Source organism: Chionomys nivalis, chromosome 2, assembly GCF_950005125.1.
Source record: "Chionomys nivalis chromosome 2, mChiNiv1.1, whole genome shotgun sequence".
In the NCBI taxonomy this organism is placed as follows: Eukaryota; Metazoa; Chordata; class Mammalia; order Rodentia; family Cricetidae; genus Chionomys; species Chionomys nivalis.
Genome location: NC_080087.1, coordinates 26,354,160 through 26,498,338, shown reverse-complemented (window position 1 = coordinate 26,498,338; position 144,179 = coordinate 26,354,160). Strand labels below are relative to the sequence as shown.

At 37.8% G+C, this 144,179-nt stretch overlaps 3 protein-coding genes across 3 annotated transcripts in view; 2 read left to right on the top strand and 1 right to left on the bottom strand.

Moving 5' to 3' along the window:
- Nucleotides 1–1,847, bottom strand: part of Nmbr (neuromedin B receptor) — an 8,571-nt gene extending 6,724 nt beyond the window's left edge. The window contains exon 1 of the mRNA XM_057763176.1: nucleotides 1,426–1,847. Coding sequence (XP_057619159.1) covers nucleotides 1,426–1,847 — 422 coding nt within the window. The remainder of the gene's footprint in view (nucleotides 1–1,425) is intronic.
- Nucleotides 1,848–54,696: 52,849 nt separating this feature from the next.
- Nucleotides 54,697–56,436, top strand: Gje1 (gap junction protein epsilon 1). Its single transcript, XM_057763253.1, has 3 exons — nucleotides 54,697–54,735; nucleotides 55,393–55,575; nucleotides 56,041–56,436. The coding sequence occupies exons 1-3, from the start codon at nucleotides 54,697–54,699 to the stop codon at nucleotides 56,434–56,436; spliced, it is 618 nt and encodes a 205-aa protein (XP_057619236.1).
- A 6,858-nt stretch (nucleotides 56,437–63,294) lies between these two features.
- On the top strand, nucleotides 63,295–125,422 carry Vta1 (vesicle trafficking 1). Its single transcript, XM_057763181.1, has 8 exons — nucleotides 63,295–63,449; nucleotides 86,676–86,770; nucleotides 89,765–89,892; nucleotides 90,607–90,682; nucleotides 104,494–104,602; nucleotides 112,295–112,468; nucleotides 118,265–118,342; nucleotides 124,873–125,422. The coding sequence occupies exons 1-8, from the start codon at nucleotides 63,338–63,340 to the stop codon at nucleotides 125,016–125,018; spliced, it is 918 nt and encodes a 305-aa protein (XP_057619164.1). The 5' UTR covers nucleotides 63,295–63,337; the 3' UTR covers nucleotides 125,019–125,422.
- Nucleotides 125,423–144,179: the final 18,757 nt, after the last annotated feature.

Genomic DNA, 144,179 nt, shown 5'->3' with positions numbered 1-144,179 from the left:
GTCAGGTTCACCTACCGTGATTGTGTTTTGTTCTAAGTTTGCTTCTTTAACAGTCTGATTAAAATAGGTCACCCAAAGAAGAGCAGCCAAGAGCAAATGTCAATTTTAGCCTTGAAGTGCAAATAAAACTGAAACTGAGTTCAAATAACTTTTGACAAGATAATAGAACTGGTGCCAAAAAGATAAAGTTCATAAATTATTTAAAATTTTAATCACTTTTCCAGTAGTAATTTGAAATAGTATGCAATATAAATGGAGTATCTACTTGACAACAGCATCAAAAAGACTCTCCACTGAATATTGTTATATTTCCAATATTAATTCTTTTATTCCAAATTAGTATAAAGAAAGTATATCCAAGCCCCAGAATCTAAGAACCTGAATCATTAATAACTCAATATGCAAATTAATAAGAATAACAAATACCATTCTTGTACCCAAGTTAAATTGTTTAGCTAAATAACTTCAGTCTGTCCTTCATTCCCAAGAGAAAGACCACAGCTCCTAATTACAAACATTGCCCCAGACAACCATCTAGACATTCCCGCCTACATAAAAGACCTGAAAGTCTGATGCAGACAGCCCAGGATAACAGTCCTAGCCTCTGTTCAGTAAGCCTGGATTTTTCTCCCAGAAATCACAGGAGAACTTACGTTCTCTGAGCTTCAGGATCCACACATGGAAAATGACAAAGATGACCAACTGGTCTGCCAAGTAGAACAATGAATGCTTGCACTGCTAGAGTATATGAAAGCAGATTTGATAATGAAGGCTGTTCCCATAGCATTGTTTTAAGACAATAAAATTTAGCATTATGGGGGAGGGGATCACTTGATTTCACCAAGAACTAGAAGAACTTAAGGTTTTCCAACAGGAAGATATGAGAGCCTATTTTTAAAGAACACTAATAATTCTAATGGTTTTCACTTAGACAAATAATATTTACTTCATATTGTAAATGGTGCACAGACTAAACGGAGCAGTTTCCACAAGTTGAATTTAGTGTTCTAACATGTTAGAATATCACCCTACTGAATCAGAAAAGAGCTTGCTCAAGTTTAGACACACAGAAAAATATTTAAAAAAAAAATCCAGAAGACAACTGAACTTTAACTCGTTTATGCTGTAGATCTTCTATGAAGTTCATAGTAATGTTTCCAAAGTGTGTGGGAGAATCTTACTAGCGTGTGCGAGTTTAAAGTATTTAAATGGTTTGTATATGTTTCTAAACTTCGCTTCTCATTACGTTTTTAAGTCGAGTTATTAAGCTTCCATTACATACATACTCTTTCTTTTCCCCATCTCCAACCCCAAACTATCTTAACATTTATTCCCTGGATGGAACATCCCAGTTCCCAACCATGCTGGGACCCTGTCCCTGACCATCACTTTTCCAATTTATCCCCTTGTTAACTATATTCTTACCTGTCAGCGCTGAGGGCGGTGAGCGTGAACACAGAAACCCCCACCGAGGTAAGTTGGATGGCGGGGATGAGTTTGCAGCCCAGCTTGCCGAATACCCATTCATCAAAAAAGTAGCGGGAGGCGTCCACTGGAACGCAGGTCAGCAGCAGCAGCAGGTCCCCAGCCGCCAGGTTAGAGATGAAGATGTTGGGGACGCTCCTCATGGCGCTGTTGGTGAGGAATATCTTCACCAGCATGATGTTGCCAAGCAAGCCCACCGTAATGATGATTAGGTAGAGGGACGGGATCACACAGCGGATCACCAACTCCGCGGTGGTCCCGTCTGAGCCCGGCATGAAATCTTTTTCCCACTCCTTGGGAACCAGCTCGCTCTCATTCGCCTCCGCGGGCAAGGAGAGGTTGGAAAGAGACCTGGGGGGCATGATCTCTTTTTCCAAGGAACCCGCAGGAGTTTTCGTGCACTCGAATGTCTCGAAAAGTGCAATGAGCACGAAGTGGGTTTAACTGATTTGCTTCTAATCCTGGCAAGTTTGTGACTGCTGGGACTGAGCCACCGCACTGGCCCTCAGAGAAGTCTGCGCTCTGCGCTCCGGAGCTTCTTCCTAGGAGAGGATCCCTTCACTACTGCAGGTTTGCGATGTAAACTCAAACAAAAAGCAAGGCGGTTGAGGCTTTATTCCTCGTCTTTAAGACTTAGTTCCCGGTCTTATTAACAAGCAAGAGAACAGAGGTCAGTCCCAGTGGGACCAAGAACCCTACCTGCCCCACTGGTCCACCCCAGAACCGGAAGTCATCCAGGAGCTGTCCAGCCGGCAGCAACTGAAACGCTGGCACTAGCGCGGGCCTTTTGTGCTCACCCCACAGCTTTGCTCTTCTCTCTGCCGTTCCTGTTGTACTGTTGTGTGGAACTGAAGAGGAGTTGGGTTTTTTGTTTTTTGTTTTTTTGTTTTCATTCTGCGTCCCCATATACATCCATCCTCAAACGACGCCGAGCAGGAGGAGCCCACGCAGGAAGTTTGTGAGCCTTTGAGGATCCAAAATCTGAGCTGGCAAGTCCCCAGTGCTGAAATACTGAATTTAGCAAGCCAGCCAGGGACAAAGAATTAAGTCAACGAGAGAACTGCTCTCCGTTCTGTTCTATCATCCTCTGACCACTCCTCACCCCAAATCAAGAAACTCTTTCCCACAGTTGACGTATTTTTAACTTATATTTTATTGCGATATGGCGCGCATAAAATGCACATCTATCAGATGTATGCTTTACTATCAGAACAAGCAATCTGGTATAAAGCACCACTATGCCTGCCTTCAACTTAGTTGGTTCTCTCTTGAGGACCACAGTAATAGAACTTTTCAGATTACAATCATCATTTAACTTCTTCCCTGGTTATATCTGGGGGAGCTATAGAAGCTTTGTGAGGAACACATGTGTTGTGGTTGCCTTTTATAAACATACAACATAACTAAACAACTGTTACCTATCCATTCTCATGTTCACTAATATTTGGAAGTTTCACACCTATAGCCAGATATTTGTTTGTTTGTTTGTTTGCTTGCCTGCTTGTTTGGTTTGGCTTTTTGAGACAGGGTTTCTCTGTGAAACAGTCTTGGCTGTCCTGGAATTCACTTTTTTTTAGACCAGGCTGGCCTCAAACTCGCAGAGCTCTGCCTGCCTCTGCCTCATGAATGCTGGGATTGAAGACGTGCGCCACCACTGCCTGGCTCACTTTAACTGATTTAAATAACGTTTCTATAAATATTTTGCACATGTAGTGCAAGACAAGTAACCTGAATTCATCCCCCAGAGGCCACATGTGGTGTGGAAGGAGAGAAGCAGCTGGAATGTGCAATCTCTCATACCTAATGTTCTCGTGCACACACATGGATAAATTCCAGGCTTGAATTTTCTGGTCTCAGAGCTTACGTTCACATGTGGTAAAATTTAGAGTTTTTTGAGGTGGATTACCAATTTGTTGTTCCTTCTTATATTAGTATGATATTAATACTATATGTGTCTCTGGATATATATATATATATATATATATATATATATATATTCACTCATAAATGTAGACAATTAAAATTTGATATATTCATTTTCTGAAGCATGATGTTCTATGTCACTCAGAGTGGGCTTGAGTTCTTGGTCTCAAGTGACTCTTTTGCTTCAGTTTCTCAAGAACATGGAACTCTAGGACCTAACTCTGCATCCACATTGACAGGTTCACAATCTGTAAATAGAGATACAATAGTTTCCAGAATCAATACCACCATTGGAATTTTACAAAGAAAAGACTGCTCAGGGCCAGCCAGTTGGTTCAACGCATAAAACAGCTGTACTGCGAGACAGGCAGCCTGAGTTCATCCCTGGAGGCCACATATGATGCGGAAGGAGAGAAGCAACTGGAATGTGCAGTCTCTAACTACCTCATGCATGCCACAGCAACCCAACTGTACATTCACAAACACATAATAATGGGCATAAATTAAATTTTAAAAAGCTGTCCGGATATAAGTGGCTCCAAAATTAGACAAATAACACTCTTATCATTGGGAAATGTATGCCTGGGTTTGAGTGCAAGAAGATAAAATTGAACAGTTATGAGTCTGTCAAGCAGCATCTTTAAAGATTGAGTCATGAGCTGATAAACATGTGCACAAGAGCAAAGCCACTGTCAATTAAGCAGCTTTTCAGACATCACCTCCCAAAGAAAACCTCACACAGTAAGGTAGATATTGGAATTGTAATCAATTTTCTCTAACTAAATTTTGAGTCTGTGTTGTACTCTTGAATTTCACTGCTTAGTCCATTGCCAAGTTTGATTGGCTAAGTGGAATTTTCATGTACATTTCTTTGAATAAATGAATATTGCTTTTGTGTTTGTCCATTTTACTTTTGCAACGTAACTATCATTACTTATAAATTGGAGTACTCTAAAAGTTTTATCTTCAAGGTTAAGTTTCTCTTATAGCATTCAATCTCATTATGCGAGGTAAATTTTTAAAGAAATCTATATCCGTGGAAGTCTCAAACTTTCAGGCTCAAAATATCCTATTTTATTGATTTTTATGTTTAGTGTTTTCCCTTGCAATAAAATTGATTCATTTCTTTCCTCTAGTTGCTCCCATGCCCCTCTCAGGCTGACAGTATTTTTATTTTACAATGTTTTTTACATATGTGTCAGTGCATGTGTAATCTCTTGCTGAATCTCTTTTTCTTGTTTGTGTGTATATGGTTTCAAGACTGACCACTCTGTATAGGAAAACCAATAAGGGGGCTCAACCCTGAAAGAGGCTATTTGATTGCCCACAGTTCTACATCTAGCGGTAAGACCCCATGAGATATTTCCCCCTCCCACTAATGTGAGCATGTCTACTGATGCTGCCATATTTCTAGTACTGTTTACACAGAATTTTAAGAAAAGAGTGATTCGCAGAAGAGTCTCTGATAGTCTGGCTTTTGCAATCTCTCTGGCCCTTCTTCCTAGATGTTCGATATGCCACAGATGCAGAAGCTGTGATGTTGGTGTATCCATTGGGACTATGCTCCCCATGATCTCTGCATTGTGTCCAGTTGTGGTTTTCTGAGATGGCTTCCATTTGCTATGAGAAGATTCTTTGATGAGGGCTTTTAGATATGCTTATCTGTGAGTATAATGATAAGATTTATAATACAATATGGAATTAGCATTGATCTATCAAAATGATGGTAGGAAATTCTTTCCTAAGTTCATGACCGCACTACCCCTGAGAAGCTGGCTAAGTTAGTGCTCAGCATAATTTCGCTTCTATTGAGTGGACCTTAAGTTCAATGAGACAACTGTAGATTGACAACACATGTGAGAATTACTTCTTATACCTATTAATATCTTAACATGCTGGTGATTGTCATGGTTCGTAGTATTGAAGCTGGATGGACTATCCAACTGTTTTCTACTCTTCTCAGATTACACAGTATTTTCTGAAACCAAGTAAGCTATACCACAGGAAAGAGGTTGTAAGACTGAATCCAGCTTGGATTATCTGTGTTGTGTATCCTAAATGTATGGTATCTTCAGCAATAGGGACCCAGCCTCAACTCTCAACCCCACAGAGAAACCTAGGACTTCATTGATAATATATATTGTTTTGGAAATTATATGGACTACTCTGACCAACCATCAAAAGAAGGTTTCTTTGTGCCTGATACGATATTATTCTATAGTTATTATATTATAATGTATGTAAATAAGTGCATTTGGAAAGCTAGAGTATTGTATGACCTTGTTCTAATTGTCTTATTCTTCTGTTATGTCTGTACTCGTAACCATTCAGATAAGAAAACTGCATAGTCCAAAAGATGTGTTAGCAAATATCCAAGTCATGGGACTCATAAAAAGAAGACATTTGTATTAGATGTATTTTTCATTTTTGAATAAATCTCTATATATTCACTTACAGGTTAAAATTCAAGGCAAAGTTTATTGTAGACTATATGTCAATAATGACTACTATGACATTTCACTAAATGATTATAACTATGTAACAACTATTAAAACAGAATTTTAAATAGAATATGGATATTATTTTATTTTCAAGAAACAAAAAACAGGCATGCACTGAAGAAACAAAATGTTTATTTTATTCAATGTGCCATCATCTGCTGAGATTCATATCTCACTAATAGCTATAAATATTCTTTGATGTGAGTACTTAAGTCTTATATTTTACATAAGATAACTAAACAATTGAGGTAAGGTGGCTTCCTTAATTCTACAAACAACTCAATAAAACTGCATTCTGAAGCTTATATATGAGTTCATTGTCTCTTAGATCTCTTTGTTCCTAAAGAAAAACAAATACATGAATAAGACCATTAGAGATGATTCCATGGGTAAGCTATTTGCTGTGTAAGATTGGGGACCTGCTGTAAAAATTCCTACTTCCAGTAGCCTTTAAGTTACCTGCCCACTTGGGCATGATCTCTTATAAATGGCAATATAAAGCGAACATCAGACTGCAGGACTCCGTTTTTGTTCCCCATTCGAGCAGAGGCATGTGATCTGTGTGAGTCTATCGCCAAATAAATAACCCTTTATTATACTCAATTCTGAATTAATGTGGAATGTCTTTTTAGTGTCCATCTTCATCTGGTGCCCACATGGATTCAGAACACATATATGTGGGTAAAACCTGGGCATAAACACACATCTTTTATACCAGCAGTGCAATGACAAGGAGAGACAGGTACTAGGAACTTTCTGAGGGAATAGTTTAGTGAAAATGAAATAGCTTCAATGAGAGACTCTGTCTCAAAAATTGATGGAGAGTGATAAACTAAGATAACTGAAATTATTGTAAGCCTACACATATTTAGACACAAGAGTGTAGACACACACACACACACAACATATACACATAACAAACAGATGATGAATAAAAACTAAAGAGGATTAAAAACTAAAATGCATGAATAAATGCAATTCCCATGTAAGTTAAAGATTTTTTTTTTCTTTTCCATTTTTCTCTGCTCTCCTCCCTACCTCTCCCATCCCTGCTTCAAACCTCCCCGAAGGTCCCCATGCTCCCAATTTACTTAGGAGATTTTGTCTTTTTCTACTTCCCATGTAGATTAGATCTATGTAAGTCTCTCTTAGTACCTGCATTGTTGTCTAAGCTCTCTGAGATTGTGGTTTATAGGCTGTCTTTCTTTGCTTTATGTTTGAAAATCACCTTTGAGCGAGTACATGCAATGCCCATCAAAATTCTCCAAAGACCTTGAAATAATGGTACTCAACTTCATATGGAAAATCAAAAACAAAAACAAAAACAAAAACAGGATAGCCAAGACAATCCTTTACAATAAAAGAACTTCTGGAGGCATCACAATCCCTGACTTCAAACTGTACTACAGAGCTACAGTACTGAAAACAGTCTGGTATTGGCATAAGAACAGACAGGAGGACCAATGGAACCAAATAGAAAACCCAGATATCAATCCACACATTTTCGAACACTTGATTTGAAGCAAAAAAAAGCAAAAAAATATCAAATGGAAAAAAGAAAGCATATTTATCAAGTGGTGCTGGCATAACTGTATATCAACATGTAGAAGAATGAAAATAGACCCATATCTATCACCATGTACAAAACTCAAGTCCAAATGGATCAAAGACCTCAACATAAAGCCACCTACACTGAACCTTATAGAAGAGAAAGTAGGAAGTACACTTGAACGCACTGGCACAGGGAACCACTTCCTAAGTATAACCCCAGCAGCACAAACACTGAGAGTAACAATTAATAAATGGGACCTCCTGAAAAGATGGGTTTTTAATTGTGAGATATTGAATGTTCATAAAATATGCATTGTAGATTTTATGTCTCTAATATAAAAAAATAAAGAACCATGCCCTTGTGGCACATTTGTTAATATAATTATTCTGTAAGTGAATTTGAAATTTATATCACTCTGATAATCTTTATCTCTACCAATGTATTTCCCTTCAAAGTATTATGAAGTCAAATGTTATATATATTACAACATTTTACAGATTCACATTTAAGAACATTGAAAACACAAATGTATCTATAATTATCATTGCTGGTCAGTGATTAGAGCCCATTGCAATCAATGCTAAGATAACAGGGAAAGCAAATGTATAATGTTTGAGAAACTAGAGAGCAATACAATATAAAATCCTGAAAGAGCAGAGCAGTGAAACTGGCAGATAAGAATTAAAATCAAAGAAATACAATAGGAAGTTCAGAGACAGTTTTCTCTATAAGAAAACATGTGTTTAAAGGTATGTGGCAATAAATGAACAAGAGAAGTATAGATTACTAGCAGGCCATATTTGGAAAACCAGTTCACATTACAAAAATAAGTCTCTACATAACACTAAATATGTTAGAATTCCAGTGAATTAAAATCAATATGGTCTGGGAAAGACAAAAATAGCTTAAAAGTATGTTTATTTACATTGAGGAGAGATTTCTTTAAACTTAATCAAATTTATGAAGTAACTATCCAAAAATAATCAGTCAACAACTCATGGAACAATAAGTTCTGTAAGTAAGTTACATTCTTAGCAGTAAGAGTATAAAAAGCCTTTGAGTACTCAGAGCATCTGGCACTTTACTCTGCAAAGTATTGTATCCAAAGTTAGAAAAAATAATTATACATTTGGTGATTTTAAAAAAATGCCCCCCAAAGGCAGTGGCACTATTAGGAGATGTGCACCTGCTGGAGTAGATGTGGCCTTATTGGAGGAAGTGTGTCACTGTTGGGGTGGGCTTTGAAGTCTCTTATGCTCAAGCTATTCACAATGTCACCACACATTTCCTGTTGCCTTCTGATCAAGATGTAGCCAGCATCATGTCTGCCTGAATTCTGCCATGTCCCACCATGGTGATAAGAATCTAAACCTCTGAAACTGCAAGCTTCTACCTCAGTGAAATTTTCCTTTATAAGAGTTGTCATGTTCATGGTATCTCTTTACAGCAATAGAAATCCTAAGACAATACACTGTAGGATTTTTTTTATCTATCTTTCTAATCAGAAAATGGTTAATAAGGTATAAAACCCAACTCACTGAAATTAAACCAATAATTATACAGATGATATAATATTAGATGAATAATAAGGAAAATTACTTGTACTCCACTTGGTCAGAAAAGGAAAATGCATTCTAAGGAAAGGATAGATAGATAGATAGATAGATAGATAGATAGATAGATAGATAGATAGATTGATTGATTTTAGAAAAACAGTCTATTGTAAAAAATAAACTATATGTAATTAACAGCAGAAAAACATTGCAAGAGAAAACTCATTATGAATTCTAATTCTAATATGGTAATATTGGTAATATATGATACTTAAAATGAAATGCATACAGAAAATTTAATCAAGTGTTAACGTACCACAGGATATTTAGTTAGACAAATATCACTTAAATGGTGTGTCAGAAAGTGGATGAAGAAAATACAGAAAAAAATATTACTGAAAAAATACTGCCCCCAGTTTTGTGTATTTGTTAAAAGCCAAAATCCCTAATAATATGGGAAACTCAATAAACCACTGATAGAACAAACAAAGGTATAGTTATCACAGCATGAACTCTGTAGTTTTTCCACTAAGATTAATAATAAAAGAGAGATGTCACTCCTTCCACCATTTTAGCACTATATTAGATATCCTCAATAATGCAGTAAGCCAAGAAAAAAAAAATAAGTAAACTGGAACGGAAGAAATAAAACCGTTTCTGTTCATGAAAGACTTAGAATTTGATGTAGAAAATATAGGATAACGAAAACTTAGAAGAAGAAAAAATGCTTCTAGCAAATAGTAAAAGAATTGTGGAAGGATTTCAAGAATTAAAACTAATGTACAGATGTCAATTCTTTTCTTTTGTACCATTCTTATTAAGTGGGTTTTAAATTCAAAGCACTAAAGCTTTTGTATTGAGTCTCCAAAATTAAATACATAGATGCAAATATAAGAAAATATATAGAATATCTACTTGAGGGAAACTGTAAGAATACAGCAAATAAAATCAGAACTTTAAATAAATGGAAACAACTGTTTATATTCATAGATGGGAAGAATGACATGGTACATCCATTATTGCACCTTGATCTATAGGTTCCAAAGAATCCAATTAATAGCTCAGTAAGGTAGTGTGTGGGCATCAACAAAATGACAATAAGGTGTCCATGGATTTCCTGAAGACTAATCATAGTAAAAGCAATATTGGAGGAAAAGAATAAAATCAGAGAATTGATGCTACCTGAAGACATACTACAAATCTGTAGTAGTTAAAATATTGTGATGATGATGACAGAATGAAAAGTCAGTCAGTGGAATAACAGATAGGTCCCGAAAGTGTTCCCCAGAAATATAAGAGCTGTTCGTTGGCAAAGAACTGATGGGAACTATAGATAAAACATTAGTAGAATCATTGTTTCTAGGGTTAAACAGAATGAAATAACTGTTTTCACTATATCCAGGACAAGCATCAGAATGAGTAGTTGTTTTCTAGAAGTACTTAGACCTTGAAGAAATCAGTATGGAAAATAGTGATTGTTTTCTGTTATTTATAGATTTGTTTTTCTGAAGTTTACAGCCTTTGCATGACTTTGGTCACAAGACAGTCCTGGCACACCTGGAGCATCTTGCCTTATTGGGTACTGGGTACTGTAATAGTACCCAATAAGGACTAAAGTTGCAGGGGTGTGATGGTTTCCTTCAGAAAACGTGTAGATTATATCAGTGGTTTTGGTTTGAGGAATTTGTTTTACCAATAAAACAATGTTTTTGTCACAATCACACAATTGCACAGCTGTTCGGGGTTCATTTCTTCAAAACTGTTCCTCCCTGCTGCCAGAGAGTCTAAACTGCAATCTGGAGTTACCTTCTTTCTTTGATCATCTTGAACAACACAGGACACCTGACATTTGGCACCCCACGTGGGGGTCGAAGAAAAGAGGATTTGGTCACTCCAGGACTGGAGGTATTGTTCATTCATGGTCAGTGAGACTCTAGGATTTGGAAGGTACATGGGTAATTGAAATTCCTTATCTCAGGAGCAACAATATGTTCAGTTACTAAATACAAAAGCTCTAGAGACAAGAATAAAGAAAGGAAAAGGAAAGGGCATCTCCCCTGTAGAAAAGTGGGAAATGTTTATGTTCAGATTAGTTGGAAACCTACAGAAATGACAGATCTGAAGCAACTTAAAGAAGCAGTAGTGGTATATGAGATGCATTCACCCTATGTAGGACAGATTTTAAATGACTGGGATACTCAGAATAGAATTATTACAAACGATTGAAAAAACTAATGGCAGCTGTAACTCAGAGTTTTCTGGCTGCAAGATGCCTGTGGGTCCTTCAGCACAAAGCAGTAACACCTGAGTTCCAAGGATTAAATGGCGTGGTGGAGATCTTCTGCACAACATGAACTAGGGTTAGGCTGTCCCAGAACTTACTTTGTTTGTTTGCTTGTTTGGTTTATGATTAAATGGTTTTTTTTTTTTTTTGGTTTTGTTTTGTTTTTCCCTCATAGTGTGAATAACTCAATATTAAAGGTTCCTTTGTGGAAAATGTGCTTTGTTTTTCCCTAATATTGGAAATAACTTAATATTAATGGTCCCTTTGTGGGAGAAAAAAAAATTAAAACAAGTCTGACTTCTGCTCCAGAAACTATCACAACCAAAGCATAAACTACCAAGACAATGCTGTTTAAATTTCCAGAGGTATTTATTAGCCAAAGGAGGATGCCCTCTTCTCTTTATCATCTAATTAAGCTTAAACAGATGGTTAATTTTCATGGTAAATAAACAAAAAGAGCAAAATGTATAATTTTGATCTATGTCATTGGGTATGCTCTTTTCTGTTTATCATTACTAAGGATTTGCCTTTCTGAAAACTCTAGGTTAAATTCTATAAAAATGTAAAGCTTGACACAGAGTTTATTAAATAATGAGGCTGCTAAGGCTCGTAGAAATAACCTCTTACTGATAAAGAGCCTACAAAAATTATTTTCCTCTAAATAAAGTGCAGTAAAATTGTTTGTTGCAGTCTGTTAAAAATTGGCAAGTCACAGTAGCATGTTGTGTGGGATCTATAAGAATAAAAAAAAGGGTCCTCCTTTTAAGATTTTATAAAAATATTCCATGAGTATTGCTTATTCATAAATGGATTATCTATATCAACTTCCCCCCACATTCAAGGTGAAGTGAATATCACAGAAGAGGATATTTAAAGATTTTAAGATGAGGATGAGGAGAAGAGCTGTCCAATGATGTCTCCTTGACATGACTATTGGGTAAAAGACTTTTCCTCAGGAGAAATAACACATGTCCATACATGCATAAAGAGAATTCACGAAAAACAAAAGTAATGTTTTACTCCAAAATTCAGTTGGTGAAGCACGATGTTTGTTTGAGGTTGTGAACAACAGGAGTTTGGTTGAAGGGTGACTTGCAGAAGCTGGGATTACTCTCCAACATTAGTGATGACTCATAAAAGCTGCATTCCTGCTTCACAATTTAAAGGGGTCTCTACAGGTTCAAAAGATCTTAGTTCAGTCTCCTCCAGATACAACCTGACTTGATCCCATCTTTGTAACTCTGAGGAGGGAGGTACCTATGATCAGTTTTCAATTGTCCCAGATGTGAGACTTCCAAGTCTCCTGAGTCTTTTCCTTCCTTCTGGAGAGACTATTTCAAGTCAAATAAAATGACTATGCAAAATGGCATGACTGATACATACATTACCTTAAAGCAACTATGGTAACCTGCCCTAGACCTTCACAAGATCAAGCTGATAAAAGTTACAGCAATGGAGAATGGCTCTCATGGTCCTACTCCTGGCTAAGGATCTATTTTCAGATGATGGCTGTTGAAGGAAGAAAAGTTACTTCAGCAATGTGTTCTCTGGTAGGTTGTTCATGCTCCAGTGGATGTCACCATGGCCATTTGCACATAGTACTGATATGATTCAGGCAAAGGTATAGTGATTTGAATAAGATTGCTCCCTATGGGTTCATAGATTTGAGTGCTTGATCACTAGGAAGTGACACTAAAAGGTGTGACATTGTCGTAGTAGGTATGGCCTTATGGAAAAAAGCATGTCACTGGGCAGTGGCTCTCCTTTTTCCCACTACCTACAAATTCAGATGTAGAACTCTCAGTTTCTCTCCAGCACCATGTCTGCCTGTGTGTCACCGTGCTTCCCATCATGATAATAACCAGAATAAACCTCTGAAATTGTAAGCAAACTTCAATTAAATGCTTTCCTTTGTATGAGCTGCTGTGACCATGGTGTCTCTTCACAGCAATAGAACAATGTTAAGACAGAAGGCTATTAATAATGATGATAATGTTTATAAAAGAACATAGGTTGAGTGTAAGATGAACTGTTGAGTCCTGGAAGCAGTTGGCAGGTGGTAGAGAGGAATAAATCAGATTAAAATACCTTATATACATGTAGGACATTTTCACATGGTAAATTAAAATATTACTTACAAAAATTAAAAGAAGATAAACAGATAAAATGCTACATATAAAGATATGTAGCATCAATATTTTTAAGGTATAGAAAATTATTTTAATTAATTTATTTATTTATTTAGGAAAAACTCATCTTTTCACATTTACATACCAATTCCTGTTCATACTCCCTCCCCTCTTCCCACTCCCTCTACCTCTTCCTAACCCCACATTAACTCCTCAGAGAGGATAAGGCTTCCCATGGGAAGTCAACAGAGTCTATCACATTGCTTTGAGGCAGGAACAAGGCCTCCCCCACTATATTTAGGCTGAGCAAGGTATCCCTCCCACATTCAGAGGGCCTAGTTAGGTCCTATGCTGGTTCCTCCATTGTCAGGCTGGAATCGGTGAGCTCCCATTAGCTCAGGTAAGCAGTTTCAGTGGATATCCCTATTATGATCTTGACCCCTTTACCAAATTATTTTATAACATAATATTTTAAGGTATAGCAAATCAAAATAACAATGATTTATTCTACACATATATTAGAATGGCTATAATCCAAAAGACTGGTAGCGCTAAACACTAATGAGAATTTGGAACAACATGAGGCCTCATTCAAGGATAGTGGGAATGCAAAAATATAGAACACAGTTTGGCAGTTACTTGCAAAATTGAACATATTCTTAGCATATGGTCCAAGTCTTGTCTTTGGTGCTTATCCAAAGGAGTTGGAAACATGTGCTCTAGAGTTTCTGTTTGACCTGACTGCTGTCTTCATGATTTGTAACTGCCATGATTGCCACAGAATAACCCTACATAGTTTTCCAACAAGCCACACTATCAAGTTGTTAGAACTGGATATTGAGCATTATAACCCAACTACTGATACAAAAGGGTGCCTCATTCCTTGATATTAGTTTACAACACAACATGTACCTACACTCAAGCTAAGGTAACATCACTTTGGTCCTAACCCAAATACATATGCCTCTTTCACACCCAAAATGTGGAAACTCAACTGGTTTTACTTATACCTAGGACCATTCTTCCACCAGTAGTTCTCCCAATAAATTATATTCTATGCAATCCAAGATCAATCTGGCTCTCTTTATTCCCACTTATAGTACTTTATAGTTCTTATAAACTAGAATGCGCACATCCAGAACATATATCCACACAGAAGAACCTATATCAGGCTTATTATTGTAAAATTTTGAAAATAATTAAGATGCCTTTCTGTAAGTCAGTGGAACAAAAGCAAACAATGATAGATCAAACAATAAATTTTATTCAATGCTGAGAATAAGTCCAAAACTGTAAAAAAAATTCAGAGAAAATGAGTATGTATAACTAAGGAAACTAAGGCAATCTGAAAAGGATACACACCATATTATTCCAAGTATAGAACATTCTTCAAAGGGCAAAGCTACAGACAATAGAGAAAACTGGTGATGACAAATTGTTAGGTGAGGGGAAATCTGAATGTGCAAAGTACAAGGAATGTTTGCATTAATAAAAGTACTGCGTATGGTACCATAATGAAAAATGTGTCCAATGCATATAACACACACCACTAAAGGTGAATCCTAATGTAAAGTGTGGTCTTTGTGTAATTTATAACATTTCTATGTAAGTTCATTAATTGTAACAAATATACCATTCTGGTAGAGGATACTGATAAAGTGTAGAGTATTAATGTATCAAGGAGCAGTATATGTGTGGGACCAGTACATCTTTTTAGTTGTGCCTTGTCAACAGTCTCTGAATCTATTAGTCAGTTTGGGCTACGATAACAAAAACCATACACTGGATTATTTCTCTGTATTCTCACAAGGTATTAGAGACTGACAATTCTTTGGGCCTCTCCAATACTGGCACTATTCCTTCTCTAGTGACCTAATCACCATCTCAAGCCCCTATCTACACTACCTGAAAGTTAGGTTTCTACAAATGAATTTTGGAGTCATACAGACATTCAGACAATACAAAATATTTTTTTCTTTTTTAAAAAGGATGTGGAGGTAACTGAAGCTAGATGATTCATGGGCATCACATACAAACTCATGTGCTGTAGATGGTATTTGTAGTTTAGGTAGCTGTGGGAAACGCTCACTACACATAGATAACAGCATAGTCAAGGTCAGTGAGCATCCAGTGATTGTGTCTTGAGAACCATTTCTTGTGTAACTGCTTCTGAATTTCAAGAAGTTATCACCCAATGGATACAACATATATATTGGATCAAATAAAAAAAATCTACTCCTAGGTTGAAGACAATCTTAATGTAAACAGTATCAGGTATAAAAAAAATTATGGCTAATAGAATTTGCCTCAGTGAAGAGATACATTCAGGGAAAGAACAGCTTTTTTGAGAACAAGATACCCCATCATCACACTATTCTAAAAAGGAGGAAAGTGATGGCAAGCTCCTGGTTCTGACAAATGCTTTTTTTCTCTGAATGATAATGCTCAGGTGAAGACGTAGTTCGTCAGTACACCACTCGCAAATAGTGTACATGGTGCCTTAAGGTCAACCCTCAGCACCTCAGACATGTTAATGCTATGTTCATTATCACAAGAATTGGAGGAAGGAAATCCTTCAGACGAATGGTTAGAGTAGACATAGAAGCAGTCTTCTGTGATAACACAGTTAGATTAATACTACCAACAGCTTCATAGACCTATTATCCCCAAGGGAAAACAGAACTTGTTAGCATCATTAATACAGGTAAACTTTAATAACTTTTGACATTGTCCACAGTGCAAAAAAAAGGAAGAGGAGGAAGAGAAGGAGACTGCCCAAACTACCTGAAATATTTAGCTAAAATCAGAATAAGCCTGTGACATTTGAGTCTCAAATCACCTCCTCTAGCCCTCATAACCCCCAGTTAATGTGGTAGATTCTTTCAGTGAGTGAGAAACCACAAACACAAGACTCCATGCAGTTTCTTCCTGGGAGGATCGGAGTAGCATTGGTTTTCAATTCCCACCTACCTGAGCTCTGGTCTAGGCAAAGTAGCTGAGCAGCCCAGAGCAATCTTGACCTCCATCTACTACTAACACATTAGAAGTTATGTCCCAGGTGTATCAATCTGTAAATATTGGAGCTCTATCATATTCACCTTCACTCTGATTCTCTTGAAGAGGGAGAGGCAAGGTAAAGAAAATTAGACCACCACCTTTGGCCATTGCTCTGCCTGTGAAGCAGTGGTATTACTCAAACAAGCCATATCCACTGCTTTCAGAGTGGTTTCCCTTGAGTGTTGAGGGAAAAAAAAGAAAGAAAGAAAGAAAGAAAGAAAGAAAGAAAGAAAGAAAAAACCCAAAACAAACAAACCAAAAAATCAAACCAAACAAACAAAAAGCAACCAATAGCCCTACCCAAAGAAACTAACATTGAAAGAAAAAAAAAAACTTTGGGAATTTTAAGATAAAGAACACTGTTCAAATCAGTGAATACTGTGATGCCCCATAGCTTCAAGAACAATAAGCTAAATCATAAACCACCTACTCACTTCATAAGAGAAAATCAAAGAAACAAGACAGAACAAAGCTAAAATACTGACCTCAAAGTCTATCTTTTTTTCCTCTTTTTTTTTCTTTATTTTATTCTTTTTTACTTAGAATTTCCGCCTCCTCCCCATTTCCCATTTCCCTCCACCTCCTCCCACACATCGCCCCTCCCCCACTCCCCTCCCCCTCTCCCCACTCTTCTCCCCCTCCCCCCACTCCATTCCCCCTCCCTCTAGGTACTGAAGAGCAGTCCAAATTCCCTGCCCTGCGGGAAGTCCAAGGTCCTCCCACTTGACCCTATCCTATAGCCATACTGATGAATATCTTGCATATCACCTTAGAACCTTCATCTGGCAATGGATCGAGATCGAGACAGAGACCCAATTTGGAGCAACGGACTGAGCTCTTAAGGTCCAAATGAGGAACAGAAGGAGGGAGAACATGAGCAAGGAAGTCAGGACCACGAGGGGTGCACCCACCCACTGTGACAGTGGAACTGATCTATTGGGAGCTCACCAAAGCCAGCTGGACTGGGACTGTTATAAGCATGGGATGAAACTGGACTCTCTGAACATGGTGGACAATGAAGGCTGATGAGTAGCGAAGGACAATGGCACTAGGTTTCAATCCTAATACATGAACTGGCCTTGTGGGAGCCTAGCCTGTTTGGATGCTCAAAGTCTATCTTTTGCAAAGAGTTCTGACTTTAATTGAATCAGTCTGTGAAGCACTTAATGCCCCAAAGTTACTCTTAAGAACAATATAGCATCAACCAGCAATTAGTTGAAGCTAACAGCTGAATATGACGTTCACTGAAACAGAAAGATTAATAAAGAGTTCACAGAGGGGCTGGAGAGATGGCTCAGCACCCCAGAGTATGTATTCTTCCTGTGAGGATGAGAGTTTGGTTGCCAGAACTCAAAACCACCTGTTAGCTCATTGCAAGGGGGTCTAATGCCTGTAGTCTCTGTAAACACATGAACTCACATGAATATATTCATAAACATACATATAATTTTAAGAATAAAATATAGATATTGAAGAGTCCAGAGACAAAGAATACCAAAAGATACTGTTCAAACCAGTTCATACTAGCTTGACTATCTATAAACAGAGCTTCCTTTTCTGAGGAGTGATGTCAGAGATTGCATGCTGTGGAGAATAGAGACATCATCCAAACAGTAAAACCTACTTAACAAATACAGACAAGCAAATAGGTTTGAAGGTGGTCAGCATATAGAATGGATATAATGTATCATCTAAACCATATAGTTTTCAGTGAGAATTCTTATACATAAAACAAGACATAAATTTTATGCTATTTGTGGCTATCGTGAAAGGTGATGCTTCTCTGATTTCCCTCTCTGCTTCCTTATCCTTAGTGTATAGGAAGGCAACTGATTTTTTGGAGTTGATTTTGTAACCTGCCACATTACCAAAGATGTTTATCAGCTGTAGGAGTTCTTTGGTAGAGTTTTTGGGGTCGCTTATGTATACTATCATATCATCTGCAAATAACGAAAGCTTAACTTCTTCCTTTCCAATATGGATCCCCTTGATCCCCTTATGTTGTCCTATTGCTATTGCTAGAACTTCAAGCACTATATTGAAGAGGTATGGAGAGAGTGGACATCCTTGTCGTGTTCCTGATTTTAGTGGGATGGCTTTGAGTTTTTCTCTGTTTAATTTAATGTTAGCTGTCGGCTTGCTGTGAAGCTATGGCAAAGTCTTGCTGGCAGAGAAACAGACTCAGGCAGAGCCCAGCTCTGCTCCCTACAGTGGGTGTGGCCCAGTAAAGAAGTAGGTTGGAGCCATCGAAGCCTCATCCCCAGGATGCGGAAGGGCAGGAGCAAGGGTGGGTGACTGGAGACCTGGTCTGAGGTCCTCCCTGGAAGGGGCCGGGGTGGGAAGACTAGCCTCCTCCACAATAAAAGCACATTTTTATGAGAAAAAAAAAGACATAAATATAGGAAAGAGCAGACAGGAGAGGAGTGAAGCATCAAGTGTAATCCATGAAATGTTCAAGTTAATTATTTCATAATGATTTTGTCTATACTAGTTGAATATAATGCTCAATATATTTTTTTTTTCTTTTATTTATTTTTTTATTCTTTTTTAATTAAAATTTCCACCTGCTCCCCGTTTCCCATTTCCCTCCCCTCCTCCCAAATATTGCCCCCTCCCCCCACTCCCCTCCCCCTATCCCCACTCCTCTTCTCCTCCCCCCACACCATTCCCCCTCCCTCTCGATACTGAAGAGCAGTCCAAATTCTCTACCCTGCGGGAAGACGGAGGTCTTCTATCTACGTCCAGGAAGGTGAGCTTCTAAACAGGCTAAGCTCCCACAAAGCCAGTTCATGTATTAGGATTGAAACCTAGTGCCATTGTCCTTGGCTTCTCATCAGTCTTCATTGACCGCCATGCTCAGAGAGTCCGGAATCAACCCATGCTTATTCAGTCCCAGACCAGCTGGCCTTGGTGGGCTCCTAATAAATCAGTTCCACTGTCACAGTGGGTGGGTGCATCCCTCGTGGTCCTGATTTTTTGCTCTTGTTCTCCCTCCTTCTGCTCCTCATTTGGACCTTAAGAGCTCAGACCGTTGCTCCAAATTGAGAATCTGTCTCTACCTCGATCCATCGCCAGATGAAGGTTCTAAGGTGATATGCAAGAAATTCATCAGTATAGGATAGGGTCATTTCAGGTTCCCTCTCCTTAGTTGCCCAAGGTACCAGCTGGGGACATATTCCTGGACACCTGCGAACCCCTCTAGAGTCAAGTCTCTTGCCAGCCCTAAGATGGCTCCCTTAGATAGGATATATACTTCGCTGCTCCCGTATCCATCCTTCCTATATCCCAACCATCCCAATCCCCCGAGCTCCTCCCATCCTCCCCTTCTCATATTTCTCATCCCATTTCCCCTTTGCCCCATGCCACCTCACCCGCAAGTTCCCAGTTTTTGCCCTGCAATCTTGTCTACTTCCCCCTCTCCATGCGGATGACTATATGATTTTCTTTGGGTTCACTTTCTTATTTAACTTCTATAGGATCACACATTATATGCTTAATGTCTTTTATTTATGGCTAGAAACCGATTATGAGTGAGTACATCCCATGTTCCTCTTTTTGGGTCTGGGATACCTCACTCAGGATAGTGTTTTCTATTTCCATCCATTTGCACGCAAAATTCGAGAAGTCATTGTTTTTTACTGCTGAGTAGTACTCTAATATGTATATATTCCACACTTTCTTTATCCATTCCTCCATTGAAGGGCATCTAGGTTGTTTCCAGGTTTTGGCTATTACAAACAATGCTGCTATGAACATAGTTGAACAGATACTTTTGTCATTTGATGTGGCATCTCTTGGGTATATTCCCAATAGTGGTATTACTGGATCTTGGGGTAGGTTGATCCCAAATTTCCTGAGAAATCGCCACACTGATTTCCAAAGTGGTTGCACAAGTTTGCATTCCCACCAGCAATGAATGAGTGTGCCTCTTTCTCCACAACCTCTCCAGCAAAGGCTATCATTGGTGTTCTTGATTTTAGCCATTCTGACAGGTGTAAGATGGTATCTCAAAGTTGTTTTAATTTGCATTTCCCTTATCGCTAAGGAGGTTGAGCATGACCTTAGGTGTCTTTTGGCCATTTGAATTTCTTCTGTTGAGAATTCTCTGTTCAGATCAGTGCCCCATTTTTTTATTGGGTTCATTAGCATTTTAAAGTTTAGTTTCTTGAGTTCTTTATATATTTTGGTGATCAGACCTTTGTCTGTTGCAGGGTTGGTGAAGATCTTCTCCCAGTCAGTGGGTTGCCTTTTTGTCTTAGTGACAGTGTCCTTTGCTTTACAGAAGCTACTCAGTTTCAGGAGGTCCCATTTATTCAATGTTGCCCTTAATGTCTGTGCTGCTGGGGATAAACGTAGGAAGTGATCTCCTGTACCCATATGTTGTAGAGTACTTCCAACTTTTTCTTCTATCAGGTTCAGTGTGTTCAGACTAATATTGAGGTCTTTAATCCATTTGGACTTGAGTTTTGTGCATGGTGATAGATATGGATCTATTTTCATTCTTCTACACGTTGACAACCAGTTCTGCCAGCACCATTTGTTGAAGATGCTCTCTTTTTTCCATTGAATACTTTTAGCTCCTTTATCAAAAATTAGGTGTTCATAAGTTTGTGGGTTGAAATCAGGGTCTTCTACTCGGTTCCATTGATCAACTTCTCTGTTTTTATACCAATACCAAGCTGTTTTCAATACTGAGGCTCTGTAATAGAGTTTGAGGTCAGGGATGGTAATGCCTCCAGACGATCCTTTATTATATAAGATTGTTTTGGCTATCCTGGGTTTTTTGTTTCTCCATATAAAGTTGATTATTGTCCTCTCAAGATCTGTGAAGAATTTTGATGGGATTTTAATGGGGATTGCATTGAATCTATAAATTGCCCTTGGTAGAATTGCCATTTTTACTATGTTGATCCTCCCTATCCAAGAGCAAGGGAGATCCTTCCATTTTCTGGTATCCTCCTCAATTTCTTTCTTCATTGACTTAAAGTTCTTGTCAAATAGATCCTTTACTTCCTTGGTTAGGGTTACCCCAAGATATTTTATGCTATTTGTGGCTATCGTGAAGGGTGATGCTTCTCTGATTTCCATCTCTGCTTCCTTATCCTTTGTGTATAGGAGGGCAACTGATTTTTTGGAATTGATCTTGTATCCTGCAACGCTACTAAAGGTGTTTATCAGCTGAAGGAGTTCTTTGCTGGAGTTTTTGGGGTCGCTTATGTACACTATCATATCGTCTGCAAATAATGAAAGTTTAACTTCTTCCTTTCCGATTTGAATCCCTTTGATCCCCTTATGTTGTCTTATTGCTATTGCTAGAATTTCAAGCACTATATTAAAGAGGTATGGAGAGAGTGGACAACCTTGTCGTGTTCCTGATTTTAGTGGAATAGCTTTGAGTTTCTCTCCATTTAATTTGATGTTAGCTGACGGCTTGCTATAAATTGCTTTTATTATATTTAGGAACGACCCTTGTATTCCTAATCTCTCTAAGACCTTTATCATAAAGGGATGTTGAATTTTGTCAAATGCTTTTTCCGCATCTAATGAAATGATCATATGGTTTTTTTCTTTCAGATTATTTATATGATGGATTACATTGATAGATTTTCGTATGTTGAACCAGCCCTGCATCTCTGGGATGAAGCCTACTTGATCATAATGGATAATTTTTCTAATGTGTTCTTGGATTCGGTTTGCCAGTATTTTATTGAGTATTTTTGCGTCGATGTTCATGAGTGAGATTGGCCTGTAGTTCTCTTTCTTGGTTGTGTCTTTGTGTGGTTTTGGTATCAGAGTAACTTCAGCTTCATAAAAGGAATTTGGCAATGACTTCTCTGTTTCAATATTGTGAAATACATTAAGGAGTATAGGTATTAGGTCTTCTTGGAAGTTCTGGTAGAATTCTGCATTAAAGCCGTCTGGACCTGGGCTTTTTTTGGTGGGAAGGTTTTTTATAACAACTTCTAATTCTTCGCGACTAACAGGTCTATTTAGATTGTTCACCTGGTCCTGGTTTAACTTTGGTATATGGTACTTATCTAAAAAAGTGTCCATTTCTTTTACATTTTCCAATTTTGTGGCATACAGGTTTTTGTAGTAAGATCTAATGATTCTCTGAATTTCGTCTGTGTCTGTGGTTATGTCTCCCTTTTCGTTTCTGATTTTGTTAATTTGCGTAATCTCTCTCCGCCGTTTGATTAGTTTGGATAGGGGTTTATCAATCTTATTGATTTTCTCCAAGAACCAGCTTTTTGTTTCATTGATTCTTTGGATTGTTTTCTGTGTTTCTATTTTGTTGATTTCAGCCCTCAATTTGATTATTTCCAGTCTTCTACTTCTCCTAGGTGAGTCTGCTTCTTTTCTTTCTAAAGCTTTAAGGTGGGCTATTAGGTCTCCAATGTGTGCTTTCTCCGTTTTCTTTATGTGGGCACTTAATGCTATGAACTTTCCTCTTAGCACTGCTTTCATAGTGTCCCATAGGTTTGAGTATGTTGAGTCTTCGTTTTCATTGAATTCAAGAAAGACTTTAATTTCTTTCTTTATTTCTTCCTTGATCCAGGTGTGGTTCAGTAGTTGACTGTCCAATTTCCATGAGTTCATAGGCTTTCTGGGGATAGCATTGTTGTTGAATTCTAACTTTAATCCATGGTGATCTGATAAGACACAGGTGGTTACCGATATTTTTTTGTAACTGTGTAAGTTTGCTTTGTTACCGAGTATGTGGTCTATTTTCGAGAAGGTTCCATGAGCTGCAGAGAAGAAGGTATATTCTTTCTTATTTGAGTGGAATGTTCTATAGATGTCTGTTAAGTCCATTTGATTCATTACCTCCCTTAATCCTCTTATTTCTCTGTTAGGTTTCTGTCTGATTGACCTGTCCATTGGTGAGAGAGGAGTGTTGAAATCTCCTACTATTAGTGTGTGTGGTTTGATGACTGCCTTGAGTTTTAGTAACGTTTCTTTTACATAAGTGGGTGCTTTTATATTAGGGGCATAGATATTCAGGATTGAGACTTCATCCTGGTGAATTGTTCCTGTTATGAGTAAAAAATGTCCATCTCCATCTCTTTTGATTGATTTTAGTTTGAAGTCAACTTTCTTAGAAATTAGTATGGCCACACCTGCTTGTTTCTTAGGTCCATTTGCTTGATAAACCTTTTCCCAGCCCTTTACTTTGAGTAGATGTCTGTCTTTGTGGTTGAGGTGTGTTTCTTGTAAGCAACAGAATGTTGGATCCTGTTTTCGTATCCAATCTCTTAGCCTGTGCCTCTTTATAGGTGAGTTGAGTCCATTGATATTAAGTGATATTAATGACCAGTGGTTGTTAACTCCGGTCATTTTTCCTTTCTTTCTTTCTTTCCTTCTTTTGGTAGTAGAGTTTGTGTGTTTCCCTTCTTCAAGTTGTGCTGGTGGAGGGTCATTAGATGTCTGAGTTATTGTGGGCATTGTTGGACTCCTTGGTTTGTGATTTTCCTTCAATTACTTTCTGAAGGGCTGGATTTGTGGCTACGTATTGTTTAAATTTGTTTTTATCCTGGAAAATTTTGTTTTCTCCATTTATAGTGAATGAAAGCTTGGCTGGGTATAGTAGTCTGGGCTTGCATCCATGGTCTCGTAGTTTCTGCAGTATATCTATCCAGGACCTTCTGGCTTTCATGGTTTCCATAGAGAAATCAGGTGTAAGTCTGATAGGTTTACCTTTATAGGTAACTTGACCTTTTTCCTTTGCAGCTCTTAATATTCTTTCTTTATTCTGTATGTTTTGTGTTTTGATTATTATATGACGAGGAGATGTTTTTTTTTGATCCAGTCGATTTGGTGTTCTGTATGCTTCTTGGACCTTCAAAGGAATATCTTTCTTAAGGTTGGGAAAGTTTTCTTCTATAATTTTATTAAATATATTTTCTGGACCATTGAGCTGTACTTCTTCTCCTTCTTCTATCCCTATTATTCTTAGGTTTGGTCTTTTTATTGTGTCCCAGATTTCCTGAATGTTTTGTGATGAGAATTTGTTGGTTATGCTGTTTTCTTTGATGAGAGTGTTTATTTTCTCTATGGTATCTTCAGTGTCTGAGATTCTTTCTTCTATCTCTTGTAATCTGTTGGTGGTACTTGTCTCTGTAGTTCCTGTTCGTTTATTCAAATTTTCCATCTCCATCCTTCCCTCGGTTTGTGTTTTCTTTATTACTTCCACTTCATTCTTCAAGTCTTGAACCGTTTCCCTTACCTGTTTGATTACTTTTTCTTGTTTCTCTTGGTTTTCTTGGGTATCTTTGAGAGATTTATTCATTTCCTCTACCTTTTTGTTTGTAATCTCTAATTGGTTGTGGCAGTTTTTCACCTCCTGTTTAAGGTCCTCTATTATTTTCATAAAATTCACTTTTGAGTCGAATTCTTCTAATTCTTCTGGATTAGGGTGTACACTTCTCATTTCGGTATTCCTGGATCCTGGTGATGTCACGTTGCCTTTCAAGTTGTTGGGGGAATTCTTGCATTGGCGCCTGCCCATCTTTTCCTTCAAATGGAGCCAGGAGAGGCCTGATGTCTTGGACCAGTCTTTGCTGTGACTAACTCTCTAGGTGTATCTCCTCAGTGTAGGGGCAGGAACCGTTCCCTTCCAGATGAACTCCTCAACACCAAAACATGGATGCGTGGTATTCCAATGACCCGCGTAAAGAAGGCCGAATGCAAGGGGTCGGGCGGGGTCGAGTAGAACACAGGCGACACTGCAGTACAAGCTGGAGGTGCCTGCACTCCCTTTCGGGGGTTGCTGAGGCCTGCCCGCTAGGCAGGCACTCACTGCTCTGGTTGGGTAGCCTTAGTGTAGGGGCGTTTGTGCTCTCTACCGGGACCGTCCGCCCCAGGATAGTACACACTCACCCGTCCCGATGAAACTTCTCGGCACCTACACAGGAACTCCTGGATGCCCCAATGAGCCAGGGACAAAGGGAAGTAGGGCGCAGGCAGAGCAGGTCCAGGAGATCACAGCAGAGACTGCAGCCCCAGCAGCAGGGGCCCGCTTTCCCTGGCGGGGACCTTGAGGCCTGCCCTCTAGTCAGGCACTCACTGCTCTGGGCTGGTAGCCTTAGTGAAAGGGCAGGAAACTGTTCCACAGCTAAGGACCTTGCAGACAAGGCAGGCTTGGGGGTGGGGGTGGGGAGCGGGTGTGTAGGAAAGAAAGCCTTGCAGCAGGAGCTGGGGGGGGGGGGGCGATTGTGCTCGCTACCGGGACAGTGCGCCCCAGGATAGCACACACTCACCCATCCAGATGGGACTTCTCAGCACCTATGCAGGGATTCCTGGTGGCCCCAATGAGCCCGGGACCAAGGGAAATAGGGGGCAGGGAGAGCAGGTCCAGGAGATCACAAGCAGAGACTGCAACCCCAGCAGCAGGGGCCTGCTTCCCCTGGTGGGGACCTTGAGGCCTGCCCTCTAGTCAGGCACTCACTGGTCTGGGCTGGTAGCCTTAGTGAAAGGGCAGGAAACTGTTCCACAGCTAAGGACCTTGCAGACAAGGCAGGCTTGGGGGTGGGGGTGGGGGCGGGTGTGTAGGAGAGAAAGCCCTGCAGCAGGAGCTGGGGGAGGGGCGTTTGTGCTCTCTACCGGGACCGTCCGCCCCAGGATAGCACACACTCACCCGTCCCGATGAAACTTCTCGGCACCTACACAGGAACTCCTGGATGCCCCAATGAGCCAGGGACAAAGGGAAGTAGGGCGCAGGCAGAGCAGGTCCAGGAGATCACAGCAGAGACTGCAGCCCCAGCAGCGGGGGCCCGCTTTCCCTGGCGGGGACCTTGAGGCCTGCCCTCTAGTCAGGCACTCACTGGTCTGGGCTGGTAGCCTTAGTGAAAGGGCAGGAAACTGTTCCACAGCTAAGGACCTTGCAGACAAGGCAGGCTTGGGGGTGGGGGTGGGGGCGGGTGTGTAGGAGAGAAAGCCCTGCAGCAGGAGCTGGGGGAGGGGCGTTTGTGCTCTCTACCGGGACCGTCCGCCCCAGGATAGCACACACTCACCCGTCCCGATGAAACTTCTCGGCACCTACCTGCTCAATATATTTAAATAACTAAACAAGTCATGGTTTAAAAAGAGAAAGAAAGTTTGGGATGTCTCATCCAACATAGGTTGTTGAAAAGGAGGTAATTCTTTCTAAAAGAGAACCCCATGTGAATTCTGGAGACGAAAGTGGAACACTTAACAGATCACATCCGTTGCTGTCCTCAGCACTGGGTTTGAACTGGCAAGGTCAGTAAAACTGAAGATGGACTATAGTGAGTGTATAATCTGGAGACAAGAGAAGGCAAAATAAAAGTGAACAGACTTGGAGAATTTTTGGCATATCATTAAGTATCCTACCATACACACAATATCACAATATCACAATGGCAGACAGATAAAAAGAAATATAAAATATTCGAAGATATAGTGGATAGGTTTGGTGAAACATATTTAAAACACAGCAAAAAAAAAACCCCAGCTGGACAGCACAAAGATACTTATTCCAAGGCATTTCAAGGATATAAAAATATTCAAAGATAAAATACTAAAAGCATCAAAAGAAAAATGACTTGTCAAATGCAAAGGAAAAACTGTAGGGTAACAGTTCATTTCTTTTCTCTTAAAAAGATGGAGGTCTCTATTCCAATGGGATGTTATATCCACAATAATAAACGGAATCCTAACAGACAATAATCTCATAATCAGTCAAGCCATCCTTTTAAAATGAAGGCAAACACATTCAAGGACAAAACCAGCAGTTTACAGTAGCAGTATCCCTTGAAGAGAAACACTAAGGACATTTCTGTGATGGTTTCTGCTATGAAAAAAAAACTTATTCAACAAGGGGTTAGAGCTACACTTACCTGTATGTGTAACACTAGGTTTTGAGAATCATATGTAAGAATTATAGTGGTTTAAGGAAGTGGCAAGAGTCGGTTCTCTCTAGAGTACATGGCCTCACCATTCACAGGTAGCAGGGTTGCTTTACAGTACCAGGCATGAATTCCTTCTTACTGAGTGTGTCATACGTCTAATTAGACGGCTGCTGTATGCCTTCAAATATAGGTGCCACCTACCATCCCAAGTACATATACAGCACAAGCCGTTTATTCACCTAAGGGCTCGATGAATATTGGAGAAGAGGGAACAGCGAGATCGTAAGAGATAGAAGAATAGGATATTTGCTACAACATAGTAGGGAAACCACACCCATGAAATTTTAACAGTATTGCTACCTAAAAAAGATCTGCACAATGGCACCACCAGTTGTCATCCCTTCATTGAAGTGGGTGTCTTACAAAGCCCCAGCCACAAAAAAAAAAAAAAAGAGAAATAGAGAGTTAATTGTCTGCTGAGAGAGAGTGGAAGAAGCACTATTCTCCAGAGATGTGTTCATTGGTAAGTTATCCAGTGTCAAGCGGTAGTCCTTAAACAAATATGGCTATGAGTAGCCCTTAATGGACTCAGCAGGTTGTATTTAAGCATATGCTTGTGTGGGTGGGGTTGGAGGTGTGATGGGGGAGGTGCAGCAATAATAATAAAGGAGAGATCATAAACTTGAGAGGGAATTCTAAGGATAAAGGATGAGCTGGAGGGGGGAGAGTGGAGTGGAAAGGATGTAAATACAGTACTCATTCATGAAATCCTCAAAACAAAATGAAATGTAAAAGAGGAAATATATCTCTTAAACAATACATTTTAATTATATTTATACTGAATCATTTTTTTTAATGTGTAGACCAGGCTAACCTCAAACTCGTGATTCTCCTGCCTCTGCCTTCTTCAGAAATTCTACTGGTATGCACCACCACAACCATCCTCCTTAATCTTAATAGATAATTTTATTGTCATTGTAGGTGGTTTTTATTTTTATTTTATAACTATACACACACAATGTAATTTTAAATTAAATAATAATAATCTGTAATTTGACAAAACTGTTCATATGAATCAAAGTGGATCTGATCAAATGCATATGATAATACATAAAGTAAATAGTAAGAACATAAAACAAAAATTAAAGAAATTGAAATCTTAAAACATATAATAGATTAGTCTCTTGGGACCTGAGAAGGTAAGAAAAAATGGAAGCAGGGATAATGGTGTAATGTTTCTTTGGAGCAAGACAAAAATGTTTCTAAACTGATTGTAGTGGTGATTGTGATATCCTGTGACCGTAGAAAAGACTATTAAATTGCACTCTTTAAGTGACTGAATGACATAATATATGAACCGTGTACCTCTAAGGTTTCTAAGACACAAACCAGGAGGAAGTGGAGGAGGGAGACAACCTTCCAGAGCCTTTAGCTCATCGTGTTTACCTGCAAAACCATTTATAGAAAATCTATTGGACCCTTTAAATTATGGAAGTTTCTAAGTGGGGAATGGATTTTATATTAATCTCCTAGACAGCTCTGACCCATAAGTTCAGAATAATGCATGACTAACTATGAAACTTATAGAAATAGGAAACACACAAATTGTTTCTCAGTTAACCCCCATAAGAAGCTGATGAGTTACATTGGAGATCTTTCTCCTTGGGAAAATATTTCAATTTAATCCCATAAAACAATTAAAGACATGTCTGTAGCAATGCTTATAAAACACTGGGGTCTTGAACTCACTGGGACATGACCTTGGATGTGTGCTGGTACATACAATTAAACCACATTTTTTGAGAAGAGATCATTTCTGTTAGAAAGAGGCAAGAAATTCAGCAGTCAATTTTTTATTTAGGACTCATATGTTTCCTGGCCACCCAGACCCAAATAATCACACAGAAACTATATTACTTACAACGCTGTTTGGCCAATGACTCAGGCATATTTCTAGCTAGCTCTTATATCTTAAATTAACCCATTTTTATTCATCTGTGTATTACCATGAGGCTGTGGCTTACCAGAAATATTCCTGGTACTACTCTTCCTTCAGCAGCTACATGGCATCTCTTTAATGCCACCTTCTCTCTCTCCTCTCTCTCTCTCTCTCTCTCTCTCTCTCTCTCTCTCCAGATTTCCTGCCTGCCTTTACTCTGCTAAACCATTGGCCCAAACAGCTTTATTCATCAACCAATAAAAGCAACACATATACAGAGGGACATCCCATATCATAGAGCTAAAAAATCAAATTGAATGTTTTTTAATGAGAAAAGTTACTTTGGCTATATAATGATATTTCTATGTGTTTTTTACTATAAATATTACTTGTGAAACTTAATCAAGTTGTTATTTAAGAATGGGTAATAGTAGGGAACCCATTTAAATAGTTTTATTCAATCACCTGTTTCAAATAGTTACCCCCCCCCCGAAAATGTGAAATGGGGAAATTTATTCAAATCAGAGGATAGAACTGGATGAAACTTATTTCTGTTCAAAGAATATTGAAAATTGAAAAATCTTAGTATAAGAAAAATATCAGTGTTGTTGGAATCCATGTGGAATTGTAACTTCAGATAACACGAACTAATGAGTACTCAATAAATGACTCTCTCCATTTTAAAAAAGAACTCTTTCTGTTGCAATGGCTCTCCTCTCTTCAGAATATTGCAGTACCTTTCAGCACAAAGCCAATGCTGTTTTGAAGTTTAATTCTCAAATAGACAGTATAAGCAAATGACCTTAGTCCATTAACATTAACTTGTGTTTACTTTCTTTGGTAAGTATACTTAATTGTCACTCTGCACCCAATTTTTGTTGTGAAAGTATGCTAGTGTTGAGGGAGAGTCATTTTCCAACTTGAAGCATGTAGTCTAAATAGGAAACCTTCTAGATATGCCTCAAAGACGACAAGATCATAATCTCCTATTATAACTGCCATGGCTCTCATTTGACTCCTATGCAAATATTTAGTGGAATCATCAATATAGTCCAGCTTTCCCCTCTTGCACTGCATGATTACCAAGTTCTCCTCATAGATTAAAAAAACTAGCCCTTATTTTCAGCAAAATAAAATGATTGTTCTTTTGTTTTCTACAAATATGAAATGGGCAAAAAGAAAAAGCATCATCTTCAAATTTCATATATATCAGGAATTGGACAAATCACTAAAATCCCTTGGTATCTCATAAGCATTCCCCAAATGTGAGACAATGTGACCAATCTGTCTTCTCCCTCAGCGTCCTTATTACTGAACTTCATAATTTAGCTGGCAAACAGATTGCTGGCAGCAGCCGTTGACAGTTCAATAGTATGTGTCTCGTTAGCGCCACCTACCGAGGGCTGGTTTCATTTCCTAACTCTCAGAAGATAGCTGTAAAAGCAAAACAACCAAATCAAAGGAACAAAAGAATGACAGTGGATGGTTCTGTGGCCAGTACATCATTTCATCCACTGTTTCCAAGTACAAGTGTAGCAATCAGAACAGGTGATGTCACATCACAAAAGGAGTTTGTCTGAAATTTCATATATATACATCTGTTTACCATCTTTCTCTAAACCTTGTCTAATTATTGCAAAACAGTATAAAAATTGTAATGAAATATCTCCAAGTGTCTTATTATCCACACACTTATAGTACAAGCAGAACATCAGTTTGAGAGTCAAACAATAGCCACATTTTAATTTTTCTTATCTATGATAAACAAGTATAACAATCAAACTTGCCAATTTGAAAGCATAAAAACATACGTAAACACTGAACGGATTGCCATAAACATAAAGGATAAGTGTCTACAATGTTACCATTTCACACAGAGGCTTTGATACTTGCAAATATAAACATAGCCATATGACTGTTATCAAAACCTGTCTCCGCTGCCCATACGCTCTTGTTCAGCAGAGATCATGGTACAATCCTGCTGCATTCTCTCGCCCATGCCATCTCCGCTAATTCTCCAGAGGTTTCTTAGCATGGAAATCTCAATTATGAAATACAAAAAGTTCCCCTCAAAGCCAATATGTGCAGTCACAAAGAATTCTACAGAGGTTAAAAGACTGATATGAGTTTAGTCCACTGAATATAACCTGCATGGTATTGCCAGAAAAGACAAGAATTTGAATGAGCCCCAGTGGGAAAATAAATTGCCTTGTTCCTTGAAGACAGTCTCCGCTGGTTAAGGCCAAGACCTTTCCCTTTGGAACTGTAATCTTCTCTCTCAACACCTTTTCTCTCTTCACTGATTACTACATGGTTTGGACATTTTACTTAGTACTCTGATATTTTATCAAAAATTGTCTTTCAAACAATAGAAATTGTTCTCAATAGAATGACAAATCATACAGATGTCTTTCTTAAAATCCATCATAACTAACAAACTCAGATTATTAATGAGAATGCTGCCTCCATCCATCATGTTTACTTCTACCCTCCAGGTTCATTGAGTGATATTTTGATTTCCTAATATTTCAATAACTATAAAGAAAAGTGTAATGATCAGATATATGTTGTTGATGTTGGCAACAAAAGAAAATGACACAATAGTTGAGAAATTAGAGTCTGAGTGGTATTCCTGTTAAAGGTGCCAAGTTGATAAACTAGTACCAGAACCCATTAAGTTCAAACCATATCTGTGTCTATAAGTGTATTTAATTATATGCCAAGGATTTCAGAGACTAGAAACAGACTCTTCTTGAGAATAAGAAGCTAAATAAAGGACAATTGTAAGAGTACATACAATTAAATGGCTCACAGGATACAATCCCCAGAACTGGGAACCTAAATAAGCATTTTCCTCTTAAGTTGCTTCTCTGAAGGGATTTTGCTTTCATGGGAGAAAGTGAACAAAATGTGATCATTACACTTGTATACAAGTACTGCAATATCACACTGCTAGAATCCTACTGTCAAATAAAAATTACACACATCTATTTTTAAAATTTTAATATTTTAAAAGATACATTTTTTTCTGATGTGGGGTTGGTGAAGATTTTTTTTCCATTCAGTAGGCTGCCTTTTTCTCTTATTGACTGTTTCCTTTGCTTTACAGAAGCTTCTCAGTTTCAGAAGGTCCAATTTATTTATTGATGCTCTTATTGTCTGTACTACTGGGGTTATATTAGGAAGTGGTCTCCTGTGTCCATTCATTGAAGGTTACTTCCCACTTTCTCCTCTATCAGGTTCAGTGTGGTCAGATTTATATTGAGGTCTTTAATCCATTTGGACTTGAGTTTTGTGCATGGCAACAGATATGGATCCATTTTCATTCTTCTACAGGTTGACATCCAGTTGTGCCAGCACCATTTGTTGAAGATGCTTTCTTTTTTCCATTGTATCTTTTTTGCTTCTTTGTCAAAATTAAGGTGTTTATAGGTGTGTGAATTAATATCTGGGTCTTCAATTCGATTCCATTGGTCAATGTCTCTGTTTTTAAGCCAATACCAAGCTGTTTTCATTACTGTAGCTCTGTAATAGAGCTTGATGTCAGGGATGGTAATGTCTCCAGCAGTTCCTTTATTGTACAGGATTGTTTTGGATATCCTGGGTTTCTTGTTTTTCCATATGAAGTTGAGTATCACATCAGACAAAGGACTGATCTCCAAAATATATAAAGAGCTCAAGAAATTAGACATTAAAAATCTAAATAACCCAATTAAAAAGTGGTATACTGAACTAAATAGAGAATTTTCAACAGAATTTCAAATGGCCAAAAGATTCTTATGGACATGTTCTTCTTCCTTAGCTATCAGGGAAATGCAAATTAAAACAACTTTGCATCTTATACCGGTAGAATGGCTAAGAGCAAAAACACTAATGATAGCTTATGCTGGAGAGGTTGTGGAGCAAGTGCCACACTCATCCATTGCTGGTGGGAATGCAAACGTATGCAATCGCTTTGGAATCAATGTGGCGGTTTCTCAGAAAATTGGGAGTCAATCTACCTCAGGATCCAGCAATACCACTCTTGGGCATACACCCAAAAGATGCTCAATCCTACTACAAAAGCATTGATTCAATTATGTTCATAGCAGCATTATTTGTAATAGCCGAACCTGGAAACAATCTAGATGCCCCTCAACTGAAAAATGGATAAAGAAAGTGTAGCACATCTACACAATTGAGTACTACTCAACAGTAAAAACTAATGACATCTTGAATTTTGCATGCAAATGGATGAAATTAGAAAACATTATCCTGACTTAATCCCAGACCCAAAAAACAAATATGGTATGTACTCATAAGTGGATACTAGTCATAAACAAAGGGCAATGAGCCTATACTTCAGGATTTTAGAAAAACTAAGTAATAAGGTGAACCCAATGAAAAACATATATAGACCCACCTGGAAATTGGAATCAGACAAAAATTTGGGAACAAGGGAGCGGGGGTAGAAGACGGGAGATGGGGGGTTGAGGAGAACTTGAAGGAATGGGATGGTAGGATAGATATGAGAGCAAGGAAAGCAATATCTTGATTGAAGGAGCCATTATGAAGTTAGCAAGAAACCTGGCTCTAGAAAAATGCCCAAGAACCCAGAGGGATGAACCCAGCTGAGACCCTAAGCAATAGAGGAAAGGGTGACTGAAGTGATTCTTGCCCTATAGTCAGACTGATGATTATCTTAAATATCACCATAGAACCTTCGTCCAATAACAGATGGAAACAGAGGCAATGACCCACATGGGAGCACTGGACTGAGTTCCCAAGATCCAGTTGAAGAGTGGAGGGAGTGAGAGTATGAGCAAAAAATTCAAGATCATGAGGGGTCATGCATTGAGACAGTTTGCTTGAGCTAATGAATGGGAGCTCACCAACTCCACCTGGACTGGGAGTGAACAAGCATGGGAACCACCAAGCCCCTCTGAAGGGGGCTGACAGCTGGGGCAGACTGAGGGGCCACTGATAGTGACACTGGGATGTGTCTCTATTTCATATACCGGCTTCATGGGATCCTATTCTCTTTGGATGTAAACCTTGCTCAACCTAGATGTGGTAGGGAGGGCCTTGGACTTTCCACAGGGCAGGGTGCATGGCACTCCCTTAGGGTTGGAGGGGTGGAGGGAGGGTCTGTGGAGGGAGAGGGAGGGAACTGGAAGGAGGGGAGGGAGTGGGAATTTGGGTTGGTATTTTTTAAGTAATAATAAAAAAGAAAGAAAAAAATTTTTTAAAGATAAATTTTTTATGATCCATTCATAGTTGTTTGCTCACTACCGTGTAGTTGGATTTTTCTGCTATTTGAAATGTTCTGGGTTTTGTCTTCCCAGTTTATTCAAAAGTGTCTAGTGCCTCTGTATTACACTGGGTATTGCCGTATGTTCCAAACACTCAGAAAGAAATGTTTGCTTTTAGCTCAAATTATCAAGTGATCAATAGTAAAGTTGGTCAAGGAAATAGAAATCTACATTTATTGATTGATTGACTTACTGTGTGTATGTGCATGCACACATGTACATTGCATGTGTGGATCTGTGTGTATGTGGCTATTCACATGAAAAGAGGCTCATTGACCTTCTGTGTGGGTTCTTGGGACCTAGCGCAGGCTGTCAAGCTTGACATCTTTACCTGCTAGGGCACTTTGCTGGTCAGGAAATAACTTTGATAATTCTCTCCACACCCTTAGTCTTACAAAAATATACCTCCCATTCAAACACACATCTATACAGACGTACTTATTAAATTTAGTCACAAGCAGCAGGTTTTAGAACATTTGACTCTAAAGGCATATGTAGTTACTAAAGTCTTGTTTGCACACAGGCAAGGGACTCTAGGAATCAGTAGGACCATTCATCTACTGAGAAACAGGCTTCATAACTTACAAGTTTGATCATGCACCTGAGTTCCTGAAATGGTACTGCTCTACAGAAATCCTCCATGCTATGCTTGAAATGGTATTTGATTCCAAATTGTACTGTGTACCAATTCGAAGTAGTTCATTCTACTGGGATCTTACTTTCTGTCAAGGTCTCTCTTCATTATTTGAGAACTATGAGAAATTTTTTTTTCATGGTTATCTGTGCAATATTCTTTTTTTTATTTTTTTTATTCTTTTTTAATTAAAATTTCCAACTGCTCCCCGTTTCCCATTTCCCTCCCCTCCTCCCACACATTGCCCCCTCCCCCCACTCCCCTCCCCCATCCCCACTCCTTTTCTCCTCCCCCCAGTCCATTCCCCCTCCCTCTCAATACTGAAGAGCAGTCCAAATTCCCTGCCCTACAGGAAGACCAAGGTCCTCCCACTTCCATCCAGGCCCAGGAAGGTGAGCATCAAAACAGGCTAAGCTCCCACAAAGCCAGTTCATGTATTAGGATCGAAACCTAGTGCCATTGTCCTTGGCTTCTCATCAGCCTTCATTGTCCGCCATGTTCAGAGAGTCCAGTTTCAACCCATGCTTATTCAGTCCCAGTCCAGCTGGCCTTGAAGAGCTCCCAATAGATAAGTTCCACTGTCACAGTGGGTGGGTGCACGCCTCGTGGTCCTGATTTCCTTGGTCATGTTCTCCCTCCTTCTGCTCCTCATTTGGACCTTAAGAGCTCAGACCATTGCTCCAATTTGGGTCTCTGTCTCTCTCTCGATCTATCGCCAGTTGAAAGTTCCTGTGCCATTCTCCTTGGCCTCTCGTCAGCTCTCATTGTCCGCCACATTCCGAGAGTCCGGTTTTATCCCATGTTTTATCAGTAGCAGTCCAGCTGACCTTGGTGAGCTCCCAATAGATCGGCCCCACTGTCTCAGTGGTTGGGTGCACCCCTCATGGTCCTGACTTCCTTGTTCATGTTCTCTCTCCTTCTGCTCCTCATTATAACCTTGGGAGCTCAGTCCGGTGCTCCAGTGTGGGTCTCTGGCTCTATCTCCATCCATCGCTAGATGAAGGTTCTATGGCGATATGCAAGATATTCATCAGTATGATTATAGGATAGGTTCATTTCAGGTTCCCTATCCTCAGGTGCCCCAATGAACTAACTGGGGACATTAGAAAAGCAACATTAGAATACATCTTTTTTTCTTTCATGACCATTCACATTTTCATTTAGTTCAGAGTTTTATGTTTTACTCCAACGAATTCAATGGCATAAATAATCTTTCAGCTTACTAATATCATAAATTATATCTAAATGGGTTCTGTTGGTCATCATTGTCTTTCAAATAATGGCGTTTAACTAGTTATTAACTTCTACTAGCATCATTATGATTAACATCCTTAGCAACCTGCCTCCTCATAAATAAATAAATCACATATGCATACGAACATTTTACATTGCAGCATTGCAATTAGAAACTTTCTGCACATAAATTCATATACTAAATTGTTCGGATCTCAGACACAGGCACAGATACTAGGGTTGGCTTCTACTCACTTTATGTACCACAACATTTGCTATTGTTAATAAATCCATATAGGATACTTACAGAACCTTTCTTTGCACCTTGAAAAGTATCAATGGCATATAAATCTTGGAAAACTGTTCACTCTAAAACTGTGAGTGAATATGAGATGCTTTTAAATTTTTTTTAGTTTATATGACTCAAAAATCTCAAACAATTATAGTAAGTAGGATATTAATATAATCACCTCACATATGGTTTCATATCCTATCAGCTCCTGTACATCTAAATCAGAAGATCTCTATTAATAATATGAAGAAAAATGAGAACATCCCAGTGCATATTGCGTAGAAATGAGTAGAAAATTTCGTACTAAACATTACTTACAAAAGGGGACAAAATATTATATAAATTCGGTGTTCATAACAGGAAAAGGCATTAATCAGCCTTCAAAGGCTAAATGTGCCTCAGGTTCGTTATTATTCCAAAGAGTGAATTTCCCCTGAAAACATGTCACAAAGGAACAGGGAACAGCTCTAATCATAGCTCAACAATTTAGTATGAGATTTTTAATTCTGGAATCTGAACTTTATGCACATAAGACTGCTTACGTAAACCAAAGTTCAATTTTAGGAACATTTCATAAATTAAAGGCATGCATTGTACAAAAGCAATTCAAAATATGATTCCGTATTTCCAAATATTAAGTTATTACAGGATGTTTAGTTAAACTAGAAGCAATCTTTAAGCTTCCCCACACTAAGCATTTACAGTCTCTAATTATGTGCAACATTTTAAAATGACACCAAATCGATGGCATAATGACAACAATTGATGGTAGGCAGGATTTATAATGATGAAAATTGCAATTAAGTCAAATACAAGCACCAACAAAAGAGATGCATTATGTACAGACATTTCAATTTGACCTGCAGTAAATAATTTTACATTAGCCATCATATATACGCTCTACAGATATTTGATTTGTCAAACAAAGAAGAAAATCATTGAACTTTCACATATTTAAATTTGTATTATTTATCACAAGGAGAAATACGATTTTCTTATCAATGAATCTAAACAGTCCAGCTAGGGCATTTGAATCATGATTAAATGAAGCACGATTAATAAAAACTCAGGGTCAGAGATTGGGGTTCAACCCAAAGATCCAAAAAACAAAACAACCAGTGGGCTCTTACCTTGACCTCAGTCTGAAATGGTGATCCTGCATCCAGGAATCACAGAATGAGGCTATCTTTGAGAGTTGTCTCACCCTGTTTTATAATTCTTCTCTAGGGCTGGGATTAAAGGTGTGCACCACACTATTTCTGTGGCCACTAATGTGACTACTGGAATTAAAGGTGTGTGTCATTGTGGTTACTGGGATTAAAGGTGTGTGTTACCATAACCTGGTCTATAAGGTTGACCAGTGGTACTGTTGTTTTACTCTCTTCAGATCTTCAGGCAGTCTTTATTTATTAAAATACAATTGAAATGTCACCAATCTGCAATACTGCTAACTGATTTCTAAGAATACTATTCATATACCTCAACCTACCTTGGGATCAAAATTCTTCATTTTACAGTGGTAACTTGGGATTGCTTAAGATGAAAGCCTCCAAAGCCATGTTTATTTACATGACAGATGGTCTCAGAATGAAAAACCAAAATGGAAAATTTTCTTCTTATGTTCCTTCAAGCTTAAGTAGTCCTAGGTAAAAATGGACTAAGAGTTCACTTTTGAATTACTGGAACTTATCTCAGTGATCAGAGTCCTAGAAGGTGATGTGGATCTGAGAGACTAGAAACAGTACCTCTTCTAGCCCACCTAAATGCTAAACGCCTCTGCAGCCTAGAGCTGCTAACTTATGATTTCTGAACATAACGTCTTCACACATCCCTTCCTCTCTACCTTCAGGGCCCATCTTCATTTAATAGCTCTGACTCATCAGACACAATTGTTTCCAGGAACATCTATAGTATAAATATCTTTTAAAGTAAAAGTACGAAACATTCCCAGACTCATTACGGTGGCAGAGGTTGTAGTCAAGGAACAGGAACATTAAGACAATAAGGAGGCATCTTAACAATTGTTTAACAACCGATGTTCTAAAGGGAAAGACTGTCAAGTCTCACAGAGAGCTAAGCAGACGATGGGTGCATTCTGAATGGAGCATCTCCTCTCATTTGGACATGTACACCCATGCTTCTCAGGTAATATTTGTATCCTGAGTGTCCCCCAAAGTTTGGATCCCCTGTTTGGCACTGGAAGGAAGTGGTAAAACTTTTAATAATTGGGACCTACTGGCAGGTCATCAAGTCACTAGCCGCATGTCCTTGAAGAAGATTGTGGGATTCCTCCCACCTCCCTCTCAACTTCACCCACAGTGTTTTGTTTTGCTACAGAATTCCTCCAAAATGTGCTGCATCACCAGTCATGCAGAGAAACAGAAACATTGGTCGTAGGCTGAAATTTATGAACTGTGTTTCAAAATAAACATTAAAAACTTATTTTCACAGATATTTATAACAGAAAGGAAATCTGACTAATCTGACATGAGGATATGTGTGCAGGATATTTTTTTGAAGAATACTCTCAAGAACTAATTGCAGAAGCAAATGGGAAAGACTGGCCAAAGAAAGGAAACACCTCTGATATGGTTGTCACTGGGGTCCCGGTCAATACCAGGGGGGAGCTCTAGAGTTGGGATATTCCTTAAGTATTGCTCTGAACTAGGATTGGAACAGGACTGTATTAGCCTATTACTGGCACAAGTCCCCACTGGGGAAAGAGCTAAACTAGCATAACAATTTCTTGAAAGGTAGGGCTATACTCAGCAAAGGATGTAGCTGTCTGTGTCAGCAACAAGAGATTCCCAGCAGTAGTGGGATGGAGTGGAGGTGGAGAATCTTTACCATTCACCATACTTGGACCAAATTACCCTCATCACACAGGAGTATCTTATTAGGCTTGGTTTTTTTGTTCCTGTTGCCTGCTGCTTGAGAGATGATACAGATGGTGTTGGCCACATAAATATTTCTGGTTTTGCCCAACATAAAGCTAAAGAGTCTAGAATAGGACTCTAGAATAAACACATAAAATCTTTAAGTTCAGTGTCACACTAGCAAATGACCAACTTTTAAGTAGTGATCCCAAGAAACCAACAATAAGCCGGGCGGTGGTGGCGCACGCCTTTAATCCCAGCACTCGGGAGGCAGAGGCAGGCGGATCTCTGTGAGTTCGAGACCAGCCTGGTCTACAAGAGCTAGTTCCAGGACAGGCTCCAAAGCCACAGAGAAACCCTGTCTCGAAAAACCAAAAAAAAAAAAAAAAAAAGAAACCAACAACAATAAAACAATAATATTTGTTAATCTAGTACTTATGTTCACATATGATACCAAACACTTTCTACAAACTATCTCATTTAATAATAATAGAAGTGCTAGACGGTACATCATACAAGTTTTCCTATTGCCACCAATGGCATATTCAAAACCAGGAATAAGCAGAATATGTAGGTTTAGGTATAACTAATATGGTATCACTAATATGTAGGTTTAGTGATATATTTAAATATAGAAGACTTTGACTGTCATGGAAGTCAATTTAACATTCCCTTAGTGAGGGGTTAGTTTTATGTAATACAATGGAAAACATGAAACACTAACCTGTGCTCAATCTCCAGGACCCACATGGTGGAAAAAGAGAATCAGCTTCTGAAAACTGTCCTCTTACCACCATACATATTCTATGGCAAGTCATGCCCCACCTCTGTAAAAACAGCAAGTATACGGAAATAAATATATTAAAATTTTAATTTTGAATTAACTGAAGTTCCTGTGTACTGATCCTCCAATAAAATTCTCCATTTTTTTTAAAATTAGTACATTCAAGAACAGACAATCAAACACTCAGAAAGAGAAACAATTTGGTCATTTAAAATAAATAAATACACAAGTAAACAAATAAGTAGAATTTGAAAAATATCTCTGCACCCTGTCACAGTGCTGACCATATAGCACTTAACACTTCCAGAGAACTCTGTTGAATTCCTCATTTTACTTCTAAGTCAAATCTGCTCATCATAAATATTTTAAGTTACATTATATTTGTCCAGTGGTCACAAGTCCAGCAATCTTAATTCTTTGGCATACTACTGAGAACCACAAAATGAATCTGAAAGGGTTTCTGTTTGAGGAGAAGTGTGGAGGTAAGGACTAGATGTTTTGCTTTTAAAACTAGAAAATCACACCAATAACAGCAACCCTCCACTATCATTACTGCAAAAGCTTCAAGCTCCTTATAAACAGTGCAGAACTTCACTATCAAAGAAACAATTAAACAAGCTGAATACATCAGCTTATGTACATCTATTTCCAGGCTCTTTCAGGACAGGAAACTGATATAGATATGAATAATTTGCATTGGTATGGATTTTAAGGTCAACTTTGTTATATGTATATGCATATTTCTAATCTTGATTAAGATATTGTGATTGTGCAGTTCATTTAAAAAATGTAATGTATGATTAGGAAATATAGGTTGTTAATGGATAATCATTAATAATAGTCAAGCTTGTAGTCATGTTAGTTAGATTTTCTAGATGTGCATAGATATATTTCAGATAGGCATACTTCATATCTTTCAAAGACTACAGAATATGGCATTTTAAATGTTTTAATAACTTAGGGCTTTTCATGACAATGAGATATGTCTGCTCCTGACAGCACCAATCTACTTCAAGAGGAAGATGGGCATCAAAGAGGCTCCTTATGGAGTTTGATAGCCATTTGGGCAAGAAACTGCTCTTGCCTGGACTGTTGCATAAACTGGACGTAAAGAACCCACAGAGAGAGGATTGCTGAACTTGCCTAAAGGTGAGATGGTCTTTCAGGGTTCCTGTTTCATGAAAGAGTCTGCGAGACATTCTGCAGGACACAAAAGAAAGTAACTGAACTGACTTTGGAATTTCCTGCTTCCTGGAAATGTCTGCTGGATACTATGGGCCTGTAGACCGAAGACAGATGCCCCAATGGTACAGAGGAACTTTGGGTGACTGTCCAGGCAGCGAGATGTCTCTGTCATTTCTAGAGTTTTGGAAGTCGCTTACTTATTGTTTACTTAGGTAATATTATATCCTTCTAGAGACTTTGATGGAGTTGATGAATGGTTAGTTATAGTTATAGTTTTCCTTTGTTATGGTAAAAGATAAAATAGATCTAAATAATGTAATTGTAATTCTTGCTTGATAACTGTTTTGTTATATGTAATTTTACTATGTTAAACTTAAAGCCTTTCTTTTTGTTTAAACAGAAAAAGGGGAAATGGTGTAGGAGGGTCATCTGTCTATGTGTTACTTTCATTGGTTAATAAAGAAGCTGCCTTGGCCTTTTGATAGGCCGGTCCTTAGGTGGGTGGAGTAGACAGAACAGAATTCTGGGAGGAAGAAAGCACAATCAGGCAGACGCCATGCTTCTCCTACCCAGGATGGATGGTGGTTAGACTCATGCCGGTAAGCCACAGACAAGTGACTATACACATTAATAGAAATGAGTTAATCAAGATGTGAGAGTTAGCCAGTAAGAGGCTAGAGCTAATGGGCCAGGAAGTGTTTAAATGAATACAGTTTCCATGTAATTATTTCGGGTAAAGCAAGCTGGGAGCCGGGCCGCAGCCTGCCTCTCCTTTCACTACAGGAAACCCTAATACAGCCTAGGTATCTCCATGATCTGAGAATGCAGAAGTCTGTTTAAGCAGATGGAAAGGTGCTGGGTTTGCCAAAATGAGTACAATAGAGGTGGAAACTAAAAGAAAGCACTCTAGAAACATGCAGAGACATCTGCTGGAAGCTTCTACTGAGGACTGATACCATGGATGATAAACTAGACAGAGGCTGAGAAAGAGCCACTGTAGCTTCTACTTCCACACCAAGGCACAGATACAATAGCACATGCTTACTTTCTTTCACTCAGGATAGCTCAAGAAGTCACAAACTCAAGGAAGCCCAGGCTACTGAATAACAATGTCCTTTACCAAAATCAAAGAAAAACATTTGAAACACAAAGGACTAAATGTGGTTTATGTCCTGAGACAGTTTGTGTTCTCAGAATGCAGAATATACTCTGTAAATATAACCATGCGCTGAAAACTACATTTGGGTCAATCAAGAGCCATTCATCTAACAGTGCTCCCATAAGAAGAGATCACCCTATGATATAGTTATGTTAACTGGCACACAGTAAATACACACTACACTATTTGAACAATGACTAAATTGCACTGACTGTATATGGATCAAAATACATCCTGAGTCATGTGTGACTTTTACTTGGGAGAATTTTACTTTAGTTATGATTCTAAATTTTTCTACGCTAAAAGCAAATATAAATCTACCTTTACAGTGTTTAATCCTTCAAAGTATTCATCAGAATCTAATAAGATAGTAGCATGCCAGAACAATTTATAACCATATTTAAAAGAAGACTATAAAGTTCAACAGCCAACAAAATAAAATTTATAATGCCAGGCAATCAGTTAAAAGTTACCAGGTTTATTAAAAGCTAGAACACATAATTTATATTGAGAAAAATCAATCACCAGAAACAGACCTACAAAGGAAAAACATGAAACCAGAAAATATATTAAACAGCTGCTAAAATATATTCTGTCTGTTTAAGTGAAAAGACAAATATATTAACATAATTACTAGAAAAGAAAGAGAATTCTTTTAAAAGTCCTAAATTCAACTTCTACATCAGAACTGACACAGGAGTGCTGGCAAGCTTTTACTTCATAAGCCACATGGTAATTATTTTAACTTCATGGACCACATAATTGCTGTTGGAACAATTCAGCTCTTATTTTATACCAAAGAGCAATCAGAAACAATATATAAATGTGTGGCTATAACAATGCTGTAATAAAGCCCCTTTCACAAAGAATATGTCAATTACACTGGTGACCTCTTCCTAGAGATAAAATATGTCTGAAATGAAAAATTCCAACCCCCCTAGTCTATATGTTAACTTTTAAGATAACACATATTAAGAAAAAAATTAAAGATCAGCTAAGGCCCTTGTTTTCTGTTGCTGACAGAGTGCAATACTTCCCCTTTGGGGGCTTTATTTCTCACAATTTGTGTTACCTTCGGTTAAACACTGTCCAAAGCTATTTCATGGAAAACTTCAAGGGGAAACAGTTTGTAAGTTTAAAACTGAGAAACGAAATCACATAATGCTATCTTTCTTGCCCCAGTCCTTCCTGTTCTGTACGTCCATCATCCCTCTGTTGGTGTACCTTATCTGCATATGCTATCATTATTTCGGTTATTTAGTGGCTGTCTGTGCAACCGGATTGGTTATTGTGTCAGCGCTTATGCTCAGAATAATGCCTAACGCTAAGTCACATGCCTGAATAATTTCCTTCAGCTCATCCTGTCATCTAGGTGATGAACTATCCCATGTAAAGAGGAGTAAGTACTCTACAATATTTTGACAGGAAGAATGACTACAAATTCATAAATTTTTTTTCTGTTTGTTTGTTTTTCAAGACAGGGTTTCTCTGTAGTTTTGGAGCCTGTCCTGGAACTAGCTCTTCTAAGACCAGGCTGGTCTCAAACTCATAGAAATTCACCTGGTTCTGACTCTGAGTTCTGAGATTAAAGGCATGTGCCATCACTGCCCAGCTTCATTCATAGAATTGTATCAGAAGATATAGTATCTAAATACTATATATATATATATATACAATATATGATAGATATGACTATATCTAAGCAATATATTCACAGAACTTTTATCTGAAGGTATTGTTAAATTTTCTATTTGGTTATAAATTATTATGAAAGTCTTACTTTCCCTAAATTATAAATTTCTTTATAGATACTGTGTTTAAAAACTATATCTCAGAACTACACAGTATACAAGTGTTGGAACATTGTCCAAGAATGTAGTTGACAAGAATTCTGAGTGCTTTTGAGAAAGCTCCAGGGAAACAAGACAAGAGTCTTGTGACCTCAGTTTCTTCAAAAGAAGTAATTGTTCTTGAAATATACGTCCGTGTTCCTCCCAGGTGTAGAAGATGGGAGTGGTTTTACATAAGGTTATCCATTATGCCTGGATATTGTTATTTGTTTATGTGCCTCCATGGAAAACACATTTTTGCTGTGTGAGTCTTGCCTGCTGCGTACAGCTTGCCGTTGTGATTCTAAGTTTTACTCATCTGACTCTTCTTAACCTGTAGTGGCATTTCATTAGTGTTTTTAATAAATAAAGCCTGCCTGAGAATGAGAAAAGTGAAGTAGCCACACTGGCCAGACTTACAGACCAGACAGTGGTGACAGATGCCTTTAATCCTAGTAGCCACACTAGATTGTCATAGAAACCAGACGGTAGTGGTGCACACTCTTAATCTCAGAACTAGAGAGGATTATAAAACAGGAGAGGAGACAGCTCTCAGTCGCAGTCTCATTCTGAGATTCCTAGAGGCAGGTTTGCCATTTTGTACTGAGGTGGAGGTAAGAACCAGTGGTTGGCTGTTTTGTTTTTGACTTTCAAGTTGAACCCCAATTTCAGTCTCTGAGGTTTTACTAATCATGTTTCATTAACCTTCAGAGTATAAAATTGTCTATGCTCTGAATAAAGTTTACTACTATTAGAAGAGACTTTAGTCTGCCTCATTTTATCAGCTCCATTCTCCCAGGTCCCACTTTCTCTAGAGCGATAAACATATGAGGAATTAGGTTCAGGTACTATCTGTGGTTTCAGAGTTCTGTAGTAGATAAGGTTGACTGATGTACCGCAAACGGCATAAATTACAATGCATTTGGCTCACACAGCTGCAAGCTTGGTAATCTAAAAGAATGCATCTGGAATCAGGCACTTCATCCTATTCCAAAACATGGTGGAAAACCAAGCAAGTATGCCTGACACGGAAAGAGGAAACTGGGCAGAGATTTGTCCTTATTATCCAAACCCACCCTCAAAAGAGCTAGCCCACTCCCACTCACACAATAGGCATCAATTCATTTTCAAGGACAGAAGTCTCATAGCTAAATCATCTACTTAAAGTAATTTAAAGTACTGCCCCTTAACACTGTCACTAGCAATAAAATTTCATTGTGAGCTTTGGAGGGTATACTCAATTTATAGAACTTACCACTGGGACCAAATCAAACAGTTTCTCGTGAATGTAACTGCAGTCCCCAAAGGGGGGGAGGGGATGATGAAGAGAACAAACAACACATTTAAGGAAGTAATAGTTCATGTTTTATTGGTACTCACTGAAAAACAAATTCACAAATTGACGCTGTTCAATAAGCTCCACACAGATGAGGAAATCCAGGCTTGGCAATTTTAGGTACCTTTTCCAAGGATTTTTCAGTGCAAGCAATGATTCAATATCATGTTTATTGATACTGTGGGCCTCCACAAATAATCCACAGTTTTGCCTACTTGGCATAATTTCTGATAAATTGATAGAATGAGGAATCCATCTCCAAAACAGGAGTTAAAATGTTTATTGAGAAACCAAGCACATACCAGACACTGCTCAAGGCAGTAAATCATTTGCTCCTTCAATCATCGCATCTCCATTAAGAGTTGTCTACCCATTTTAAAGATGGAGAAACTGAAACTAAAGATCGAACATAGAAACTCAAATAACAGCAACAGCAGGAAAGAGATATGGTCTCGGGTCTTCTGGATTTATCTGCCATATTCTCCTTGGTGTTCAATCCTATTAATGAGATATCCAAAAAGGAAGAGTCTCATGTGTTATGAAGTTAGAAACCAGGCAGTGTAGGAATATTCAAAATACAAATGCCCTGAAATGACAGAAAGCAGAGCCTTCTATTCTACTCTTAGAACAAGAAACTGCTGGTACCAAATGAATAACTGTCAATAAATCTCAAAAGTAGAGCAATCATTGCAACTATGGTAATAAATACTTAGACTCATAAAACCACAGAAATGTGAAATTACTTACAGATTGTAGTATCCAGTCCTGCCTTTTTGGAGAAATGGATGTGTACCTCAGAAGGTTAAATCATTTACCCAAAATAACATTGCTGTTATTGACCTTTCTATTAAACCATCCCAAATTCCATTCTAGAAAATATAAATTATTCATGTAGGAAGACAAACCCAATTGTGGCAGGTCAGATATTTCAGTGAGATATGAATTGGTTAAGAACCGTGATTTATGAATCTAGGCAGCCATCCAGATTGCCTTATCTCAGCTGTCCTTCTGGGAAGCACACTATTGTGACTTCCTAAATTGATCTCTATTCTACCCCATTCAATGGTCATTGGCTATCATGTGAAAAGAAGGGTAAATTACTGAGACACAATGCAAATACTGAAAGTCAAAAAATGTTAGAGGGAATTTATATTGAGATCATCTCCCCTTGTTTGCTAGAAACAGAATTATACAAGATAGTTCATAACCATACTCTGAAGGATTAAATACAAATCATGCCCCATTTTAAGCAAACCCTAAGCACTGCAATTTTACACACACACACACACACACACACGCATGAACACACACACAGCTGTCTACACATACCCATATATTCTCTATTTAAGATTTATTTTTTCTGTATTTGAGTGTTTTGCCTGTAAGTGTATATGTGCACCACATGCAAGCAATACTCATGGAGGTCATAAGAGTGCATCAGATCCTATAGAGCTTGAGTTGGAGTTCTAGGAACTGAACTACAGTCCTCTGCAAGAGCAGCAAGTTCTTCACCTAGACATCTCTCCATACCTGACCCACTCAGTCTTCTATCCTTATACGTTCTTTGAATTCAAGGATTACCATGTTCTCATACACTCCAAATACCTTGCACACATTCTTTTATCCTTCTAAGCCTTTGAATTCAAGGACGGCCATATTTCCATACATCCCAAACACCTTATAGATATATCAGCTGAAACTATAAATGTTCAATGTTTATTGAGAGGATAAATAAAATAAAAAAATAAAAAATGCTAAACAAGCACAAGAACACAGAACACTGTGTGGAAAGCAAAACGCATTACAAAGTACTCTTTTATTTTCAGGGATTTTGAAGGGTTTGAGAAATAATTGTATTTATTTAAGGTGGTCATGAAACATAGTGTTTTCATGTGTGCGTATATTATTAATTATGGTGAAACTTACTATTATATCCACCCTGCCTATATCACTGGTGTGTATTAACAATTTATCCTGTTGGAAACGTTTAATTTCAACATTGTTGTCTGTAGCTGCATTGCTAGTAGGTCACCTGGCAGAGTGGACACTGTGGCTTGTCACTATACCTTCCCTTTCACATTCCCCCACTGGCGGCCACCATACCACTGTCTGTTTCTATATTTGACCACATCAGATTTCATATACAAGAGTGTTTATCATCCTGTGCCCAGTTGAAAGCTTGTTTTACTTCATATGGATCCTCCATTATTATCCAGATGGTAGCAAGTGAAAGGGTCTTTCATTCTTTTAAACTCTGAACGTTTTACATGTGTGTTTGTGTGTGTGTATGTATGTGTGTATGTATGTGTGTGTGTTTCTGTGTGTGTGTGTGTCTGTGTGTGTATAGTGGTAGTGGTGATGGTGGGCCTTAGATTGATACATATCTTTTTATTATGGATAATGCCACAGTGAGCATGGGCATGCAGAGAACCTTGGGAGAAATTAACTTCCCTTGTTAGGATGTGTATTACGGCAGTTCTGTTTTTAAAGGACATTCATACTGTTTTCCATAATGGCTGTGCCAATTTGCATACCCATTGACAGCAAATAGGGGCTCCCTTATCTCCATACATTTGCTGACATCATCACCATTCTGAAACGTATGAGGTAATATTTTACCCTGGTTTTGGCTGGCAGTTCCTTGATCATGAAAAGTGCTGGGCACCTTTTCACTTGTCTTTAACCATTTGATGCATGGTCTAAGTAGTTCCTTTGTTCTTTCTTTCATTCAGGTATTTTGGTTATTTTGTTATGCAACATTAAGTTTTGCATGCTCTTTCTATACTTCAGGTGTTATTCCTTTAACAGATACGCAATCTGAGTGCACTTTCCACACTGTAGCTTATGTTTTAGTTTGGCTAATTGACTCTTTTGCAGTAGAAAGGGTTGCACTCTGATATGCTACCACTTTCTGGGTTTGCCTCTATTGCCAGTCTTTAGGGTTACATCTAAAATTCCTACCAAAGAAGTTTTTCTTCAGCTACCTTCTGGCAATTTTACAGTTTCATATAAAGACTTAAAGTCTTCAAGCCCATGTATATTTGTTTTCATATGTCTGAGATAAGGGCCCAATCTCTTTCCTGCCATGCATAGGTATCCAAGTTTCTCACTCACAGTAGAGGCTACTGTTACTACATTTAATTTGCTTGGTGTCCATCAGAAAGACTGGCATGTGTAAACCCACCTCCATGTTCTCCATTCTATTCCATTGCTTTCTATGTCTGTTTTTAATGCCAATTCATGTCACTGTTTTGATTATTAATGTTTTGAATACATTTTGAAATCAGGAAGTATGCTTATAGCTGTGTTTCTCTTGCTACAGACTACTTTGGCATTTAGTGGGTTTGGTCAAACAGTTACATAATTAGGTGTTTTTCTTTTTAATCTGACTGAGATTACACAAAATCTGCACACCAATTTGGGTAGTGTGATTATTTCGGTTCTGAGAAGCCAGGAACGAAGGAGCAGCCTCCACCTATAAATTGGTGGACCAGTGTGAGCTGACTACATCCACATAAAACCTGAGAGAGCTTAACAAGGTATTCTAGACACAAAAGAACAGAGTTTAGCACAACTTCTTGGTAGCCACATTTTTTTTCCAGATGGGCTCTGTTTGAATATTTGCCTGTCATTTGGATATGTAGTTGACAAAAATTTTTCCTTTCTGTAGGCTGTTTCTTTGTAAAAATAAAGGTGTGCTTTGTATTGCAGAAGCTTTGCGGTGTCATGAGGCCCCATTTATTTTTTATTAATTGTTGATCTAGTGTCTGTACTAGCACTGTTCTGTTCATAAAGTCTAGATGATGAATTCAAGGCTCTTCCCCACTTTCTCTTCTATCAGCTTCAATTTATCTGGTTTTATGTTGAGTTCTTTGACCCATTTGGAGTTGAGTTTTGTGCAGGGTGGTAAGTATAAATCATGTACCCATCCAGTTTCACCAGCATCATTTGTTGAGGACACTCTTTTTGTGTATTTCTGATTTCCTTATTAAAAAATCAGGTGTTCATAGCTGTGTGGATTTATATGTGAGTTTTCAATTTGATTCCATTAATCAATGTGTCTGTTTTTGTGCCAATACTATGCTGGTTTTTTTGTTTTTTTTTAATATTTATTTATTAATTATGTATACAATATTCTTTCTGCGTGTATGCCTGAAGGCCAGAAGAGGGCACCAGACCTCATTACAGATGGTTGTGATCCACCATGTGGTTGCTGGGAATTGAACTCAGGACCTTTGGAAGAGCAGGCAATGCTCTTAACCACTGAGCCATCTCTCCAGCCCCATGTTGTTTGGTTTTTGTTTGTTTGTTTGTTTTTATTTTTTTTATTTTTATTTATTTATTTATTAAAGATTTCTGCCTTCTCCCCGCCACCACCTCCCATTTCCCTCCCCCTCCCCATCAAGTCCCCCACCCTCATCATCCCTAAGAATAATCCCGGTTCCCTGCCCTGTGGGAAGTCCAAGGACCACCCAGCTCCATCCAGGTCTAGTAAGGTGAGCATCCAAACTGCCTAGGCTCCCACAAAGCCAGTACATGCAGTAGGATCAAAAACCCATTGCCATTGAGTTCTCAGTAGTCCTCATTGTCTATTATGTTCAGCAAGTCCGGTTTTATCCCATGCTTTTTCAGACACAAAATATACAGATTAAAGAAAGAATATTAAGAGCTGCAAAGGAAAAAGGGCAAGTAACTTATGCTGTTTTTATTACTATAGTTTGGTGATAGAACTTGAAAGTGGAGGTGGTGATACCTCCAGTAGTTCTTTTATTATTCAGTAATGTTTTAGCTATCCTGAGATTTTTCTTTCCATATGAAGCTGAAAATTATCCTTTCAATATTTGTGAAGACTTGTGTTGGAATTTGATGGGAATTATATTCCCATTCCTATATATCTTATTTTGTCATTACTACATTGTACAGACTAAGCAGGTTATATTTATTTATTCAGGAATATGTGTGTATGTGTGCATGTGTATGCATGTAACAGCAATTAAATAAAAAAGAGGTCATGAATTTGAAAGAGAGCAAGAAGGGGAAAACATGGCAGAGTTTGGAGGGAGGCAAATGAAGGGGAAATTATGTAATATTATAATATCAAAATATAGAAGAAAAAATATGTGTCATTGTATGTAATCCTTGTAATATATTTATGACTCCAATCTGCTAATAAATTATTTTTCTTAATTTTATTGATTTTTAACTTTTCATTTATTCTTTGACAATCTCTAAAATACCTCTAATGCATATTCATGATGTTCATACACCTATTCTTCTCTTTCTCTGAATCCCCTCCCATTCTCTCCAGAACTTCCTTTCAAACACTTTTCCATTGATCTTTCCTGTGCATATACATCCCCTGAGTTAATTACATTTGCTTTCACATGCAGGACTGTTGAGTGGATCATAGACAAACTCACCTGTGGATGCTCCTGAAGGAAGATGATCCCTCTTCCCTAGAAGTTCTTAATTTTGTAAAGCTCCTCCCCTAATGCTAGCATATCATAGGAAGGTGTTATGTCTATGTATGCTAATTAAGGTATCAACATGATAATATTATATACAGCATGTTTGGAGATACTTTTTTCCTTTTCACAAGAGCTTGAATTCAATTGCTACTTGCTCTTCAAAGGTTTGGTAACCTCCATTAAAAATACTAGAGTATGTGGTAAACGACAATAGTTACATGACATTTACAAACTTACTTCCAGATACTAATATATAATACATCTTACCCATTGTTATTTCTTTCAATCCTTTCTTAGGCTCTACCCAAAATTAGAGGCTTTGTCTTTTCTAGACTAGAGCATACAGGGTTAAATGTTTCAATATCACACAGACATTTCATGATATAAGGGGATCTTTAATTTGTTCACTTTCCACACACTGCATAAAGAGGAACACTCACATGATGTTGAAAAACAACAGTTGTCTGTTGGTGTGGGAAGTCCTTCTGTGTATGCTTTGCTTTTATTGGGTAATGAATAAAGAAGCTGCTTTCAGCCAATGGCTTACAGAATATAGCCAGGTTGGAAGATATATATATTTAGAGAGAGAGATGCCATAGAGATGCCAGCGGGAAAAGATGTGATCTGCCTTCTGGAACCTTGTAGGTAGGCCACAGGCCTCATCGTAAAATATAAAATAATAGAAATGGGTTAACCAAAGATATAAGAACTAGCTAGCAATACACTTAAGTGAATAGCCAAAATGTTTTAAATAATATAGTTTCTGTATGATTATTTTCAGGAGTCTGTGCAGCCAGGAAATGAACAAGTAGCTCTACAACAAATTGGCACTCCAACTTAGGCTAATTAAATCCACATAGAACCTGAGAGGGCTTGGAAAGGAATACTAGACCCTAAAAAACAAAGTTTAGCTACATATTTTTTCAGATGGGCTCTGCTTCCTGGTGGCATATTGCAGCTCCTTTAAGAGAGGTCTTCCTGATTCAACAGTAGCAAGAAGAAAAAAAAACTGCATGGTTTCTAAATAGTGTTTTCCTGGTCCATGTTTCCAGCACAAACTCTGACTCTTTCAGGAGAACAAACATTTAAACGGGGTTTGTGATACACCTACATATATGCAAGCAGAGCATTCATAAACATAAAAATAAATCATGTTTAAACAATGTAATAGCTAAAGAATTGCTAGTATTGCTTTAAAGAACTAGATCTTGATCAGATTATATGACTTCTGGTTCCCTGGTTTTCTTATGGAAGACAATAGTGAAGGAAACCATTTGACTTTTAACATAACTACTGTTTTCCCAATTGAAAGGGGAAGACACTTTTAGCCAAGAGTGTAGAGTTATAGGCCATTGAAGAGCTACAAACTATAGTTAGCTGTGGATCTGGGAACCATTTCGGTTAAGCAATCAAGTCACTGGCAATATTTTCCCATGTGAAATTTCAAAATCTTTGTGCAGCAGTGATGGCTATATTCTCTTGCTCTTCCATGTTTGGAGGAGAAGTGTTGATGGCCCTTGGGTCCGTTTTATTGTTTTATGTGGCTACTGAATTAAAGAACACATTTACCTTTGTATCTCAGTCTATAGATAAAGAGGAGTCATAGCTAAGCCATATCCAGGCATAATAGCTTACGTTTGCTATTAGATAGGAGGCTTAGCATCCTAGAATAACGGTGAAAACAGTGAGAGAAATTAATATTTATGATAGAATATTCAAAGAAGAATACAAAGTTGAATATAATTTTTCCTTATTTTTGTACCCATACCTCTGTCACACAACTTCAGGTGAAAAGGAGAAGCTATTCTTTCATCTGGGCTATCATGTCTTGGGTTACTTAATATAACATCAACAAACATGCACCCAGAAGATGCCTAAGCACTGCCTGACCTGTGTTTCTAGGAACCCACATGCAAAGGAACCCAGATGTTCACTCAATAAACAACCCTAGCAACTGTCATATGTGTGAGACCACTCTCCTAAGAAGTGCTCTTACCTGCTGAGTTCACCATCCCTTTAGAAGCTAAGAGTGACTATATAACATTTATTAACCAGGACTTTCCCCTTGTAAGCAAGTACCCACAGAAGGATGCTATAATTCAAAAATATATGACATTATATATATTTAGCTAACATTTATTATTGAACAAAGATAGAATAAAAAACAAGATTCCTTTCACAGAAATAATTGTAAGAGCTTTTACACTTTTCTTTCTAGGAAGGAATTTAAGTATACCTATACTCTCATTCTGAAGTGATAAGAATATGAGAATTTTTTTTATTTAAGGAATCATTAAGTTGCTCATTTTGGTTGTTCCTATTAAAACAGCACTCTTATTCAAGAATGTCACTGCCTTTGCCCATTGGTTACAACTATATATAACATTATCACTTCTCCACTGTTGGATAAAGTAAACAGTTTGACATTAAGTCTTCAGGATATCACAAAAGAAAGAAAGGTGAGTAAAGGAAATAGATATGATCTATTATTGGCTGTGTACTATTATTGATCTACAGAAAATAGACCAATACCAATTGGTTTAGGTAGGAGTAGTTATTTCTCTAAGTCCATGCTGGACCTCAGTATCTATAACAATATCTAGTGGATAATGTCTCTACTAAAAGACAAAAGGAAAAGATAGCTATGATTCATGCTAAACCCTAGTCTTATCTTGTTTATTGTCCCACATATGAATCCTTAGGAAACCTAATTGCCTCTTTTTTATGTCTGTTGCAAGTATTCAACAAAGAGATACATATCACAACACACTAATAATACTCAGGTTTTGAATAATCACCATACATCCGTGTTTGCAACTTCTTAGACCTCTTAGAAATTAACAATAATATGCTGTGGAAGTGACTTAGAAAATATCAGCAGTGTTTCCATGTGCTTTAGGACATACCAAATAGCACTCCAGAGTACACAGTGTGCTGATTTACGTCTAAGCAACTCTCAAGAGATTGCAGGGCCCCTGAGTGCTCAGGGCATCTGTCTGCTGGCCCGCTTTGCTGACTGACTGGCTGGCTTTGCTGATCTTGCAAGCCAAGGGATTATCAGACTGACCACATGCCCTCTGCTTTTGTTTCTTTGTTGTTTTTTTTTTGTTTTGTTTTGTTTTGTTTTGAGATGGAGATAGGAAAGTTGACTAGGGTCCCAGAGATCTGAGGAAAAGAGAAAGAAACAGGAGGAGGGAAGAGAAATTTGCAGAGATAGGTGGTTTCTGTTATACAAGTCAACAGAGAATGTAAAGCAAACTAACAACATAGTTCAACAATAGCCCACAGGGATGCCAAGATAACATCTTCTGGAAAATGTCTCTAAACTACATCAAGAACTTCTACGAAGGATGTGTAAGTAACAAACAAGAAATTCAATTGTAGAAATTTTTGTCTGTGTATTTTTAATCTCATTGGCATGTGTGTTGATGGACATATTAACTGTACATTTACAAAGAAAATAACTTATATAACAACCATGTGCTGTAAAATAGTCTGATTTTAAAATTATAGATAGATTAATCCTGGAGATACTTTTATCCATTGATGCTTTAAAGTAGCTCACACTCTTCATTCAATATTAAGTATGGAAAGCAACAACAAAAAAAAAACCTTAAGTAAATACTGTTCTGTCATTTTGATAGTATTTATTCTAAGATTAATGTTGTATTATAATCTAATCTTCCAATAGGGGCAATCAGACATTGTAAGATTTATGGTTTTATTTTAAAGAGATTACATGAGAAAGAAATATTCATTGAATTCAAAGCTATTTAAAATGTTTCAAAACTTCCCTGTTTGGTTGCCAATAGAGCCCGATTTGACTACTGCAGTCTAAAATTGAAGAGTAACACATCACAGAACTCTTGCAGGGTTTACAGTCAATTTGATAATCTCAAGCATCTGTCTTGCCTTAATATTTTAAGGTACTTTTGGATGTGATCATAAAAATATCCTTCAAAATCTCCTCTCCAAATGTTCCTTTCTAACCCAGTTTATCCCTTCCAACAGGTGAAACCTCCAACTGTGGTCGGCCAGTTCCACACCCTCTTCTTCGGCTCTGTGAGGATGTTCTTCCTTGGTGTACTGGGCTTTGCGGTTTATGGGAATGAAGCTTTGCATTTCAGCTGTGAGCCAGACAAAAGAGAGATAAATCTGTTCTGTTACAATCAGTTCAGGCCAATAACTCCCCAGGTAAGTGTTTTAGTGTGGATGCAAACATTGACTCCCCAGCACACATAGATTTTTTTTTCTCCTATAGTTTTGAGAATTACTCTTTCATTGACTGAATCTTTGAGAAAATGTAACTTGAGGTCCTTAAAAAGTACATTCAAATTCAGTAATCTGTTATTTAGCGGTATATTGAGCATAAAGACATTAAGCAGATATTACAATCAGGTAATTCATCATTATCATTAGTGAGTAGGCAGTGATAGTAAAATATGATCATGTTTTCCAATTGCCATATGTTTAAAGTTCTAAAATCTTAGAAAATAAATGATATATGTAAACACTACTGCATTTTTTATTATATTTCCATCTTTATAAGGCATTTGTGAAACTTAGAATTTTTAGGTTAGCCCTTTCTGAATCTGTGAATTGTCCATGTGTTTTTGGTGACATGTTTGAGTTGACTAAAATAGTTCTGATATACTTTAGGTGTTCTGGGCATTACAACTAGTGGTTGTCCTGCTTCCTGGAGCTATTTTCCACCTTTATGCTGCATGTAAAAACATCAATCAAGAATGCATTCTTCAAAAGCCTGCGTACACTGTGAATTATATCCTCTCGGTCTTGTTAAGGATCAGCCTGGAGGTGGTGGCATTTTGGCTTCAGATTCACCTCTTTGGCTTCCAGGTGAAGCCTCTATACTTGTGTGATGCTGAATCCCTCGGTAAAAAAATAAATGTTGCAAAATGCATGGTTCCAGAACACTTTGAAAAGACTATTTTTCTCATTGCAATGTACACCTTTACTGTAATCACCATGGTATTGTGTGTTGCTGAGATTTTTGAGATCATATTCAGAAGACCATGCTTCCTATTTAAACAATGACATGGTTGATTGCCTAAAGTCATGCAATAATTCCTATCAATCTTTATGTTTAGTCTTTTCATCAAGTATCTCAATTCCATATGTTCAATAAATTTTGATGTATCTGTAGTTTATGTATAATAGAAATAGATAACAAGTTCTAAACTAGGTGTTTTGAGCAAATATTTCCCATTTTTAGTTTATCACTTATTCTATGATAATGTACACATAAGACTAATGAAAATTCATTTTTAAAATAGTGATTTTGAAAGCTTCTTTCATAAACAACATTTTGGGTGATTGCATTATTTTGTGACCAAAGAAACTTCTTACCTCTGCTAGAGACTGGGAAATTGATGTTCAGAGTTGTTATGTTATGTTCAGAAGGTCACTCAATCAAACTAGAATCTGGGTCTTCTCTATCCATTAAACCATAGAGTTTTAAACATTTGTGCAAAATATAATTTTAAAAACAGAATATGAATTAATTAAAAGTCATTATATAGTTTTATCACTAACTCAAAGATAATGAACAATTGAATCTTTAATAGTAAACCTATTTGTTTTCCCAATATATTGTTTTCCAAAAATTTTAATATTAAATGATCATGGAGATAGTTAAGTAATAAATTAGAGCTGCTGTAAATGACACTGTGCATGGCTTCCTTGTTTTCTGTTGTGCCTATACAAATACTGCTTTTGTATAACTTCCATATTTAAAGTGTTTACATTAAATTATAATTCCTCAATGATTTTGAAATTATCCCATAGGTAATTTTACAGAAAATCAGTGCACTCTATTTGTCATTATTTTCAACAACTCTCCTCACTAATCTCATTTAAAAATATTTATATCCTACTGTTTTATGCTGGTATTCTAGTAGGGAACTATACATAGTCTATCAAATATTGAAATTGTGGAATTTTATTAAGTATCATTTAGCCTGTTTGATGTTACAAATTCCATATTAGGAATTTAAATCATTGACCTTGTGCCACATAAAAGCATAGAAGAAAATCCAAGTTAGTTTCACTCAATAAATAGCTTCTGAGGATCTATTATTTCATATGTACTATGTTGCTAGGTCAAATTTAAAAACAAAACAACTTGGTACCCAAAGTTGTTGGGTGGTGCAGTGATAAGTCAAGAGAGTGGTTACCTGAAATAATGCAAGTAAATTGTAAATAAAATAAAGAATAAGATGATGAGCAAAATGTCTATGTATTTGAGAAATCACTGATAAATTTACATTAATGCATGGACTAAGAAAGAACTGGCATCAGAAGCTAAAAGGTACTATAAACCAAATAATAATGAAAACACTTTATGAAAATTTGTTACAAGAATTAAAACAAAGTTGGCTGCCTATAGCAGCCCTATATTTTGCCATTAAAATGATAAATTTATTTATCTTTGTGCTTTAAGAAATTAGCAAAACAACTAGCTAAAATCATTAAATAGGCTAGGAATACAAATAACATGAAATATAGAAATATGAAATGAAATTTAAGCAAAAATGCATAAAACACATGGTGATTATTTCAAAGTTGAGTAAAACCAGTAACATTTTAGTTATGCAGTTTTAGATGATAAAGAACAAAAGAAGAAATCAATCTTATAATAAATGAAAGTTGATAGAACATTAACAAGGTCATAAGGATACTTGAACAATGTAACACTAAGTTTGATGGATGAAGAAATTCTTTGAAATGCTATTGCTAAGACAAGAGAAACTGATAAAATACACAGACTATAAATATTCTTAAATTTATTAAACAAATTAAGATGTAAGCCCTTTTCTTTTTTTTTTAAATATATACATATTTTTTATTTATAATGTATACAATATTCTGTCTGTGTGTATGCCTGCAGGCCAGAAGAGGGCACCAGACCACATTACAGATGGTTGTGAGCCACCATGTGGTTGCTGGAAATTGAACTCAGGACCTTTGGAAGAGCAGGCAGTGCTCTTAACTGCTGAGCCATCTCTCCAGCCCATGTAAGCCCTTTTCTTGAAGAAAACTCCAGATCCAGGTGGCCGCTCTGGTCAAATTCACCAAATGTTTAAGGAAGAGATACAATTACAAAATTTCTTTGGAAGGAAGACAAAACAACCTCCCAGCTTCCTGGGCAAGATTGTGTCAGAACAAGTAGAAAATATTCCCATTTTGCATAAAGAGAGTAGCATAGCATAATTTTGTTATTGAAATTTCCTAGAAAAAAATATATTACACACATAATCCAACTATGTATGTATAGATAGAATATATGCAGGTTGAGTTTATGCTGGGAGTGACAGATCATTCAAACACTTAAAAGACAATTAATGTAATTGAACTGTATTAAAAGAAGAAATTACATAGTCATCTTAATAAAAGAATATGATTAAACTTAACAGTCATTTCTAATGAAATAAAAAACCCAAACATTTTACTTAATAAGAACATTATCTAAATTTTATTTAAAAAATAAAGGAATATTAGGAAATACCCCATAATATTGTAAAGAATGAACAATTTCCCCCATGATTTGGACAAAGAGAAGCACTTCCACTTTTCCTCTTTTTTGCTGAATTTGAATTGTAGTTCACTAAGAGAAAAACAGATAGATAGATAGATAGATAGATAGATAGATAGATAGATAGATAGATATAAATATAGAGGTATTCTGGATAATCTCATGAGTAAATTCAATAAAACCAAATAAAAGATACAAGGATTGGAAAAGAAGAAATATCACCTATATAAACAGTACACAGAAAATTCTAAAACATGAAAACCATAAAATGATAATGAAATGCAAAAAACCCATGCTTTAAAACAGTAATATATCTAAATTTGCAAAAGTATTTCCATTTATCATATACTAAAAATATCAGGAAACACATTGGAAAAATTCACACAGTATTTGCTAGATAGGTACAATAAAAATAATGCAATAATCCTGAAAGAAATTAAATTAGATAAATAAAACATAACTGTGTTGATAGCCTTAATCACGTAGAACTTTTGGTGACTCACATAGAACTATAAATTCAATATTTTTGTGAATACCTGCAAGTAGAATCTAAATTTTATATGAAAATACAAACAAAAACACATGATAGAATAAATTTCATAAAAGGAAAAAATCCTTTATTTAAGTACAATAAGCCATGATGTGGGATTCCCCTCTGTATGCTGTGAATACCATTGGTTAGTAAAGAAACTGTCTTGGGCCTGCACAGGGCAGAATATAGGTAGGCGGGAAAGATAACTGAATGCTGGGGGAAAGAAGGCAGAGTCAAGGAGAAGTCATGGAGCTGCAGCCAGAGACAAACATGCCAAAACTTTGCCAGTAAGCCACAGCTATGTGGCGATACACAGATTAATGGAGATGGGTTAATTTAAGATATAAGAGTTAGCCAGAAATAAACTTAAGCTTTTACTAAACAGTATTGAAAATAATATAGTTTCTGTGTGGTTATTTCATGTCTGAGCAGCCAGGAACAAACAAGTGGCTCTCTAACAACAAATTGGTGTACCAATGTGGTCGACTAAATCCACATAAAACCTGAGAATGCTATAAAAGGAATTCTAGACACACAAAAAAACAAAGTGAAGCACTTTTCTCAGGTGGACTCTGTTTGCTAGAAGCAAGCAGAGGCACAATTATTTTAAGAGAAAATTTCAGCCATAGCAGCAAAAACCACACAGTTTCAAAACAGGGGCTTCCTAGTTTACCAACAAGAATGGCTCTGGGTCTTTCAGGAGACCAAGCATTTAAATGGTTTTTGTGGGTAGTGTGCTGCAAGTTACTTGGTGGCAACATGGGCACAGTGATTATCAGAATTGAGGTGGTAAGGATGGCTCACACCTGGCAGTCTTAGAGGCGGTGAGTGAACAGACTTCCACCATATTGGACTGGGTGGAGAGAGCAGGCAGGGCCATATTTGCCCTAGTAACGCCATCGCTTAGGATTTTAAGAAGCGCCTAGCATTTTAAGAAGCTGTCCTGGTCAGAAAAGGATTAAAGATACTCAATAAGGGCAGATTCAGACATAAAAGACCTCTAAATGAGACACACTATGTTTATAAAATGTATGTAGGCTTGGGAGAGAGAAGAAAAAGAGTAAAGAGAAAGCAAATGCAGTAAAAAAAAGAGTACAGACAGTCATAGATTGAAGGAGGAAAGATAATAAAATAAATATTAAACTTGTAGAAAAAGTAATAGAGTAAGAAAAATAAGCCATGTAAAGATGGAATATACACAGAGATTATGGACTATGTATATTATTGTGTTTTCTTTGAATTTTTTGGCTGGTAAAGAGCTACATTATGAGAGACATTTCATTGTATAAACTGCTAAGTTAAGCCAACATAAAGGTATCATGAATTCAAAATTTGGGTCTAAGGATATGTTGCTTTGGAAAAGAGGTTCTACTTTTTCCACAGAAGATGAGAACATATGGATCCCTTCCAGAATAATGTGGTTTGATGCACCAACAACCCAAAAGGTCACCATAAACACCCCCAAAATACTTCGCCCCCAGCAGATTGGAGAGAACTACACCCCAAATATTGCTTATATATGTTTGTTTACAGTTAAAGGAAGATATGCTATAGATATGAAAAATTTGCATTGATATGGATTTCAGTTTATTGTTAACAGATTTAAGATCAATCTGGTTGTATGTATATTACTGCTCTTAATTAAAGTATTGTGTTTGTACAGTTCTAAAATGTAATGTATAATTAAGAAATATAGGTTAATAGATATTCATACATAATAGTCAAGCTTGCAGTCATGTTAGTTAGGTTTTCTAGATGTACAGAGATGTATTTCAGATGAATAGATATCTTTCAGATCTGTCAAAAACTACAGAATATGGCATTTGATCTTGTCTTTTAGAATTTAGGACATTTCATGACAATGAGACACAACTGCTCCTGGCAGAACCAATTACTTCAAGAGGAAGATGGGCATCAAAGAGGCTCATTACGGAGTTTGTCAGCCATTTGGGTAAGAAACTGCTCTTTCTTGAACTTCTTGATGTTGTACTATATGAACTTGAGATGCATGACCCACAGAGAAAAAACTGCTGAAGTTACCTAAAGGTGAGATGATCCTTCAGGCTTCCTGCTTCATGAAAGACTCTGCTAGACATTCTCCAAGACACAGAAAAATGTGACTGCAAATATAGGTAGAAGTCTCTTTGAAATTTCCTGCTTTTGGGGAAAGTCTACTTCGCAGACCAGTTGGATGTATTAGTTATCTACAGAAAATTTTGTCTAATACATACAAAATATATACTCTTTTACTCATCCTATAGAAATTTTTCTATCATAGAACATATTATAGGCCATAAAGCAAGTCTAGAGAGAATTGAAATAATTCGCTGTATCTAAAGGAATCAAACTAGAAACCCCAGCAAGAGAAAACACAGAAACAACACACATGTTTAAAGACTGAACAATACACTCGAGAAGGAGCAGCAGATCATCACACAAATCAAGAAAGAAAATTTAAAACTACTAGAACAAAATGAAAATGAAAGTACAACTTATCAGAACTCTGGGATACAGCAAAGACAGCTGTTAGCGGGAAATGTAAATCTATAACTGCCTGTACTAGAAAAACAAATCAAGAAGATTGCTTTAAAAAAAAAAAGAGGTTATTAAAGGCGAAAACTGAAATGCAATTCCTTAAGGATGCTATGGATGCTATTATAGAATGGAGAGGAAGCCCCCCCAAAAAAATACTGGTAGGAAGAAAAGGTAAGGCATTATTTAAAATGACCTGAATCAGAAGTGTTGAATAAATCGCCAGGACTCTGTCTTTACAAGAATTAAAATTGGATAATACTTCCCAAATGTTCCTCGTCTTCTGGGAATAATAAACTTAAATAGTATTATTTCATGAAAATATACTACCCAGATCAGAGCAAGTATTCGATTTTCATTAATTTCCATGTATTTAGCTTTCAAGTTTGAAAAGGGTTGGCCATGTAGTTCAATATGTGAACATGAAAATTTTTAATTTAAAAAAGTACTTCTCAGGCAAGAATTTAAAGCCTTTAAACCAAGAGTAGAGGCTGCTTCCAGTTCCACCTTCCTTGACGTACATGTTTTCAGTATCTCTACTGTTTCTAGAAAGGCTGCAACGTGTACTTTTTGGTGAATGTTTATAAAATTTTATTTTGTGATCATTTGTTCTATTAAAATTAATAAACCCACCCACCCCAAAAAGCTCTGTGAGCTATCAATAAGCATATGGCTGTAATACTAACTGGCAATCTCTGGATATAAAGTTCAAAGACTGATTTGGCAACTTAGTGAGACAACACACACACACATACACACACACACAAGATGGAGAGAGAGAGAATTGAAAGCTGAGGACACAGGAGAGAGGGAGGGGAAAAGAGAGAGGAAAAGGAGGAGGGAGGGAGGGAGGGAGGGAGGGAGGGAGGGAGGGAGGGAGGGAGGGAGGGAGGGAGGGAGGGAGGGAGGGAGGGAGGGATGTGGTGGTTAATATATACAAAATTAAGATTGAGAAACTGGGAGTTTTAGGTCGCCTTTTCCTTTCTCCAAGTCAATAAACTTTCCTTTCTTATTTTACCCTTTCTTCTTCTTCCTTTTGTTCCACATTAAAAAAAATAAATAAATAAAAATTTTTAAAAAGTCAAATTTAAAAAAAAAAAAAAACGCTTCTTTCTCTTACCAGCAGAGAGCGCTGCTGCTGTGTGTAACACCAAAGACTCGCATGACCCGCGTTATAGCTGCCTTGAGCACAGCAGCTAAGTTTGTCTCTTCCGCGCATCCGTCCCGCCCAGCCGACAAGCCGCTGAGCAACGAAGAGTGGGTGGGATTTGCGCCGCTCAGAGGCGGAAGCGGAAGTGTTTGTGGCCGGCTAGTAGGAAGTGGCGCTTCCGGGAGTGGAGATGGCCGCGCTGGCCCCGCTACCGCCGTTGCCCGCGCAGTTTAAGAGCATACAGCATCATTTGAGAACGGCTCAGGAGCATGACAAGCGGGACCCCGTGGTGGCCTACTACTGTGAGTCCCTCCGTGGCGCCGCGCTCCGTTCTTGAGGCCCGCCCGTCCCGCCCCGCACCCTGCTTTAGACCTGAGCCTGACCTCTGGCCCGCCCCGGGAAGCCCCACGCACCTTAGGGTCCCCGGGCTCTCCTGCCCGAGTGCCTCGGGACTGCCTACACCAGCCCTTCAGTAGTCTGCACACTCTCCCTGCTTTCTGTGCCTTCACGAAAGCTGCCGGGGTAGCCGAGCCGTTGAGACGGGGTGAGACGCTGATAGGTGTCCCAGAGATGGGCGGGAAGGTAAACTCATAGGAAACAAAACAAAAAGTGCCGGTTGATTCTGACAGCTTTGGGGTTTACAAACGGCCCAGCGGAGTGTGTCTACTACTGGAAACTTGAATTGACCTGTTCTTGACTTCTGTTTTCCATGCGCTGCTTTCCCACCATTAAGACTATTCATTCGTCCTTTTGTGGTCCTGAAAGTTGAGCAGTTTAATAACAAAGTTTCCCAGTTTGAGGTGTATATAACTCTACCGCTGAAGGGAAAACGGGTCTAACTTTGTCCAGGCTTTTGGAGTTGGTGTTAGGTACTGCTAGTAGTTTCGTGTACACTATATTTTTAATCTTAGGTTCACATCTTTATTGCAAGAAATGACTGTACTACTCTGAGCCTCTAAAGAACTTTCAGAATAGAGAAACTCAATATGAGTTTCAGTGTCCTCTGTTATGCACCTTGTTATGAAAAATCTGGACCCAGTCATCCCTTCCCATCTCTACATGTACCCCTTTTTTCAACTATGCATTGATATTGTGTGTCGTCTCCCCTCACCCCCCAGCCCCATAGTTACCAAACTCCTCGTGATTTGAGATCTGAATTGTCATCTCTTCTGCAAGCCATAGATGACCATACTTCATCTGGAGTACTATTTTCACCATGCTTGCTCTTTTAACTTCCTCAACCAAGTCTTAATCATCATTCATGCAGCATGTAATTATTGAGTCTCTTTACCTGGTGCCAGGTGTTCCTAGGTACTGCCAAAAAACGTTCATAGAACTAATGAGAGTAGGTTGCTTAAAGAGTACTCAGGAAAGGGAATAGAAGTACCAGACTAGTGGAGAGGGGATTTCATTTTTCTTTGTTCAGAAGGTCCTTCACTGAGCTGACAATTGAAGCCAGTACTTCATGGACATTTGGGGAAGAATATAGCTTTAGACAGAATAAAAGTCTGAAGGCTCAGAGGCAAGGTTAAAAGAGGGGCTAGAGCCAGAGAGAAGCTGGTTCCTGAACAAAGAAGCAATGTCTCTGAGGTGGGAAACAGGGCCCTTTGTTCCCCTCTAAGCGAATCCATGCACCTATCACTATGCACCTCTGTGACTACCTAGGATTGATTCCTTCCTGTATCATTGTGCTCGTTCTTGCCCTTTGTTCTAAGAGTGTTCCCGATATCTTTTGTTTAAACATAAAAAGTAAAAAATAATAATAAATAGAAAAAAAATAAGAGGATGTTTCCCATGATAGCCCCCTAAAATTGAGCCTTATCATGCCACCTTTTAGGTAAACTTGAAGTGAGAGTCAACTCTTGTCCTCACCCCTTCCTGGTAGGGACCTAAAATTTTAGTCTGCTGCTGTCTGGTTTTCATGCCTGTTTCTATTTCAGTGGAATCCCTCTCTCTAGAGTCTTGAATGGGCATTTTTATGACAAAGTCCATTTGACTGTAGTACAGTTTTTGTTATAAGACCCTTGTATAAGATAATGCATCATGTCCATACAGCGTTTAAGGAATAATAGGAACATACTAATGTACTCATATTTGGTGTTACTAGAGCTTTTCATTTTTGCCAATTTCATGGCTGTGGATGCCATCTCTTTGAAGTGACATTTGCAATTCTCTGAGTTTTAATGAGGGTCAACATCTATTCATATGCTAATCACGCATGTGGTTTCCTTTTGAACTGCCTTTTTGTTGTTTGACCATGATGCTTCTATTGAACTGTCCTCTCTTAATAATATATATTAATCCTTTGTTGCATGTGTTACAGGTATATTCTCCACTGCATGGCCTGGTTTTTCTTCAGGAAGTTCTTTTTTTCAAAAGGCTTAATATAAATTGTCTATCAGTTTCTAGGGTACATTCTAGTTTTCTAGGCCTTGATTTCTTCTGTGTGCTCACTTGGGATTTGGTTTCGTAAGACTGTAAATGGATTTTTATCAATTATAAAAAATTGCATTGTTGATGCTTCTTTGTTAAGCTATTGTAAAGTATTACATATATGTTATCCTTTTCCCTTTAATTCTCTTCTTTCATTTATCATCTATGTTGTGTTGTGTAAGACCTGTCTTAACCTCCACATATTCTGTTGCTTAACACATCTATTAAGTTCAACTTTTATTTTTTTATTTCAGGATTTTGTTTGTTTTCAAATCTGCCTTGCCATTTTTGGTAGTTTCTTATTGCTGAGTTTATCTTTGGACCTTTTAAATTAGATTTGTTGCCCCCCACATACTCTGTATGCTTTAAAATCCAAAAAGCTTTTTATATCAACATAATGGCACAAGTAGAAAATTTCACACTGAGCAACATTATTTCTTGCTTCAAGCTATTGAAACATATAAAATTATCTTCCAGGCTAGAGAGATGGCTGCTGGAGAGATGGCTCAGTGGGTGATATGCTTGCTCTGCACACATGAGAACTGAGTTCCTTCCGCTCTCCAGCATGGGCATAAGAGGGTCTGATAATGTGAGTCTGAGGAGGAGTGACAGGTGATGCCAGCAGCTTACTGCCAGGCAGCCTGGCCAGTGGGATGAACTGCACGTTCAATGAGAGATCTTGCCTCAGAAAATAAGGTGGAAAGCAATAGAGGAAAACAGCCAACCTTGATCCCTGCCTCTATACATGCCTGCACAGGGAAGCAGATAGAGGCACAGAAAATTCTCTGCTGTTGTTGCAGTGTATAAAGTATTTATTAAACAAAACTCTATGACTTTACTTGGATCCAGTCCAAGGTACAGATACTATTGTAGTTAGGAGTTTCTAAGACTATGAAATCCAAACTATATCATGTGTGTTATATTTATTCCTGAGTAGTTCTGTGACTTCCCAAAATAAGTGAATCCTGAACCTAATAGGGACTTTCCTAGTCCTGTATTTTCAAGCTCCCTTAGCTCTATTACATTTTCAGCATTACTGCTCTTTTGTTTCCTTACGAAATCAGAAGTGAGTGCTGCAACACTGTCTAGATTATCTTTTGTCCCTCCTGGGCAGTACGTAGTGTCTTGTGCTTAAACTGTTTAGCATAGTCACAGCAAAGCAGTAAATTCTCCACAGTGGAAAATCTGTCCTTCAAGAACCAGTCTCATAAGTTCTTCTGGTTCTGTTGTTTGGGTTGGGTTGTTTTTTTCAGATCCACTTATCTCTCTCCTTCCTGAATGTTGAGATTACATGCATCAAAACATTTATTTTTTAAATTAAGCTTTTGTTCTTTTGAAACTGCTCTTGATCCATGAGCAGGTGTAAAAAATAATACAGAGAAAGCCTGTTGTCCCACAAAATGCCATGTGATGTCATGGCCAGAATATTGAGATTTGTACAGTCCACCAGTGTTTTCTCAGATTTCCAAGTCTTACGTGCATTTATTCATGTGTTTACACACTTAGTTCTAACCAGTTTTGTCAGTGTAGATTCCTATGTTTATCATGACAGTCAAGACACAGCAGTCTAAGAATCCATTTCTGAGAGAATGGTTGGCCCGTGGACTGTAAGGCAATAGGATGTCCAAACAAGACATGTCTTGGAAATATGCTCGCTTTATTCAGACAAACATTCTTTATATTGTCAAGCTAATATAAAAGATAATAGAAATCTCCCCCAAGTGGTGAACAGTTGTTTTAGGAGATATGCTGCTACAAGGTTCCAATGGAGAATGCTCTCTTGCAAGAACTCTTCAGAAGCTTGCAGGCTCCACCCACATCCACCATGACATCCTTCAGCTGTGGCAGACTGGGGGAATGTCACTGATGAAGGTCCTGGAGGTCCTTGAGAGCATAGACCAACTGCTAGTGCTGGCAAATGGGCCCAACAACCACACTGCTGGAATTTCAGTGGTCACTTTGGCTAGGGCCACACACGAGCCCCAAGCCCTCTTGCCAATGGACATCAACACGGAAGCTAGAGAAGTCATGTCTCAGGAGCAGTGTGATCCTGGAGACCATTCCCAAAGTTTCAATTTTTGTATCATTTAGCTGGCTGGTAGCCCTGTATTCTCAGGGCTCACAGCTCAAGACTGATTCACTAGCACCTCAGCACCAATTTGGGGTCAGCACATTAACATATCAGGGCCTGTCTTGTGCTAGGCCCCAGTCTGAAGTAGCCTGCCAGGAGCTTGCTTTTGAGGCATGACTCTTACCGGAGCTGCCTGATAGCAAGCACAGTCATCATATCATTTCAGATTACATAAAATGGTTTCTGCGGCACACGAAAAGGCACATTGCGTTTGTCGTGGTGCCTTTTACGGCACCTACCTTACTTTCTACACCACCTTACCTCTGTCTCCTAGCAACCACTAGTCTGTGATTGATGTGGAAGGTGCCATCACTGGACTGCTGGTCCTATATTCTATAAGAAGGCAGGCTGAACAAGCCAAAGTAGCAAGACTGTAAGTAGCACTCCTCCATGGTCTCTGCTTCAACCTCTGCTGCCAGGTTCCTGCCCTATTTTAGTTCCTGTCCTAACTGCTTTTGATGATGACTAAGATAATCAGTAATAAGTGTTAGTTAAAATTAATACCATTTTTTTAAAATGTGAAAATTAAGTTTAGTATAGGTAAGTATACTAAAATCATCACCAAGAGGTTTGGCACAAAGTTTTAGAAGGCATTTGGGGAAAATGGAAATAAATATATTACATATATATGAGTACATACATATATATATAGTTTAGTGGTTCCAGTTTGGAAGAACTTGTGATTAGGAAATTTTCACAAATACTGAAACAGCTTTAATCAGAATTCCATGAAGTATTGTGAGGTAGATCCTTTTCTTTTCTTTTTTTTTTTTTCTTAAATAAAACCAGAAAATGTGTTAGTCCTACAAACAACAGACACTATGTGAAATATTTTGGACACTGCTGTCTGGTCCTGTAGGTAATGCTAAATGCAGGAAGATCTTTCTATTCTCAAGCTTGCTAAGCATCATGACATACATCTGTAACCTAATACTCAGATGACAGAAGCAAGAGGATCAAGAGTTCAAAACCAACCTGGGCTACATGAGAGCTTGTCTCAGAAAAGAAGTAGTGTTAGGGAAATACCTCATGGTAGAGTACTTGCCTCGCATGTGTGGGGCCCAGATGCTACTCATTTTGCTATAAATAGAGATGTAAAAATTTAAAACACAAACTGTGTGTGTATGCATGTAAATGTATCACATATGAACAAATAAATACCATGAAAATGATGTCTTTGCTGTTGTGGAATATTTGTACACTATGTGAAGATATATTGCTGTGGTTGGTGTAATAAAGAGCTGAACGGGCCATAGCTAGGCAGAAGAGAATAGGCGGGAATTCCAGCCAGAGAGGTCTCTGAGAAGAAGAAAGGTGGTTTCGCTAGTGAGACATAGGGAAGCAAGCAGGACATACAGTATGGAGACAAGGTAACGGGCCTTCGAGCAGAACATAGATTAAAAATATGGGTTAATTTAAGTTATAAGAGCTAGTTGAGCAAAAGCCTAAGCTGAAGTCCAAGCTTGTATAATTAATAATGAGTCTCCATTATTACTCCCCCCTTTCTTCAGTAAAACCAGAAAATATTTGAGTCTCTACTAATGAAAAAATTTTGACACTGCCAGATTGGTGCAATAGGCTGAACTGAGAAAGATCTCTATTTAAGTTCACTGTAACTAAAAGTGTAAACTTTCCTATTTGACCTTAAAGATTCCTCTAGGGGGGTGGCATTGTAAAGCCATAGAACTTTAGTGACCATGGAAACACATTCTTGAGACTTTGTTTATGTGATCACGGAGAGATGAAATAGTTCCTCAGGAAGTTGTGAATATACTGAGCTGTTTCAGTCAGATATGTATAATGTAACAGCACATGAAAGCAGAAATGTTTAATTAAATACCAAAAATGTTGGCTTTCTGTGCTAATGAATATAAAGTACTAGAAATTAGCATTAAAGATTGTCTATTATTAATTTATTCTTAATCTGACAAAAAAATGGATTTTTAAGTTAGATAAACTTAAACCAATGGGAAGAATTTTGTTAATTTTATAGTTTCAGAAATTAAATAATATATTGGGACCATAGTTTTGTCTGAATTTTTTTATTATTGTTAGGAGCCAACTCAGGATCCTGCACTATGACATGAGAGGTTAACAGTAATGCACAGAATGCTCAATTCCTGCTGTATGCTTTAGAATTCCATTGCTTTTGTTTGTGCACATATATGGGCACCCATATTTTGTTTTATAAATGGGGTCATTTGAATCATTTGAATGCTCTCCATTGTTTAAATAAAACTCTTCACTTGGGGAAAAAAAAAAACTGTGAAGCTTGAATGGAGCCTGTGCAACCAAATATCTCCCCTTACCTTTCTTTCATTTCCTTTTTTGTCATCCCAAGTAATTTAAGCCTCTTTGGTCAAGTTTGCTTTTTATAAAAGTTACATTTGACTGCTCAGAAGTGAAAACACACATCCACTTTTAATAGCACAGGATTATATATAATAGGTTTTCACAGATGTGTTGTTAAGTTCCTGCCTCTACTACAATCTTCATTTAGCTGTTATGATTACTTTTGTTTTTCTACCCTGGGCCTTAACAAGTTTTTTGTTGTTGTTTTGCTTTTATCTTTTAGGAGTGGGTGCTTTTGTTTATTAAGACTCAGTTTATTATTGTTTCTATTTGGAAACAATGCTGGAAATCATGGAAGGACGAATTTTGTTGTCAGAACTGTTGTAAGTGGTGGCAACACTTCCTCCCAGACACTGCATCAACAAATACAAAATCTTCGAGTAAATACTGGTGTTGGGAAGATGGCTCAGTTATAAAGCTCTACCATACAGGCATGACCACCCAATTTTGATTCCCAACACATACATAAAAGCCAGACATGACAGCGTTCCTCTGTAATCCCAGCACTCAGAATGCGGCCACAGATGGATCTCTGGAGCTGGTAAGCTAGCCAGTCTAGCCAATCAGCAAGTTCCAGGTTCAGTTAGAAATCCTGGCTTTAAAACACATGTGGTGGTCAGTGGGGAAGATCCCCACCACATACACTTTCACATAAATTCCCCAAACACACTTTTCCTACTCCTTATAGAAGCATACAGTATTGTTTTGTCACCTTTGAGAAACATTAGTCAAAATAATGTGCATTTATTTTAGACAGTTTGGAATACATAACAGAAGAATAAAGAACCACATGGCTTCCCACTTAAACTCATTACAGGTAACTTTTGCCTGAAGTGACTGAAATGTAAAGTTATGTGCAAATTTACACCTGCTGTCTTCTGTAACTTGCCTCCTTCTTAGCCTTCAGTTCTTTGAGGGAAAAATGCCTGACTATGCCAAGAATGATAATAATGATGATCCATGATTATATCAAGGATTCTTACCAGATTAAGATCTTATTTTATAATCAAATAGTCACTATGTGAAGAGAATATATAAGACATTTTACCTTGGTAGTTCAGTTGAGTAAAATGGGCATAAAGGAGACAATGGTAGTATAAAAGTGCCCAACATGAAGCTATTTTTATGATATGCTGAAAGTTAGTATGGATAAGTTCAAGTCATTTATGTTGGGCTGATATAATAGAATCTTATATCACTGTGGAAATGATAGTTACATTTATTACAGAAAATACCCACAGCGTCCTGTAAAAAAGAAGTATGAAGAATTATATACTCTAGTATATATAATTTGTGGTTGCATATACATAGCACATATAAAATGCTGTGTATGTGCGTGCTGTGAGAGCTTGAGTGATAGAAGGTTAGGTGACTAGAGCCAGATTGTACCTAAGTGATAGCCTAACCTGTTACTTGGTTACATGACTTTGGACAAATATGCTTCATTTTGTAAAATTTAGTTTATTTTTAATGATGTATAAATAGTGGACTTTGTTGTGACACTTGCACATATAATGTACTTGATGACCCCATTACCTTTTTTACCCCTTCTTTCTCATCCCCTTTCTCTTTCACAGTAGTCTCCTTTCTACTCTAACGTCATCTTTCTCATTTCCCCCTGCTTCAACAGATGAGAGAAAATACGGTATTTGCCTTTCACAGTTGACTTGCTTCACTAGCATGATGATAGCCAATTCTGTCCATTTTTCTGATATGGGAGGTCCTTCTGTCTGGGTTAATGAATAAAGAAACTGTCTTGATCTGTTGATAGGACAGAACTTAAGTAGGTGGGCAAGACGGAACTGAATGCTGGGGGAAAGAAGGGCAGAGTCAGAGAGGGACGGTATAGATCCTCCGCCTGAGACAGATGCAGGGTTAGAATCTTTGATGGTAAATCACTACCACATGGCAATATACAAATTAATAGAAATGAGTTAAATTAATATGAGAGTTAGCGAATAAGAAGCTAGAGCTAATGGGCCAGGCACTGTTTTAATTAATATAGTTTCTGTGTGTATTTCGTTTCTGTGCAGTGAGGACAAACAAGCAGCCCCAGGCCCTCCTCCTACATTTTTCTTCCAATAATATGACTTAATTCTTTGTGTATGGATGAAACTCCAATGTGTCTGTGTGTGAGAGAGAGAGAGACAGACAGACAGACAGACAGACAGACAGACAGACAGACAGACAGACATTGTATCTTCTTGATAACCTGTTAGTCTTACAACTTGCCTGTAGTGAGTAGTGTCTCAGTACACATGAATATACAGGTATCTCTACAATAAGCTGCCCTTCTTCCTTAAGAATATACTTGAGAATGGTGTAGGTAGATCACATGGTAATTCTGTTTTCTGAGGAAGGTCCATCCTGATTTTTATGGTGGATATACTAGTTTACATTCCCACTCAATATGTGACTGTGCCACTCACAAATACCAGCATTTGTTGGTTTTAGGTTTAGCTATTCTGATTGATATAAGATAAAAATCTCAGTGTAGTTTGGATTTACATTTCCATAATGATGAAAAATGTTGGCTTTTTTTTCTGTATTCATTGGCTCTGGGTTGTTTTGAATAATGCACATTTGTCATTTATTTCTTGGATTACTCTTTTGTATTTTAATTATCTGTATATCCTAATATTAGTTCCCTGGATATGTAATGGCAAAGATTTTCTCACGCTCTTCAGATTGTCTCTTTCTTGGTAATTGTTTGCTTTGCTGTATAGAATCTTCGTAATTTTATGTAATTACATTTGCCAATTCTTGATATTATCTCTAAGCTGTTTTGGTTCCTGTTCCAAAGTCTGTGCCTATACTTCTAATGTGAAGTGTTTCCCCTGGGATTCCAAGTCTTTATATAGGCACTTGTATCCATTTTCAGTTGATCTTTCAGGGACATAAGATCAAGATTGACACTTGTACACCTGACTATCCATCCAGTTCTCTCAGCACCATTTGTCTAAGAGTCTGTCTTTTTTTTTTTTTTTTTTTTTTTTTTGGTTTTTCGAGACAGGGTTTCTCTGTGGTTTTGGAGCCTGTCCTGGAACTAGCTCTTGTAGACCAGGCTGGTCTCGAACTCACAAAGATCCGCCTGCCTCTGCCTCCCGAGTGCTGGGATTAAAGGCGTGCGCCACCACCACCCGGCGAGTCTGTCTTTTTTGACATGGTTTTAGCATCTTTGAGAATCAGATGGCAGGAAGTATGCACTTTATTAGTAATCTTGAAACAAAAGCAGCATCTGCTTCACAATATTTTGTGGTAAATTAATTTGATTTGACCACTTTTAAATGATTATGAAGGTTCGTGACTCTTGATAAATTTTAATTTAATGTTATTTTTAAGTAATTATTACTCCAATTCACTGGAGTCTTGAAGACAGAATATTAAGTCTTATATTTTTTCTCAGATGGCAGCTTTATCCTTCTAATTAGAGTAAATTATTTGTTTAATGTAATTATTAATGTGCTTGAATATAAGCCTACTTTTTATTATATTTTTATTTATTTTGCATCTGAATCAAAGTTTCCCTACCCTCTTCTCCTCCTTTTCATGCCCCCCTCCCCTACCTCTCCTCTGCCCACCTCCATCTGCCACTCCTCTGTTTCTATTCAAAAAGGGACAAGCCTCCCATGGGTCTCAACAAAGCATGGCGTGTCAAGTGGAGGCAAAACTAAGCACCTCCCTTTGTATTCAGCCTGGGTGAGGCAACCTAGTATGGGGAATAGGTTCCCAAACCCCAACTCAAGCATTAGGGACAGGCCCTGATCCCACTGCTAGGAGTCCTGCAGATAGACCAAGCTGTACAACTCTCCTTCATATGTAAAGGGTCTATGTTGGTCCTATCCAGGATTCATAGTTGTTGGTTCAGAGTCTGTGAGCGCCTGTGAGGCCAGGTCAGTTGTTTCTATGGGTTCCCTTGTGATGACCTTGAACACCTTACCTCTTCCTCCATCTCTTCAACAGGATTTCCCAGAGTTTGGCCCAGGGCTTGGCTGTGGATCTCTGCATCTGCTTCTCCCAGTTACTGGATGAAGGTTCTCTAATGACAATTAGGGTAGTCACCAATCTGATTGCAGGAGAAGGCTAGTTCAGACACCCTCTGTATTATTGCTAGGAGTCTTAGCTGGGGTCATCCTTGTGGATTCCTGGAAGTTTTCCTGGCGTCATGTTTTTCCCTTACCCTGGAAATGCCTCCTCCCCTGTAGCGGCATAAACGAATGCAGACAGATTGTAAAAATATATACAGCTTTAATGGGGAAATAGACTTACAGAACCACCATTCCAGCGGAGACCAGGAAAGCAGAAGAAGCGCTGCAAGCATGCTTGCCAGATTTATAGGTAAACATTAGCCCGAGGCGAACACGCCCCCTTGTAGGGCGTGTTCGCCTCGGGCTAATGTTTACAATCCGGGCGTGAGCCCAGCAGCCCTTTTTTCTCTTGCTCTGCTGTGCTCCGCAGGAACCTGTGGTCCTGTAAGTCTATTTCCTTATTAAAGCTGTATATATCTATATAATCTGTCTGCATTCATTTGCGCTGCCACACCCCCTAAGGGGCGGGATTTATCCCTACATCTCCCCCTTTTGTCTAAATAAGACAGAACTAAACCAAATACAACTGTATACAATAATAACAAATAATAAATATAACAAACAATATTGAGAACAAAAGTTTTGCTAAACATTCTATCTCAAGGAGTCTAAATAATGTAGAGAGTAACTACAATTATATAATCTTCAACTCCGTCAAAGATCTGAGAAGGGAATAAATATTACTTAGCAAACGAGATATATCCAAAATGTGCAACAATTGACAGAGACAACTGACTACCTGGGCAATCACCCAAAGTCTCGTTTGCAATGTTGAGTCAACCAACTTTAGCTAAGGCCTAACATAACAGACATACCATTATTAAAGGCAAGGAACTTTTCAAAACTATCTTACCCTGTCTTGGCAGGATATGACAGTCCTGTTTTATCCATTGATGCACGCTCTGTATCTCTGTCAGTGGTTGAGGTATGGACATTTCTTTGCCCAAAGGCCAGTTCTACCAAAAAGAAAGGCTCCAGGTGGAGTGTCTTTGGTGCTCAACATTCTCGGGAATAGAGCGTTGTTGCCAGGAGCAATTGTGTCTCACTATCACGAAACTCTGAGTTAGATTAAAGGCCATTTTCTACAGCTCTTTGAAGAGGTTGAAGATTATCTATCTATACTGAGTATAATCTCTATATATCTAAAGATTAGTCTAATTATAAATGACAAACTTAGATGACTATTAATCTATATAATTTTCAATATCTAACTTAAAGACTAAGACAATAAACAACTGTGCAACAAATGAGGATATTGACCTCCAAATATAAACACTATACAAATATACATTGCAATATGGTAAATATATATCAATACACAAACATTATATAAGTATCTTAATCAGAGGTAGACATGTACACTGCAATATGGTAAATATATACAATATATATATATCAATACAATATATGTCAATACATAAAAAATGTTTTAAACAGAGGTAGAAACATGCATGCATACAATAGTCAATATAATTTAACTTTGTATCAATATACAAGAATCGATACCAATATATTTGTCTAAAAACAGTAACTCACAATTATAAATCTATTATCCCATCATTCCCTCTTCTTTTTTTTTTTTTTTTCAAAATGATCCCTGAGCTTATAAAATTCCTCCCCAATCTCCCAACCCCTAAATGATGTCCCTAAATCCAGGGGCAAACTTTAATGGGAGAGGGGACATCGTTCTCTAGAATTACTTCCAGCTGTCATGGGGGCGGCGTTCTTTCTGGGGGGTCCTGTGAAAGTAAAATGATGGTTAAATTTCAAGATCAATGTCTTTTAAAATTGCAAATAGTCTCTGAGTATTTTGTGGAGGTCTGGCCAGAATGTTGTACAAGATGTGCACCATTTCGGCTAACCAAGTTGGGATCGTCTTGTGCAGCTGGTACTCAAAACAGGTCTTGTAGTAGCGCTATCAGTATCATGATGCCATATAGACGTCAGGTAGAGTTGTTGTTGTGGGGACCCATCTTCTTCCTGGAAACTTCAAATGTCACTTCAGGAAAAACTCATTGTTCATTGTGAAAAACTTAAACATTAATCATATAGACATATATAGACATACATATATATATTCAATGAAAGGCATGATAGATATATTCAATGAAAAGTATGATAGATATGAAGAAAAGCAAAGATGTTTTCTAAACTCATATTTCTTTCTGTCCTATATCATAGCTCTTGACATGAGACAGAAACTCCAGAAACTCTGGGTTTTTCTCTTACTAACAGGCTTGGAATTGGAGAGGGACTGAGCCAGAGTCCAACTTCAAAACCAGCTCTACATGTTTATAAAGAAATGTTTAATAAGACATATATATATATAAATAATACTTACAAAATGTGTCCATCCATCAGTAATTAAATATTCAGGGTCCCTTAATTTCTTTGAAGATGAGTATTTTCCTGTGGAGATAAGAAAAGAACCCTGCCCCCAACCTATCTGTATTTCTTACCATCAGTATGCTCGCCATCCTTGTGAATGAATTGTTATTTATCTTTTCAAAGTGGCTTCTCTTCTTCAAACCGAACCTTTATTAATTTTGACGGTATCCACAATTTTTCCTCACCTGTGGAGCATGAGACTCTTAATCTCAGGGTCGTGGATTCGAGCCCCACGTTGGGCGCCAAAATGTAACAGCGTAAATGAATGCAGACAGATTGTAAAAATATATACAGCTTTAATGGGGAAATAGACTTACAGAACCACCGTTCCTGCGGAGACCAGGAAAGCAGAAGAAGCGCTGCAAGCACATTCACCAGATTTATAGGTAAACATTAGCCCGAGACGAACGCCCCCTAAGGGGCAGGACTTATCCCTACACTCCCCCCATCAAGACACCTCTTTCATTTCTCTGTCACTCTGTCCTACCCCCAACCTGCCCAACTGGATGCCTTCATTATCCGTACCCCTACCATCCCACACCCACTGTACCCAGGAGATCTCTTCTATTTCCCCTTCCCAGGGAAATCCTTTCATTTCTCTTGAGTATTTTTGGTATCATTCTTGTATTTGATTTTTCTGGTTTTTGTGTTTTTTTTCTGTCTCTTTGGTACATAATTAGGGTACTCTTTGTGGTGTGGGGGGGGGGACGTTGAGTGATTTTACCTGCAAAGGCCAGAAGAGGGCATTGAATGACTTGAAATGGAAATTACAGAGTTTTGATCTTCCATGTAGGTGCTGGGACTAGAACCCAAATATTCTCAACAGCTGGACTGCTCTTAACCACTAAGCCATTTCACTAGAGCCTGCAAGAATTTGTTTTTGTTTGTTTGTTTAAGGATTCTATCATTCTTCCAATGTTTCCAATGTGAGATTAATAGATTTCTATTTATTAGTGATTATTGTAAAGTTTGCATTAAGGCATCAGAATCTACTGTCCTATGATATAAAACTTTACCCATGAAGGATATATTGTTTTTCCATGTCTTTTGCCTATAGTTGGCGTGTATGTGTTCATACATATCTCATATTTTCTGTAGTACATTTTTACTTTTTAACCATTCTGTTTTAATTTTATTAAGAAACTAATCTCTCATATATTTGACTATATAAATATCATTTTCATCATTTTCCTTCCTTTGTAGCCTCAGCTTTAAATCTGGTGGTGTTGTCTTTTCTCTCCCAGAACTATGTCATTTCTTAACTCAGTTTGATGCTGACATTATCTCAACCTCTGCTGTGAGGACATGCGCTTTCATCTCAGGCTTTCTTTTTGAAGGATGCATTTGTGCCTGCTGTACATTGGATATGACAGTTTGTTTTTTTCCTCACCCCGTTTTTGACACCTTTCTGGCTGGCTCCCTTCATTTGGGAATCTGGGAAGCTAAACACTTGACATTTTCCTGGACCCCCAGAGGCTGGTTTTAAGTTGTTTGTTTTTCTTCCTTCCTTAAGATTGGTTTTCCCTAGTTTTATTTTGGGTGGTTTCTCTTGCTATTTCTAAGGCTCACTAACCATTTTTTCTTTTTATGTTTATACTGTACTATTACTAATCATATCAAGTGAATTTTTCACTTTGGATAATTATTTCTAGACATTACATTTGAGGCCCTTTGTGTACATTTCTCCTTACTTTTATGTAAATACTTTCATATTTTTCTCCTAGTATTTGGCTCTCATCTGATATTTACATCATTTTATCATTGATTGATCTGCTTGAATTGTTGGCTTATTGCTTTATGCATCACATTTTCACACCAACATGGTTAGTAATTTTTGCTTGGACCTAGAACACTTTGGAAAATTTTATCTGGCCAATATTCAAGGTATTAGTGGTTCAGTGGATCTCTTTGTGCTTTGTTCCTTTGCTTGTTTCTGGCATTGTTTGTCGCCATTATTGTTTATATTTCTTTTGGGAAGAACGGATAAAATAGCCTTTGGAGAGTATTCATAAAAGAGACTTTCTCTAAGAACAGGTTGGTCTAACTGCTAAAGTATGGTTTTGGAGTCTACTGAATATCCTGGGTAAATAGCCAAGACTCTCCATGTTCTAGTTGGAACATAATTGGGTTTTTTTTGTTTTTGTTTGTTTGCTTTGTTTTGTTTTGTTTTTTGGTTTTGAGACAGGGTTTCTCAAGCTTTTGGAGCCTGTCTGGAACTAGCTCTTGTAGAGAGGCTGGCCTTGAACTCACAGAGATCCACCTGTCTCGGCCTCCTGAATGCTGGGATTAAAGGCGTGCGCCACCACTGCACCACCGCCTGGCCATAAATGTATTCTAACACAGTATGTATGCTTGGGAAGGGGTAGACACATAGGCTGTGTGCATTCTTTGGCCTTGTGAAGTTTCCCCGTGCACATACCCTTACTGGTATTTGACTAACATTAGTTATGTTTGGCCATGCAGATCAATGGCCTACTTTCTCTTAGCTTCCTCCCGGCCAGTACCCTAGCCTTCACCTTATAACTCATTCTTTTTGAAGCTAGATAACTAATATAAATAAATAAATAAATGAATGAATGAATGAATGAATGAATGAATGAATGAATGAGAATTAAAGACAAACTTAGATAACTACTATAAATAAATAAATAAATAAATAAATAAATAAATAAATAAATAAATAAGAATTAAAGACAAACTTAATTTTATTTCCCCTATTCAACCAGAGGATATATTGTCCTGGCTTGGAGCTGTTGTCTTTCCCCTGAGTTGAGAGTGTGTTTCCATGCAGAATGCTGGTCTGGTTTAACTGTTCCATGCTTGTAGCTTTTCTCTAGATAACATTTAGGAAACTTGAGCCAGGAATGCTGGTCTGGTTTAACTGTTCCATGCTTGTAGCTTTTCTCTAGATAACATTTAGGAAACTTGAGCCGGGCAGTGGTGGCGCACGCCTTTAATCCCAGCACTTGGGAGGCAGAGGCAGGCAGATCTCTGGGAGTTCGAGGCCAGCCTGGTCTACAAGAACTAGTTCCGGGACGTGCACCAAAGCTACAGAGAAACCTTGTCTCAAAAATAAATAAATAAATAAAACATTCGGGAAACTTGCTTCATGTATTTTGTTCAGGGTTTTTTTTTTTCTAGGCTGCTTAGGTAGGCCTTGACATCTCCCAGTTTCACAGGCCAGCCTTGGACCTGACAGTCGTCTACCTCAGCCTTAAAAGTATCATAGAGTACAGTCCTGCTCCTGCTGGGCCAGCTTATGGCATCATGTTAATAATCAAATGTCGTGTAGTGCCTGCAGTGTGTCAACACAACGCTAGTATCCAGCATGGAAGTGTGAATATTGGCTTATTTGTAGATATTAAAAACCTAGATATATTAATTTATAGGTCAATTTTCATTTCATCTTTTAGGAGGAGTTAAGAGTAACTTTTTCTTAAAAGTAGTTGTTGTAGCTTACAAGGGCTCCAAAATGCTTGTCTGATGAAGGAAGAATGTGTACCCTTTAGTAGACATTCATTTATTCTATCTTCTTGTTCTTTGTTTTGTTTTGATTTTATTTGTGGTCAACGTGTATGTGTATTGGCAGGGGAGGAGTTTGTTACTGTTGTTTTACTTTGGAAAGTAGTACAATTATACCTGCTATAAGAACTGCAGTGTGATTCAATGTTCGACTCAGAAGTTGCTTCACAAAGGATAATACTGATGATATAGCAGGTATTTATAACAAACTTAATATAGTGTAGTATTTTCAGTTCTATCTTTTGAAATAAGTTTTGTTTTTAAACATTAATTTATATCATAGTATTTAATGTCATGTTCTTTTGATATAATAAAACCTTATTCTTTTCTGGTGTGTGTCTGTGTGTAAAATTTTGTATTTACATGCTAAACCTTTTTACACTTCTCTTGGATAAGCAAGACCTGTTAGAACATTTATTTTCAGAGTCTGTGGAACTTTGAATAATGCATACCTTCATGATTAGTGAGTGTTTGTCTCCCGAATGCCTCACATTAAATTAAAGTTGGTTTGGAAAGTACTTAATCCTTTTGCAAACATACCTCATTACTCATCATCAAATAATATTTATTCATGAAAACAAACAAAAAGAGACCATAAATTTGAAAAAGAGCTGGGATGGAGGTGCACATGGAAGTGGGAAAATGGTGTATTATATTATAATCTCAAGAAACTAAAGACTATTCATCCCATTCCTAAAAGAAATTCCAATATGAAATATTTTCTTGTTGGCAACTTTAGCTACACGTGCATTTCTTCTACCTGTGTTGCATATTAATGTTCATATTTCTGTCTCTACAATGAATTGCTTGTGTCAAATAGCTCTTCATGAAACTGATCCTTTTTTTCCCTTCCACATGACTGCAGATATTTTTTAATTTTTCATAAAGAGTTTAAAGGTCTTATTTTTATTAGTATTAAAGAATGTATCTTCTATTACACTTTCCAAACTTCAAATTGTAAGCCAAATAAGTGTTATTTTATCACCCGCTGTGCCTGAACCTGAATCTACTGCTGTTTCAGCCATCAACTGTGGCTCCTCAGTTATTGACTAACTTCTCAGGCAGTAGCTGGTCAGGACCTCTAAATCCCTCTAGATCTACCTCCTGCTGCCACCACCAAATGTAGTTTTTAACTAAATCTCTATCACTCTTCACCAGTACAGTCAGAGGCTGGGGTGAAAACCTGCTAGCTCAGAGAGGTTGAGGAGCAACTAGCTGACCATCCCTCTTCATTGGTGTCTCAGAGTCTTTTCCACCTCTAAACCAAAAAGGACCACCACACTCAAAGTCCCTCCCTACTACTTTCTGCACATCTCTCTGTTTTCCAACCTCCCTCTGACTCTCTATGATTACTTTCTATCAACTAGTTGCTGGTTCCACCTCCTGATCCAAGATTGATTGTTTAATTAATGCAAATGCACACTCAGAGTTCACAGTGTGATCATATATCTCACAACACATAACTAGTACAAAAGTGTCAATTCAGAATTTGAGAGGATCTAATTGTTAAGTTAAGGATCTTACTATATAATAATGTCTTTACAGTACAGAGTAATATAGATAGATACATACACACACAAATGAAGGGGGCGCAGTTTAGGTCATGTCCATAAATATTATTATACTGTGTTTCTAGTGTTCCTAAAGAATGAGAATCTGGATGATAGTGGTGAAGTATAAACAATGTTATTTTTCCTTCAGAGGAAATAGATAAACATTTCTCTCTATAGATTGTATCTTTCCTTCAGAGGAAATAGATACACATTTTTCTATATATTGTAAATAACAGAAGCTAAATAAGGTCCTTAAAACTTTCACATGACAATAAATCGTGTATGGTAGCAAGAAAGTGCTGACTTAATTTTCCAGTCGTTTCCCTGGGACTGTTATAGAAGACAAGGTAAGTCTAGGAATCAGCGTCACTCCTTCTCTACCTGGGCTTTAACTGTGTCAGATAGTCACGTTCTGTCCAAGTTGGTCTAAATCGATAACTGTTGTCCTTGAATGGTGACCCAAGGTAATGTCCGCTGTCCATACTGTGAGAGAAGATTAGAAAAGGCACACAGAAGTGAAAAATCTTGCCACACATTATCATCTTATACTGACTGGTGTCTCCATAGTAATCAGTTAATTAATGTGTGCTAATTTTTGTGTGTATTTGTAGAAGTCCATGTTTTAAAGAGATTAAAATGTGTTTAAAATAAAACTTGGTATTTGGGGAAAGTACATTTTAAGTTTATTTGAGATTAACAGTCATGACAGTTTGCCAGCGATCTGTGCTGCTTTCATACAAATATAGAGAAAAGGAGTAGTTAAATATATATATTTGAGTATTTTTTGCCAGGGGGCTATAATAAAAAGATTTACAGGTAGAAGTATAGTCACATAGGATGGTCACATAGAAAAGTATATTGTAGACAGATATCTGAGTTACTGTGCTATTGCTATGAAAAGACACCATGACCAAATAATGTATTTTAAAAAGAAAAGCATTTAATTGGGAGCTTACTTAACATTTTCAGAGGGAGAATCTGTGACTATCGTGGTGGTGGTGGCGGCGGAGGCGGCGGCGGCAACAAATAGGCAGGCATGGTGATGAAGCAGTATCTGAGAGCTTACATCTTATCAGCAAGTTAGAGGCAGAGAGAAAAGTTGGGAATGTTATTGGCTTTTGAAAGCTCAGAGCCTGCCGCCAGTGACATACTTTCTCCAATAAGGCCACAACTCCTCCAACAAGGCTACACCTCTTAGTCTTCCCAAACAGTCCACCAACTGTGGTACACATCTTAAAATCTTTAAGCCTATGAGAAGATTCTTATTCAAGCCACCACAACAGGCATGGTGACATGGCTGTCTAGCCCCAGCACTTAGGAGGCTGAAGCACAGCAAATACCTGTAGGCTTAAAGCTAGCATTAGGCTATATAGTGAGTCCCAGGCCAGCCTGAGAGTCAGAGCAATACTCTTATCTCAAAAAACCAAAAGAAAAATACATTGTACAATTAAATCTGGTTACAGAGATAGCTGAAAGAAGACAGATTATAATTTAAATTGAAAAGGTGCTAAGGAACTGGAAGCCTGGAGTTGTGCATATAGTTAAACATTAGAAGAACAGAGTATTGCATTCACGAGTTGTGCTTGATAGACAACTGCAGCTGCACATTAGCTTGTGATGGTAATTCATTTGTGGAAAGGCAGAGTGAACAGAACACATAATGCTTTAGAGGTCAGTCCCAACGGTACAGAGGAACTTAGGGTGACTGTCTAGGCAGCAAGATGTCTCTGTCATTTCTAGAGTTTGGAAGTTGCTTATTTCTTGTTTGCTTAGGTAATACTATATCCTTCTGGAGTCTTTGATGGAGTTGAAGAATTGTTAGTTATAGTTTTCCTTAGTTATGATAAAAGATAAAATAGATATAAATATTGTAACTGTAATTCTTGCTTGATAACTGTTTTGTTATATGTAATCTTACTATGTTAAAGTGAAAGCCTTTTTTGTTTAAACAGAAAAAGGGGAAATGATGGGGGAGAGTCTTCTGTTTTATGTTAATTTCATTGGTTAAATAAAGAGACTGCCTTGGCCTGTTTGATAGGACAGCAGCTTAGATAGGCGGAGTAGACAGAACAAAATTCTGGGAGAAAGAAGCCGAGTCAGGCAGTCGCCATGATTCTCCCACTCCAGACAGACGCAGGTTAAGATCCTCCCTGGTAAGCCACCAGCTCGTGGTGCTACACAGATTATTAGAAATCAGTTAATCAAAGATGTGAGAATTAGCCAATAAGAGGCTAGAACTAATGGGCCAAGCAGTGTTTAAAAAAATACAGTTTCCATGTAATTATTTTGGGTAAAGCTAGCCGTGCGGGCGGCCGGGCACCAGGAACGTAGCCCGCCGCTCCTCACAACAAGTTTGTCTCTGTATTTATATTAGATTTAGACTATCTTGTTTATTGCAGAAAAAAACGAACTAATGAGCCAAGTAAAATAAGGATTTGCTCCCTTGATTAAAATAAAGGCTTGCTAACAGTATATCTGTCATTGTACATCTCTATGAAATTACAGGATCCCAAGCTCAAGGAGTTTCAGAGCTAGTATTGTGAAGGTTGCATATACTCCAAGTGAATACTAGAGTTGAGTTACCAAGTAGTAGTAGTCTAGATGGCAAGGAAAAAATGAAGAAGATGAGATCCTTCCCCGCCATTATGGCTGTAAGGAGACTTTGCTGACGTCTCTCCCAGCAGTTTCTGGCTCTGTGGTGTTAGTCTCGGTTGTTGTACATGCCATACTTTTGTTTTGAATGTTGCAAAATATAATCTTTGACTGTACACATGTCTCTATAGCAAAAAGATGGAAAACAGGCATATGGGAAAGCACCTAGCAGTCTCTGCTACAGTAATATGCATGTAATCAAGAAAGTTTCAGAAGTGTGTGAGATGGTCAAGAATAGACCCTGAGATCCACAGGCCATTGCAGGTATGATAGCATTGGGTGTCAGAGGACACGAGCAGCCTGAGAGAGTTGAGAAGATTCTGGGGAAACATTACAAATTAGATAACAGCAGAACTCCTAAAGGTAACTTGTAAGTCCCAAGATAGGTGGACTGTGAGGGAATAAAAATAATTATTATCCTGAGGACTGCAATCCTGATCTCCTGAAGTGATAACAAGTTTGGGTTAGGACAGAGCAGGGGAACCAAGGGAACACTGGTAGGTGCTGATTATGAAGCAGTATGGACTAGAAGGGTCTTTGAATGAGACAGAGTTCTGTCTGATCTCAAGTAAAGAACTAAGACTGGGATTATAGTTCATTAGTATTGTGTTAATTTAGCATTAGCCCCTGTTTTAGTCCCTGCCTCTTCTTCGCCACCTTCAAGAAAACCAAAAAAACAATAATTCTTCAAACCAGTTTGTTACAAAGAAAATCAGTTTAGTTTTAATTTTGATAGCTGTCCTAATTCATAAAGTAGAGTACCAAGATATCTAGGAAATAGGTAATATCATTAGGAAATGCAGCAAGATGCTACTTTCAATCCCCAGGTTGACACAAGTTTTGGTTTAATATCAGCTTTTGTGAGTTTAACAGATACAGGCTCTTGCATAGATTATAATTATAGATGTAATTATATAGTGGTACTTTGTTTTAAAGCAGACCTTAAAGTAGCTCTCAGAAATGGCACTTGGTTCCCTCTTACCCAACTTGTGAATTCATCCACTAGGAGGTGCCATAACACAAGACCAATTATAACAGTTGAGAATTGCCCCAGTGTGCATGTGCTGGAAGAACCCGTGTGAAAACACTAATGCTGCCGTCTCCAGGATGTGCTGAGTTTGCATAAGGGGGCGTTACGTGTGTGTGTGTGTGTGTGTGTGTGTGTGTGTGTGTGTGTGTGTGTGTGTTCATCCCATAGTCACCACCATAAACATTTCTAGTTCTCGGCAAAGAAAAACTGTTGTGTTAAGGAGGTCTTTGCTTTATCCTTATTGCAAATGCTTTTATTAGTCTTTAAAAAGGTGTATTTATTTAAAGGAAAGCATACATTGAAATGACTGGAGCAGTTCTCCCTATAAATCTTAGCTCAAGCCTCTGTTGGCATCCTTGCCCAAGTTGACTATCAGCACCACTAATCTGGCACATGTTGGGCATTCTTTACATGGGTTGTATTTTGTCTTGTCTTGTCTTGTCTTTTTTACTTTAATGCTTTGACTCACAAGTTAAATTGTACATCCTTTTGACAGCAAAGAAGGCCTTACTTGGAAAAATGTGTTAGCATAGTGGTTCTCTTGCATTGTTTAGGTGAGAATTTTGTGGTAAAATCCAGAATAAATATAATTTTATTTTAAATTTATATACGTTCTGAATTTCTTACTAGGTAAAAATATTTTAAATACTCAGTCTCTTAAAAATTTTAAAGTATAAAAGTTCAGCTGCTTCCATCTCACAAGATAGCATTTAAAAAGCCAGGAAACTGAACCAAAGGTGAAGCCTAGAGTCAAAAAAGCAGTGCTGTTAGCGTGTTTCAACAGGGGAAGCATGAGACAACTCTCAAGAATGTGAAACCTTGTCACTGACAGATACTCCTCAACTTTCTGGATGTTCTGAAAAGGCGTGTAGGAAAAGACGTGCTCAGCTGTTAAGTCCAAGGCTGTGAAGAATAAGACTGTCCACAAACCACTTGGGGGAACAAGAATGGTCTTTCCTTAATTTGCATGCTTAGCAGAATAACTAGGTATTCTACTCAAAATATGTTGCAAAGGCTCTTGAGCCTCTGGGAGTTGGGAGGAGCCTGCAATAAGCACACACTCCTGGTATCCAGTCAGCAGTACTTACTTACCTCAAGAGCAACAATCATGGAAGCCCAGACACAAGGACCATGAGATCAATGTCATGGAAAAGGGGAAATACCAGATTATAGAGCAGCTAAGGTTGATCAGAAAATGGTTGTGGACATTTTATCAAAGATTCAAACTGTTCCCCCATCCACTTTTATCCTAACAAATGGAATTTATCCTCATGAATGGATGCTATAAAGTTTATAATCATGGATGTAATTAAATAACTGGTGGATATTTTTTAAATGTATAGAAATTTAAAAGCAACTTATTTTTCTTTTTTGTGTAGGTCGCTTATATGCTATGCAAACTGGAATGAAGATTGATAGTAAAACTCCTGAATGTCGTAAATTTTTATCAAAGCTAATGGATCAGTTAGAAGCTGTAAGTTACTATCTGCCTGTTTTAGATGGCATTTCATTTTGTGTTTTTGTGCATGTGTCTTCTGTCATTTCAGCCCTTCTTCTGGCAACACTTAGCAATATCATTATACCTGAAGACAACTCTTAACACTGTATGCAGGGGAGCTCCAAGTGTAAAGTAAGCTGAGTTATCATTGCATATGCATTATTGTTGATGGCTTTCTGCTTATCCTTTCTTAACTTCGTTCACATGGTCATCTGGCTTACTGACCGAGGAATTCTTAAATGGCTCCTACTGGAATAAAGTGGGATATTTCATGGAAGGAATCATGAAGGAGGTGGTTCCAGTTGCTTATCCTCTTCATGGCAGGGCACTCTCCTCTCCTGGCTGGACAGAGGTGGATGAGAATGTCTCCCTCTTCACTGTGGGGGAGCAGGAACGTTACAGGTTATTGTGTGGGTAGATTAACAGAAGGTTGAGTTGTTTGGATTGAGTGTCACTGAATAAAGAATATAATGCCAACTATTACTTGTCTTAGTAATCAAGGTCCACTCAATGACCCTGTGCCCTGCTATCCTGGTGTCATGGTTACTTTATCTTGTCACTTGGTGCAATCTGAGTCACTAGGAAGAGGGAAATTCAGTTGAAGAATTGCTTTGATCAGATTAGCCTGTTGGCATGTCCATGGTAATGGGTGCGGCAGGTCTCAGCCCACTGTGGGTGATGTCATACTAAGGCAGGTTGAATTGAACTGTCGAAAGAGCTACCTAAAAGCCAGAGAACAAGCCAATAAGGAATTCATTCACAGTTCCTGCCATGACTTTCCTTAATGATGGACTGTGACCTGGAAGTGTAAGCCAAATAAATCCTTCCCTTCCCTTCCTTAGTTTTTGCCACAGCAACAGAAAAGCATACCACCTTGTTTATCTCTCAAAGGCAGACAGTGACACAGTCGAGCATCTGCTCCGAGTGTTCCTTTGATAGTTTGATAGCTGTGTGCTTGCTTCCTGTTTTTGTTTGTTTGTTTGTTTGTTTTAAGGCATTTTTTTGTGTTTGGAAGGTTTGGGGGGGTTGTTTGTTCTGTTTGGGTTTGTTTTTTTTTTTTAAATTGGATCACTTGCATTATTTGGCTTAAAGAAACAAAAGTAATACATACTAAAATTTATGTTAACCCAGAACCTTTTAATGTTTTCATTGTTTTGCTTTATTATTCCAAAGTTACTATTCATATCAAAGGGCTAGATCAACATAGAACTTACAGCCTACAACAGCGTAGAACTTACAGCCTAGTTGTAATTGGCAGCCATAGATTAAGTGTCCTCTGTGGCTGTCACTGTCTACTTACCCAGAGTCCCTGGTTTCTAATGCTGCTTGCATGGATATAAGGTGAATCAGAGTGCTGTTGCTTGAGATGATGCTGTGGAAGACGACAGTAACTTTCATACATCACAGTGATGCTGTGGAAGATGACAGTAACTTTCATACATCACAGTGAATGTGTAAAGTTCCACCCGTCACAGACATTTACACAGGTTGCATTTCTTCAGTACTAGTAATAACAGCTAAGATAAAAGCTTTAGACTAAGCAGAACTCAGTTCTTCACAGGGTATGCACTCACGACAAGTGAGGTAAAGGCAACAATTATACATACGTATCTCTGTGATACAGTGTTTGCATTATACTTTATTTTTTTATATATTTTTTTGCATTATACTTTAAATCATTCAAATATCTCATGATTTTATGAGATACTTTTGTTTGAGCATAAGATGAAGTGGCCTATTTTCACTAATTTTTAGGACTAAATCTGCTTTACAAATCAGTTTACAGGTTAAACACAATAAATTGTGTTATATGAGGATTTAGCTGGATTTTTGCTGTTATTTAGAGTAAGGTTAGGCAAAATTACCTTAAATTCCAACATTACATATATCTCTTCTGGAAATTAAATTATTCTGTTTTAATTGTTAGTGTTTTTACTTTGACAGACTTTTAGGCAATCCACATTTGTGTGTGTGTGTGTGTGTGTGTGTGTGTGTGTGTGTGTGTGTGTGTGAAAGAGAGAGGGAGACAGAGAGATTGTCTGCATGTATGTGAGTGTTCCCCATGTGTACAGTGTCTACAGAATCCATAAGAAGCAATCAGATACCCCTGGTACTCAAGTGACAGATTTTTGTAAACCACTGTGTGGGTGCTGGGCACTAAACCCATGTCTTATGCAAGAGCAACAAGTGCTCTTAATCCTAAACTCTTTTTCCCCAGCCTCTAACAAAAGCAATTTTAGTGATATGGTTGCCTAAATCTGATGTTCCTGAAAATATTTTTATTTCAGTTTAATGGTTCTATACAAGCAAAAGAAACTACTTCAGTTTCAAACTATTTCAAATTACTTTTTGTGTAGTAGAGGGAGATGCAAACTGAAAATCTGCATAATTGTAAACTGCATTGACTTGGCCTAGTATATGTGTCTAAGTTAAAATAATCTGGTAATGAATTTGTCACTTTATTCCTCTCCTAGTTTGCTGTGAGCTCTTTTTTAAACACTGTGCTCTAGAGGCACTATTTTAGACACAGTGATGCTCATAATTTTATTTTTATATATTTGATACAAACTGAAATAGGTCAAAGTTAAATTTTAAATTATGTGCTTGAGAAGTTTCTAGTTCCATCTTAGGGTACTTGTTAGTGGCTGGGTAATAGTTAGATGGGTTTGATTCTTCACCAGGATACTTGGCAAAAGTTGTCAAGTTTATTTTTGGTTGTTTTCATCTTGAAAGCTCCATTGTACCTTTACGTTTTCATCCTTGTGAGGAAGTTGGGCTTTTGTTTGAGTACAGGAGACTGGAGTAGAGCTATTTTATAAGATTTGCTGTTAGTTTTTATTGGAATAAATGTGAAGTAATTTATTTAAAGTAATTACTAGAATTAATTGTTCCTTTTTTTGAGTTAATTGTTCTTAAACAGACCTTTCTGAGAACCCAAAATCATGAGCTATGTGTCTGATTTTATTTTAGCTTAAGAAACAGCTGGGAGATAATGAAGCTGTTACTCAAGAAATAGTTGGTTGTGCCCATTTGGAAAATTATGCTTTGAAAATGTTCTTGTATGCAGACAATGAGGATCGAGCGGGACGGTTTCACAAGTAAGTGAGGAAGGAATATAAAATTGTTTTTTATAAGTTTGGCCACTTCTGACCAGAATTATCTAGTTTCCAGTTGAATACTTGTGTCCACTTGAGTATTGGTTTCTAAATTTTGGACCTGTAATATACAGTGATTTTTAGGTTACAAGAGGACTATTTATGTCAGACTCATTTCTCAGTACATTTGTCCCAGCTAGCCACTCTTTACAGTTAGTGAAAAATCTGAGTTGATTTTAGTCAAAACAAATTTGTCCTGATGATTTCAATTTTTAAAGCATACCAGTCTAGCTGGGTGTGGTGGCACATAGCTATTTCGAGATAAGATCATCAAAAACTCAAAGCTAACAGAGGCTACATCTAAGACACTGTCTCAAAAAATAAATCATACACAAAACAAGCAAGAGTACTAGCCAAATTAGATGACTGATTGGTCGCTATTATGGTATTTAAAACCATAGAAATACATTGTTCTTTTATATAGATTCCAGTAATAGTTGACATTGCTAAATCAAACTTCACGAAAAAAACTTGTAGCATTTACTTAGGTCCAGTGTGTTAGATTTTTATGATGACATTAGCAGTGGGCTCCCATTTGTGTTCTTGAAATAAAGTCTATTTCAACACATTTCAGTGTTTTTAAGCATATTTTTTATAGGTACTTGACTGCATTTCAGTGTTTGTTTAATTTAAATTCGAGCACCTGTTCTCTTCCAGAAACATGATCAAGTCCTTCTACACTGCGAGCCTTTTAATCGATGTCATAACAGTGTTTGGCGAGCTGACAGATGAGGTAAGTGTGTGCCTGTCTCAACTGAAGAGGAGCAGTGTTGCTTTCTACTGTTTTATGTCTTATTGTTTCTTCAGACCATCATGTCTGTCAGAAGTGTGAATGGAAGCAAAAACGGTCATTTTTCCAACTACATTTTGAAAGTCAAATGAAACAACACTTTACACATAGGGTAGGAATGCTTTGGAAGATGCTTGATTTACCACTTAAAAAAGAAAAGAAAAAGAAACAAGAAGGTAATGTAATTGTAAATACAAATGCTTAAAGAAAAAGAATGGAACAAAAGAAAAGCAGAAATAAAAAATTGTTCATCAAAATCCTATCAATACCATTATTCACTTGACAAAGATGAAGATGGGGCAGGAGAGACAGCTCAGCAGTTAGGGGTACTAGCTGCCCTTCCTAAAGTAAAAGTGTACAAAAGGACATTCATGTCAGATACTAAGTCACCAAAAGCCAAGCAGCAATGCTAAGCAAAGTAAGCTTCTACATTTTCCTGTCTCATATTACATGAGACATTTCTTAGCAGTCAGGACATTTCCTTCAGTTCATGAAGAAAATGGCATAGACACAAATGTCTGTATACCACATAACAAGATTTTCAAATTATATGAAATACTTAGTACAAAATGTTTAAAAAATTGGAATTATAGTTAGAGATTTTTAAAACCTACTCAGTCACTGATTTAAAAAGAAAAAACACACACACACAACACAAAATAAAACCAATAGCTTTAGCAATCACTAAACTCATCCAAACAAATACTGGCCCCTGAAATGTTTAGAACGAAGTAAAACCAGATCTTTCAAACTGTGCTTGGTGAAAATGTTAGATGTTGTAACTACTTAGTGGAAAGAATTGGCAGGTTTTATAAAATTAAACACACTCCCACCTCTTCTACCAGCACTTCCTTTTCTGGTACTTACCCAAGAGAAATAAAAACTTATGTCTAGAAAAAGAACTTACTCATTGGAAATTTATTCATAATAGCAAAATCTGAAAACAACTGAGATGTCTACATCTCAGCAATTGATATGCAAAATTGTGGTGTTATTCAGTATGATACAGAATTGACATGTGATGTAGCCTAGAATATGGATACATTTTGTAGAAATGCTGGTCAAAAGAAGAATCAAATGGTATGCTTTGCATGTTTGCCTGTGTATAATATGTAGCTAATAGAAAAGTTTATTCTAATACCAAAAAAAAAAAAAAACAGGAAAGAAAAGAAAAGTACTTTTAAGGACTTTTTTAGGAGGGCATGGGAAACGGATTTGGAAATGGCTATAATGGAACGTTATTAGTTAGAAATATGTATTTTGGGAGAAGTATTATTTAGGCCAACATCTGTTTATCAAAATAATAATTAATATGCATAACATTTATACATTACAAATTATATGTCATCTTTATTGCAAAAATTTCAGTATTGAACTCTTTATAGGCTTATCTGGGGTAATTTGGCAGTTATAAAGTGGCTTGCTCTACCCTGGGATTGAACAAATGGGTAAAAACAGAAGGAAGCAGGTTTTCACTGTGATAGAAACTAAGTGCAAGAGGAGAGAGAGAAGTATATTGTGTTGCAAAATTAGAGGATCTTACTTCATGCTTCTGAATAGATTGGTTTATATATACACATTTATGCATATGTGTATATGTTGTTTTATGTACATAATTTGCATGTTTTTGTGAATATGTATTGACAATGTGTATGTAATATATGTAAAAAGCATATACTGCCTATTTCCTATTTCTCTATACCAAGACTGTCTAAAACAATGAAGTGCCAGTACCACAGAACACCCTAAGTACCCGATTTCATTCTCAGTAGCAGTCTTTTGTAACAGGAACCAGTACTCTTATAAAAATGACTGAATCAGAATTCAGGTCAGGAAAGCACTGCATTAGGTTAGACCTTCTTGTGCAAAAAAAAAATGCATAGCGTGGTCATAATCAAGAGACACAGGAGACACCTTAAAGGGGCCACATTGTCTGTATAAAGGACAGCTTCCTCTGGACATGGTAGTGCACACCTGTGATTCTGAATGTGGAACATGGAGGTAGGAAGATGTCAAGTTGGAGACCAACCTAAGCTATGTTTAGACCCTATCTCTAAATAAATAAATTAGTAAGTAAATAAAGGAATAGGAGGAGAATGGAGAAGAAAAGTGTGGACATCAGTGCAAGTCTAATAACAGTGGACAATAACCTATGTTTTATAAATCATTGGGGCCATATAATAAAATGAGTGAATAATGGAAAAACAGAGAAACTCTTTATAGCATTAAATACTATTAATTATCTCCCTTCAGATTACTTAATTGCTTCAAAGAGAGAAACAGTAAGATTATAAGGAAAACACATGAACCTCTTTAACCAAGTTATGAAACATGGTGTCACTAGTATTGGAGCAAACCAACATCACCATTATCCTATTCAATATTAAATAGATTTTAGCAGTGCTGTTCAAAATATATGATGTGAGCCAAACATGAAGAAACATCTAACAGATCTAATCAATAGACATTTTATAACTGTGCTAGCAGTTTTTATGTCAGGGTCAGGAAAAAGTCTTTATCAGATTGAAAATAAATAGACATGATTACTAAATATGACTAAATAATGCATGAGTCTTAGATTAGATCTTCTGCCTTGGGAGAAGTAACAGCAGAGGAATTACCGGTGCAGCTGACACAATGTTATGCTGTGGAGCAGATAGTACTGCTGTGTGTAAATACTCCTGATCTTGATGTCTGTGGTGGAGGAGATTGTCTTCCATTTGAGAAATATGATTCCAAGATATGTGAAATATCGTGACTAGAAAGAATGTGTCTACCTGTATATAATATATATTGTCATTAAAACTTTCCCATAAGTTTAATAAAACTATATTATTATATAGTTAACATCCATATGTTATTTGGAAATCTGAGCTAATTCGAACATACATAACAATGCTATGATAATAGAGTGGATAAATTATGTGGGTTATTTATTATTTAAGTATTTTTTAAGTAAATTCTGCTCTCTTTAATCTGTTTTGTGAGATTATGGTTGCTTTGAAAATTCTGCAACTATAAAACTTTTGTCTAAACCTCTCAGGAATTATATGTAAAAGTAATTAGAAGTGCTTCGCAATATAGTCATTATTAAAACAATTTTTATAGCTGTGTCTCAAGTATTTCTCACTATATTTCATTGCTGCTGGTACTATATTGACATCTGTTGCTTATCATACAAACAATAGGTATCATACATATTTTAGGGACCAGAGGTAAATGCGCTGTAGGCACTAAGAGATTATTAGTCTTTTGTTATCACTGCTTTAAAAATGTCCTGAAAGCTGTAAATTCCTTCTCAGGAGGTTTTTTTCTTTTTCCGCTTCTTTTTATTACTTGGGGATCTTACATATATCTTCAACACTGTCCTCAACCCCAAATCAGAATGTGTATTTAGGTTTAACAAAAAGCGTTTACTGCTACACTTTAATCATTGTGCTTGAGAAATTGAAGGTAGGAATAAGTAAGCAAGTTGATTTGAGGAAGGCTTCACTGAGAATCAGGCAACATTTTAACAAATCCTTAAAGGCAATAAGGGGGAAAAATCACATAGATAGTCCAGAAAGAGACAATTTTAGATGAAATTCATCCTTTTTATCAAGTTCTGTAATGATTCTGGAGCTAATATAAACTGCACATCCATAATTGGGAGGTAGCAAGGGAAATTCTCTGACTGAATGGAAATTAAGAACAGTGAGAATAATAGAAGATACTGCGGAGGGGGAGTTCAGAATAATTGTTAAGAATTGTCTTTATTCAGGTTACTATTTTCAGGGTGGTAGACAAAGATTAAATAGGGAAAGTAGATATTACATAGTCAATATGAGAGCTATCACTTGTTCAGACCTGAATTTTCAGTGGTGGTTATGACGATAAGTAGTTGGCTTCTGACTGTGTTTCTGATAGAAGTAGGTGATAAGAGCATGACTGGAAGCTTGGTCTTGAGCAGCTGTTAAGAATGGTGTTGCAAGCCACTTGTGGTAGCATACTTTAATCATAGCCCTCGGGAGGCAAAGGCCAGAGGATCATGAGTTCCAGGCCAACCTAGTTTAAGCCTAGCCTCACTAGTGCCTTAGAATAATAGCAAATAACAAAAAAGGGAGAACTGCCATTAAGACACATCAGAATTGAAGGAATAGATTTAGTGTATAGTAGTGGCTTAATGTCAGTTGAACTACAACTCTGAGGTCTATGAGATCATTATAAGTTTATTAATTTAGGAATACAAGGAACTTATTCTAAATGAAAATATTCCATAATTAAAAGGTTTTCTCCAATCTGATGCTTTTTACTAGGTTTTAAAATGTGGTTGTCCCTCATATATTGTTGTAAATATCAAAACTATATGGAAGATGAGGTAGGGGAAGGCTAATAACCCTAAAAGGGAAATGTTGAGTTAGGTATGCCCAGTCTTGAGATTTGAAATAGTCTGAAAAGATGTAAATTTGGGACTTTTTTATATGTTGTTGTCAAAAGCCAACATGACCAAGGCAACTTTAAAAGAAAGTATTTAAATGGGGCTTGCTCACAGTTCAGAGGGTTAGTCCATTATTATGATGGCTGGAAGCAGACAAGCATGGTCCTAGAACTGAAGCTCAGAGCTTTGCATCATGACCCAGGCAACAGGCACAAACAGAGTGCAAAATTGGGCCTGGCCTGGGCCTTTGAAACCTCGAAGCCTACCCCTAGCTGCATACCTCCTCCTACAAGGACACAGCTCCTACCCTCATACTAACAACAAAATTAACTCATACCAGTACTATAGATGCCCAAGAAGTAGAAACTATCTGAACCATCTTACCAGCTGTAATCCTAATTTTAATCGCCCTACCTTCCTTACGAATCCTATATAAGCAGTTCTTCAACTGGGAACTAAGCAGACATATGTGTAAACGGAGGCTACATATTCATTTCCCAGCTGCCCAGACTTAAATAATCGCACATAAGCTCTATTAATTACAACACTGTTTGGCCAATAGCTTAGGTGTATTCCTAGCAAGCTCTTATATCTTAAATTGACCCATTTCTGTTAATCTATGTATCACCATAAGGCTATGGTCTTCCCGTAAGATTCCAGTGGTGGCTTTCTCCTTAGGCAGCTACATGGGGTCTCCTTGACTCTGCCTACTCTCTTTATCTATCTCTGTTCAGATTTCCAATGCCATTGGCCAAACCAAAAACAACACATATACAGAAGGAAATCTCACATTACATATGAGTCTCTGGACCCATTCTGATTCAAACCCTCACCCTAGATCAGAGAATCCAAGTTAAATGGGGAAAAGGGGGTATCTAAAGAACTAATTGGTGGTAGTCCAGGCCTGTTTAAGAAGAACAAGCCAGTATAAAGGACTTATTGCAAAGTCATCAAGGTAAAAAGAAAATCAGGACACCTGGAGAACTAGTAAACTAAATACAAATGGAGATTAAAGCAATGATGCAACGAAGTCTCGGAGTGCAGGAAGTACAGAGTGAATAAAAAGTGGCTTTTAGTATAGGATGAGTATAGAAGTCTTCAGAAACTCCATTAATGTTGATTAAAGCAGTTAAAGTAATTAATGACAATATTTGTAATGTTGAATCTAGACAAAAAGTCAAGGAGGAAGAACAAAAGGCAAAGATGGGTCATTGGGGCTGTCCCCAGTGTGAAATCTCATATGTGCCAGAAACTGGCTATATTGTCCTTTCCAATTCTGCAAGTTTGGGACAAATTTGCTTTTTGTTTTTAATTAAATCTCTGTTGTGGTAAAGCCACTTGTTGGTTCCTGGCTGCCCAGCCCCCCGAAATAATCACACAGAAACTATTAAGTAAATCATTGCTTGGCCAATCACTTAAACATATTGCTAGCTAGATCTTTCATATAGAATTAACCCATTTCCATTATTTTATATTTTACCACAAGGTTCATGACCTACTGGCAAGGTTTCAAAATAACTGTCTCTGGCAGCAGCTCCATAGCTTCTCTCTGACTTAGTCCTTCTTTCTCCCAGCATTCAGTTTAGTTTTCCCTATCTAGCTAGGTCCTTCCCTGCTGTAGGTCCAAAATAGTTTCTTTATTCATTAATGGTAATCACAGCATACAGAGGGGAATCCCATATCACCTTCCCATTTCTATTTAAATAAGAAGGAAGGTTTTAACTTTAACTTAGAAAAATTATATACAATAAAATAGGTATCAAGCAAGAATTACAGTTATAATATTTATATCTACTTTATCTTTTATTATAAGTAAGGAAAACTGTAATTAAAACTGTAATTATAACTTCAACTTCACCAAAGACTCCAGAAGGATATGATGTTACCTAAGTAAATAGGAAACACATTGTAAGCAACTTCTAAAACTCTAGAAATGACAGAGACATATCACTGCCTGGACAGTCACCCAAAATTCTTCTGTAACATTGGGGCATCCATCTTCAGCCTACAGGCGCATAGTATCCAGCAGACTTTTTCCATTAAGCAAGAAATTTCAAAGACAGTTCCACCTACATTGGCAGTGTCAGTCACTTTCTTCTGTATCCAGCAGAATGTGTGGCAGACTCTTTCATAAAGCAGGAACCCCAAAGGGTCATCTCATGTTTAGGCAAGTTCAACAGTTATTTCTCTGTGGGTCTTGCATGTTCAGTCCACACAGCATACCATTAAGCAGTCCAGATAAGAGCAGTTTCTTGCCCAAATGGCTAGCAAACTCCATACCCGTCTTCCTCTTGAAGTAGATTGATGCTGCCAGGAGCATATGTGTCTCACAGTTATGAAAAGTCTTAAACTCTTAAAACATTTTAAATGCCATATTCTGAAGGTCTTTGAAAGATTTGAAGAATACCTATCTAACTAAAATATATCTCTATATATCTAGAAAACCTAACTAACAAGACTAGAAGCTTGATTATTATAGATAATTCTCTAGTAACCTATATTTTTTAATTATACATTACATTTTGAAGAGCTGTACAAACACAATACCTTAAGAGCAGAAATATATATATCTAACAAATTAACCTTAATTTAAATTTGTATCAATAAACCAAAATTCATACCAATGCAAATCTTTATAGCATATCCCCCTTTAAATGTAAAGAAATATTTATAAACAATATTTGAGAATATGGGTGTCTTTCTTTCCAAACTACTTCCTGCTGTTTATTGGGCAAAGTAATTTTTTGAAGGGTGTTCAAAGCGACCTTCCAGGGCGTCTTAGTCCATCAAACCACATTAGCCTGGAATGAATCCACAGGTTCTCATCCTCTGTGCAAACAAAAGAAGAACCTCTTTTCTAAAGCAGCATATCCTTAGATCCATATTTTGAAATTAAGATACCTTTAAGATGTGTGTGTGTGTGTGTGTGTGTGTGTGTGTGTGTGTGTGTGTGTTGATTTAGCTTAGCAGCCCACACAATGAAATGTCTCCCGGTACTTAACTACTTCACAGTCAAAAAATTCAAAGAAAACACAGTAATACATAATCCAGATTCTTTGTGTGTATTCCATCTTTATGTGGCTTATTTTTCTTACTCTATTACTTTTTTTTACAAGTTTACTCTGTCTCTTTAAAAACTTTGTTTTATTTATTTTTTATAAACCACTTACTTTTTATAACTATACTCTTTTTCTTCTCTCTCCCACACTGACATATATTTATTAAACACACTGTGTCTCATTTAGAGGTCTTTTATGTCTGAATTTGTCTTTATTGTGTATTTATAATTCTTTACTGGCCAGGACAGCTTCTTAAAATGCTAAGCACTTCTTAAAACCCTAAGCTTTGGCATTACTGGGGTATATACGGTTCTTCCTGCTTGCTCTGCACAGTCCAACATGGTGGAAGTTCGTTCACCACCTCTGTAAGCTGTATATATTGCCCCAGTTCCAGGTATACAACAAGTCTATATTGTCCATTAAGCAAGTTGTAGCACTCTGCTCACAAAACCCATCTAAAAGCTCCTTGGCCAGACCTCCTGAAAGAGCCAGAGCCATTTGTGCTGGCAAACCAGGAAGCTACCACTTTTTCAAAACCAGCACAGCTTTTTTTCTGCTACCACTAAATCAGGAAAACCTCTCTTAAAGGAGCCATGCCTCTTCTTGCTTCCGACAAATAGAACCCACCCAAGAAAATGCCACTATCAAACCATGCTTAACTCTGTTCTTTTCTGTCTAGGATTCCTTTTTAAGCTTTCAGGTTTTAAGTTGATTTTTAGTTAGCCATATTGGGTGCCAATTTGTTGTGGTAAGGTCACTTATTGGTTCCCTGCTGCTCAGCCCCCCGACATAGTCACACAGAAACTGTATTAAATCATTTCTTGGTCAATCACTTATGTGTATTGCTAGCAAGCTCTTACATATAGAATTAACCCATCTCCATTATTTCATATTTTACCACGAGACTTGTGGCGTACCAGCAAGATTTTAGCATGTCTGTCTTTGGAGGTGGCTCCATGGCTTCTCTCTGACTCTGCCCTTCTTTCTCCCAGCATTCGGTTTAGTTTTCCCTGCCTAGCTAAGTTTTTCCCTGCTTTAGGTCCAAAGCAGTTTCTTTATTCCTTAATGGTAATCACAGCATACAGAGGGGGATCCCAGATCAAATCTCTTTTCATTATCATGTGCACTTAGGTTGAGAACACCTAATCCAGCTACGTGTTTTCATGGCAGTCCAGTCATTATGAGGGTTAGTGCAGGTGACAAACTGAGAACTCAGTGGAAATCTCCATGTCCTTTGCTGACTCTACCAGGTCAAATTTGCCATTGTCAGTGATTTTCATCAGTTCACTTAGAAAACAGGAACTTGAGGCCAGGGACAAAAGTAAAAGCTCCTTTTACAATTCCTGTTTCCCAGAAAGAATGTCTTAATCAGCCAAAAAGAGTGAATGGATTTTACAAATATTGACATCTTGAAATTTTCCTCTTAAAATACTTTGCATCATCAAACATTCTTTTTAAGGCAGCATTCAAATGTCCATTAACTCAAGTTAAAACTGTCAGAAATTTCTGCTACATATTATTCATGTCAGGGTTGTGGAAAATAGGGACTAAAAACAAATTTTTCTTTATTTACTATGGGAATGTTTGTTTCATGTTTACTAATTTAAGCCCTCTTTCACTTAAACCAATATTTTCTTAAAACTTTACATACTTAGGAAAGGTGCCCAGGATGGTTTAAACATCTCACAATTGAAACTAGGAGTGAATCTTATACAGTCATAATATGACTCTACCACAAAACAGACAAGATTAACATATATAAAGATGCAATTCATTTGTTTGCAGAAGTATCCTCTTTTTATTAGATACATTCTAAATACACATTATGTAATTAACCTTTTAAAGTCTTTTCCCCTTGGTTCATATATTTCCATCTGAATTAGAAGTTATGTCATGATCATTGTACCTTACCAAAAACATTACCAAGTAGTGTGCCTGATTTTACTACTAAACTCTCATAACTATTGATAGCTCTGTATCTGTAATGATGAGATCAATGAACCCTAAGGAAAAAGAATGAAGCAGTAATATCTTACTGCTGTGGTTTGAATCAGGTCTCTACAAATATCCAGGTGTTAGGTGCTTATTTCCTTGTATCCATTACATGGAAATGGTTGGACCCTATGGAAATCTTTCAGGCCATTGAAAACATGCCCACCAAGGATATTGTGGGACCCAGGCCTTTTACTCTTATTTCTTGGTGGTTATGTGTGTGGTTTCTTCTCCAGCAGAAGATAAGAGCCAAACTTTGGGTGAAAAGCTCACATTTAGAGATGGCAGTTACTGGCTGGCCTTCATGTTGGACTGTATGTAATGTTTGTGCTGTCTTCTTCATTCTGTCTCCCTCAGCAGTTAGCATAGTGCCTGCCTTGAGGAAATGACAAATAATTATTAACTTCCTGCAAGCCAGGGGGGGCTATTAGGGAGTAAATATTTGAGCTGAGCCTTGAAAAAGAGGAGACATTTGACCACAAGATGACCATGGTAGAAAAAGGAAAACAGCATGAGGAAATAGCATGCAGGAAATGGCATGGCAGAGACTGAAGCAGAATCATAAATGTGGAAGGTGTTTTTGTTCACTTGGTTCCTTAATGTCTCTGAGTTTTGGAGGAAGTAAAATATGACTTGTGTGCACTTCAAGGTAATTATGGAGGACCAAATAGGAAAGTGTAGAAAAGTGCTTTATAACCTGGAGAGTGATAAAAAGTTGTTAGCTAAAACTTATGACTCTGCTTTGGATTTCTCTTATCCAACTCACCCATATTCTTCTTACCCAGAAGAGATTGATTTTCTATTTATCTTAACTTTTATTTATTTCTGCATAGACCTTTCTTTCTACTTGCCTGGTCTTGCCCTTTTCTCCTTTTTTTCACATCATGTTTGTCTTCACAGAGCTAACCGAAATACCATTTATACTCCCAGTGATCTCTGAGCATCCTGTTTTTCTTTCTGAATTTATGGTGGTTTGAACGAAAATGGTCCCCAAAGGAAGTAGCACTATTAGAAGGTGATTTTTTTTGAAGTAGGTATGGCCTTGTTGAAGGAAGTATGACACTGTGGGGATGGGCTTTGAGGTCTCATTTGCTCAAGCTTCCCACAGTGTGACTGTTAATTTCCTGTTGGCTGCAAGATGTAGCACTCTCAGCTCCAGTACCACATCTGTCTGCATGCTGCCTTGCTCCCCATCATGATGATAATTGACTGAACCTCTGAAACTGTAAGCCAGCCCCCAGTTTAAATGTTTTCCTTTCTAAGAGTTGTTGTGGTCATGGTGTCTCTTCACAGCAATAAAAACCCTAAGAGTATTCAAATACTTAGCACAAGAGACAGGTTTTTTTTTTTTCTGCTTGTTGTAGCTGATATATTTCCTGTGTGCATAGCTTGGTGATTAGCTCCAAGGGGAAGATGGAATGCACAGCTTACTTTACATCTCTTTGATTGCTAATTTAAAGTCTTAATAGCAAATATTTATTAAACTACAAAAATATTCATGGTAACTAATTATATGTAAAATAAGTAATAACTTTAATTTTATAGCTAGAGAGTAGGATATTGAACATTTTCAAATAATATCATTTGTAGATAATGAGATTCAAGTGGACATGTAAACCTGTTTTAAATTAGATCATTTAGAGTTTGTACACCATCAATCCCAGTTTGTATGGGATTTTGAAAACATAACTCTAATGGAAACTTAGTGCTTTGACATTTTTGCTTTGTTTTGTTTTTATTATAGACAGTGAAAGAGAGGGGAAAAACAGTAATCCATATGCTAATGATATTTCTGGAGGTCAGAAACTGCTGGTCTGGTGTGGTGGCTCATGCTATAATTCCAGTACCTGGGAGGCTGAAGCAAGAGAGTTACCACAAGTTTAAGACCAGCCTGGATTATACAGCACTCACTAGTCTAGACCAACTAGCTTAGGTCTGGGAATGGTATACCCTGTTTCAAAAGTTCCCTATCCCCCAAAAAGTTCAATCATCAAACTTTGGAAATTTCAAATTGTTCTCTATAAGTATATAATCAGTTCTATGGAAAACTTCCTAACCTGAATAATGCATTCATAGCCAAGCAACTCTATTACATTATTGAAGAACATGATAATTTCTGTGAGCACACATTCATCAGATGGAAGATGTTGTTGAGCTGCTACATTGTGCTATAACAAAACCAGATACATGGTACAGAGAGCAGATAGTAGACTGCCTTTGGTGATGTCAGCGTGTTTATAGGAGAGAAAATGTTTTATAAATATAAGTATGTAACTATAAATTATAGAAAATATTTTTAAGTAAATTACTTAGTTTTAGATTGGATAGGTCAGGAAAACCGTTGTGAGAAATTAATATTTGGTGGACCCCATAAGGAATGAGTAGAAGTAAATAAGTAGAAGAAAAAGTAGAAACAGCAAGAGCTAGCAGCACATGTGGGCCTGGACATGTTTAGGGATAGAAACTGTGCAGAAAGCTACATAATGAGTAAAGTTGACAGGAAGACTAAGAAACCTGGGTAGTTATGAACTAAATAGGAAAGACTTTTATAGCCAAGTGCATGGGGAAGCCACTGAAAAGATTGATATAAATGGGTTTATATTTTAGAAGATTGATCTGAGCGCTGCATGAGGAAAACACAGAAGAAGGTGATTAAAAACATAGAGACATGTTAGGGGATTAGGGGGATCTTAGAGAGAAATGTGGAGATAGAGAACATGATATTTTCTAAAAGCAAAATCAGTTGAATATGATGGAAATGGCCAGAGATAGGCTGGGGTACTAAAAATGACTCCCACAGACAACCAGTCTTAAATGAATGATGTTAATTGGATAGAGGAGAGGCTAGTTGTATATGTGACTTCATAGTGGAAATAACCACATTATTGAATATTCCTCAGAAGCAAATTTGGGCTAGTTACATACATTTAAGATTAATGAAGAAGCCGTATAAATCATTATGTAGACAGACAGACAAGTTCAATGACTTCTGTCCTGATGCTTGTAGATATTGCGTAAGTTGTAGAGGGGAGAAAGACAGGCTGCTACGAGGTAACTACTGTACCTGACAGTAATGCTAAAGATGTGTAAAGCTGGGAATGTAGGAGAGGGCAGTGGAAGAGCTGGGAGAGACGTATTAATGGATCTGCAAGAGTGCATCATCTGAAGGAACTGCTGTCCAGCTTAGACACTGCCAGATAGAGGGAACCCCAGGGTTCCAGAGCCTCTGTTGTTTACAACTGTAGACAAGTTTGCTGATACTGTGGGAAGCAGAAGTGATGTTTTCAAGTCCTCTGAGTCACAATGACTACTCCACTAGTTTGCAGTCTCTGCTAGAATAGGAATCTTCGGGCTATTCTGAAGCTGGATGGTGGCCTAGGTAACAAAAATGGGAAGGAGAACAACAGTCACAAAACAGAACTAACAGTTTCACAAACAGAAATGGTCCAGGACTTAATTTACTGCTGTCAGGTTTGTCAAGGGAAGGCTAGAAATGTCCATTAGCCTTGCCCAGAAGTAGGTTATTGGTGACTGAAGAGATGGGTACATTCAAATTGTCTGACTTAGTGTGTAACATGAGTGAACATAGAAGAAATGAAACAAGCACACATCCAGTGAGCTGAACAGAGAAGCCATGAAAACTTTAAGTGTGGACAGTTGTTTGGGAAACTTGTTAAAGAAATGGAACAATGTGCAGCCAAACCTGAAACGGGGAAATGGGAACCAGGCCTTGGGACTCAAACAGAAAAGAGATTTCCAGGGTCCTTAGTGCTTGTATTTTCAGCTCATCTTTAGACAACAGGATGATTCCTGCCCCCTCCCCTTGAGAACTGAGGTAATCAGATGGAGTACTTAGCATATGACAACTTGGAAGTTACATTAACTTTTGTCAGCTTAGCTTTATTGTAATTTCATGGATTTGTGTATATGTATATCTTTACAGAAACGAGTTGTCTGTTATTGCTGTCATTTATATTTTACCTTAAAATTTCATTTAACCTTTTTCTTTAGGACTCCAAGAGTTAGGAATTTTGCTGGCATGACACACACACACTTGCCTTGCGGCCTTTCTCTGTGATGTAGTGCTGTAGTGTTCTAATGAGAAGTCCTTCTCTTGGATTCTGCCAGGCCCTGACCACTGGAAGAATCAGCAGTAGAATGTCAGACTCTTAGAACTGGACCACTCAAATAGAGACTTCATCTCAAGAATGTGACTTAGCCCGTGTTAGTATTCTTATTTTTATGTTACCATGGTCTGATGGTGCTACAAATATATTCCCTTTTAGAATGTGAAACATAGAAAGTATGCAAGGTGGAAGGCAACATATATCCATAACTGCTTAAAGAACGGGGAGACTCCTCAAGCAGGCCCTGTTGGAATAGAAGAAGATAACGGTATGTATCTATTAGTCCTAAGCAGAAATGTTTCAGTAGAATGTTGAGTTTTCAAAAGATTTCAAAGTTTTCAGAAGGTACTAGCAATTTTTTTCATCTACAATAATTATAAAACCAGGAATTTGGACACATTTAAGATTACTGCTTTAGGCTGGGCGGTGGTGGCGCACGCCTTTAATCCCAGCACTTGGGAGGCAGAGGCAGGTGAATCTCTGTGAGTTCGAGACCAGCCTGGTCTACAAAAGCTAGTTCCAGGACAGGCTCCAAAGCCACAGAGAAACCCTGTCTCGGGAAAAAAAAAAAAACAAAAAAACAAAAAAAATTACTGTTTTACATGTCTGTCCATGTCAGCTAAATGTTTCCACTGTCACCATATCTACCTAGACTTCATTGTTACATAGGAAAATACTCACAGGGTGACCTAGAAGTGTGATTATTATATTAATGTTGTGATTTTTTGTGTACTTTTTTAATTGTTCCGTATTGGCAGGGGACAGGTTTATACTTTACATGGCTCCAAAAATTACAGATCATACAAAAGTGGGAAGTGAATTTTTAATTCCATATACTCATCTTCCTAGATCCTACCAAAATTCAGATAGTAAATACTTTAGTGTTGTTTTCTTAATAGGGACTTTTTTTAAAACTTCCAAGCAAATAGAAAGATGGATGGGTGGATGGATGGATGGATGGATGGATGGATGGATGGATGGATGGATGTCACATAAGCCCTAGGAAGAATGAAGAAATTAATTGGTGAGATAAAAAATAACTGTGTACTTATTAAAAGCTAGAGTTATGATTTAATGAATGGCTGTTAGTGCTGTCAAGAGTGCTGATCAGCTGTAATTCACAGATGGCTTATGGGAAACGGAAAGCAAATAAATTACTTACATACTTAGCATGAGACCTAGCAGTCTAGTTATTTCCCCTAGATCAGGAGTTCTCAATCTGTGGGTCATGATCCCTATTGGGTCAAATGACCTTTTCATAGGGGTTGCCTAAGAACTATCAGAAAACAGATAATTACATTGCAATTTATAATATGATTGACGGTTGACAGGTCCAGTCATATGCAAGCCCATTATTGGTAGTCATGGTGCAGTGAGATCATGATTGCATTAGCTATGTCATTCTAAGGATTTAGCATTTCCTGGACTTTCTCCATTATTTTCCTGATGCTACAGTCTTTTCTCCTCCTTTTCATGATATTCCCTGAGTTTTTAGTGGGTGATATAAATGTCCCACTTGGAACTTACGACTCAGCCAACACCTTGAGTCTCTGACATTCACCACCATTCATTGCAAGGTGAACCGACTCTGAGCCAGACTGAGAGTAATATTTTTGTTTGAATGTCTCTAGTTTCATTTCTATTGCTTTGACCAAAACCAGTTTGAGGTAGTTTTATTAGAAAAGTATTATTTCCGTAAAAGTTCATCATTTAGGAAAATCAGGGTAGAAGCTTCAACAGGGACTTGAAACCAGAAACCATAGAAGAATACTGCTTGGTGGGTTACTTGGAAACTTACACTTTGCTTGCTTTTTTATATAGCCCAGGGTGCCTTGCTCAGGGAATACTGCTGCCCACAGTGGGCTGGACTCGCCTACATAAAATAATAATCAAGGCAGTTCCTGGTAGACTGCTCTCAGACCAATCTGATCTGAGCCAAACCTTCAATTGATACTCTCTTCTCATGACTCTAGGCTAACTAAGACAGATGTAAATATAGATATTTAGAAGGAGGCCTAGTACTGCGACAGTTAAGTTAATCAACAGTAGTAAGTTCTTTCCAGGGCCTGAGGTTTTTGGTTGGTTTTCCATTACCAGGCCTGGGTTCTTTGCTGGGAAGCTGACCTCATATCTAGTCAGAGATAAGATGGTTACTCCCCTAACAGTCATGCCATTATTGTGCTGGGCACGTCTTGCCTGTATGTTGGTATTGCAGTTTGTAGAGCTTACAGCCAAGTAAGACCATTGATGCCAGCTACCTGATTTTCACCTTTCAAAAGATACTATAAAGATTATGCTGTTGGAATGAAACATTCAATTTAATTCTAGCATGATTTATCTGTATCTTGGAATCACCATATATGTCTTTAGTAATAGAGACATTTATCTAGGTCTGGTAACCAACCAAGAATAAGCAAGATTGTGTATTGATTTGGTGGTGTCTGGGGTTTCCTTGACTAACAGTTTCATAAGGAAGTATCCCACACCTGACACGGGTATTTCTTTTTAATAACCCATTATCTTTAGGAGCAGCCTTTCCCACCTTGCAGGATACCTCTCTTCTGAAATTTCTCCCTTTTCCCCCAACCTTGACTTTTCCTGCTCCATTCCCTTCCGTTTACAAAGTAGTAGATGTCCATATGACTTTTTTACATGACCTTCCATTACTATAACCCTCTCTCCCCCGCTCAACTTTCCCATCCTTGTCTAAAATTTCCACCCCTAGTATTCCTCCTATGTTTTCATATTCCCTGTGTTACCCACCCCCTCCCTTGAAGCATCCTTCACCTCAATTGCCCTTTTCTACTACCTGACTTGCAGGCACTATAAGATAACCACACAAACTTAAGGATTTGACGCTAGGACCTGCGTAGGAAAAGAGCACAATGTTTGTTTCTATGGGCCTGAGTTACCTGACTCAAGCTTTTTCAGTTTCATCCATTTGCCTATAAAAGTAAGAATTATGCTTTTCTTTACAGGTAAATAAGATTTCATTGTGCATATGTACCACATTGTCACTAGCTGTCCATCCACTGATGGACATCTAGGCTAATTCTGTTTCCTAGTTATTGTAAAGAGTGCCAGTAAATATTAGATGAGCAAGTACCTCAGGAGTAGAATGTAAAAGTCCTTTGGGTTTATGCCCAGAACTAGAGTTACTGGCTTTTGTAGTAATCTTCTTTTTGAAGAACCTTTACATTGATTTCTATGGTGGCTTCACCAATGTGTACTCCAACCAACAGTGAATAAAGTTTCCTTTTCCTCCATTTTATCACTATATATATATTTTTTTTTGAAAAAATTTCTGCCTCCTCCCCGCCTCCCATTTCCCTCCCCCTTCCCCCACTCCCCCCACTCCTCTTTCCCTCCCCCCTCTCTTCTCCCCCTCCCTCTCCAGTCCAGAGAGCAGTCAAGGTTCCCTGCCCTGTGGGAAGCCCAAGGTCCTCCCCCCTCCATCCATGTCTAGGAAGGTGAACATCCAAACAGGCTAGGCTCCCACAAAGCCAGTACATACAGTAGGATCAAAACCCAGTGCCATTGTCCTTGGCTTCTCATCAGCCCTCATTGTCCGCCATGTTCAGAGAGTCCTGTTTTATCCCATGCTTTTTCAATCCCAGTCCAGCTGGCCTTGGTGAGCTCCCAATAGCTCTCAGTGGGTGGGTGCACCCCTCGCAGTCCTGACTTCCTTGCTCATGTTCTCCCTCCTTCTGCTCCTCATTTGGACCTTGGGAGCTCAGTCCGGTGCTCCAGTGTGGGTCTCTTTCTCTATCTCCATCCATTGCCAGATGAAGTTTCTATGGTGATATGCAAGATATTCATCAAAATGGATAGAAATAGAAAACACTATCCCGAGTGAGGTAACCCAGACCCAAAAAGATGAACATGGGATGTACTCACTTATAATTGGTTCTAGGCATAAATAAAGGACATTGAGTCTATAATTTGTGATCCTAGAGAAGCTAAATAAGAAGGTGAACCCAAAGAAAAACATATAGTTATCCTCCTGGATACTGGAAGTAGACAAGATTGCCGGGCAAAAATTGGGAATTTGGGGGTGGGGTGGGATGGGGGTAAGGGGAAATGGGGAGATAAAAGTGAGAAGGGGAGGATGGGGAGAGCTTGGGGGAATGGGATGGTTGGGATAAAGGAAGGGTGGATATGGGAGCAGGGAAGTATATATCTTAATTAAGGGAGCCATCTTAGGATTGGCAAGAGACTTGACTCTAGAGGGGCTCCCAGGTGTCCAGGGAGATGTCCCCAGCTAGTTCCTTGGGCAGCTGAGGAAAGGGAACCTGAAATGGCCCTATCCTATAACCATCACTATTTTAAGTTGTCTTTTTTTATGTAATATATAATAATATATTTTGATCTTATTTTTTTCTCTTGCCTGAATCTTCTCAGATTTTCATCACTCCCTACCCGTTTAAATTCTTATTCTTTCTCTCTCTTTAAAAAAAGAAATAAAACACCAAAAGGACAAAAAAAAATACAAAAACAGCACACACACATACACGTGCACACACACACACATATTTTGTATTAGCTAACAACTCCTTTGTTCACTCATTGAAGAAAATTATTTTTCTCTCCAAGCAGGGATCAGTTGCAAATAACTTGTTGGATAGGACTGGAACTTTGTACCCACTTCTCTATCTGGCCTGGGGTTTTGTGGGGGGTTTTGTGTACAGGTCTTGTGTGCTGTCACAGTTTCTCTGATCATCAGTCTTGTTCCTGAAAAATGCTATTTCCTTGTAGTCTTTCTACCTCCTCTTCTGTCTGGATTCTTGAGCCTTGAGGGGAAAGATGATAAAGCCATCCCAGTTAGGTCTGAGTGCTCTCAAGCTTCTTCCTCTCTGTTACTTACCATCTACTGCAAGACCATGGTTCTCCGATAAAGAATGAATGATATACTTATCTCTGGGTATAACAGTATGTCATTATGAGTCATGTTACTGCCATGTTCCCTTTGCAGACTAGAAGTAAATTTCCTCTAGGGAAGTCTGGTCTCAGATTCTTGACCACCTTAGCAGTGTCAAGAATTGGGTCTGTATATCATGGAGTAGACCTTAGATTTTAAAAAAAGAAATCCTGGTTAGTTATTTTTGTAACAGTGTGCCACTGTTGCAGCAGTGTCTTTTGCAGGCAGGTTGCTATTGTAAGTCACAGGGTTCATAGCTTGAAGATAATGATGATTACTTTTCTCTTCTGATGGCATGTATAGTACTTTGCAACACCATGTATGCTAAATAGTACAGGTGAAGCTTTTAGTTGGGTTCCAGCTCAATTTCTCCATGAATGATAACGTGAGTGATGTCTTCAGCAATAGAACTAGCATTGGAAATTCCTGTAATATTTGGACAGAGGATCTATAGGAACACCGTTGGCCAGATACAGGATATAACCCTCCCTGTGCTAAAGAAAAAAAACTAAGGTTTTACTTGGTGGTGTAACATACATAGTTAGGGCATTGTTCTTACCATTGTATGTTAATTCCTATTAAATTATTTTCATATGTCTATATATACTTAAGCTTCTGCAGTAGTATTTTCATATGGCTTTTCAAAAACCTTTTAGTGTTATTTGTCTCTCCCCATAATCCCTCCATTACTCTGCCCTCCTATCACCCTCCCCCTTTTAATCCACCTATTCTAGTTTCCTCTTCTATTGCTACCTTCCTAATCTCTTTCGTTATTCTAATTAAAGCATACATACATAATATTTAAAAGCTAGCATCCACATATGAGAAAAAAACATGCAATGATTGCTTTTCTGGCTATAGATTACCTTTCTTAAGATGATTATTTTAGCTTCATCCATTTACCTGCAAATATCATAATCTCATTTTTCCTAATAGTTGAACAATATTCCATTGTGTTAATGTATCACATTTTTGTTACCCATTCATCAGTTCATGGACATCTAATTTGTTTCTAATTTCTAATTATTATAAATAGAGCAGAATTGTACAATCTGAGCAAGTATCTCTGTACTAAGATGTAGAGTACATTGGGTATATGCTTAAGATTCTCAGGTTTTTTCTTTTGGTTTTTCAAGACAAGGTTTCTCTGTGTTGCTTTGGAGCCTGTCCTGGAACTCTGTAGACCAGGCTGGCCTCGAACTCACCTGCCTCTGCCTCCCAAATTCTGGGATTAAAGGTGTGTGCCACCACTGCCTGGCAATGGTTAGCCTTTTGAGGAACCTCCATGCAAATTTCTCTAGTGGCTGTACCAATTCCTGTTCCTCACTTTTTCTTCTATTATATTCAGGATAACTGGTTTTATGTTGAGGTCCTAAATCCATTTGGAGTCAGTCGAATTTTATACTGGATGTAGATATAGATCTATCTTCGTTCTTTTACATGCAGCTATACAGCTTACCAGCACCATTTGTAGGAGAAGTTGTATTTTCTCCAGAGTGTATTTTGGGTATTTGGACATACATCTGAATATTCAGTTTAATTCCATTGATCATTGCCCCACCCCCAACATGCTGTTTTATTACTATAGCTCTGTAATGCAACTTGAAATGTGGGTTGAGCATTTAAGACTTCAAAGCCCACCCCCTAGTGACATTCTCTCCCAGCAAAGCCACACCTATTTCAACAAGGTCACTCCTCTTAAAAATGCCAGTCCCTATTGGCATGTCCCTAAGGCCCATTTTCTTTGAAACCACCACATTTCACTCCCTGGTCCCCATAGGCTTGTAGCCATATCATAATGCAAATCTACATTTAGTCCAACTTCAGTAGTCCCCATAGTCTGTCACAGCACACCTTCAATAGTCCCCATAGTCTGTCACAGCGCAACCCTGTTTAAAAGTTCAGTTTCTTCTGAGACTCAAGGCAATCTCTTAACTGTAACTGCCTGTAAAATCAAAATGAAAAGCAAATTAGATTCAACATACAATGTAGACCTTGCTGACCTCAAACATAGAGATCTATCTATTTCTGCCTCCAGAGTACTGGGATTAAAGGTGTGCACCACTACACCTGGCCCTAAGCTTTTCTTTAATTCTTTTTCATAGAATTAAACTTAGCTGATTAGACTCTTACCCTGAACTCTCAACTCCCTGTATTCCATTTAACATCAGGCTTTCTTTTAACCTGTTTATCTCCCTGAACACAGGATTTAACTCCATCTCACTTCCTACTACCCCTTTTTCCTCGAACTGTCCATTTTGTATTTTTCCTTGCTCAGCTTGCTCCTTTCATTGTAGTTCTTCATAAGCGTGAACCACATGACAGAATCAGTACTAGGCTGTTTTAACATTTCCTCTGCCAGTGCCATTAATCAGAAACTTCAATTTTGCTTCAGGCAGACATTTGGACAAGGGAAAAAACAACCAAATTTTTAGCTAAAATATCACAAATTTTTAGCTTAAATAAACTGTGTAGGCCCCCCACAGTTCAAATCATCCTTAGCACCATCGTCTTCCATGTCCTTACAAGTATGGCTCATGTAGCCCCACTTAAATCATTCATCTGCTTTTCTAATCCAAAGTCCACTTTCTCCAAACACCTATTATAATATACTGTAAATATCTGAACATAAAATTTCATTTTTAATTTTTATTAATCTTTGAACAACAGTAATAAATAATAGCCTGTACATAGTAAATATTGAATAAAAGATAGCTCTCAAAAAAACAGTCCATTTTGGACAACATAAATGTGGCCTATTTTGCCAAAGAAATTGTCCTTATTTTTCACTTGAAGTGTGTTTTAAAGAAATAAATATTATGTGTAAAGAATGTGTAGACCTGGTTGTTATTGTCCTAAAGAAATGGTATTCATTGTCAGTCAAAAACTTTTTAAGAAAATAAAAAATTATTTCAGGAAATAACATGCTTATCAGATGCATTATGTGGAATTGTGTTTGTCATGTGATAGGGAGAAAAATAAAGTACTTAGCAATTGTATTTCAAAATGCCTGCTTCAGCATTGTACGTTCATTATATACAGATGTTGAAGAAAGTGAAGATGTTGGTGCCACCTCTCTGCCCACTCAGCCGCCTCAGCCATCATCTTCAACGTATGACCCAAGCAACTTGGCACCAGGCAGCTACAGTGGGATACAGATTCCTCCAGGTGCACATGCTCCAGCTAATACACCCGCAGAAGTGCCACACAGCACAGGTATGAATTCAGTACTGTGTCCCCATTTTCATAAAAATTGCATAGTTCTGAAGCTTGAAATAGCTCACTTAGCTTAGTGGGTAAGAGCAAGCTGCACAAACATGAGGACCTTAGTTCAGATCCCAACACACACATAGAAGATTGGCCATGGCCACATACGCAAATATAACCCCAACATTAAAGAGTGTAGAGACGAGGAGATTTCTGGTCTTGCTAGCTTAGCTCCAGGTATTTTTGAGAGACCCTACCCATTCACATACCATGTATACTACATCACACAGGCATATATAAGCACCATGCACTTACACCACACACTCACACATGCATATGCCCCACACACAATACACATGTACCACACATATACATGCACATATACCACACTCAGGCATATACACAAAAAATGTTTTTAGAAGTAGGAGCAACACTTATCTTTGGTCCACATAATGATGTTAATAGAGTTTGATCTTTTGTTTTAGTATTTATTACAGTCTAAATTTTTGAGCAATGACAGGTGCTTATATGTGTTGATTATTGTTTGCTTCTTATTTTGCTAATGATGTTTTCTGTACATTATAGAAATGGCTCTTCCCTTTTTCGTCTTCTTCCCTATCTGTCCTCTCCACTGTGGATTTAGACTAGTTCTGCAATACTAGATTTTTTTCTCACTGGGTGTGTTAGTTAGGATGCTCCCTCTGCCTCTTCATGGTTTCATTGGCAGTGATGATGGGGTAGGTGTAGACACTTATACGTAACAGCAGGCACTCTTCCATTTCCTTGTATCACTGACAAAACATCTACCTTCCTTCCAAATAGAGAGTCATTTACAACCAATATTTAAGCTTTAGTATGGTTTGGGTTTGTATACATTGCCTTTATTATTGATGAAATTGACCGTTGTCTCACTGTCTCTCTTATGTCATCACATAGCATAGTTCACCTGGCTTCCAAGGCTTTATGGTGTGTGTCATGACATAGCTAGTGCAGCCAATGTGAATTTGTTCTTACATACAGTTCATGAAACAATTTTTAAATGTTTTATAGTCTTTGGAAATATTTCTAATCTAGAGTACCTAAACAAAACTAGCTACCCTAGTGTATCTGCCGTAGGTGAATACTGTCCAAAATGTATCTGAAAGAGTAAACATAGGCATTCTTACAAAATAAGCGTGCCATGCGTTTGGAAGCAGATCACGATGTCTGTTATTTCCCACTAAACTGTAAACTTGTAATAATTCAATTGACATCTACTTCTCTCACCCTATGTTTTTTCTTTGTTAGAAGAAATTAGTATCATGCCTACTCCTCACATTTATTTAATTATCAACAGAATCAGAAGCATAGAATTGACTAGTACTTAGCCATAATGCATAGTAAGCATAGAACTGACTAGTACTTAGCCATAACACATAGTAAGCATAGAACTGACTAGTACTTAGCCATAATGCATAGTAAGCATAGAACTGACTAGTACTTAGCCATAACACATAGTAAGCATAGAACTGACTAGGATGTAACCATAGCGCATAGTAAGCACTCTACAAATTAGCTTCTTTTCCTTATTCTTTTCTTGCCTTCTTTCCTTCTCCATGGAGAGTCAATAGGCATTCAAAATCATTTTGTGAATCAAGACAAATATCATATGTCAGTGTAGCATGTACAGAAAGATGACCTGAAAGGTAGTACTGTAGAAACAGATCTGAGGGTGTAGGAGGGAGACCGCTTGTTTGTCCCAGCTGCCCAGAACCAAAATAATCACACAGAAACCATATTAATTAACTCACTGCTTGGCCTATTACCCCTAGCTTCTTATTGGCTGACTCTTACATATTAACTTAACCCATTTCTATTAATCTGTGTATCACCACATGACTTTGGCTTACTGGGTAAAGTTCCTTCTGGCTCTAACAGGACTACATGGCTTCTCTCTGACTCCGCACTTCTTTCTCCCAGCATTCAGTTTAGTTTTCCCTGCCTAGCTAAGTTCTGCCCTACTGTAGTCCAAAGCAGTTTCTTTACTTATTAATGGTAATCACAGCATACAGAGGAAAATACCCACATGATGAGGGCAGCACTGTAGTAAAATTACCGTGGGTTCGATACAGATTAACTTTGTGTGAGAAACAGCAAACTATACTTTTGGTAGGAGGACTATTTGATTGGCCTATATAAAATTGCCATTTTTGTACAATGAAAAGCAAATCTTGAGAGCTTCATATGATCCCACTAAAATAGTATTTATTGTTGGAAATATTCATGACAATAAATATTAGGAGGTGCAATCTAGGAAGTATTCTAGTGTGCACAGTACATTTTAATCTGGTTAACAAAAGCATGTGATGGCTGTGTGTTCTCTTTCCCCGTCTCTCCATGAACATATGTGTATAAATATAACATTCTATGTATCCTAATTACCCCTTCTCTACCTCCTTTTTCATTCATCAGAGAAAGTAATAAAAGTAAAACTTCTAAGAAACATATTCAGTGAAGAACGGAATTTGAATTCAAGATTCTGACCTCATTTAGTTAGCTAGTTGCTACCTCCTTTCTGTGTCCTTTGTCTGTCATCCTTGGTAGATAAGGATCTAAAATCTTTTCAAATCCAAAGCTGCTTTCTCAATGACATACTTCTATTTAGTTATTAAGTTTAGATGCTGGATCTCCTCTTAACTCCAGGTTCATTTCTGTTACGTTTATTCAGTTCAGAGCTGTCAAATAAAAGAAAGCAATAACAGTTTTAGTTTATAAACATAGCAGATGTTTCCCCTCTTGCTCACTTGAAGAGTGATTTACCTTCTCCCATGTAATAGGTCCAGGATGCACTTTTATCGAAGGGAAATCCTTCAGATAGCTGAGAAGAATAGTATGTACTCATTTACAAGTTTTAGTTCTTCCACAGAAAAAGCAGTGGGTTCAAGCAGGCCGGAATAATGGTTGTTTGCAGTGTTTGCCTTTGTGCCTAAGCCACATGGGACACTAATAATGTTCACTTTATCTCTCAAAACGTGTGCTTCTTGCAGTCTATATTATAGAAGGCCTTAGCAGAAAATCAAACTAGATAAATATGATAGAATTATATTATTGCTGCTAACTTTTGGGTGTTTTGTTTTGTTTTGTTTTGTTTTTTGAGACAGTGTCTCACCGTGTAACCCTGACTGGCCTGGAGCTCTCTATGTAGATAAGTTGAGCTCTAACTCACATAGATCCTCCTGCTTCTGTCTCAGGAGTACAAGGATTAAAGGTGTTCTCCACCACCCAGCCAGTGCTTACCTTTTTGTTTCTCACCTAACACACTGCAAACCTGAGCTCTATGAGGAGCTGTGGAGGAAGAAGTTATATTCTTGTGTTCTGTGAGGTGTCATTTACCTGTTGACATCCTGGCCTGTGTTTTTATCTCAGTGCCATTTCCCCTGGTTACGTGGAGGATGTAACATCTGGTTCCTACATTCTTACCTCTGCTTCTCTTAGTCTTTATAGGTCCTTCTCTTTGCTAGGCCTCTGCACCCCACTGCATTTCAAGGCTCTGTTTAAATTTGGGAGTTAATCTTTTTTAGCTTCCTAACCAACTCTGATGTCTCCCTTCCTAGGAGTTTCTGTACCATTTACTCTATAGAACAAGTTAGTTAACTGAAAATGTTGCATTATTCTTGAACACATATGGCTGCCTTCTAATATGCTGGCTAAGTGTAACTCAGAAGTTACATTTTGACATAATAGTTGCATTTTATTGAGTGACAGGAAGCAATAAATGCTCAAGCACACTGCTTTCCTCCAGGAGTGGATTTTAAGAGACTTATCTCATTCCACCATATTGCAGTCTAAGTTGTGACCACTGTACTGATTGCCCAGAGGGACCTATCCAAATCCAAAACAGATTTTTTAAAAAAAAAGCAGATGAGAGCATCCAGTGACTAAATAGTAACCTAAAAGACATTACCAACCTACCAGGTATTTTTGAGCTTACGTCAACCCATTATTTGGTTTCCGCAAAAGGGCAGACCTGCCTCGGCTTCAAGACAGACAGGAAGAGACATATTCAGACTATCCTGCCTCAGGCATGTACAGCTGAACGACTGACCGAAAACTTAGTAAGATGCACACTGTGTGTTAAAATATTCTTTACATGGAATAATCCTGCATAACTAGGCAGTTTATGAATCTTACTGTGTTCTTAATACAGCTTATCACACATAATTATTTGAAAGTTATCGTAGGATGCTGGCCTGAAAGTGTGGCCTTCTGTGAAGGAGTCGGTTGAAAGATTTAGTCTGTAGAAGAGTATGAGTCACTTGGGAAGGGTTGGTGTTACCTGCTCAGAGGATGTGGACGGCCATCTCTACTTAAGATATGTCTGCCTTTTTGCTAAATTAGGTTTGACAAACAGCCTCTCAGACCTCCTAGATTTCTAACAGTCTTTGTTAATTTTGTTTTGTTGTTTGAGGCAAAGTCTCACTGTGTAGTCATGGCTGGTCTGGAACTCACAGAGATCTACCTGACTCTGCCTCCCAAGTCGTGGGATTAAAGTCATGCACCGCCATACCCAGCTTTCTAACATTCTTTTTTTTATTATTAACTTTATGTGTGCTTTTAAATATTTATGGGAAAAATATGCCAAATGTTAATAGCTAAATATACTTTGTTAACACTCATCAAAATTAAGCGAAAGGTCACTGAATTATTCAGCATAAATTTCCTGTGTCTCCTGGCTCTACCTTGAAAGGTACGTCCTCTGTAGTACTGTGTGTGGTAGCAAAAGGTGTAAAAATATGAGTTTCTTAATAATGAGTTGTTTTGTAAATCATATCCACGCATTGAAAAGTAGCATTGTAAGGCCATTAAAAGGGAAGCAAGGATTGTATGTATTAATCTGGCATTACAGTGTCTAAGCTGTATGAACTCCAAAGCACACAGAGCAGTCTACTTACTATGCAGACCTAATTACTATTTCCAAGACATATGCCATACAGAATTGAATTTTCAGAAATCATGTGGTTTCTGGAGTTAATCAGCTTGTCTTTGTTTACTTTCCCTGCTGATCTAATCATTGTAGTCTTCTGTTATAAAACTTCAGTGCATTTTGCTAATTTTTAGATGAGTAATAGGCTATATCTGGAGTACAGTGCTGGTTCCTCATTCAGTATGACAGTGTTGACACGGCTTAACAGAAAGTTAAGCTAATCACTCATTTACCTGGAAGAAGTATCATCTTACAAATATTAACTGGAGAATTGCAGTATTCAATTTCACATGGTTTTAAACTGTACTCTTCTGCCAACTTAAATCATTATTTTGTCTCACTTTGTCCTCAAGGATACTTAGCAGCCTAAGAGATTAAATGATGGGAAGGGAGCCTCCTCCTTTAAAGATACATAGCAACAATGTGACCACATAGTCACATACATATAAGTAATATGATATAGGATGAGCAGGTCACTGTTACTTGTTTATGAATGTGTACATAGATAATATATATAACAGCAATTAAAGAAAAGAGGGGTTGAATTGAGAGAGAGAGAGCAAGGGCATACACAGAAGTGGTTGGCGAGAGGAAAGAGATAGGGGAAAATGGTGTTATTATATATTTCAAAGAATTAAAAAGAATTGAAACACTTGTCATGAAAGTTAACACTCATATTTTCCTGCTCATTTTCTGTTCCAGTTTGTAATATAAGTTCAAATTAATTCATCAGAATGAAGAAAATGTTGAAATAGTGAAATAATTGCCAACTGTTGATTGCTTTCCTAATACTTTATTAGGGGATGAAGCACTTTCTGCATATCTCTGGTTTTCATTCACAGGTGTAACGAGTAATACCGTGCAGCCTAGTCCACAGACTGGTCCAGTCATCGATCCTGACCTGTATGCAGCTTCCCAGGGTGAGTCATCCAGCTTTCTGTAGGCTGCATTGTGTTTCTCCTTATTTGGGGTGGTGTTTGTAATTGTTCCTTGACTTTACCATATAAGTTTGAGTATAAAGGATACTCAAGTTTTTTTTCAGTATCTCTGCTCGATTGTCAAGGGAACCAGGATTCTATAAGATGGTCAGAGAAACCCACATCCAAAGATACTCCATTTTCTTTCTTTACTATTTTTTTCTCTACATTTGCTCTGTAATGGATATAATGACACATGTCTAGCCACAACTACCGTGAAAGCTTATGGTCAATTATGTTCCTTCATTTCAAAATCACTATGTGTTGTCATTGTGATTTTCCTAATCTGCACTACATCATTACACTATCCAGAAAGGTAAAAGCTAACAATGATGAAAGTCAGCATCGCTGTCTGCAGTTCAGTAATTTGATGGCTCATGTTGTGTTGATGTCATCTTCTTCGTTTTTCTCACTTCTCTCTATTTTTTTGCCACTAGTTGGATTTGAGGCAAATATTTATTTCACTTCCAGTGTTTAGATCTTATGGTCATGGAAAATCAAAGCATGGTACTGGCATAAACCCAACGCCCATACCAGAGTCACAGAATGGATGTCAGTGAATGGACTTAGACCTGTGCATCTCCAGTTAAACTGTTCTCAACAGAGGGGCCAAAGACAGCCTCTGTAGAAAATGGTAATAAGAAAACTGGGTATCTCTCTGCAGAAGGTTAATGTTATCCCCTTCTAGCTCTTGTATAGAAATCAAATTAACATTGCTTAAAGACAAGACCTAACACTTGGAATTACTGGAGGAAAATATAGAGGAAATACTAATTGTTATAATTTTAGCCACTAGCATGCCTGGTAGTTACTGGTTCCAGGGCCACACGTGTGTGGACAAGCCTTCAGGCAAAAATACCTAGCCACCTCTGGGGACCTTAAAAGGCCCTGTGTGACCCACGTGCGGAATGGTTGCATGACCTACATATGACATAGCTACGTCATCTTATCCCCCTGTGCGCATGCTCTAGGCAGCCTTTAAAATCTGGAACACCATCTTCAGCCCTCTCTTTCTGCACACTGACTTCACCAGGCCTGTACATGTCTCCTGTAATAAACTCCTAAGCGGGTTTGTTGCATGTTTTGTGCTTTCTTCTTGCGCCAGGTAATTTAACTAATAGACATTGGTGGGCCAGTGATTTTATATGTAGATGACTCCTAAAGGACAGGAAATGAAAGCAAAAGTTGACAAATGGTATTAACTCCAAAGTAAAAGCTGAGCGGTGAAGAGGCAGCCTATTTCTAACTAGTCAACTGATGAAAGACTAGTATATGGAATATTTACGTAAATTAAGAACTGTAACCAAAAATAGACCCATTTCAAAATTAGCAAGTTGTCGGGCAGTGGTGGCACACACCTTTAATCCCAGCACCTGGAAGGCAAAGGCAGGCAGATCTCTGAGTTCAAGGCCAGCCTGGTCTACAGAGTGAGTACAAGACAGTCAGAACTACACAAAGAAACCCTGTCTCTGAGAAAAAAAAAAGGAAAAAAAAATTACTACATGATCTACATAAACACTTGGAAGAAGTTGAAATGACCAACAAATATATATAAATGTTTAATATCTTTAGCTGTCTGTGAAACACAAATCAGAACTACAAAAATATTAATGATATGGAGATTAAGGACTTTTATACACTATTATAGTATATTAGTTAAGACAGTCATTGTGGATAATAGTCCAGACACTGAAATAGATCTTCTAGCATGTGATCCAGCTGTCCCACTTCCAGGTTCCCAGATTTATATTCAAAGGAAATAAATCCATAAGCTAAAAAGGTGGCTGTATCTATATTCACATGCCGCTATTCCCAAGAAGAATCATTCTAGATGGCTATCAGCAAATTAGCCAGTAAGAAAATCTGATATATGTTTCTTGGTTAGGTTTCTCTTGCTGTGATAAACACCATGACCAAGTCAAATGGGGAGGAAATGGTTCTTTTCGTACTATACTTATAGCCCATCACTAAGGAAAGTCGGGGAAGGGACCTGGAGGCAGGAACCGAAGCTAAAGCCATAGAGGGCTACTGTTTGCTGGATTTCTCCTCAAGGCTTACTCAGCTTGCTTTCTTATAGCAGCAGGACCACTTGGCAACTCAGAATAGCACTGCCCACAGTGAGCTTGACCCTCCCACATCTATCAAGAAAATATACCACAGGCTTGCCTATGGGCCAGTCTGGGTGGAGCATTTTTTTTAGTTGAACTTTCCTCTTCCCTAAAGACTCTGTTGTGTCAAGATGTCATAATACTAGCCAGCACAATATGTAAATGTAAGCTGTTGAGCCATGAAGATGAGTGAAATCCTGTGAGTTGCTGCCAAATGAATGGAACCAGTTGAACTCTGGAAAGACAAGCACTGTGTTATCTCAACATAGAAGCTGAACATTCAAGTGGCAGGTCTGTACATGCTATTTGCATGTGTTCAAATAGCATGTGAACTAGCACCTGTTAATCAAAGTTTAAATCAAGTAAGAATAAAACAAGGATTAAGTCATTGAAACAGAAAATAAAAACTTAAAAAAATTGTTCAAAACAGACCACATACCTAAATGTCAAAAGGAAGTCATACCCTTTGATGTTTATCCAAAGTAGAGAACCTGTCCACAACAAAACACTACATCCAAGTGTTGGTAACTATCTTTATTCATTTTTTTACCAAAACTTAGAAGCAAAACAATCTCTGTCGTGGGCAAAGGAATAAAGTGTAGAAAACACATATGATACATTATCCTGTGTTAAATGCAGATGAGCTGTCCAACCTTTTAAATGAAGGAAAGGAAAGGAAACTTAGGTGTCTGTTACTAAATGGAACCCAGTCTGATGTCTCACTTGTCCAAAAGCTCTGCACGTGTACTTATGTGAGCACACATTGTCAGAAGCTGGGGTGTGTCTCAGTGAAGACAGAGAGTGGAAGGGTTAGATAGCTTAAACTAGAACTACCTGCATGGTGAGTTCGCCATTGCACTTTCTCCCTGATTGTTGACAGAGGTTTCTGTCCCATCCGGTCCTGCAGTCCTTCAGTCCCAAAGAAATACACAAAGACCTACATTAATTTTAAACTGATTGGCCTATTAGCTCAGGCTTCTTATTAACTCTTTTTTTTTTTTTTGGAGCCTGTCCTGGAGCTAGCTCTTGTAGACCAGGCTGGTCTCGAACTCACAGAGATCCGCCTGCCTCTTTATAACTTATATTAACCCATAATTATTATCAGTGTTAGCCACGTGGCTTGGTACATTTTTCGGCGAGGCAGTCGCATCTTTCTTCCTCTGTGTCTGGATGACCACTGCAGACTGACTCTTCCCTCTTACCAGAATTCTCTTGTTCTCATTGCCCCACCTCTGCTTCCTGCCTGGTTACCCCTTAGTAGTGTTTAATGACTATGTGTTTCAGAAGCATACCTGTTATGCTAATGTAAATATACTACGTAAATGTAATATTGATGTGTTAATATTAAGGTATATTAGTTATTGTCGTAATGAATTTATGACTGCTCCTGAGAGAAAAATTGAAAAACATTTCAAAGTCTAATATTTTTTACCCTGTATATTATTAGAATATAATAAAAACTTACCTCTGTTTTTTGAATCTTAAAATTATGTTACAATATCTGAAAAATATTGAATGTTGTCATTACCTAAAACAATGATACGATCTGTATCTCGTATTGCTTTTGTTGTTATTGGCATCTTTGGGCAGTTACTTTTTATAAAGATTTAGAACTCTGTTTCTGTTTCCTCTGCCTGTGTCCTTTCAAGTCAATAATGGAATATATTCTAATATTAGCCAAAGCCCTAGGTATACTAATTTCTAGAGCTATCTGCATAAATTGGAAAGACCCATCCTGGAAATATTACCAGTTATTCATCCGGTCCTCTGTGTAGGGACTTTGGATAAATGAATCTTGAGAAACGATGCTCTTGTCATTAAGTATTCAGTGATGTCACTTTCCCTCTGAAAATGTCTTGGATGCAATATTTGACCCACTCCTTACCCCAGGAGCAGAGGCTGGCAGTTGAGCAGCTGTCCTCTGCCTGCCCTGAAGGGCCAGGAGAGATGCCTGGTCAGACATCACTACCTAGGACCATGCGGAGCTTTCTCACCTGTTCCCCTTAGAGAAAACAGCCTTTACTTGGTACAGTAAGACTATTTTTATGATATTAAATATAAGATGAGCTACACTGAAATTAAACTGTATCCTTTCTTGTTTCTTCTGCCTTCTCTGTTGAAATTTTATGTGATAATTGTAAATAACCGTAAGTAGGTGACAGATTTTATTTTTAATTCATATTATAAGTTGAATTCCTATATTTTATTATGGGTGACTTAATTATACTTCTTAAGGAAAGCCTGGTATGTTACAAAAGTAATTATTTTGTATGGCTTGGTTAAGTTTTTTAAATTGTTGAAAATAAGTCTAACATCTCTATGTCTAGAAATTACATTTTGAATGTGAATCTACATGTCAATTTTTATTATCTAGGTACTATCTTTTACATATGAATTAATGTCTTATGTGATATTAATGATATTAAGCTTTATGTGTCATTTTTCAGTAGTGATATTTTATTTATACTTTATTAATAGTGAGATGATTTCATAAAAACTAAAATGTTTGTGCTTTAAAATAGTTTTGTTTGTAAGTTTAGTTTATGAAAAAAGGAATATCAGCTTTGTTGTTATGCACCTTTTCGTTTTTTAATGAGCAAGTGATGTGTTAGCAAAACAAAACTAACGTTGACGCTGTAAAGATGAAGTTGTTCTGGGCATCAGAGTTTCTTTCCCAACATGTGTAGTGAATACTGGGACCTTGCCTTTGCATTAAAGTTTACTAAGATGGAAGCAGAGGCTATCAGGCAGCTGGGCAGTGTTAAGGTGCACTCGAGCTACACAACATTCTACTCGAAGAGGATGTGTATATCCAAGTAGCCGCGAAGCCAGAGCCTCAGTTATTTTGAAAAAAAAAAATGTGAAATAATCTAGTAGATATTTTTCAAGGAAAGCGTAAACTGAAGTGCACATGACCAAACAGAAATGAAGGTTGGTGTTTTTAAGTTTGACTGATGGGGTCAACAGCAGCTCCACTGCTACTAACAAATGGTGGTGAATTATGCCTGAGTAGTTAGTGTACAATTGTAAGTTTACTCCTTTGTTCATTTGTGTTACTTTTAAAGCAAGAAAGAAATTCAAGGAAGTTAAAAATTTTCTGTTAAATGAGAATGTCTAATTACTTTAATCTTTTACTAACTCAATGATTATTTGAAGGCTTAATTGATGTAGCACTCTGCATGTTTGCTGTATGTAAATTTGTAAACACATTATCTTAAAATATAATTAGTGTTTATCTGTTATGAACTATATATAGAATGTGGAGAATTAGTGAGAATACAGGCAGCCTTTTCCTATTTATTGAGTGAATCACTGAGCTGGGAACCACCAGGTGCCTTGTACAAAATAAACACTAAAAATACATAGTGTATCTGTGCTTGCTTTGGAAGATGGTAATATTTGTTAGGATTTACTCTTAGCCTACCTACAGTTTCTGCATCTTTAGGAGATAATGTCCAATTTTGCCATTTCCGTCAAAAGTTAAAAAAAAATTAAAGACCGTTTAAAAAGAATCTGTGTCTCAGTATAGCCTTAACAATAATTATAGTATGCTGCCTACTCATTTTCCTCTGTTTCTGCCTTCTAGTCAGGTTACCGTCCTCAACATTTTCCACGTCATTCATGAATGAATGAATGAATGAATGAATGAATATACAAATAAATAAATGTCCATTTGTTTGTTTCTTTGCCAAAGACAAAACACAGTATCTTTTTATTTTATCATAGAAATACATATAGAGACATTCGTAATTTAGATTAAGTGAATAGCATATTTTTATCCAAATTATTTAGTTGGATTCTTTCATATTACTTATATGTAAGAAGAACTGCTAGAAATAAATTTTGAAGAGCTGTTTTATAATTGCTGTTTTCATGTGTAGTTGCGCGTTTTAATGTTAAGATTTGGAGATGGCCTTAAGTATATTTTTACATGAATGAAGCAAAATGTAGAATACTTAGTGCTTAAAAAGTGACACTGTTCTGCATGCAGTGTGTTTCCCCCTCCTTTTATTGGAGGATATATTTATACTCTAGCTTCAGGGAGGGCTAAAGGGTTTAGTCTGTTTGTGGTGTTCCATGAAGAGAGCCTCGGCAGTCTAATATAAACACTAAGCTGCTTTTCTTGTTTCATGCAACCAGTCATTGCTTGCCCTTAGTTAATTTGCTAAAATGCGGACTTCTTGATGGAAAATTGTGTACATATGAGTTATTTTCATTAGTGTGTATCTGGTTTATATTAGTGGCAAAATGAAGCTTGTTCTTTTTATATAAACAAATACATTGTTTCATCTTGAGTGTATAGAGGGACCTGAGAACAGCACAGCGTGATGTCATCTGTGATGTGTCTGAATGTGTTTCTTTTAGGGGATATCCGCCTGACACCAGAGGACTTTGCCCGAGCTCAGAAGTACTGCAAATACGCTGGCAGTGCTCTGCAGTATGAAGATGTGGGTACCGCGGTGCAGAACCTGCAGAAGGCTCTCAGGCTGCTGACCACAGGCAGGGAGTGAAGCCTCTGGCCTGGAAGCCATGTGTTTGCAGTCTCCAGAACTAACACCCATCACACTTTCCTCAGCCTGTCGGGAGCATGGTCGGACAGAAGACTACAGTTCTACTGAGTATGACAATGACTCCTGTGTGCTTCAGATTCCTGGGGAAGCATTCTTCGGCTGCCTCAGCCAGTTGTCATTGTCCAGTGAGTGGATCCACTTATCTCTGAGTATAGAGAGCTGATGTTAGCATCAAACCCTGCTTCAAAAAAGGAAAATGTCCCTGTAGAAAATCATGTTGGATATAAGCTTTCTTAATTTATATACACTAAAGGAAGTTTTTGAAAAATCTGTAATATTTGGACAAACCATATTATGTTGCTATAATATCCTAAATTAAACGTTTAATAAAAATTACCAGAATATTCTGGATTGGAGATCCTGGCTTTTTTTTCCCCCCTCTTAAGATTTGTAAGCCAAATGTGAACATCCAAAAATGGTAATTGATAACAAATTAAATGTAGCTTATATTCATGTTTAGATAAAACTAGGTAAAAAAAAAAAATGAAAGGTCATGGAAGTACAAGGTCTTGGAGAGGTAGAAAAATTATTACTGAAAATGACACTGGCTTCCAGTGACTCCATCCTACCCAGTGACATGCAATGTGGGTCACTATCCTTCAGCAGCAGTTGACTTATATATTAGAAAATGAAATGCAAATGGTTGCACATGGGTGCTTTAAAGATGCCCTTCTGCCCTTGTGGGATTGTAGCAGGGGGATAAAGAAGACCATAGTATGTTCAGTTCCGGGGAGTTTAATAAGTTTTATAGGGTTATGCACCACCTGCAGGTGTGCTCTATGTACATTAATACCAATATTCTTTTATTTTTTTCTATGCACTTCAGAACCAACCATGTTGTGATTTACATGATAGAAATATCTTTTTTATTAAATGTTTTTAACTAAAAGGTGAATTTAATAAATTCAATTGAATTTGTCTTATACATTTTACTTATGCCATGTGGGTTAGAATTCCTTAGAGTAGGGGACATAGACTCTATCATAGGGGATGGCAAGCAATGATCCATAGGCTCTGTTAACATAGGGGACACCAGGATATGACCCATAAACTCTGTTAACATTGGAGACAGCAAGCCATGGCCCGTAGTATATATTTAACACAGGCCAGCAGGCCTATAGACTTCACCTGTCATATAGGGTCTTATTTGAATGACACCATATACCATGTCAAGGTGGTTAGCACACAACATTCTATACATGGTGATTATTCATTTAGATGCTTTAAAATGATGCAAAATACTAATGATAATTTATTTTCTAAATAATCAGGAAATGTTTTCTTGCTGCTGCTTTGTGCCTGGTGTTGTTCTTTCAAGAACAAATAGCAGAAAATAAAGTTGGCCTCAGTTTATATTCTAATGGGGAGGAATTGGCCATCTTTAATAAAAAGTTATCAGATGTTATATTCAATTAGTTTTTCTCGAGGATGCTTGTTAGAAATGTAGTTCTCAGGTATTTCCTTGTCTGTATCAGTTAGAAACTCCAGCAGAGAGACGCAGCTTTCTGTCCTCCCAGAGATACTTTATCTAGTGACCCTAATGTTTGAGTGGGTTAATCTTGTCCAATCAAAAACAATGGAGACAAAGATGAGATCGCCAAAGCAGTACTTCACAAAAGTGCAGGCCCCACAAGGCATCAGTGACATCTGGGCACTAGTGAGAAAGCTCAGTAACTACATTGAGGGAATTTCTGTTAGTAAATCTATGGAGAAACTGAAGCGCAAACTAGGAGACTGGGTGTGTGCAGGTGCGTGTGTGTGTCTGAATTGGTCATTCAGATGGGCCTCAGGAAAGAGCAGAAGGGGTATCACACAGCTACATTGGTGTGTGGTTAGTTACGGAGTATATGTGGAAAGAAGACTGGTTAGCTGGATGGAGGCCTAGAGAACACAGGGTTACTATAACAGACTTGGCTCAGAATAAAATGAAAAGCTGCAGGTAGGTGTTGAACAAAACAATGGTCCAGTATGATATTAGCATCCTTTAAAAGTATTACCGTAATGCCTATGAAGAGAGGCTAGGGAAAGAAGGATTGGGAGCTAAGAGGCCAGTTAAGAGTATTGCATTGATTACAGTATGAGAGGTTGGCCTCAGCTACCATAGCCATAGAGATTGTAAGATCCAGTTGTATTAAGTAGGTCCAAGGGATATCCGTAAACTGGGCACAAGGAAAAAGGTGGAAGTCATGATTGACCTAAGTCTCTAACTTGAAATGTAATCTCAGCTAGGAGTACGGTAGAATTTATTTTAGTTAAAGCACAGTGTTCGTAAGTTCTTGTGACCGTACCAAATAAAACCGATAACAGTGTTTACCAGTGTGACAGAGCAGGATGAAAAAATAAGATAAATTTCTGTCTACAGTGATTGTCACAAATATCTCACCAAGCCCAAGCTCAGCTGAACCAAAGCCAAGAATGGTTCCCAGGGTCAGCCTGACGAAAATAGGCTTTCTGGCCTTAAGACTGCGCCAAGAAAACATCCCTCCACTTCCACCTCTAGAAATGTTGTGTCTTGAAGTGCTAACCTACTGTGTATATGACTTGAACTTCTGCAAACGTGAGGCTTCTCTGCCCTCATTAGGAAAAAGATCTACAGTTCTGAAAGAAAAGAGGACTGGAGAGTGCCAGTTATCTGCATGGCTTCCTCTTCACCCATCCCCCTAATCTTTTCTTTGCAACTCATTTTGTACAGCAAAGCAATCATGCCAAAAGTTTTGGGCCCTAAACAATCCCTTGTCTGTAGAAAATTTGTGTTTTGAAGGAGAATACAAAATTCTAAGGTTTATTTTTAATAAAGAAGAATGTTGTAAGTATGAGCTAAATGCCAGACACCAATTCTGCGTGATTTTACATACAATAACTTTTAACTTACTTCCTCTTGCCACCTGTCCTGAGAGATGGGCCCTATATCATCTCTTTGCAAAGTGACACACTGAAGTCACTTCCAAACTGTCTATTTCAGACAAAGAGTCTATTTCAGGCAAACTACCAGAAATATGAGTGTATTCCATAGTATAGGAATCTGTGGACAGTTTCTGTTGGGGTTAGGGAGTAACAGCAGCTAGGTTTTTCTGCCGTCTTGAGCCATGTCATCTGGTGAACTAGGTAAGTGAAGAAAACAGATCAAACATGAACCTAAAAGTCCTATTATACCTTCATATTTATTGGGTCGGGGAAATCCAAAACTCCAGGGAAATAGAAATGGGATTTAAATAAGTGGGTCAGTAGGCTAGTGTGTTGTCTTGAAGGCACACTACCCCACAAGGGAATTTGACAGTTTTATCTAATGTTAATTACTATCACTGCTTCTCATCTTTACTTTCAACTGGATCAGACTGGGATGTGGGCTCCAATATAAAGCTAACAACAATTCTTGTTACTAGCCATTCCTTTTTATTAAGTTTCCATCCAGTAGACCAAGGCTCAGTTCAGATCCAAAGTTTGGAAGGGAAAAAAATGAATGTATAGTACTATCACATGTCTATCATCATATAGAAAACTGGGTTCATAGTTAATTGATATTGGTAGAAGATATAAGATGTATATAAGATGTTTAAATCACTTGTTGAAAACTAAAGTACTTTGAGATCTGCCATCAAAGTCTACCATGGTAACACTGTTGTGGATGTCAGGTACAGGACATAGAGATGCTACATTGGACATTAGGTGTAAGACGTGGTAGTGTTGTGCTAGAGATTGGGAATGGACTGCATTGGGGTTGGGTATGTGGCATGGTAATGCTGCATTGGGGACTGGGTTTGTGACTTGGTAATGCTGCATTGTGGTTGGCTATGGGGCATGGTAATGCTACATTGGGGGACTGTATGGGACATGGTACTGCTATGTTGGGCTTGGGTATGGGGCATGGTAATGCTGCATTGGGGATTGGGTATGGGGCATGGTAATGCTGCTTTGGGAGCTGGCTGTGGGGCATGGTAATGCTGCATTGGGGACTGGGTATGGGGCATGGTAATGCTGCATTGGGGACTGGGTATGGGCCATGGTAATCCTGCATTGGGGACTGGGTATGGGACATGGTAATGCTGCATTGGGGACTGGCTTTGGGGCATGGTAATGCTGCATTGGGGTTGAGTATTGTAGTAGGGAGCTGCGGGCCTCTTCCCACAGCCCGGCTCATGGTTGCCTGGCTAGCTTATGCCCCAAAATAAAGACACACAAACTCTATTCTTTTAAACACTGCTTGGCCCATTTCTGTTCATGTATGTAGCACCCCAAGGAGCGCTTACCAGGAAGATTCTGGCCTACGTCCATCCTGGGTCAGAGCTTCATCGCGTCTGCTCTGGAGAGGAGAGCATGGCGTCTGTCTCTCAGAGGAGCTGCCCTGCATCTGAGCTCACTTCCTCTTCCTCCCAGCATTCTATTCTGTTTACTCCACCTATCTAAATTCTGCCCTATCAGATGGGCCAAGGCAGTTTCTTTATTAGCCAATTACCTTCCTCCATCAGAGTATGAGGCTTGGTAATGCTGCATTTGAAGTTGGGTACGGGGCATGGTAATGCTGCATTGAAAGTGAGGTATGGGGAACAATAATACTGCATTGGAGGCGATGTGTGCAGCACCATATTTCTGTCTAAGGAAGTCAGGAAAGATTTCACATAACAGGTTGACCCGGAAGCTTGCAGAGAAATAGGGAATAAACAAAGAGAAAGGCTGTGAATAGAGAAGAAGAATGGGAAATTAATTATTTGGTGGTATTATGCAAAGGCCAGGAGCCGGAAATGTTGCAGGAATAGCATTTGCATCTCTTCAAAATTCATCACTGGAAAGCCTAACTACTAGTATAATTATTTGGATAATTATATGGCTCTTAGGAGAATAATTAGTGTTGTCTAAGATCAACAAGACTCTAACCCTGTGGAGTTGGTGTCCTCATGAAAGGAATGAACAGCGGAGCCCACTCTGCACAAGGACAGAGCAGCTGTGTGAGGAAACAGTGCTACTCTTAGCTGCAGCACCTGCCTGCCTTATTAGTAACCAGAGGAATTTTATTCAGGTCACAGCCTTGCCATTTGTATAGGTGTAAGGAACATTCACCATCCCTTGAGAAAGAAAAGGACATTGCCTTTCTCTCTTATACTGTGCATGTATTATTTTCTACAACCAGCAAGGATCCTTTAGCAGTAACTTGGAAAAGTTACTATGACTTCTTAGCTGCACAGAAACTGAACATTTATTTTTGTTTATCCTTCTGTCACATGACAAGCCTCTTAATTTCCAAGCTCTTTACACATGTGTGATCATTAGTAACTCGCCTGTAAACTGGCGCGTGTCTCAAGCATGAATGACTGAAAGAATTATACAGAAATCACCAAATAAAAATGAATCTTCTAAAACCTATGCTCTTTAGTATCACATTACGAGGTAAAATTATAGTGATAATTGCATCTTACAATATACCTAGGCTGGATATGTTGAGTGTCAAAGCACTTGCTTAGCATGTACAAGGGTGTGGCTTTAATCCCCAGCTCTGGTGATGTGTGATTCCCCTCTGTATGCTGTGAATATCATTATTTAATAAACTGGCTTGGCCTGATAGGGTAGAACAGAGCTAGGCACTGAAAACTAAACTGAATTCTGGGAGGAAGAGGTGAGGAGAAGCCATGTAGCCCCGCAGGAGACAGACACCAGAACTTTAGCCGGTAAGCCACAGCCACGTGGTATTCATAGCATACAAAGGGAAATCCCACATCAGAAACTAGACCATCATTTAGGTTTTATTTTTATATCTGTCTTTAAATGGTCAGAAACGTATAATTGGAATCTTGTGTCTTATGCTTAGCACTTTATAACTTCTTAACCAAAGCCTGGTGATCTTAAGTTGACTAAATAGCCATGACAGCTCAAACCTCATTCATCAGAAATGCCCTTACCTTTGTCAGTCACTTCTCTGGGCAGCATGACAGGAACACAGGAACAAAACATATGTATCTCTGATTTTTAGCAGATGGAAGTAGGAGAGCAAATAAATTACTCATTGTTTTTCTATTACATTACAATGTTTTTCAACACATTATACTTTCATCTGTGTGTTTATTGTCTGACATACATAGTGACATATACACTTATGCAAACATATTAACAGGGCACTCTGATTTTCTACTTAGACTACTATGATTTTTTCTCATAAATAATATCAGAAAATGAAGAAAATTATATCAAAGCATAAGGAAGAGTCTTGAAACTTGTTATAGTTACTTGCAATAAATTTATCTTTCAAAGCAGCTAGTTTTTCAGATATACTTAAAATCAGGGGATGTTAATTAAAGACTATTTTGAGAGGGCTGAGAAGTGAAAAGTGAGCTCCACAAGTATATGTATGTGTTTGTAAGTAACTTGACATTTTATGTTTCAAGTCCACAGCTATTTACAAACTTTGCTTCTGTAAAAATAAAATATACAACTAAGAGAAAAATCATCATCATACCTTCAGACAGAAAAGTCACATCAAAGAAGGGAAGAAGCCCACTGCAAACAAAAAGCAATGGTTGGTTTTCTGTTTCCTAAGTATTACAGTAGATATTTCCTAATTGTCCTGCATCTATTGAAATGATTTTGAAAAAAATCTCCCTCTCCTTGAACTCTTGAGCAGAGGCTGAGCATTTCTTATCTGAGATGCTTCGGACCAAATGTGCTTTCAGAATTTAGTATACCTACAGACTTCACCGGTCAAACATTTCTAACATGAAAAATTCAACCTAAAATGCTCCAAAATATAAAACTTACTGAGGGTTATATAGGTAACCCTACCTAAACATTTGACCTTAGGTATCCTGTCAACAGGGATGTCCAACCTAAATAGTATTTGCTTTCCATATTTTCCAACTCTTGGAAAGAACGAACGGATTGTTCTTTGGTTAATTTGATTGCTTAACCATGCAATCATTATGAATGAAATAACTGTTTATTCCTGCTATTTGTTAGTTTGCTCTAATATCTTCATCAGGCTTACTTTCTAGCAGTTTTGGCTCTGGCAGAGAAACCTCCCTGCCACACAAATATAGCAAATTTTTGCCTGTTATTACTATGGTTTCAATTTTCCTCAAGGGCATTTATTGACTGACTTCTTGGCATATTATCATTACAATGTTCAAGACTTTTTACTTACTCCCTAGAACTGATGCCAGGATTTAGGTTTTCAGAACATGCTATGTTTCACGTTACAATGAGAAGTGGTTCAAGGGCTACAGCCTCATCTGAGTTTCATCAGTTGAAGCCCAAGTATTTGCGCTTGAATTTCAGATCTTCCTACGGTGCTATCCATTTAACTTGGCAAAATCATTTTATATGCGGGAAAGCAGATGAGAAACTAACATAGGAAGGTCAGAAGGGCAAATCTAAATCTTCCTCTGTTTTGATTCCTCCTGAATCTAAGCTGCATGTTTTAATGCTGTGTATCTTATAAAATGAGCAGGACTCAAATAAGGGAAGTTTGGAGGCTGTTAAAATTTGGGCAGTAGTGGCACATGCTTTTAATCCCAGCACTCGGGAGGGAGAGGCAGGCGGATCTCTGTGAGGCCAGCCTGGTCTACATGAGCAAGTTCCACGACAGGCTCCAAAGCTACAGAGAAATGTGTTGAAAAACCAAAACAAGAAAAAAAAAAAAGAATGTAAGAGGAAAATGAAATTATGAGAATTTGAGAAGTTGTGTGAGTTTGTAACTGCAGTAAACTGTTCATTTAGTCCTGAGGCAAAACTTCCTAGTACAGTAGGGTACAATGGGTCACACTGTTCCCGGTGAGGCAGGTGGCAAACTAATCTCAGTATCCTGGTTAGTTTATGGATCTGTTCAATATATCACTGAATAACTTTCTGAAGGAAAACCCCTTACATTCAACATGGCTTTCTTGTTCACTTACTGCCTTGGCGTCGACTCTACAGGCTGCCACATCAGAGTGATTAAATGCAATAGGAATAGCCATGGCTCTGGATACGGGGAAGTCTAAGACCAAACAAGCAGCACATTCACTGTCTCGTAAGGGCCCATTCTCTTGCTGTATCTTCACATGGAAAGGAAGTAACAAACTTCATGGGGTCTGCTTGAAAAAAAGCTCTAATCCTGAAGGCCCCTGCCTCAGTACGTTTGCCCTAGGGATCCATTTAATGTACAACCTCGAGAAATATGGAGTTTCAGACCATAACATGATTATAACATACTTTGGGTACATAAATATGAATTCTTTGAGGATCAGGTAATACTGTGTCTGTCTCCATAGCTATAATTTCTCTCCTGTCAAGAAAAATGAATATTGCACTTAGAAACAGGTACACGGAAAAATGTTCTTATGGGAAGCCTTACTCTCTCTGAGGAGTGGATGGGGAGTGGAGGGGGGGGAGGTAGATGGGGTGGGAGGAGGGGAGAGAACTGCAATTGGTCTGTAAGATTTCAATTTAATAATAAGAAGAAAGACAAAAGAAAACAACATAAAATAACAAAATATATATACATTCAGCTCTATTCTTATTCTTCCCGGAGCTGAGCTGTTTATTCCAATATCGTGTATGCTCTGGCTTCCTTGTGACCTCCACCCTGTCTGGTTTATGTCTCTCGTCATCTCAACTGTCAAAATGAGCACAGGGTTCCCCCGAAGGCAGGGCCTGTGAAGCAGACGGAAGAGTTTGGGACAGGGAGAAAGGCGAAATACTTAGGCAGGCGGGACTATAGAGGACAAAAGGCAGTGTGCACTTCAGGCTCCATGATCTCCAAGAAAGGAAGTCCTGCTGAGAGGGTGTTGTTTAGTAAGGGTTTAGGGACCTAAAATGCTGCAATAGTTCTTAAGACAATAGTAAGAAGTTCACGGTGTTCTTTTCTTTAAAAATCGTGAGCTGGAGTGATGCTCGGTGGTTAAGAGCACTTGCTGCTCTAGCAGTGGACCTGGGTTTCTTTCCCAGCACCGACATTGTAGATCATAAGTCTAAATCAGGGGGGTCTGACACCCTCTTCTGGCCTCAGGAACCAGGCATGCAAGCAGAGCAATAGGTTTTATTTGTATTTATCTTATGTGTAGACACCCATAAAAAGAAATCCCCAGGACTTTCCCAAATCACCCAGCTTTTTACATTGTTGGACTAAATGTAGAAATAGCATATCATTCCAGACAAGGTTTTTGACAACAATAAATGTGTATTTTATTACTTTTTCTGCCAGGTTGGTTGCTTGTTTATTTTTTGAGATAGAGTCTTGTTCTTTATCCCAAGCTGGTCTTGATCGTAGAATCTTCCTGTGTGCAACCAGAGGCCCGTGCCACCAAAATGCAAGCAAAGGGGATGAATCTTAACAGCGGTGTGTTTGATATAGTCACAAGTGACCTCAGAAAATTCCTAGTGGTTAAGCACTGCCATTATTAAATTACTTGGACTAGTTCATTAATCCGGGAAATTTTACTTCAGTCCTAATGGAGTGTTACAGTGGTGTTGATGCAGATTCACAAATGCTTCTGGATCAAACGACTTTAGAAATTAATAATTAAAGACTTTTTTAATAAGGAATGGAACTGATACAGTTACTTGCTGCATATCACAGAGCTGTTAGGAGGGAGGGAGAGAGGGAGAGGATAAGGTCATACCCCTAACACATGAACCACCTCGAATGGTGGCACTTCCCTGCAATCCTGACACTGTCAGGATATAGAGGCAACAGGGTTAGGAGTTCAAGGCCAACATATCATTAATATGTAGTCTGAGACCAACCTGGACTAAATGAGGCACTATTTTTTAAAAAAATGATAGTCAAGTAAATCTTAAAATTTGCTGTAGTTGCCAACATATGTATATAAACTCAGTGAGGGTCTTTAATTGCTTAATTTTTTAATCACTTCATGAATATTCACTATCTTAAAGTTTCCTCCACTATGGGAAATATAAAGGGTATATCAAATATCACTTTTGTTTTCAAATCTTCTGACCTTATTAGGAAAGGAAGAACTCACATAAACAGGTACCTCTTGTTCCCAGACAGTAGAATAAAAAGCAAAGCTTAAGGTCACTGTCGTTCCCTACGCATGCTCATGGTAGCAAAAATCAGGTCTTGGATGTAACTGGACTTTTCCGGGATAATGGAAATTCACTCACTTGCTGTCAGGAGGACATTGCTGTGGCATCTCTTGATGCAGCCTTTGAGCACAAGAACAGAGCCCTACAAGAAAGTCTCAGTTGTTAGACTGATGTGGGAGTCTTCTGTTTTGTGTTGATTTCATTGGTTAAATAAAAAAAAAAATGTCTTGGCCCTTTAATAGGACAAAAAATTAGGTAAGCGGAATAAACAGAACAAAATGCTGGGAGAAAGAAGCCGAGTCAGTCAGTCGCCATGATTCTCCCACCTAACACAGAAGCAGGTTAAGATCTTTCCTGGTAAGCCATACCTCATGGTGCTACACACATTATTAAATATGGGTTAAAGCAAGATGTGAGAATTAGCCAATAAGAGACTGGAACTAATGGGCCAGGCAGTGTTTAAAAGAATACAATTTGTGTTATTATTTCCAGGTATAAAGCTAACCATGCAGGACCCGATGGCGGGAAGCGGCCTGCAGCTCCTCACTACATTAGATAAGGACAAACATAAGCTGTTAATGTTTTAAATCTTTGCCGGAAGCAGAATTTCCTATAATTATCAATAAAAACATCCAAGTGTTATCAGTCACATCCCTGGCTGTCATCATCACATTGCCATCGTGTAGTCAATGTAGCAATGGCTACTACAGTCTGATTCTCCTGCCTCCACTCCCAAGTGCAGGGATGGGAGCCTCGTTGGCTAAACATATGCATTCTAAAAAGCAGAGAACTTTTCCCAGACTTGAGCAAAATGGACGATGTAAAAGGACTGATCTGCCTTTGTAGACTCTAAAGATGGAAAAGAAAGCAGAGAGCCAAGAAATATGGGTGGCCCCAGGAAGCTGGGAACCACAAGGAAACAGCGTCAATCAGACATCTTCCAAGAAAGAAAGAAAAAAAAAAAAAAAAAACCAACCTTGTTGTGCTTTAGTATTAGCCCCCTGAGATTTCTAGCAGTCTCTGACCTCCAGAACTGTCAGGTAATAAATCTGGTCTGATTAATCCACTAAATCTTCTTGTTAACAGTGGCAACAGAAAACTAGTACGCTATTCATTTTATTGTATTCTGAGGAACTTCAAAGTTGTTAAAGCACATGTTATTATAAAAAAATAGCCTAGGAGTATCTGGAGCTACAATTAAACGTAAATTTGTACTAGTCTGATATTAACATAAAGGAATATACAGTCCTAGGTAAAAGTGTGTGTGTATCTGTCTGTCTGTCTGTCTGTGTGACTGTGTGTCTGTGTGTGTATGTATTCACAATTATCCAAATGTTTTGGATAAAGCTTCTGTAGTAAAATCTCAAGTATAATTTTCTTTCAAGTCTGACCTTCCACTCTACTTTCTCAATGATTCACATATTTTTGGCTTCCATCATTTCTGTATTTGGATTACATTTACATGTGTAATTCATTCATGCAGGAACAAAAGCCAAGGGAAGAATGATTGTAACTCTTTTAGTCGGTATTATCACTTTATGAGCTTCCAAATGAGCCCCTCGGCTTTTACAGTACTATTCTGGGTAATTGCTGTAGGAGGATGGAAACCCAATGAAGATGTGTCTCAAGGGACAACATATTCCAGTAGTGACAGGGTTGCTGGACATTTCTTGAATGGAATTCTTAGGGCCATCCTTATCCTGTTCTACTCCTGTCAAAATAAACTTTTAAAACATTTCTATACTTTTGTTAAGTGTAAATAGAACCTTTTGAAGGATTTGGCTGATTAAAATTAGCAGCCATCCTTAAGTTCTTTAAATTTGGATTATTTGGGTAATTTACATTATATATAAAGGAATTATTTGGGTAATTTAATACAATGTTTTCCTTCTGAAGTTATGTTTTATTTTTTAAACCTTTTTATTTCTGTTGAAGTTTGGCTTTTGAATATATAAAGTATGTTTACCTTTCTAATACAACAAAACATAACCCATTTTAAAAATGAGAATATAAGTCAGTCATAGAGAGCTTGCTTGGAATGTGTAAGGCCCTGGGTTCCCTTCCCAGTGCTAAAACAATAAAAGATGAAAGAAAGAAAGAAAGAAAGAAAGAAAGAAAGAAAGAAAGAAAGAAAGAAAGAAAGAAAGAAAGAAAGAAGAAAGAAAGAGGGACGGAGGGAGGGAGGGAGGGAGGGAGGGAGGGAGGGAGGAAGGAAGGAAGGAAGGAAGGAAGGAAGGAAGGAAGGAAGGAAGGAAGGAAGGAAGGAAGGAAGGAAGGAAGGAAGGAAGTTGAGTCGCCATTCATCAGAGCAAGGAAAATCTTATGGCAGATACTGATCGCGGTACTCAAGTCTAGGAATGGGTCCTTGGAATCCAAACGAAATGTTTTTCCTTTACAAAATCCCACTACACTGTAGTCATCTTCCCTGTCTCCTGTTAGGCCCTACCCAGAGCGCCTTCTCTGGTGATCACCTTTTAGAAAGTAGGCACATGGTTCATTAGAAATCAAAAAAGACAAAAATTAAAACTGGCAAGGCAAATACTGTAAATCCAAAGGCTATTGGTCAAGTTGCTCTTGAAACCTTGTATAAGGGAATATAGTTTTTCTTTCCAAGGAATCCTAAGGGAAGGCAAATATGCTGCAGTTGTCTGTAGCCAAATCAAGAATATGCAGCATAAGATAAAGTGTGATATCTGGCCCTTGCACCAAAGAGAATCCCAACAGGAATGTTGCCAGCTTTCCACCAAGAAAAAAAAAAAATTAAGCAGAAAAGTCTCCCTTCCATACTTCAGGAAGCTGAAATGTCTTAACGGGCATTGAAAACTAATACTTCTCATTACTTTGGACATGGCCACATTTATTTTTATTAAATTGTACATGAGATACTTTCAGAATGCCACACAGAAAGCTTTTTTAAAGAGAAAAGTGGTGCTTTTATTCAATTTGAAAATCTTCAAAACATTAAGTTGTGTTTCATAGAGTTTTCAAATACTGTTTTGCCAAAGCAGTTGCCTATGCCAATACCTATGGGTGGAAATCTCATGCCTCGGATATCACCCCTCAATTAAAATGGCCTGTTTGGTTTTTCTGGCTGTGGATCAGTTTAGATCCTGGAATACACTCAGCAAGCTTGCTGTCACCAAACTAGCTCTCCAGCTTTTGCTGCCTTTCATTTTAACTAAAATACTTGCCGCAAGTATGTGTACTACAGTCGTAAATAATATTTTAAAAAGATTATATTTGTTGGTGACAGAAACAGTTTACAAAAGCAAATGAGTTTTAAATCTCTGTAGACTAATAAAGAATATACAATCTCAGACTATTAGAGAAAATATTTAGGAGTTCATCTTTGCAAGGCTGGATTATATTACTAGGGTGTACATACATGCGTCAAAATGCATACTAGCACAAAGGTATCGTCAGGATTGTTTCTTCTGAATTTGAAGATCCAGAATGGCATGTCTGTTTAGAAGGTGTCTCTTTTATGAATGCAATGGACAAAGCCAGGTTTTATAGATTGCAGTTCTACCACCACCTGAAGGATTTTTATCATTTCCATGTGATTGGGAGAAGAGGAAACAGGCTTCCAAAGGGTATCTACATATCCTTAAAGCTTTTGTACAGTAGGGTTGATCGTGTCCCCTCAGATTTCATTAAAATCATCACATGCTACAGTTAACTGCAAAGAACATAAGAAACAGTACAGCCATTCTTATAAGCTAGTCATTCTATGACTGTCTCATGGGAGCAAGAGTATGAAACAGGATATCACTATATAACATTGGCTAGCCTGGATTTCATTATCTTTTACACAGCATAACCGTGTGTCTCATTGTCATGAAATGTCCTAAATTCTCAAAACACTTTAAATGCCATATTCTGTAGTCTTTGAAAGATTTGAAGAACCTAAATAACATGACTACAAGCTTTACTATTATAGATGACTCTCTATTAACCTTTATTTCTTAATTATACATAACATTTTAAATGAGCTGCACAAACACAATACCTTAATCAAGAGCAGAAATATACATATAACAAAATTGACCTTAAATTTATATGAATAAACCAAGATCCATACCAATGTAAATCTCTATAGCATACCCCTCTTTAAATATAAGCATAGTTCTCTCCAAACTGCTTCCTGCTTTTTGTTGGGCAAAGCAGTTTTGGGGGGTGTTCATGGCAACTTTTCAGGGAGTCTTTCTACATCAAGGCACATTAGTCTGGAATTAATCCACAGGTTTTTATCTTCTGTGGAAACAAAAAAAGAACCTCTTTTCCAAAACAAACTATCCTTAGACTCAAATTTTGAAGACAAAATACGCTTAAAGTATTTTAGTTACTTAGCTCCTTCACAGTCAAAAAATTCAAAGAAAACACAATAATATACATAATCCAGACTCTCTGTGAATTTTCCATTTTTATGTGGCTTATTTTTATTTACTCTGTTTAATCTATGATTGACTGTACTCTGCCTCTTTAAAGACTTTACCTTTTTTAAAAAAAGAATTTACTTTTTTTTATAACTGTCTATACTTTGTTTCTTTCCCAAGCCTTTGTACATTTATCCAACACTATGACTCATTTAGGGTTTTTTTTTTTTTTTTTTTTGTCTGAGTCTGTATCTACAATTATTTTCTGACCAGGAGTGAATCTTAAAATGCTAAGCCCTTCTTATAAATTTAAGCTGTGGCATTACTAGGGTATATACAGCACTTCCTGCTTGCTCTGCACAGTCCAGCATGGTGGAGCTGTTTGCTGCCTCTGAGAGCCATGCTCACAGCCCCATTTTTAGGCAGATGGCCAGCCTATGTTGCCATTAAGCAAAATGTAGCATGTTGATCACAAACCCCATTTAAATGCTTGGTCTCCTGAAAGAGTCAGAGTTCATGCTGGCAGCTCTGCACAAGAAGCCAGCATTTCAAAATGGCATGACTTTTTTTTTCTGCTACCACTGAGTCAGGAAAACCTCTCTTAAAGCAGCTGCAGCACACTGCCAGCAAACAGCAAGCAGCTATGTTAAACTCTGTATTTTTGTGTCTAGAATTCCTTTTCAAGCTCTCTCAGGTTTTAAGTGTATTTAGTCAACCACGTTGGTGCCAATTTGTTGAAGTTGTTGAAGGAAGCTGCTTGTTGGTTCCCAGCTGCTCAGACCTGAAATAATCACACCAAAAATAGATTATTTAAATCACTGCTTGGCATATTAGCTTTAGCTTTTTATTGGCTAACTCTTACAACTTATTTTAAGCTATCTCCATTCGTCTGTGCATCACCACATGGCAATGGCTTACCAGGTAAAGTTCCAGCGTTTGTCTCCAGCAGGCCTACATGGGTTTTCTCTAACTCTGCCTCCTTTCTCCCAACATTCAGTTTAGTTTTCCCCGCCTAGCTCTGCTCTGTCCTATCACAGGCCCCAAACAGCTCCTTTATTAACCAATGATATCCACAGCATACAGAGGGGAATCCTACATCACTAATGTGTTTTCAATTTTAATTTTAATTTGTTAAGGGACTATTTCATTGTAGTATGAGCGGAGGGCCACTTCCTACCACCTGGCTCCTGAACGGCTAGCGCTTTACTCAAAATAATTACATGGAAACTGTATTCTTTTAAACACTGCTTGGCCTGTTATCTTTATCCTCTTATTGGCTAACTCTCACATCTTGATTAACCCATTTCTAATAATCTATGTACCACCATGAGGTGGTAGCTTACCAGGAAAGATCCTAACTTGCGTCTGGCTCGGAGAGGAGAATCATGGCGACTGCCTGACTTGGCTTCTTTCTCCCAGCATTCTGTTCTGTTTACTCCGCCTACCTAATTTTCTGTCCTATTAAAGGCCAAAGCAGTTTCTTTATTAACCAATAGACATATGACCCTCCTCCATCATTTCATGATCTATCGTACAATCTATCCTAGAGAATGTTCCATGTGCTGGTGAGGAGAATGTGTATCCTGAAATCATTTGCTAAAATGTTTTGTAAATATTTGTACACCCATTTGTTCTACACCACAATTTAATTCTATTTCTTTGTCGGTTTTCTTCTAGGTAACCTTCCCATTGCTAAAAGTAGAATATTAGATATCTTTAATTTTATTGTATTATAATCTATTTTTCCTTCCATTCTCCAGAAATGTTTCATATATTATGTATTAGGGATCCTATATATAAGTATTATTTCTTCCTGTTGATAGATCCCCCAATCATTATATAATGACTTCTGTCTTGCTTTTCTATCCCTGTGATAAAACATCATATCCAAAAAAAAAAAAAGTGTTCAATTTGGTTTATAGTTTAAAAGAGTTAGAGTCCATGATGGCTGAGAAGAATGAACAGTTGAAAGCTAAAATCTTGACCCACAGCCATGAGAAAGAGAGAAATGGGGGGGGGGGGCTGGAGAGAGGGAGAGAGAGAGAGAGAGAGAGAGAGAGAGAGAGAGAGAGAGAACATTGGAAATAAACCAGTCTTTTGAAACCTCAAAGTTTGTCCCCAGTAACACAGGTCCTCCAACAATGTCACACTTTCTAATCCTTCCCAGTTTCACTAACTGTGGACCAAGTATTCAAATATGTGAGCCTATGGGGCCCATTCTCATTCCAAACACTGCAATGACTTTTTTGTCTCTTTTTGTTGCTGTTGATGTAACACCTATTATATTTGAGAATGGGTACTCCTATATTCTTATAGATTCCATTTTCACGGAGCATCTTATCCCTTTATTTTTAGTCTCTATGTGGCCTTAGAGGTGAGATGAATTTCTTGTAAGCAACATGTATATGAATTATATTTTTTAAAATTAATGCAATTTTTCTCAGTCTTTTTTTTTCTGTGGCAATACAGGGTTGAAACTATGTAGCATACACAGGACCATAGTTCATGATCTTCATTCTTAGTCTTCTGTTTGCTGGAATTACACATGTGCAGTGCTATGCCTGGTCCACTACATATCTTTTGATTGGAGAGTGAATCCACTGACATTCAAGGTATGTATTGATAGATAAAAATTTACATTAACCATTCTGTAACTTGTTTTCAGTTTTATCATGCTTCCTTTTTTTCTTAGTCTCTCATAGCTTGACTTGTGGTTACTTAATAAACCCTAAGAGCAGTTTTAAAAAGATTTTTCTTGGTGGTTACCAGGAAGTTAAGATAATGATCTTCTGAAATAAGGACATTAAAATTTTCATAAAGGCAAGAAACAAAACCAAAAGGAAACAGAAAATATATTCATGAAGTACTAATACATTTCCTTTCTTCCTTGTCCCATATAATTTTTTATATTGTTTAACCACCAAACTACTTGGATAGTCAGTATTATTTTAATTATTTGTATTTTTAGTCTTCATATAAAAGAAGTGAATAGCTTCTATGGCATATTCTTAACATGACACCATTCTGAATTTATCTGCATAGCTAGTACCAGTTGTCCTCTTATTCATTAACATCTCATTTTTTCAACACAAAGCACTCCATTTCACAGTGTTAGTATAAACGTTCTGTTGGATTTGATATACCATGCTTTGTTGACTCCCATGGGAGGCCTTACCCCTTCTGAATGGAGACAAAGATAGTGAATGGGGAGTAGAAGCGAGGTAGGGGGAAGGAACAGGAAGAGAGGAAAAAGGGGAAACTGTGGTAAGTATGGACAATACAAAAGGGGTTTTTTAAGGAGAAATTCTTTGATTTCCAAATTCCAATCTTTTCCACTTTTAACCCTAGACATTGAAGTATTGCATTGCATACTTCAACGTATTTGATTTAATGATAGCTTGCAAATAGAAATCCTTTGATTTTAGACTTGGAGTTATCTGAATAACTGCTAAAGAGATGTTTCAAGAGTATTTGTGATGTTTATACCACCTCTTACAGTAAAATTATCAGTATATTATAAAATTAGGATTTACAGAGCATTTGCATATCAAGGCTTTCATCTTTCAGTGATAAATTGATAAGGGCTGGTTTTGTCACTAGCAATGGCAAAGCAATGCTGAGCAATGCTACCATCAGGAAGAAGTTTCAGGATTCAGCATGACATATCAGACACAGGAAACTATGATTGATGAACTAAATCTGACCTAGCCCCAATTTTCTTCAATAAACCTTTGTTGAAACACAACCATACACTTTCACTAATGTATAATCTGTTGTCCTTTTAGACTACAATGTGAGCAGCTGAATAGTCAAGACAGTGACAGTATCATCCATAAGGGCTAAGAGAGATACTTTCTACCTCTTTTAAGAAAAAATATTTCTGATTGTTTTCATAAAATGGCAAAGACTTTAGCATAGTGAGGCCAATGCTAGGCAGTCCCTGCAATCCTGAGAAACCTTTAGTATGAATTCTTTAGAATATCTGCTTTTAACTGCATTGTAGTCTGCATTCTGTCAGGGCTCATCTGCAGAATCTATGAAGCTAAGAAAAGTGATTGATTTATCTGAAGGTGACTCTGAAGAACAATGAAGAATTACTTACAGCATCAGAAATAATGTGCATTAAATGCCTACCTCCGTTGAGTCGATATACTGATACTTAGTTCAATAGATGGAGCCACATTATGAGGTTTCATTCATTCATTCAGTCAGTCAGTCGGTCATTTGTTCATTTTCTCATTTGGTAAATAAGTTGGCATTGAGACAAACTGAAAAGTTAATAGAATAATACTATTGTCATACAGTTAGTGAACATATATCTGCAAATGTTGATTCCATTGTACACTGGCACTATTAGCCTAGACAAATTGTTTATTATGTTACAAAACACAGGTTCTTTTTTTCACTGGAATAAGTGAGTATATAGGTCTGACAGTTCCTGGGCTTTCACTATGTGAAAAAAATCAGAGCATCAGATAGCAATAGAACACAAATAGTAATAAACTGAATCTTAAGTCACAGAGGAAGCAAACTTTCTGTCTATAACTTCAACTTCTTCTCCTCTTCCCCCTCTTCCTCCTCCTCTTCTTTCCCCTTCTTCTTTACTATTCATAACTTCTAAGCAGCTCACTTCTAAGGGGAATCAAACAGTAAGTATGCAGAATCCCAGTGAGTTTGTTAAAGAAAAACCCAATGAATGTAGCTTCTAGGAATA

What these genes read in the sequence shown, in the direction of transcription:
- Gje1 (XM_057763253.1), top strand. Translation starts at nt 54,697, where the DNA reads ATGTCTCTAAACTACATCAAGAACTTCTACGAAGGATGT. An exon ending in AGAACTTCTACGAAGGATGT is followed by an intron (nt 54,736 to 55,392) that starts GTAAGTAACAAA and finishes CCCTTCCAACAG; the next exon opens with GTGAAACCTCCAACTGTGGT. An exon ending in TCAGGCCAATAACTCCCCAG is followed by an intron (nt 55,576 to 56,040) that starts GTAAGTGTTTTA and finishes GATATACTTTAG; the next exon opens with GTGTTCTGGGCATTACAACT.
- Vta1 (XM_057763181.1), top strand. Translation starts at nt 63,338, where the DNA reads ATGGCCGCGCTGGCCCCGCTACCGCCGTTGCCCGCGCAGTTTAAGAGC. An exon ending in CCCCGTGGTGGCCTACTACT is followed by an intron (nt 63,450 to 86,675) that starts GTGAGTCCCTCC and finishes TTTTTTGTGTAG; the next exon opens with GTCGCTTATATGCTATGCAA. An exon ending in CCTGTATGCAGCTTCCCAGG is followed by an intron (nt 118,343 to 124,872) that starts GTGAGTCATCCA and finishes TGTTTCTTTTAG; the next exon opens with GGGATATCCGCCTGACACCA.